General features: G+C 46.1%; 1 protein-coding gene across 1 annotated transcript; it reads left to right on the forward strand.

The window, feature by feature from the left end:
• Nucleotides 1-307: 307 nt before the first annotated feature.
• DOK2 (docking protein 2) lies at nt 308-73,705 on the forward strand. The gene is made up of 5 exons (XM_068272311.1): nt 308-788; nt 55,589-55,876; nt 67,036-67,138; nt 69,947-70,116; nt 72,428-73,705. The coding sequence occupies exons 1-5, from the start codon at nt 726-728 to the stop codon at nt 73,097-73,099; spliced, it is 1,296 nt and encodes a 431-aa protein (XP_068128412.1). The 5' UTR covers nt 308-725; the 3' UTR covers nt 73,100-73,705.
• Nucleotides 73,706-110,382: the final 36,677 nt, after the last annotated feature.

Raw genomic sequence — 110,382 nt, forward strand, 5'->3', positions numbered from 1 at the left:
TCATACATGACACAAACTTCACAATGTATTGTCAAGGGAGATAACAGCAGCTGTGATAGTGATTTCAGTGTTAAAGTCCTAGAAATGGCACACAGAAACGTGTATAGCTTGCTCGCAGTGCTCAGGTGTACCTATAAAGCGAGAACACAGATCTGGAACACATCCACCAACAGATGATGGTAAACCAGCTGCACACACTATACACAAATATAGAATTGCATCCTCAATGACAGGGTAACTTTCACAGCGGAAGTAAGTTGAAGAGAGGGAGGAACTGAGACACTGCAAGATACAAGAACAAGGAGAACAAAAATTACTTCAAGGAAGAGGAAGGCAGCAAGTGCAATGATGTAAAACAGACTAGAGACTGCAGAAAGCAGAGAGAGCAAGAGACAGCAAGGGACAGACCTAGACAGGGAGGCTGATGAGACCAAGAACTATATGAAAAGAGTAATCAGGGAATAGAAGGCTCAGGCAGATGCTCACTGGAGAGCTGCTCTAAGAGATGGCATAGTGGCTCCACAGTGTTGATAAAAGTTAGTAAAGCAATGATGAGTGGAGACAGATTGCGGAGGTGAGGCAGTTGTTCCCTTTATTTCAGCACAGAAGGGAGTTGATAGAAAGTGCAGAGGGTGGTTGGTTGTGGGGCTGCTATACAGGAGGGCTGAGAGCAGTGAACAGGGACAGTCAGTGACACAAGTAGGAGGGAGACCTAGAGAGCAGCGATGGAAGGGGGGCAAGTGAAACAAGGCTCTCTCTACTTCCAGCATCAGCAGCGTTTCGGAAAGGTGAGTGCAACAAAATATTTGAAGATCTTTCTGTATGACCAGCTGTTTGTCTGCTGCACAAGTGTCATTACTAGAGATGGTCATTAAGATGCAAATAAATAAGGGCCAGTTCATTTGAACGTTAAACCAGCGTTAATTGTGTTGCTTGGGGTTTGTTTTTCAATCACTCTTTAAACATTGGTACCTTTTTTTCCCCCATCATTTGTGCAAACGTTGCACTCGATCCCATCATCTCCCAACGTCTCGTTCCATGGTCAGGATTGGCTAAGTACAGCGCTTCCGTGTCCCCCTACGGGGTCAAAACACGACACATCGGTTAAACTTAAACACCTGTGTAAACCAGCTCTTAGAGCCTTTTACACTTAATGCGTTTTGATGCGTTGCGTTTTAATGCGTTTTTTTCCTCCTCCATAGCAGTGCATTGCGAAAAAACTTCAGGCAGGGGTCACATATGTCTTTCAGTTTCTACACTTTTTAGAAAACTGAAAGACAAATGTGACCTCTACCTTACAACAGCTAATGTAATTTATAGAGAAAACTGACAAATTGCGCAAGATGTCAGTTTTTTTTCTGCAAGCGAAATCTGCATTCAAGTGTGACCTAGCTCATTGATTAACATGAGTTCTCAGTTGAAAACAGTTTTTCTGTGCAGAAAACACGTACGAAAGCTGACAAGTGTGACCCCTGCCTCCGTGTTTCGTTAAATAGTGTGAAAGAGGCCATAGGAAACCATGGACACTGGACTGCACATCAGTTGTCCTTTCAGTTACAACTGACAGCAACGGATAAAGTATAAAAGCACGCTGAGGATACTTTTACACTATATCAGTTGCTCTCATAACTGAAAGGACAATGGATTTCAAAGTAACGTCCATGTTTTCCTATGGCTTAGTTCCCACTTTACGCAAAACTCTGACCAAGTATTGAACTTTAGCCCAATCAGTAGCTGATACCCCCTTTAACATGAGAAATCTATTCCTTTTCACAAACAGACCATCAGGGGACTGATATTGTGATGAACCCCCTCCCACAAGAAATTCTGAGGACCATGGTACTCCTGTCTGTGAACCTTGTTGCATTGTGGGAAATAGCTGTTTAAGGCTGTTTCCAACTGACAAAAAAGCATGCAGCAGCTACATCACCTGCCAACAGTAAAAATGTCACCATGTAATAAATGTCAGAATGTAAATCAGGGATTTAAAAGATTTTACAATGGGCAAATAGTGACTAAATCATTTATACATAATTATTGTAAAAATGAAGCACTTTTTTATTACATTATTTTCACTGGAGTTCCTCTTTAAAGCTTTTTTCCAATGCTCTGTAATAGAAAGTTAAAACGCCTCTGTTTTGTCAGCGTGTAGGGTAAAAGAAGCCTAAAGGTGGCCACACACCATACAATTAAAAGGTCCAATTTTACACCAATTCAATAAATATGATTGGTTGTCCCAAAAAAATCGAAAGCCTTTATTTGTTTTCAGACCAATTTTTTTTAAAATGGGGGGTTCTGGTGGACTTACCTCCCCATAGATGACACAACAATAATGTATCTTTAAAACTTATTCAACATTTATTTCATACTCCAATAACATCTGCAACGCATTTCGCAGGTCTGTCGTCCACTTCCTCAGGCAAAGTAAAAGCTGAATGAGTGTCAGGACGGGTATAGCGCCTTTGTGATGGAGATGTGTTTAGGGTTTTTTGTGTGTATGTGTCAGTAGGAATTCATTAGTACTCCACTATGAGATTTTTAATTATGCCCATGCCATAGCATATATTATTGTGTTAAAAGCTTGTGTACATGATAAAATCAATCAGTTTTGAATTGCAATCAGGAGTCAGTGAAAAGCTTGGCACTATTCATTCATTTATTGCGGATAAAGTGCAAGTGCATGATACAAATCAAACAGTGGTGCAACGTATATGCAGCACATATCGTCCTGGCGGTGGTATTGCAGGAGCGTGACAGTGGGGGCCGGGTGGTGCACAGCCTGACGACCGTTTCGCTGTGAACTTAGCTTCATCTGAAGCTGAATGTGCACCCCGCCACCACTTAGCATCCTGGTATTCTGAATGCTTCAGCTACTTTTTACGCCACGTCTGGAAACATGTATGGGCACAGCACAACCGCAGTGAAAAGTGTATAGAATATGGGCTCCAAGCTCTAAGCCTTCCACACAAAGGGGGTGATGCACCAGAAAACAGGAAAAAAGGGCACTTATGGCTAATGGACAAAACGGGTAGCCATAAATTACTGTTCTCCTATGTTGCTGTCACTTACAGTAGGTAGTAGAAATCTGACTGACAGTAGTGACAGGTTTGGGGCTACTCCATCTCTTCATAGGGGATTCTCAGCAAGGCTTTTATTCTTTATAAAGATATTCCCTAAAAAGGATTTAAACAATTATGCTGCCCAGCTTCCCTGCTCGTTACACAGTTTTTTGGCAGTTGGACAGAGCAACTGCCATTCACTAAGTGCTTTTGAAAATAAATAAATCCCTGAGAATCCCCCATGAAGAGATGGACTAGTCCAAAACCTATTGCTTCTGTCAGATTTCCACTACCTACTGTAAGTGACAGCAACATAGGAGAAAAGTAATTTATGGCTCATTTTACTCTGAAAACAATGTACATCTTATTTGTTTATGTTTACACATATTTTGAATTTTAAAATTTTTAGCCATGGTGCCCCTTTAAGTATGATAATATAAGTGGTTCTTAGGTCCTTTTACACTATGTCAGTTGTAACTGAAAGGACAGCTGAGGTGCAGTCCAGTGTCCATGTTTCCCTATGGCCTATGACACTACACGCTGAAAAACAAGCTTTTTCACAATGCACTGCTGTGGAGAAAAAAAAATAATTAAAACGCAACGCAGTAACGCATTAAGTGTAAAAGGGCCCTTAGGAAAAAACGCTTTAGGCCAGGTGCACACGTGGCAGAAACGCTTGCGGAGCGGGAAACGCAGTGTTTTTACCGCTAATGGAAGTCTATGGGCCGCAGGAAAAAAAACGCATGTAAAAAACGCATATGCATTGTAGATGCGTTTTTACAGTAAGCATTCTGCAAACTCTGGCAGTGTTGCATAATATGCAGAATGGTTGCCAAAACGCACATAATGAAAGTCAATGGGAATGTAATGATATGCGTTTTCCATGCGTTTTTGCTTAAAAAGATTGTTTAGTGATGCGTTTTCTCTTCCTGCTGTCTTCCTAGCGAATGCATAAAACGCAATAGAAAAACGCATAGAAAACGCATATGTTTTTTCTATTAGCAAATCGCAAACGCGTAAAAACGCTTGCAAAACGCATCCAAAACGCAGACTCAAACGCACTATAAAACGCAACACAAACACACAAAAAAATGCACATGCCAAAAAAACGCTACATTTCATGCTATGTCATATGTGAACCCAGCCTCAAGAAATCAGTTGGAAATGATCTATTTATTCTACAGAAATTCTCATTGAGGAGAATACAGCATGTGATTCATTGGATCAGTCGACTCATTTGTAAGCCGCTGATTAACTGGTCATGATTATGTGATCATATCCCACTTGTGCTTCCTTTTTTCGCCCACTCATGGAGGAGAAGTGAGAAAACATCATATGACTGCTGCTAGACAAAAACTGAGGCCCTGTTCACAGTGTTCAATTGCATTGCAGAATAATTCTGCATGTCAACTCACTGCCCATACAACTCTACTGTATGGGCCTGCTCACAGTATAAAGCTGTAACTGATTGCGTTATTCTAACTCGCTGCATGCAGGCTTTGCTTTAAAGCCTATGTCCAGTCTCCATTGCAGTTCACACTCATTATAACTGGTGTGTGGTCCGGTGGAATCAAAGGACCTTTCAAAGGGAACAAAAAGCAAGACAGTATATTGTAGATTGAACAGAGGCGCCAAAAGGATAAAAACAGTATTTAAAATTGCTTGGGAGGCAGTGGTGGACTTACCTCCTTAAAGCAGACACAAAACTGTGTAATTCGACAAAGGCGCCAGGTGGCGCCAGGTGTGACTCTGACTTTTTGCTGTGTACTCCTATCTCCACTGCCTGATGAAGCGGGTTTAGACCTGCGAAACGCGTTGTATAGAAACCTTGGAGTGTACTAATAAATTTATTGATTGTCGAATTAAACAGTTTTGTGTCTGCTTTAAGGAGGTAAGTCCACCACTGCCTCCCAAGCAATTTTAAATATTTTAAATACTGTTTTTATCCTTTTGGCGCCTCTGTTCAATCTACAATATAGTACATATCCACCCTTGGTGGAGGGGGATACCCCTTTCTTTCCACGTCTACAGAGAGCGACTTTTTAATCCTGAGTGGGGACAGGTCAATTTCCTCACCTGCTTATACAGTGGTTGCCTGGAGGTAACCCTGGTTTGTGAGTATCTAATTTACTCTTTTTCATTATACCAATTGTCCTAACGTACTACACTATATTGGGCTCTCGGTTCCAGAGCCGGGACAAGGTCCTCCAGCACCCAAGGCTGAGACACCAAAATGCGCCCCTCCATTCCTGCCACCCCAGCCATCACACATTAATTGCTATTATACTAAGAGGCGCCACAGGGCCCACAACCTCCCCAACACCTTAATATCTAGTTATCTGGCTTGCAGTCACTGCTACGTATCCCCTTTTCTTATTTCTTTCTGTTTCAAACACAATTAGGAATGACAGCTGAATGAATTCTGCACCCCCTCCTACACTGCGCCCTGAGGCTGTAGCCTCTCCAGCCTATGCCTCGGCCCGGCCCTGCTCGGTTCTCCCTTTTTTATATAAAAAGCAAGACAGGGACACCTGGAGCCCCTAATAGTGAGTATATACTGTAAAAGCTAAGAGCAGCCAAATAGAAAAAGGAATTATACTCACTAGTGTAGGTTGCAAAAACTCGCAACCACAGTGTAAACGCCAGTGAGGAAAACACGTCCTTACTCTTGCAGGAGGTCGCACTCCAGAAAAAAACTTGGTCTGGGGGTACAGGACCCTGTGACATTAAAGGACCTCTGTCCTGAAAATCTTAAAATTTAAAATACATGTATACGTATACAAATAAGAAGTACCCTTTTTTCAGAGTAAAATGAGCCATAAATTACTTTTCTCCTGTGTTGCTGTCACTTACAGTAAGTAGTAGAAATCTGACATTGCCGACAGATTTTGGACTAATAAATACCATTAAAAAGTCACCGCAGATCGAGAGTGAATCCACCATTTCACAATCAATCGTATTTCACCAAAGTGGTCATTCAGTTCTTATATCCAAGTGGTAGACCGTCACCCAAAGGATTAGAGGGAGCTTACCAACTGCTGACAACCCTCGTTATAAGGTTGTATGTCTCACATTCAGTGGTAAAAGGGACCAGGAAACACCCAGGATCCAAGACTTCCAAAAATCCTTAAAGAGAACCCGAGGTGGGTTTGAAGAATGTTATCTGCATACAGAGGCTGGATCTGCCTATACAGCCCAGCCTCTGTTGCTATCCCAAACCCCCCTAAGGTCCCCCTGCACTCTGCAATCCCTCATAAATCACAGCCACGCTGCTGACAAACAGCTTGTCAGAGCTGGCTGTGTTTATCTCTATAGTGTCAGTCTGCTGCTCTCCACGCCTCCTGCAGAACTCCGGTCACCGCCTGCATCCCTTCCCTCCCTGCTGATTGGAGGGAAGGGATGGGGGCAGGGATCGGAGCTATGCAGGAGGCGGGGGAGCAGCCGAGACTGACACCACAGATGTAAACACAGCCTCACAGCATGGCTGTGATTTATGGGGGATTGCAGAGTGCAGGGGGACCTTAGGGGGGTTTGGGATAGCAACAGAGGCTGGGCTGTATAGGCAGATCCAGCCTCTGTATGCAGATAACATTCTTTAAACACACCTTGGGTTCTCTTTAAGTTAGTTCAGGCACATCATCCGGAAGATCAAGGCCTGGATTTCAAATCCAAAAGGTTCATTATCCTGCTTTGTAATAACCACTATTCTCCTGTGCAGTTCTGATCCAGTAGAGTCTACAAGTGAGTTTGATCTTGATTTCACGAGATAACAATTTGAACAAGCAGCTTTCCTTTTACCCAAAGCCTCTGGGCAGAGCTTTGTTTCGGCCTGTGTGTAGGAACACTCTGAGCTCTGAGATTTTGGACTAAGACTGTGGTTGAGGGAAAGCCCTCCGGGGCCTTTTTGGCCCAAAGGCCTCAGTGTGTTCTAAACCTCTGCAACCCCTAATGATGCAACAAGCAGCAGAGTACAGGATGAATTGCCAGCTGATTCACTGACAAGCCACAGAGCAGGGTGTTGCAATAGTCTAGAAAGGCAATGATGATGGTGTGCAGTAGCATTTTATTGGCTTTCTGAGTCAGGACAGAATGGATCAGTAAATATATATTTGGTTGGAGATTATAGGAAGTAATTAACTTGTTAAATGACCTTTATCATGAAAAATCGTAAAATGTAAGATACATGTGTACTTTTAAGGAGTCCATTTCTTCCAGAATAAAATGCACTATTAATTGCTTTTCTCTTACTAAAAAAAAATCTGATCTGACAGATTTTGGACTAGTCCATCTCCTCATCGGAGAGTCTCTGAATTTGCTTTTTTTATTTTTTTTTCTACAAAAGCACTCCCTGGAAAAGATCTACACAAAAGATGCTGGCCGCCCTTCCTATAAGTTTGCACACTGTTTTGACAATTGTACATGAGCAACTGCTTGTTCAGTAAATAAAGTACCCTGCAATTCCCCCATGAGGAGATTGACTACCCAAAAACCTGTCAGATCTGAATTTTACGACCCACTGTAAGTGACAGTGGCATAGTATAAAGGTCATTTATTGTGCATTTTATTCAGAGATGAATTCATATTTTATGCGTAGACATAACCATATAGTTTCCATTTTTCTTGATAGTGGTCCATTCATTTGAGGTTTGAATGAGAATTCAAATATTAATATTAAGGGGGTTACTTAGTGCAATTACTGAAATGGGGACATTGAACTCTTTGGCTCATTTTTTTGCTGTAGAAAGGAATAACGTCAATATTGTCCAAAAGCAATCACAGAAAGTGATGGGCTACTAACTCGAGAGATTTAGAAATTTGAAGTAGAACTGAGAATAATGGCGTATTGATTAAAGGATACCCAAAGTGACATGTGACATGATGAGATAGACGTGTGTATGTACAGTGCCTAGCACACAAATAACTAGGCTGTGTTCCTTTTTTTTCTTTCTCTGTCTGAAGAAGTTTAAAATTAGGTATGTAAGTGGCAGTTCCTGTCTGAGTCAGGACTGGGTCAGACTACAGTGATCACTGATAAGAAATTACAACTATAAAACACTTTCCTAGTAGAAAAATGGCTTATGAGAGCAGGAAAGAGCTAATAAGGGTCAATAGTTCATAGATTTTAGCTCTGGCATGCGTCAATGAATGTGTCATTGAGCAAAAACAATAAAACAGTAAAAACTTAAAAAGTAGATTTAAATATAGAATAAAACTGTGGAATTTCTTAAAAAGTCATTATTAGGAGAAGGAGGATAGATAAAATTGTTTATTTCATTACTTTATTTTCACCTCGCATGTCCTTTAAGGAAATTTATAGAATTATCAGTGTGTGCTCTTGCATAGCTTAAAGAGACTCTGTCGGAAATGATCTGTTAGTCTATCTGATGGGAAATTGCATGGTGTGTACCAGGCATAATACTTTTAGCCACAGACCCTGAACAAGCATGCAGATTAGATGTTTCTGTCAAAAGTCTGACAAGTTTAGCCGCATGCTTGTTTTAGGTGTGTGATTCAGACACAACTGATGTCAAGAATGATCAGCGGGACTACCAGGCTACGTACATTGTTTAAAAGGAAATAAATCTGGCAGCCTCTGTATCTCTCTCACTTCAGGTTCCCTTTAATTGAGATTTAGGAAACTATATATATAACTTTTATAAAATAAGTCTTTAATACCTTTGAAATAGAACTTCAGTTGTGAAATACCATATTTTTCGGACTATAAGACGCTCCTGACAATAAGACGCACCCAGGTTTAGAGGACAAAAAACAGGGGAAAAAATATATACTAAACCTGGTGCATCCATGGGGAAGGGGCATCTTGTGGATTATGCCCAGTTTTACCTCTTGTGTCTCCCTGTGTCCTCCTCTATCCCCCTGGTGTCATCCTGTGTCCCCTATGAGTCTGCCTCTGTCCTCCTTGTGTCCTCTATGCCCCTTTGTGTCCCCATGTGTCCTCCTGAGTCCCCATGTGCCCTCCTCTTGTCTCCCTGTGTCCTCCTCTGTCCTCCTTGTGTACGCCTCTATGCCCCTTTGTGTCCTCCTCTGTCCCCGTTGTTTCCCGCTCTAAGCCCCTTTGTACCCCCCTGTGTCTTCCTCTGCATGGGCACATTACAGGGAGTCCCCGACATTGCGGCGGGTTGGAGATTCATATTGGCAGGCATTCACGACTCAGGAACTCCCTGCATTTGGACTATAAGACGCAGTGACTTCCCCCTCCCCCTTTTTGAGGTTGAAAAAGTGAGTCTTATAGTCCCAAAGTACAGTATGAGTCATCTCTAATTTGTACAACCAGGGCTTTTTTATGAACAGTATTTAGTAATGTCAAGAATTAATATTTGTTTTTCTCTATTCCCACTTGTATAATTCTTCTGTATAATTCTTCTGTCTCATTAAGAAAAATAAGGGCATTTCTTTGCATTCTTGAAATTATTTATTTTCAGTTGTTTGATTTTTAATTAAATTAACATAGTTCTTTTAATAGCCTTTACTTAATTCCGGTAAGATTAGTCGGATTCGTTTTTTGCAGGCTCTGCATCTGTGGGTAGGAACTATTCACTCCGACCTCAACACACCTTATATTTGTGAAGCCCATAAATTCAATTCAAAAACAATTTTATTTTTGAAATTACAGCATGCAGGTACAGTGGGATGCGAAAGTTTGGGCAACCTTGTTAATTTTCATGATTTTCCTGTATAAATCGTTGGTTGTTACGATAAAAAATGTCATAGTTACATAGTTATTTGCGTTGAAAAAAAGACATTCATCCATCGAGTTCAACCAGTTAAATATTTCATATAGAGAGACACACACAGTGATATTTGAGAAGTGAAATTAAGTTTATTGGATTTACAGAAAGTGCGCAATAATTGTTTAACCACTTGAGGACCCACCCTTTACCCCCCCTTAAGGACCAGCGCTGTTTTAGCTGATCTGTGCTGGGTGGGCTCTACAGCCCCCAGCACAGATCAGGGTGCAGGCAGAGCGACCAGATTGCCCCCCTTTTTTCCCCACTAGGGGAATGATGTGCTGGGGGGGTCTGATCACTCCTACCTGATGGGTGTTGCGGGGGGGGGGGCACCTCAAAGCCCCCTCCGCGGCGAGATTCCCCTCCTCCCTCTCCTCCCTGTCCCCCCTGGTGATCTGGGCTGCACAGGACGCTATCCGTCCTGTGCAGCCAGTGACTGGCTGTCCCCTGTCACATGGCGGCGATCCCCGGCCGCTGATTGGCCGGGGATCGCCGATCTGCCTTACGGCGCTGCTGCGCAGCAGTGCCGTACAATGTAAACAAAGCAGATTATTTCCGCTTGTGTTTACATTTAGCCTGCGAGCCGCGATCGGCAGGCTATTCACGGAGCGCCCCGCCGTGAATTGACAGGAAGCAGCCGCTTGCGCGAGCGGCTGCTTCCTGATTAATTAGCCTGCAGCCGGCGACGCAGAAGTGCGTCGCTGGTCCTGCAGCTACCACTTTGCCGACGCGCGGTATGAGTGCGCGGTCGGCAAGTGGTTAAACAAAATTAGGCAGATGCATAAATTTGGGCACCACAAAAAGAAATGAAATCAATATTTAGTAGATCCTCCTTTTGCATAAAATACAGCCTCTAAACGCTTCCTGTAGGTTCCAATGAGAGTCTGGATTCTGGTTGAAGGTTTTTTGGACCATTACTCTTTACAAAACATCGCTAGTTCATTCAGGTTTGATGGCTTCTGAGCATAGACATCTCGTTTAACACACACCACAGATTTTCAATTATATTCAGGTCTGGGGACTGAGCTGGCCATTCCAGAACATTGTACTGGTTCCTCTGCATGAATGCCTTAGTGGATTTTGAGCAGTGTTTAGGGTCGTCATCTTGTTGAAAGATCCAGCCCTGGCGCAGCTTCAGCTTTGTCACTGATTCCTGGACATTGTTCTCCAGAATCTTCTGATACTGAGTGGAATCCATGCGTCCCTCAACTTTGACAAGTTTGACAGTCCCTGCACTGGCCACACAGCCCCATAGCATGATGGAACCACCACATTTTACTGTAGGAAGCATGTGTTTTTCTTGAAATGCTGTGTTGTTTTTCCTCCATGCATAACTCCCCTTGTTATGCCTAAATAACTCAATTTTAGTTTCATCAATCCACAGCACCTTATTCCAAAATGAAGCTGGCTTGTCCAAAATGTGCTTTAGCATACCTCATGCAGCTCTGTTTGTGCTGTGAGCGGAGAAAAGGCTTCCTCTGCATTAGTGTTGGGCGAACATCTAGATGTTCGGGTTCAGGCCGAACAGGCCGAACATGGCCGCGATGTTCGGGTGTTCGACCTGAACTCCGAACATAATGGAAGTCAATGGGGACCCAAACTTTTGTGCTTTGTAAAGCCTCCTTACATGCTACATACCCCAAATGTACAGGGTATGTGCACCTTGGGAGTGGGTACAAGAGGAAAAAATTTTTTAGCAAAAAGAGGTTATAGTTTTTGAGAAAATCGATTTTAAAGTTTCAAAGGGAAAACTGTCTTTTAAATGCGGGAAATGTCTGTTTTCTTTGCACAGGTAACATGCTTTTTGTCGGCATGCAGTCATAAATGTAATACATATAAGAGGTTCCAGGAAAAGGGACCGGTAACGCTAACCCAGCAGCAGCACACGTGATGGAACAGGAGGAGGGTGGCGCAGGAGGAGAAGGCCACGCTTTGTGAGACACAACAACCCAGGCCTTGCATGAGGACAAGAAGCGTGCGGATAGCATGCTTTGTACCGCCATGCAGTCATAAATGTAATAAAGATAAGTGGTTCAATAAACAGGGACCACGCGGCAACGCTAACCCAGCAGCAGCAGACGTGATGGAACAGGAGGAGGCGCAGGAGGAGAAGGCCACGCTTTGTGAGACACAACAACCCAGGCCTTGCATAAGGACAAGAAGCGTGCGGATAGCATGCTTTGTACCGCCATGCAGTCATAAATGTAATAAAGATAAGAGGTTCCATAAACAGGGACCGGCAACGCTAACCCAGCAGCAGCAGCAGCACACGTGATGGAACAGGAGCAGGCGCAGGAGGAGAAGGCCACGCTTTGTGAAACACAACAACCCAGGCCTTGCATGAGGTACCGCCATGCAGTCATAAATGTAATAAAGATAAGTGGTTCAATAAACAGGGACCACGCGGCAACGCTAACCCAGCAGCAGCAGACGTGATGGAACAGGAGGAGGCGCAGGAGGAGAAGGCCACGCTTTGTGAGACACAACAACTCAGGCCTTGCATAAGGACAAGAAGCGTGCGGATAGCATGCTTTGTACCGCCATGCAGTCATAAATGTAATAAAGATAAGAGGTTCCATAAACAGGGACCGGCAACGCTAACCCAGCAGCAGCAGCAGCACACGTGATGGAACAGGAGCAGGCGCAGGAGGAGAAGGCCACGCTTTGTGAAACACAACAACCCAGGCCTTGCATGAGGTACCGCCATGCAGTCATAAATGTAATAAAGATAAGTGGTTCAATAAACAGGGACCACGCGGCAACGCTAACCCAGCAGCAGCAGACGTGATGGAACAGGAGGAGGCGCAGGAGGAGAAGGCCACGCTTTGTGAGACACAACAACCCAGGCCTTGCATGAGGTACCGCCATGCAGTCATAAATGTAATAAAGATAAGTGGTTCAATAAACAGGGACCACGCGGCAACGCTAACCCAGCAGCAGCAGACGTGATGGAACAGGAGGAGGCGCAGGAGGAAAAGGCCACGCTTTGTGAGACACAACAACCCAGGCCTTGCATGAGGTACCGCCATGCAGTCATAAATGTAATAAAGATAAGTGGTTCAATAAACAGGGACCACGCGGCAACGCTAACCCAGCAGCAGCAGACGTGATGGAACAGGAGGAGGCGCAGGAGGAGAAGGCCACGCTTTGTGAGACACAACAACCCAGGCCTTGCATGAGGACAAGAAGCGTGCGGATAGCATGCTTTGTACCGCCATGCAGTCATAAATGTAATAAAGATAAGTGGTTCAATAAACAGGGACCACGCGGCAACGCTAACCCAGCAGCAGCAGACGTGATGGAACAGGAGGAGGCGCAGGAGGAGAAGGCCACGCTTTGTGAGACACAACAACCCAGGCCTTGCATGAGGACAAGAAGCGTGCGGATAGCATGCTTTGTACCGCCATGCAGTCATAAATGTAATAAAGATAAGAGGTTCCATAAACAGGGACCGGCAACGCTAACCCAGCAGCAGCAGCAGCACACGTGATGGAACAGGAGCAGGCGCAGGAGGAGAAGGCCACGCTTTGTGAGACACAACAACCCAGGCCTTGCATGAGGTACCGCCATGCAGTCATAAATGTAATAAAGATAAGTGGTTCAATAAACAGGGACCACGCGGCAACGCTAACCCAGCAGCAGCAGACGTGATGGAACAGGAGGAGGCGCAGGAGGAGAAGGCCACGCTTTGTGAGACACAACAACCCAGGCCTTGCATGAGGTACCGCCATGCAGTCATAAATGTAATAAAGATAAGTGGTTCAATAAACAGGGACCACGCGGCAACGCTAACCCAGCAGCAGCAGACGTGATGGAACAGGAGGAGGCGCAGGAGGAGAAGGCCACGCTTTGTGAGACACAACAACCCAGGCCTTGCATGAGGTACCGCCATGCAGTCATAAATGTAATAAAGATAAGTGGTTCAATAAACAGGGACCACGCGGCAACGCTAACCCAGCAGCAGCAGACGTGATGGAACAGGAGGAGGCGCAGGAGGAGAAGGCCACGCTTTGTGAGACACAACAACCCAGGTCTTGCATGAGGACAAGAAGCGTGCGGATAGCATGCTTTGTACCGCCATGCAGTCATAAATGTAATAAAGATAAGTGGTTCAATAAACAGGGACCACGCGGCAACGCTAACCCAGCAGCAGCAGACGTGATGGAACAGGAGGAGGCGCAGGAGGAGAAGGCCACGCTTTGTGAGACACAACAACCCAGGCCTTGCATGAGGACAAGAAGCGTGCGGATAGCATGCTTTGTACCGCCATGCAGTCATAAATGTAATAAAGATAAGTGGTTCAATAAACAGAGACCACGCGGCAACGCTAACCCAGCAGCAGCAGACGTGATGGAACAGGAGGAGGCGCAGGAGGAGAAGGCCACGCTTTGTGAGACACAACAACCCAGGCCTTGCATGAGGACAAGAAGCGTGCGGATAGCATGCTTTGTACCGCCATGCAGTCATAAATGTAATAAAGATAAGTGGTTCAATAAACAGGCACCACGCGGCAACGCTAACCCAGCAGCAGCAGACGTGATGGAACAGGAGGAGGCGCAGGAGGAGAAGGCCACGCTTTGTGAGACACAACAACCCAGGCCTTGCATGAGGACAAGAAGTGTGCGGATAGCATGCTTTGTACCGCCATGCAGTCATAAATGTAATAAAGATAAGAGGTTCCATAAACAGGGACCGGCAACGCTAACCCAGCAGCAGCAGCAGCACACGTGATGGAACAGGAGCAGGCGCAGGAGGAGAAGGCCATGCTTTTTGAGACACAACAACCCAGGCCTTGCATGAGGACAAAAAGCGTGCGGATATAGCAGCAATGCTTTTTGCCGCCATGCAGTCATAAATGTAATACAGATGAGAGGTTCAATAAACAGGGACCGGAAACGCTACACCATCCCAGATGTTCATTGGTCATGTTACTTGGTTGGGGTCCTGGAGTGTTGCGTAGTCATTTCCAATCCAGGATTGATTCATTTTAATTTGAGTCAGACGGTCTGCATTTTCTGTGGAGAGGCGGATACGCCGATCTGTGACGATGCCTCCGGCAGCACTGAAACAGCGTTCCGACATAACGCTGGCTGCCGGGCAAGCCAGCACCTCTATTGCGTACATTGCCAGTTCGTGCCAGGTGTCTAGCTTCGATACCCAATAGTTGAAGGGTGCAGATGGATTGTTCGACACAGCTACGTCATCTGACATGTAGTCCTTGACCATCTTCTCCAGGCGATCGGTGTTGGAGGTGGATCTGCACGCTTCCTGTTCAGTGGGCTGCTGCTGCATGGGTGTCAGAAAATTTTCCCACTCCAAGGACACTGCCGATACCATTCCCTTTTGGGCACTAGCTGCGGCTTGCGTTGTTTGCTGCCCTCCTGGTCGTCCTGGGTTTGCGGAAGTCAGTCTGTCGGCGTACAACTGGCTAGAGGAGGGGGAGGATGTCAATCTCCTCTCTAAAGTCTCCACAAGGGCCTGCTGGTATTCTTCCATTTTGACCTGTCTGACTCTTTCTTCAAGCAGTTTTGGAACATTGTGTTTGTACCGTGGATCCAGAAGGGTATAAACCCAGTAATTGGTGTTGTCCAGAATGCGCACAATGCGTGGGTCGCGTTCAATGCAGTCTAGCATGAATTGAGCCATGTGTGCAAGAGTCCTACCAGAATCCTCATCATCCTCTTGTGAGCGTTGTGATAGTTGTTGTGATGCATCATAGTCGTCACCTTCCTCCTGGTCTGCTTCTGCTGACCATTCGCGCTGAATTGTGGAAGTCCAACGTGCACCGCTCTGGCCCTCGTCAGTGGTGGCATGAAATTCCTGCTCCAACTCCAGCTGTTCCTCCTCCTCTTCTTCGTCATAGCTGCTGGGGCCAGCGTTCCCTGAGGCGGATGGCCTGATGTTGGTACCATCACGCTGATCGTTTTCTCCTTCAGATTCCCCCAGTTGCATCATGACAGCTGTTTCCTTGATTTTCAACATTGACCTCTTCAGTAAACACAGCAGTGGTATGGTAATGCTGACTGAAGAGTTGTCACTGCTCACAAGCAACGTGGATTGCTCAAAATTTTGGAGGACTTGGCAGAGGTCCAACATGTTGGCCCAATCGGATCCACAGAAGCTTGGCAGCTGTCCGGATGCGCCTCGGTACTGCGCCGTCATGTACTGGACCACTGCACTCTTCTGCTCACAAAAGTGTGCTAGCATGTGCAGCGTAGAATTCCAGCGCGTAGGGACATCACACAGCAAGCGATGGTGGGGGAGATTGAAGCGCTCCTGCATCTTGGCGAGTGCCCCCGAAGCAGTACTGGAATTTCTACAATGTTTGGCCACTCGACGCACCTTCAACAGAAGATCGGCCACGCCTGGGTATGTCCTCAGGAACCGCTGAACTACTAGGTTCATCACGTGCGCCAGGCAAGGGATGTGTGTCAGCTTAGCCAACCTTAAAGCGCGAATGAGATTACTCCCATTATCACACACAACCATGCCCGGTTTCAAGTCCAGCGGTGCCAGCCACAAATCCGTCTGTTCCTTTATTCCCTTCCAAATTTCCTCCCCTGTGTGCTGCTTATCCCCAAGGCAGATCAGCTTCAGCAACGCTTGCTGACGCATGCCAACAGCTGTGCTGCACTGCTTCCACGATCCTACTGCTGCTGGGTTAGCGTTTCCGGATGAGGTACAGCTTTGAGATGCGTTGGAGGAGAAGGAGTCAGAGAGGTAGGTGCTGCTGTTGTTATCCAGTGGGAGGGACGGCGGTGCAGCTGTTTGCGGCGTGGGCAACACCCGCGCCGTAGCAGGTGAGGAATCGCTGCCAGGCTCCACAAGGTTCACCCAGTGCGCGGTAAGGGAGATGTATCGACCCTGTCCGAACGCACTCGTCCAAGTGTCAGTGGTGAGGTGAACCTTGCAGGCAACGGCATTCTTCAAGCTTCGGGTTATTTTGCTGACCACGTGCTCATGCAACTCAGGCACTGCAGAGCGTGCAAAGTGGTAGCGGCTGGGAACCACGTAACGTGGGATGGCCACTGACATCATGCCCTTGAAGCTGTTTGTCTCCACCACTCGATATGGCAGCATTTCGCAGGCCAGAAGCTTGGCTATGCTGGCTGTTACTGCCACGGCCCGGGGGTCATTTGCTGGCAATTTCCTCTTGCGCTCAAACATCTCCGACACAGACAACTGAACCGTAGCGCTGCACACGGAAGGGCTGTTGGTTGTTGTGTTTGATGAACACTGGGAGACCTCAAGAGCACTACTCTGGAAAGTGACAGTGTCAGCGTCGTCTGATGTTTGTGAATGTTGTGAACCACGCAATGGCTGGGCTACTGCTGCTGCTGAGGCGGGTCTGGTGGTGAGTCAAGGGAGGCAGTGTTGCTGGTACCCTGTCCTGCCGCGTTTGCCCACAGAGTGGGATGTTTGGATAGCATGTGGCGGCTCATGCTGGTGGTGGAGAGGTTGTTAATACTTTTCCCCCTGCTCAGGCGGGTCTTGCACACCTTGCAAATCGCCATGGTAACATCCTCAGTGCAGTCTTCAAAGAAAGCCCAGACTTTGGAGCACCTGCCTCCTTGCTGGCGATTTCTGTTTGCTCCTCTTTTGCCTCTCACTTGAACTTCCACACTTGTGGTGCCTGAAATTGCGCGCCGCCTACCTTGTGGCACAAGGCGAACTCTTGCAGCAGTGGGTTCTTCAACAGACTCATCTGTGCTGCTGCTACGACGGCGATGTTCTCGTTCACAAACAAAATCTGGGTCTCTGTCCACATTGTCCATACCCTCCTCTTCCATCTCCTCAAACTCGTCATATGTCATTGTGGGGGGCCGCCGCCGTGGAGTAGAGCTCCCCAGAACAACCTCTGCGCAGCTCACTCCAACGTCGTCTTCCAGATCTTGTCGGCCGACCTCCTGCAATTGCAACCCCTCCTGCCCAACTTGCTCTGGGATTTGGGTTTCCGAGTCCTCCTCGGACTCGCCTTGTATTTCAGTGCGCGGTGCATTTCCCACAGTTAATGGTTGTGAATCTGGGCACAACATTTCTGGCTGTTCCTCCATTGACCTTTGAAAGGTGGAAGTTTGTTGGGCTGGGAATAGCTCCTGCGAATACCCCATTGTGTCCTGAGGTAATTCATCGGACTGGTTATCTGGCAGTTGTGTGCGTGGTGTCGCTGCCGGTTGTGTCAGCTTTGTGCCCACTGGCTCCTTGTAACTGGCTGAGGGCTCGGACCTCGTGCGTGATGTGCTGGTGCTGCTTAACCCACTGCTGGACGCTTGAGAGGTCATCCAAGTAATTATCTGGTCCTGTTCTTTTGGATCTGTGAGGGTTGTTGTCCTGGACAACATGGGCGGTATTGAGTGGGTTTTCTTGGGTGCTCCCCTGTGGCCTGTACGTGAACCGTCAGGGGAAACACCTCTTCCCTTGCCCCTTCCTCTTTCACCGGATTTCTTCCTCATTTCACTTATCCTTACAGTACACGCTGACTGGCAGCAGTACAGTGGCAGTACAGAAATGCTATACAGTACCACTATTCCCAGCAGCGACACAGAGCACAATGCTATACAGTGGCGGGTGAGCGGTGTACCACTATTCCCAGCAGCGACACAGAGCACAATGCTATACAGTGGCAGGTGAGCGGTGTACTACTGTTCCCAGGCCCAGCAGACACAGAGTGGAAGTAAACACAATGCTATATAGTCTGGCTGAGCGGTGTACACAGAGTGGCAGTACACACAATGCTATAAAGTCTGGCTGAGCGGTGTACACAGAGTGGCAGTACACACAATGCTATATAGTCTGGCTGAGCCGTGTACACAGAGTGTCAGTAAACAATGCTATATATAGCGTGGCTGAGCGAGGTACACAGTGGTGGCAGTACACACAATGCTATATAGTCTGGCTGAGCGGTGTACACACAGTGTCAGTAAACAATGGTATATAGTCTGGCTGAGCGGTGTACACAGAGTGTCAGTAAACAATGGTATATAGTCTGGCTGAGCGGTGTACACAGAGTGGCAGTAAACAATGGTATATAGTCTGGCTGAGCGGTGTACACAGAGTGGCAGTACACACAATGATATATAGTCTGGCTGAGCCGTGTACACAGAGTGGCAGTACACACAATGCTATATAGTCTGGCTGAGCCGTGTACACAGAGTGTCAGTAAACAATGCTATATATAGCGTGGCTGAGCGAGGTACACAGTGGCAGTACACACAATGCTATATAGTCAGGCTGAGCCGTGTACACAGAGTGTCAGTAAACAATGGTATATAGTCTGGCTGAGCGGTGTACACAGAGTGTCAGTAAACAATGGTATATAGTCTGGCTGAGCGGTGTACACAGAGTGGCAGTAAACACAATGCTATATATAGCGTGGCTGAGCGAGGTGCACAGTGGCAGTACACACAATGCTATATAGTCAGGCTAAGCCGTGTACACAGAGTGTCAGAAAACACAATGCTATATATAGCGTGGCTGAGCGAGGTGCACAGTGGCAGTACACACAATGCTATATAGTCAGGCTGAGCCGTGTACACAGAGTGTCAGTAAACAATGGTATATAGTCTGGCTGAGCGGTGTACACAGAGTGTCAGTAAACAATGGTATATAGTCTGGCTGAGCGGTGTACACAGAGTGGCAGTAAACACAATGCTATATATAGCGTGGCTGAGCGAGGTGCACAGTGGCAGTACACACAATGCTATATAGTCAGGCTAAGCCGTGTACACAGAGTGTCAGAAAACACAATGCTATATATAGCGTGGCTGAGCGAGGTGCACAGTGGCAGTACACACAATGCTATATAGTCTGGCTGAGCGGTGTACACAGAGTGTCAGTAAACAATGGTATATAGTCTGGCTGAGCGGTGAACACAGAGTGGCAGTAAACACAATGCTATATATAGCGTGGCTGAGCGAGGTGCACAGTGGCAGTACACACAATGCTATATAGTCAGGCTAAGCCGTGTACACAGAGTGTCAGAAAACACAATGCTATATATAGCGTGGCTGAGCGAGGTGCACAGTGGCAGTACACACAATGCTATGTAGTCTGGCTGAGCTGTGTACACAGAGTGGCAGTAAACACAATGCTATATATAGCGTGGCTGAGCGAGGTACACAGTGGCAGTACACACAATGCTATATAGTCAGGCTAAGCCGTGTACACAGAGTGTCAGAAAACACAATGCTATATATAGCGTGGCTGAGCGAGGTGCACAGTGGCAGTACACACAATGCTATATAGCCAGGCTAAGCCGTGTACACAGAGTGTCAGAAAACACAATGCTATATATAGCGTGGCTGAGTGAGGTACACAGTGGCAGTAAACAATGCTATATATATAGTGTGGCTGAGCGAGCGGTGTATTACTGTTCCCAGCAGCGACACACAATGACTGGGGGGGACCCTGGCTAGCGTGGCTGGAGAGCGAACTACCCTGCCTGCCTACCCAAAGCTAAACCCACAGACAAATGGCGGAGATATGACGTGGTTCGGGTATTTATTTACCCGAACCACGTGACCGTTTGGCCAATCAGAGCGCGTTCGGGCCCGAACCACGTGACCCGTTCGGCCAATCACAGCGCTAGCCGAACGTTCGGGGAACGTTCGGCCATGCGCTCTTAGTTCGGCCATGTGGCCGAACGGTTTGGCCGAGCACCGTCAGGTGTTCGGCCGAACTCGAACATCACCCGAACAGGGTGATGTTCTGCAGAACCCGAACAGTGGCGAACACTGTTCGCCCAACACTACTCTGCATCACTCTCGCATACAGCATCTCCTTGTGTAAAGTGTGCCAAATGGTTGAACGATGCACAGTGACTCCATCTGCAGCAATATGATGTTGTAGGTCTTTGGCGCTGGTCTGTGGGTTGACTCTGACTGTTCTCACCATTCGTCACTTCTGTCTATCCGAGATTTTTCTTGGTCTGCCACTTCGGTGTACACAGAGTGTCAGTAAACAATGGTATATAGTCTGGCTGAGCGGTGTACACAGAGTGGCAGTAAACAATGGTATATAGTCTGGCTGAGCGGTGTACACAGAGTGGCAGTACACACAATGATATATAGTCTGGCTGAGCCGTGTACACAGAGTGGCAGTACACACAATGCTATATAGTCTGGCTGAGCCGTGTACACAGAGTGTCAGTAAACAATGCTATATATAGCGTGGCTGAGCGAGGTACACAGTGGCAGTACACACAATGCTATATAGTCAGGCTGAGCCGTGTACACAGAGTGTCAGTAAACAATGGTATATAGTCTGGCTGAGCGGTGTACACAGAGTGTCAGTAAACAATGGTATATAGTCTGGCTGAGCGGTGTACACAGAGTGGCAGTAAACACAATGCTATATATAGCGTGGCTGAGCGAGGTGCACAGTGGCAGTACACACAATGCTATATAGTCAGGCTAAGCCGTGTACACAGAGTGTCAGAAAACACAATGCTATATATAGCGTGGCTGAGCGAGGTGCACAGTGGCAGTACACACAATGCTATATAGTCAGGCTGAGCCGTGTACACAGAGTGTCAGTAAACAATGGTATATAGTCTGGCTGAGCGGTGTACACAGAGTGTCAGTAAACAATGGTATATAGTCTGGCTGAGCGGTGTACACAGAGTGGCAGTAAACACAATGCTATATATAGCGTGGCTGAGCGAGGTGCACAGTGGCAGTACACACAATGCTATATAGTCAGGCTAAGCCGTGTACACAGAGTGTCAGAAAACACAATGCTATATATAGCGTGGCTGAGCGAGGTGCACAGTGGCAGTACACACAATGCTATATAGTCTGGCTGAGCGGTGTACACAGAGTGTCAGTAAACAATGGTATATAGTCTGGCTGAGCGGTGAACACAGAGTGGCAGTAAACACAATGCTATATATAGCGTGGCTGAGCGAGGTGCACAGTGGCAGTACACACAATGCTATATAGTCAGGCTAAGCCGTGTACACAGAGTGTCAGAAAACACAATGCTATATATAGCGTGGCTGAGCGAGGTGCACAGTGGCAGTACACACAATGCTATGTAGTCTGGCTGAGCTGTGTACACAGAGTGGCAGTAAACACAATGCTATATATAGCGTGGCTGAGCGAGGTACACAGTGGCAGTACACACAATGCTATATAGTCAGGCTAAGCCGTGTACACAGAGTGTCAGAAAACACAATGCTATATATAGCGTGGCTGAGCGAGGTGCACAGTGGCAGTACACACAATGCTATATAGCCAGGCTAAGCCGTGTACACAGAGTGTCAGAAAACACAATGCTATATATAGCGTGGCTGAGTGAGGTACACAGTGGCAGTAAACAATGCTATATATATAGTGTGGCTGAGCGAGCGGTGTATTACTGTTCCCAGCAGCGACACACAATGACTGGGGGGGACCCTGGCTAGCGTGGCTGGAGAGCGAACTACCCTGCCTGCCTACCCAAAGCTAAACCCACAGACAAATGGCGGAGATATGACGTGGTTCGGGTATTTATTTACCCGAACCACGTGACCGTTTGGCCAATCAGAGCGCGTTCGGGCCCGAACCACGTGACCCGTTCGGCCAATCACAGCGCTAGCCGAACGTTCGGGGAACGTTCGGCCATGCGCTCTTAGTTCGGCCATGTGGCCGAACGGTTTGGCCGAGCACCGTCAGGTGTTCGGCCGAACTCGAACATCACCCGAACAGGGTGATGTTCTGCAGAACCCGAACAGTGGCGAACACTGTTCGCCCAACACTACTCTGCATCACTCTCGCATACAGCATCTCCTTGTGTAAAGTGTGCCAAATGGTTGAACGATGCACAGTGACTCCATCTGCAGCAATATGATGTTGTAGGTCTTTGGCGCTGGTCTGTGGGTTGACTCTGACTGTTCTCACCATTCGTCACTTCTGTCTATCCGAGATTTTTCTTGGTCTGCCACTTCGAGTCTTAACTTGAACTGAGCCTGTGTGTCTTCCATTTCCTCAATATATTCCTAACTGTGGAAACAGACAGCTGAAATCTCTGAGACAGCATTCTGTATCCTCCCCCTAAACCATGGTGGTGAACAATATTTGTATTCAGGTCATTTGAGAGTTGTTTTGTGACCCCCATGTTGCCACTCTTCAGAGAAAATTAAAAGTGGTGGGAAACTTACAATTGACCCCCTTAAATAATCTTTCTCATAATTGGATTAACCTGTGTATGTAGGTCAGGGGTCACTGAGCTTACCAAGCCAATTTGAGTTCCAATAATTAGTTCTAAAGGTTTTGGAATCAATAAAATGACAACAGTGCCCAAATTTATGCACTTGCCTAATTGTATTTAAACAATTATTGCACACTTTCTGTAAATCCAATAAACTTCATTTCACTTCTCAAATACCATGTCTCCTATATGATATATTTAACTGACATTTTTTATCGTAACAACCAACGATTTATACAGGAAAATCATTTTAAACAGCAAGAAAAGTAGTCCCTAGTACTGAATAATTAGTATAGCAATGATGGAGAAGAACACCGTACCTTCCTCATGTATTAAACTTTATTGAACAAATAGACAATCAGAATCAGAATCAGAATCATTTTATTTCGCCAAGCATGACTGGGTCAAGCCCGGAATTGGGTTTGGCACAATGGAGCGGTACATAGAAAGAAATACAGAAAAGAAACTCAAATATAGACATACACAAATCTACAGTCAGCATTAGATGTACATATAGCTCAGTATTCATCTTACGAAAACACACCCTACTGAAGTCTCCCGCTCCTATGCAGGTGGTAGGGAGCTGATAGAGGGTGGTAGAATATTAAGGGAGTTCAGGAGGCTAACGGCCATCGGGAAGAACGAGTTCTTGTGTCTGGTGGTCTTGGTGGGGATGGCTCGAAGCCTCCGACCCAGTGGAAGTGGGGTGAAAAAACAGTGGCCTGGGTGAGAGGGGTCGCTTGCGATCCTCAGTGCCCTGGCTCTCAGTCTTGTGCTGTACAGGTGGTCAAGTGGAGGCAGAGGTCTCTCGATCACCCTCTCCGCTGACTTAATGATCTTCTGTAATTTGTGCCTGTCGCTGGCGGTGGCACCCACATACCAGACCAAGATGGCGGAGCAGAGGATCGATTCAATGGTGGCAGTGTAAAAGCATGTTAGGATCTCCTGCGCCATGCCGAACTTCCGCAGTTGGCGGAGGTAGAAGAGTCTCTGCTGGGCTTTCCGTTGGGTTGTCGTGATGTTGACCCTCCAACTGAGATCATTGGAGATAGTGGTGCCCAGCAGGCGAGCGCAGGGCACACTGGCCACCACGGTGCCATCGATGTAGATGGGAGAAGGGGTAGGAGCCGACTTCCTAAAGTCAATTATAAGTTCAACGGTTTTGGCCGTGTTGAGCACCAGGCTGTTCTCCTTGCACCAGTGGCATAGTCTTTCTACCTGCTGCTGGTACTCCTGGATGTTGTCCTTAGTTACAAGGCCAACAATGGTGGTGTTGTCCGCAAATTTGATGGCTTTGACAGAGTCTACCACGGATCTACAATCATTAGTGTAGAGGGAGAAGAGCAGCAGGAACAAGACGCAGCCCGATAAAATCAATTAAAAACACAACACAAAATAGACCATCATACCCAAATTATTATATAACCTCCTGACCTTCAATTGGGATAGCAGTAAGCTGGCCTCATAATCATCAATGTCCCACTCCAAAATATATTCAAGAAAAAACATACACATATGTATATATGCATGCACATGTGTTATGAATAGTGGGGCATTAAGGTCAATCAACTGTCACCCAAGTTAATAAAGTACAACAACATGTGATAAAAACACTCTAAATACAAACAGTGCCAGTATAAGACAATATATAATATATAGGGTGCAAATGCAGGTACTAACGTGACCACTGATTCCTATGTTACAACATGCAAAGATAACCAGTGTGGCTATGGGATCATTGTGTTCCTGGGAGGAAGAAGTAGAGAATATATAGTGTGTTATAGAAAATCAGGAACGCAATAAAAAAAACACACACTAAGCTGTAAAGTAATTACCAATAGAGAATAGTGGAACCAACAAGTGTGCAGTAAAAACAGTCACCTAACATCAGTGGTCACGTTATTCATAACACATGTGCATGCATATATACATATGTGTATGTTTTTTCTTGAATATATTTTGGAGTGGGACATTGATGATTATGAGGCCAACTTACTGCTATCCCAATTGATGGTCAGGAGGTTATATAATAATTCGGGTATGATGGTCTATTTTGTGTTGTGTTTTTAATTGATTTTATTTATATTTTCTATTTGTTCAATAAAGCTTAATACATGAAGAAGGTACGGTGTTCTTCTCCATCATTGCTATACTAATTATTCAGTACTAGGGACTACTTTTCTTGTTGTTTAAGACTGTGTTGTTGGGTCGGTGACCCTAGTTCCCTCTAGATAATTTGCTCCTCCTGATAGGGAGTTAATATTTTCCTGGTGATTTAGACAGGAAAATGCCTTGGGCTCACTTTCTAGTATGAAAATTATACAGGAAAATCATGACGATTAACAAGTTTGCCCAAACTTTCGCATCCCACTGTATAATATGTAGCCAGTATTGTTGCAAACACTGCTTAGCAGCAATGTTTTTGAATAAAACACTAGAACTTATTTAAGATATATTTTGCAGTTTACAGAATATTAGTAGGAGATTACCACAAGGGGCACAACTGGGAATCGGGTACTACAGGATCACATTGCAGGAGAAGAGAAGAGAGAGTAGGTGAGGGAGAGGCAGGGCTATTTCTGACCTATTTCATTCCATATACAAGGCATCCTGAGTCACCACTCTAAACCCCAAACAAACACACATACACTCTATAGGGAAAGGACAAGTGGGAAGCACCTTGCTACAACAACTTTAATAGCATTGGCCCAGGATTAGAACCAGTGGTGTAGCTAAGGAGCTATGGGCCCCTTGCAAGTTTCACATCGGCCCCCCAAGCACTCTATACATAACAATTGAGGAAGTGCACCAAAACCTGCCAAGGACAACCACAGTGTCAGAGGTGGAAGAAGGGGATGGGGAGCAGTTTGTTAATGATTACTACTATTCAAAGATTCAATTGAAGTGATTATTACAAGCACAGGACCAATAAGGAGCTAATACTGTTGTTGAGGGAGGGCCCCATGGGGTCCCTCTGGCACAAGACCCCAATGCAGTCGCAACCTCACAGGGGGCACTACAATACACTATGGATAAACTGGAAAAGGTGGAACACATTACATGCACACTGGAATGTATTTTGTTGTGCACTGCAGACTGAAACCAAATTTGACTAATGCAGAGAGTGCAGTATTTTGCCTTAGAGGTCACCCTAGGACTTTGCCTGGCTAGCCTGTGACCAGAAATAGCCATGGGAGTAGGGGAACTTACTATGCCATTGTCAGGCTTGCCTGGTCAATGACTATAGGTCAGGCTGTATGCTCGTGACCGACCTATAGCCCAGGCCGTAACACCTGCACAAAACTCCTACCTGATACAATTCTATAATACCTTGCAGGCAGATGTAGTATACAGATTGACAGATAGTATTCACCAAACAAAGAGTAAGAGTAATAAGCAGTGTAAACTCAGATATAGTCATCTGAGGCCTGGTGTTTGGAGGCAGTCCAGATGATGGCCAGGGGAAGACAGGCTGGTGGTAGATAGGTTGTAGGTAGTTACACACTTTCCAGAAGACGTGGTCAGTACAATCCGAGTCAGTCCAGGCAGAGTTCATAAGAATAGTCATTTAAACAAGCAGGGGTCGATCCAGGCAGCAATCAAGGAAATCCAGGAACAAGGCAGAGTCAGCAACAGGTAATCCAATCAGAGAGCATGGTCAGGAACAAACAGGAGTCGGCAACAGGAGATCAATCTGATCAAGATCAGCAGCTGTGAGCGCAGTCTCAGCAACAAGCCCAGCAGAGGCTATCATGGGCGATGACAGAGGGCGCTCACCTAACTTATATTAGGACTAACCAATTGTGAGGAAACGCGGAAAAGCCGCCTCAAGGGCTCAGAGTGAGGCGGCTGTTTCCGCGTCTAACATGGTGGCACAACGCGAAGAAACCGCCGCAGGCCGCATGGGCAGAGCGGTGGAGTCCGCGTTGGATGCGGCGGATTGTACGCATGGCAAAGCAGATGGCATTGCGGCTGGTCGCGGGGAAACCGCCGCTCGCCTAGAGAGCGGGGCGGCGGTCCCCGCGCCTGAATCAGTGGTCACATTGCAAGACATGTCTGGTGTGGCTGGGACTGCTAGTCCACACAGGTTCAGAAGGACGCGCGCGCGCACTGAGAGGCAGAGCTTATATGACGGCCAGAAAAGGGTCAGCTGACCAGGCGGGTCAGCTGACATTTTCACGACCTGCCATTGGTCCAGCACTTAGGGGAGGCGCTGGAGAGCGCTTTGCTATATATACTGGGTGCTAGTCATTCTCTGGTTGTCTGCCGTTGCGATCACTACGTGGTAGCACTCAGACCTTGTCTGTATCTGTGTTCTAGCATAGTTTCCAAAGGTGTTGACGATCAAGGAACTCACACCTTAGCATTAGGAATATTGAACTGTATTATTTGTTATGACCTTCTGCCTGTCTGACCATTCCTCTGAACTCTGATTTTGTACCTCGCTATTTCTGTTACCCTGTTGCCAATCTCAGCTCGTTCCTGGACTCTGTATTGGCCTCCTGATTCTGTACTGTGCTATTCTGATACTCCGTTGCCAAACTCTGTCTGTTTATTGGATTCCGTATCTGCCTCCTGAATCTGTACCTTATCTGTCTGTGTGTTAACGACCTGGCTTGCCGACCCCGAGAACTGGCCTTACTGTTAGAGGCAGTTCACAGATCTGTTAGTGACACCCTCTCCCACGGGTGTCACTCTCGCTCTGTCCTTCCTCCCTTCAGCCTAGCTCCTCCCCCCTGGAGAGTCTAGGCCCGAGGAAGGAACATACTTCTGGAGAAGTACTCAAAGTATACTGTTGCATCTAAACACTCACTTGTTCTATCAGGTGTCCAGAGGTTAGTAGATATATCTGATTATCGGTGATACTGCAGATCACCAATAATCGGGTATATTCTGTATTCTCGGTGATACTGCAGTTCACCGGTAATCAGACCCTCTCTGTGTTACACCGATCGTTACACCAATCCACTAAAAGGAATCCAAAAGTATCCAATCATCCTGTGGCATGTCAGCGAGTTGACACGCCGTGCATACACGCTGTCACTGTTTACAGCAGCAAACGCATCCTTAGTACGCGCTCCGCCGCTGTAAACAGTGACAGCGTGTTAACCAACAGGAACTGAGCACCATTTGCTCCATTGACATCAGTGCTTCCCCCGGCGTTCTGCCGCCATGAGCGGCGAGATCTTACAGCCATACTTTCCAAAACTTTACATAGTATGCTGAACTTGTTATGAAAGGTTGCAGGGAAGTTTATTGACTCTCAGCACATTTCTGTATGTCCCATCACACTCTTGATACTGAAAGTAGTAGAGCTACTCACTTATCTGGCTAACTTCTGATAAAATCCATAGAACGTTATCTCGTCAGTGAGACAGCAGATGCAAGCTCTCCTGCATTTCCTACACCTTACCCTGCATTCAGAAGGTGGATGAAATAACTCCTCAGATGTGTCATCAGCTGCCAGCCAATCTAACTTGTTGTCAAGACAAGTACTCCTTACACTTTATGTCCCCGGAGCTGTCTGATCAAGGAACGGGTCAGTGAGGTTGTCACAGTCTAATGACTTCTCCACATCATTCAGCCGCAGAAAACTTGTCAGAACCTTTCCAGCTCTGGGAATTTCCTGTTCACGAAAACATCTATAACAAAAATGAATCAATAGAGATGGTGTCTATTTTTTTCCTATAGGTGAAATTATGTAGAGAAAGGGCAGATTGCTGGAGGACCTACTGCTTTACTAAATGGCAGTCAGATTTAAAGTAAACCTGAACTGAAAATTAAAAGTCAAAATAAAGATACATACGTCATACTTACCTCCTGTGTAGTCTACTCCTCAATCTCTTTCTCCTCTCCTGCATCCTGTTTGTCCACTGTGATCAATGGAATTCTCCATCCTCTATTTTAAAAGTGGCTATGACCCCATAACAACTTTCTGCGCAGTACAAAATGTCCGCCGGAGAGAGACGGAGGGAGCACACTGCGCAGGCTCAGACTGGCAAAAACTGGCCGAAGTAACGAGACCCGGTACCGAAACCGGAGAAGCCTGGGGATGGCGGCGTGGGAGTGATCCGTGGGGATGGGGCTGGAGGAAGCCCCAGGTATGTATAAAACTTTGACTATTGTTCGTCTCGTCTTTAATCACTTGACCACCAGAGCAATTTTCACCTTTCAGCGCTCCTTCCATTCATTCGTCTATAACTTTATCATTACTTATCACAATGAATTGATCTTTGCTAAGAGCTCCTTTATTGTAAATGCATTTTAACAGGAAGAAAAAGAAAAAAATGAAAAAAATTCATTATTTCTCAGTTTTCGGCCATTATAGATTTAAAATAATACAAGCCTCCATAATTAAAACCCACGTATTGTATTTGCCCATTTGTCCCGGTTATTACACAGTTTAAATTATGTCCCTATCACAATGTTTGGCGCCAATATTTTATTTGGAAATAAAGGTGCATTTTTTTCTGTTTTGCGTCCATCCCTAATTACAAGCCCATAGTTTATAAAGTAATAGTTTATAAAGTAACAGTGTTATACCCTCTTGACATAAATATTTAAAGAGTTCAGTCCCTAAGGTAACTATTTATGTATTTTTTTTTATTGTAATTTTTTTTCTTTTTATTAAAAAAACAAAACAAATTGGGGCGTGTGGGATCTAATGAGTTAATTTATAATGTAAAACTAGGTATTTATTTATGAAAAATGTTTTTGGATGTAGTTTTCCTATTTGACCACAAGATGGCCACAGTAGTTTTTTGTTCATGCGACCTGTAAGCGTCCGGAAGTACGCTTACAGGAAGCACAATGAGGCTGGGAAAATCACAATGATCTCATAGAAGCAGCCGATCATTGCTGGGGGGCTGAGATCAACGAACGGGAATGGTTTTTCCCGTTCATTGATCTCCGGGCGGCAAGCACGAGCGCAGGAGTGCGAGCAGGATCGCGGACAGCGGCGGTACCACCAGGGGCGGTACGTGTTTCTACGCCCCTGGTGGTAAAGTGGTTAATATCACCCCTGTCCTTTTTGAGTACAGAAGGTTGTTCAGAGTGTGAGGACAGCCATTTGTCCAAAATCTTTAGCCTGGTAGGCATTGGTTCACAATTTCACACTTTCAATTATGATTGGCCAATTACTGACCAATTTTACCACTTCCATGTAGTTTGAGGGTCAACAAATATTGAACCTGATCCAATTAACTTTCTCTCCTAAATTTTCTCTAAGGAGATAATTTTCCACCTGTTTAAAATAAGTTTAGCACTCAGCAATTGAAAAAGTATCAAAAAGCATGCTTTACTGTAACGATTGTGGAACTTTCTCCGTGATCAGCGCACAACGCGTGCGCTGATACGGCGGAAATCCTCCCCAAGCGTATATTTGCAGGCACCCAGCAAAAGGTGCTACGCACCCGTAGAGGGAAATTCCTGTCGGCAGATGGCGCTGGGGAGTGCAGAGGAACCAATCCTCTGTACCTCCACAAATGCCAGACAGGAATTGTACGAAGCGCAGAACGCAATCGCAAGAGAAGCTATTGCGAATGAGATCGAGCAAAGGGACAGATTGTATGTGTGTGCGCCAACCTAGTCGCCACCCTGCTACAGTGCACACACAACAGCAGATATGAAATAGGAACGCGATCGCGAGAGGTGCTATTGCCAGAAGTGACACAAGGCAGATCAGAACAGAATACGAGGATAGCAAAGGCACAGCAAATCATACAATGAGGAGATGCGGAAAATATCAAACGCTAGCTAACCGCGAACACCGCACTCATTCGCATCAGTGCACGCGGTTATGCGCGGTCTCCACGTGATAAGCACGATAGAGACAAGCACGCCTAACTAACCATCGACAGACAAACATGAAACAGAGGACACGAGCGCTTGCTTAACGGTTACCTCACCGAGCCTCTAGCAAGCGGTCGTAGCAGACAAGACAGACACACGAAAACAGGGACAAGCGAGAGATAGGATCCACAGCACTAGCGAAAGTGGCTAGCGCGATTCAGGAAGACAGAACAGAAGGATCTACAGCGCTAGCGAAAGTGGCTAGCGCGATCCAGGTACAGAGTAGCAGAACAGAAGGATCCACAGCACTAGCGGAAAGTGGCTAGCGCGATCCAAGGAGACAGAACAGAAGGATCCACAGCGCTAGCGCAAGCGAAAGTGGCTAGCGCGATCCAGGTACAGAGTAGCAGAACAGAAGGATCCACAGCACTAGCGGAAAGTGGCTAGCGCGATCCAAGTGAGACAGATCAGAAGAGATAGCTGGTAGCAACCGCTGCACCAGCTATACTCCAAGAACAGAGATCAGAACCATTTCCTGTCGACCACCGCTGGGACAGGACAACAGCAACAGAACAAACAAACAGATAAGCAATCCTAACTGCACTAAGGAAACCTGCCTAGTGCAGTTTTCCAGGAATTACTCTAAGCTGATCTTCAAACAAAGAACATGGCTGACACTCTCCAGAGTGTTTCACAGGAAGACTCCTTATGACCAGCCAAGCATTGTGGGAAAGACATTGTACTTATAGTACATGCCTCCAATGAATGTGGCCAGGCAATTTGCATGACAACGTATGCAAATTCCTCTGCAAGCACAAACTGCAAAACTGACAGAAGCTCTTCTTTCCAGAGTCTTGCAGCATGCAAACCCAAACAATGGTCAAAAAGCTGCCTGCCTGCACAGGCAGCTAAGCGGATTCTCACATTTACTCTTTGAGTTATTTAAAGTAAACCAGTGAATGGGATTATCCTGAATTAAAACTTCCTCTTTAAACTTTACCCTAATCCACAGTGCCTCCCCCCCTCTAATTTCCATTTTATTTATACATTGCAGCATCAGAATTGCTGACACAGGTACACAGATGAAGCAATGAGAGGATAGCTCTGTTTTTATTTGCTCACAATCTCAATCATGTTGAACAGTACCTATAAATTACCATAGAAATACACATGTATTAGCTTGTGATTTGGCATATGCATAGTGGGAAGTTACACATTGCAAAAATGGGGGTAAACCGCACAGAAATTGAATGCAAATTACTTGGAAGCACATGTGAATACTTTCACACATCTGGGTACACGTGAGCTGCACAAAGTGAAATGTTTAAAAAAAAAACAAAAAAACATACTTCCTAAAAATGCTCAGCTAAGGCAAACACTCTTATAAGGTCTGCAACTGCTAAAAAATCTTTTAAAGAAGAACCATATCAGCCAATTGAGGGTCCAAGGGATTGACTCTGTCCCCCTCCCACGAAGGGGGGGGGGGGGGGGGGGGTGACAGGGTCAAACAATTATTGAGACGAGAGCTATTTTGGATTAGGAAGCTAGATGCCCTTGGTCCTGGGGGCCTCAACCGGGAGTATGAGTTGGGTCTATGTATTTAAGGATAGATGTCTTGTTGATAATGTGTTGGTCTGGACGCCTGGAGTCTTCTTCTCAGGCTGGTTCTGTTTATATAATTTTTTTCCAATCCTCCCCGACGGACATAGGTGGGAGAGGGATTTTTTTTATTTTGTTGGCTATGCCCGGCCTGGCCGCCGTTGGGAGGGTGGGATCATTTTCATTTTGGTTTTTTTTGTGGCGTTCGGTGTGTGGCCGGCGCTTTGGGTGGCCGCCAGACATCGAGCGGACATTTTTGACATTTTTTTATACTTTTTCCTTTTAATAATTTGTGATTTATTCTGCATCATTTACATCAAACCAATTAAGGGAAAGGATCATGTCCATTTTTATGCTTGAAAAGGCAAATTTTATGCATTATCGATATAGGCGATTGGATTGTAACATCTATATCCTAGACGATGTATGCTTCTGGGTGTTTTACGCGTACGGTTTTACGCATACACATTATTAAAGCCGCATGCGGATTTTCATTGCGGATTTACGCATGCGTCAGTTATATGACGTTTTTCATTCAGGACATGCTCTGCCCTCATTGGTCGGCGCTCCAGCAGCCGTTATAAAGTGATTGGAGCATAAAAATATATGCAGTTCCCCATCAGGTCTTCCACTGGATGGGAGGGTTTATATGTAGGAACTTAGCGTGATTGGTTGACGACAGGGCGTCCAGACCACTCTGATTGGCTCCTTAGTGGAGCAAATACTATTTAAAGGTGTTTGAACTTGTATGTATTCAGAGGGCTTGTCGACCTGAGAAAGAGAGGAGTCTCCTCTCGAAACGTCGCATAGACTTGCCCTTTTTATGTCTTTGATGCTTTAAAAATAAAGAGCTTTAAATACATTTGAAGACGGTGCTGGGTCTCTTCTCTTGGAGTTGCTACTTGTCTTAGTGAATCAAGCCCAATTCGTCTATTTCATATACAGGCTCGGACAGAGCCGCCGAACCACCGATGGTCCCATCGGTGGGCCCCGACTGCCCCTCCTCCTGGGGGCCCCAGAGCTAAGAGGGAGGGGGGCACAGCTTGGAAGGGGGGGAATTGGGCACAGAGCGGCGGGGAGGGGGTGAAGCGTCCCCCCCCCTCCCTCACCTAGGGCCCCCCCTTCCGCGCACCCCCCTCCTCCAGAAGTGCAGCCAGGCTGAGCCAGCAGCGAGCGGAGAATAGCTACAGAGATGATGCTATCTCTGCTCCGCTCCGAGTCCGCATGCCGCTGCCCTGCTGGTCTCTGACTGTAGTGTGTGACGCTGTCCAATCACGCTCTCGCAGTACTTCCTGCGAGAGCGTGATTGGACAGCGTCACTACAGGAGACAGAGACCAGCAGGGCAGCAGCGGCATGCGGAGCGGAGCAGAGATAGCATCATCTGAAGCTTATAAGCTATTCTCCGCTCGCTGCTGGCTGCACTTCTCGAGGAGGGGGGTGCGCGGAAGGGGGGGGGCCCTAGGTGAGGGAGGGGGGGGACGCTCCCCCCCCCTCCCCGCCGCTCTGTGCCCAATTCCCCCCCTTTAAAGCTGTGCCCCCCTCCCTCTTAGCTCTGGGGCCCCCAGGAGGAGGGGGGTGCGCGGAAGGGGGGGGCCCTAGGTGAGGGAGGGGGGGAGGCTTCCCCGCTGATCTGTGCCCTCTGCCCCCCCTTCCAAGCTGGGTGGGACTTGCATTGTGTGGGGGTATCTCTGCCACCAACCTGATTGCATTGTGTGGGGGTATCTCTGCCACCAACCTGATTGCATTGTGTGGGGGTATCTCTGCCACCAACCTGATTGCATTGTGTGGGGGTATCTACCGCCAACCTGATTGCATTGTGTGGGGGTATCTCTGCCACCAACCTGATTGCATTGTGTGGGGGTATCTGCAGCCAACCTGATTGCATTGTGTGGGGGTATCTCTGCCACCAACCTGATTGCATTGTGTGGGGGTATCTGCAGCCAACCTGATTGCATTGTGTGGGGGTATCTGCAGCCAACCTGATTGCATTGTGTGGGGGTATCTGCAGCCAACCTGATTGCATTGTGTGGGGGTATCTGCAGCCAACCTGATTGCATTGTGTGGGGGTATCTGCAGCCAACCTGATTGCATTGTGTGGGGGTATCTGCCAGGGCTGTGGAGTTGGAGTCGGAGTCGAGGAGTCGGAGTCGGGGCAATTTTGGGCACCCGGAGTCGGAGTCAGAGTCGTGGTTTCAGAAACTGAGGAGTCGGGAGTCGGAGTCGCATGATTTTTGTACAAAATCCACAGCCCTGTTAAGTATCAGACTAAGGAGTCGGAGTCTGAGCAATTTTGGGTACCCGGAGTCGGAGTTGGAGTCGTGGTTTCAGAAACTGAGGAGTCGGAGTTGGAGTCGGAAGATTTTTGTACCGACTCCACAGCCCTGGTATCTGCAGCCAACCTGATTGCATTTTGTGGGGGTATCTGCAGCCAACCTGATTGCATTTTGTGGGGGTATCTGCAGCCAACCTGATTGCATTTTGTGGGGGTATCTGCAGACAACCTGATTGCATTTTGTGGGGGTATCTGCAGCCAACCTGATTGCATTTTGTGGGGGTATCTGCAGCCAACCTGATTGCATTGTGTGGGGGTATCTGCCACCAACCTGATTGCATTGTGTGGGGGTATCTGCAGCCAACCTGATTGCATTGTGTGGGGGTATCTGCAGCCAAACTGATTGCATTTTGTGGGGGTATCTGCCGTCAACCTGATTGCATTTTGTGGGGGTATCTGCCGTCAACCTGATTGCATTGTGTGGGGGTATCTGCCACCAACCTGATTGTATTGTGTGGGGGTATCTGCCGTCAACCTGATTGCATTTTGTGGGGGTATCTGCTGCCATTTGACTACTTGATGAATTATCATGAGGCATGTAACTACTTGAATATTTTATCTAAAATGTATCTGGTCAGACCTAATCTCTGTGAATAACGCCGCTACTTATTTTGTGTTTTGTATTTTTTTTTTTTAAGTCTGCCCATGACTCATCATGACCATTTACACGTCTCCCTATTGGAGACTGTCCTCAGAATTGCTCACAATCTATTCCCTACCATAAAGTCATGCAAAATTTCTAGAGTACATGTGTATGTGAGCCCAAAATGGGGGGGGGGGGGGAGGGAGGGAGGAGGAGAGGGGGGGGGATCGGTTGAAAAGGGCGCCCGAGCTGCCTGTATGAAAAGGGCGCCGCCATAGACATCAATGTTATTTCTGGAAATATGGGCTACAAGGTGTAGAAAAGGGCGCCCGAGTTTTGATATAGGCTACAAGTGGGCTCCCCTTTGTAGCCCATATTTTTTCGGCTACAAGGTTTTCAGCTACAAGCGGGCTCCCCTTTGTAGCCCATATTTTTTTCGGCTACAGTAAGGTGCCCCTCTGTAGCCCATATTATTGACCTTTTTTTTGTAGCCGAAGTTTTTATATGGGCTACAAGTAGTGTTGGGCGAACAGTGTTCGCCACTGTTCGGGTTCTGCAGAACATCACCCTGTTCGGGTGATGTTCGAGTTCGGCCGAACACCTGACGGTGCTCGGCCAAACCGTTCGGCCACATGGCCGAACTAAGAGCGCATGGCCGAACGTTCCCCGAACGTTCGGCTAGCGCTGTGATTGGCCGAACGGGTCACGTGGTTCGGGCCCGAACGCGCTCTGATTGGCCGAACGGTCACGTGGTTCGGGTAAATAAATACCCGAACCACGTCATATCTCCGCCATTTCTCTGTGGGTTTAGCTTTGGGTAGGCAGGCAGGGTAGTTCGCTCTCCAGCCACGCTAGCCAGGGTCCCCCCCAGTCATTGTGTGTCGCTGCTGGGAACAGTAGTACACCGCTCGCTCAGCCACACTATATATATAGCATTGTTTACTGCCACTGTGTACCTCGCTCAGCCACGCTATATATAGCATTGTGTTTTCTGACACTCTGTGTACACGGCTTAGCCTGGCTATATAGCATTGTGTGTACTGCCACTGTGCACCTCGCTCAGCCACGCTATATATAGCATTGTGTTTTCTGACACTCTGTGTACACGGCTTAGCCTGACTATATAGCATTGTGTGTACTGCCACTGTGCACCTCGCTCAGCCACGCTATATATAGCATTGTGTTTTCTGACACTCTGTGTACACGGCTTAGCCTGACTATATAGCATTGTGTGTACTGCCACTGTGCACCTCGCTCAGCCACGCTATATATAGCATTGTGTTTACTGCCACTCTGTGTACACCGCTCAGCCAGACTATATACCATTGTTTACTGACACTTTGTGTACACCGCTCAGCCAGACTATATACCATTGTTTACTGACACTCTGTGTACACGGCTCAGCCAGACTATATAGCATTGTGTGTACTGCCACTGTGCACCTCGCTCAGCCACGCTATATATAGCATTGTGTTTTCTGACACTCTGTGTACACGGCTTAGCCTGACTATATAGCATTGTGTGTACTGCCACTGTGCACCTCGCTCAGCCACGCTATATATAGCATTGTGTTTACTGCCACTCTGTGTACACCGCTCAGCCAGACTATATACCATTGTTTACTGACACTCTGTGTACACCGCTCAGCCAGACTATATACCATTGTTTACTGACACTCTGTGTACACGGTCTTAGCCTGACTATATAGCATTGTGTGTACTGCCACTGTGCACCTCGCTAAGCCACGCTATATATAGCATTGTGTTTTCTGACACTCTGTGTACACGGCTTAGCCTGACTATATAGCATTGTGTGTACTGCCACTGTGCACCTCGCTCAGCCATGCTATATATAGCATTGTGTTTACTGCCACTCTGTGTACACCGCTCAGCCAGACTATATACCATTGTTTACTGACACTCTGTGTACACCGCTCAGCCAGACTATATACCATTGTTTACTGACACTCTGTGTACACGGCTCAGCCTGACTATATAGCATTGTGTGTACTGCCACTGTGTACCTCGCTCAGCCACGCTATATATAGCATTGTTTACTGACACTCTGTGTACACGGCTCAGCCAGACTATATAGCATTGTGTGTACTGCCACTCTGTGTACACGGCTCAGCCAGACTATATATCATTGTGTGTACTGCCACTCTGTGTACACCGCTCAGCCAGACTATATAGCATTGTGTGTACTGCCACTCTGTGTACACCGCTCAGCCAGACTATATAGCATTGTGTGTACTGCCACTCTGTGTACACCGCTCAGCCAGACTATATAGCATTGTGTTTACTTCCACTCTGTGTCTGCTGGGCCTGGGAACAGTAGTACACCGCTCACCCGCCACTGTATAGCATTGTGCTCTGTGTCGCTGCTGGGAATAGTGGTACTGTATAGCATTTCTGTACTGCCACTGTACTGCTGCCAGTCAGCGTGTACTGTAAGGATAAGTGAAATGAGGAAGAAATCCGGTGAAAGAGGAAGGGGCAAGGGAAGAGGTGTTTCCCCTGACGGTTCACGTACAGGCCACAGGGGAGCACCCAAGAAAACCCACTCAATACCGCCCATGTTGTCCAGGACAACAACCCTCACAGATCCAAAAGAACAGGACCAGATAATTACTTGGATGACCTCTCAAGCGTCCAGCAGTGGGTTAAGCAGCACCAGCACATCACGCACGAGGTCCGAGTCCTCAGCCAGTTACAAGGAGCCAGTGGGCACAAAGCTGACACAACCGGCAGCGACACCACGCACACAACTGCCAGATAACCAGTCCGATGAATTACCTCAGGACACAATGGGGTATTCGCAGGAGCTATTCCCAGCCCAACAAACTTCCACCTTTCAAAGGTCAATGGAGGAACAGCCAGAAATGTTGTGCCCGGATTCACAACCATTAACTGTGGGAAATGCACCGCGCACTGAAATACAAGGCGAGTCCGAGGAGGACTCGGAAACCCAAATCCCAGAGCAAGTTGGGCAGGAGGGGTTGCAATTGCAGGAGGTCGGCCGACAAGATCTGGAAGACGACGTTGGAGTGAGCTGCGCAGAGGTTGTTCTGGGGAGCTCTACTCCACGGCGGCGGCCCCCCACAATGACATATGACGAGTTTGAGGAGATGGAAGAGGAGGGTATGGACAATGTGGACATAGACCCAGATTTTGTTTCTGAACGAGAACATCGCCGTCGTAGCAGCAGCACAGATGAGTCTGTTGAAGAACCCACTGCTGCACGAGTTCGCCTTGTGCCACAAGGTAGGCGGCGCGCAATTTCAGGCACCACAAGCGTGGAAGTTCAAGTGAGAGGCAAAAGAGGAGCAAACAGAAATCGCCAGCAAGGAGGCAGGTGCTCCAAAGTCTGGGCTTTCTTTGAAGACTGCACTGAGGATGTTACCATGGCGATTTGCAAGGTGTGCAAGACCCGCCTGAGCAGGGGGAAAAGTATTAACAACCTCTCCACCACCAGCATGAGCCGCCACATGCTATCCAAACATCCCACTCTGTGGGCAAACGCGGCAGGACAGGGTACCAGCAACACTGCCTCCCTTGGGTTCACCAGACTCACCACCAGACCCGCCTCAGCAGCAGCAGTAGCCCAGCCATTGCGTGGTTCACAACATTCACAAACATCAGACGACGCTGACACTGTCACTTTCCGGAGTAGTGCTCTTGAGGTCTCCCAGTGTTCATCAAACACAACAACCAACAGCCCTTCCGTGTGCAGCGCTACGGTTCAGTTGTCTGTGTCGGAGATGTTTGAGCGCAAGAGGAAATTGCCAGCAAATGACCCCCGGGCCGTGGCAGTAACAGCCAGCATAGCCAAGCTTCTGGCCTGCGAAATGCTGCCATATCGAGTGGTGGAGACAAACAGCTTCAAGGGCATGATGTCAGTGGCCATCCCACGTTACGTGGTTCCCAGCCGCTACCACTTTGCGCGCTCTGCAGTGCCTGAGTTGCATGAGCACGTGGTCAGCAAAATAACCCGAAGCTTGAAGAATGCCGTTGCCTGCAAGGTTCACCTCACCACTGACACTTGGACGAGTGCGTTCGGACAGGGTTGATACATCTCCCTTACCGCGCACTGGGTGAACCTTGTGGAGCCTGGCAGCGATTCCTCACCTGCTACGGCGCGGGTGTTGCCCACGCCGCAAACAGCTGCACCGCCGTCCCTCCCACTGGATAACAACAGCAGCACCTACCTCTCTGACTCCTTCTCCTCCAACGCATCTCAAAGCTGTACCTCATCCGGAAACGCTAACCCAGCAGCAGTAGGATCGTGGAAGCAGTGCAGCACAGCTGTTGGCATGCGTCAGCAAGCGTTGCTGAAGCTGATCTGCCTTGGGGATAAGCAGCACACAGGGGAGGAAATTTGGAAGGGAATAAAGGAACAGACGGATTTGTGGCTGGCACCGCTGGACCTGAAACCGGGCATGGTTGTGTGTGATAATGGGAGTAATCTCATTCGCGCTTTAAGGTTGGCTAAGCTGACACACATCCCTTGCCTGGCGCACGTGATGAACCTAGTAGTTCAGCGGTTCCTGAGGACATACCCAGGCGTGGCCGATCTTCTGTTGAAGGTGCGTCGAGTGGCCAAACATTGTAGAAATTCCAGTACTGCTTCGGGGGCACTCGCCAAGATGCAGGAGCGCTTCAATCTCCCCCACCATCGCTTGCTGTGTGATGTCCCTACGCGCTGGAATTCTACGCTGCACATGCTAGCACACTTTTGTGAGCAGAAGAGTCCAAAATTTTGAGCAATCCACGTTGCTTGTGAGCAGTGACAACTCTTCAGTCAGCATTACCATACCACTGCTGTGTTTACTGAAGAGGTCAATGTTGAAAATCAAGGAAACAGCTGTCATGATGCAACTGGGGGAATCTGAAGGATAAAACGATCAGCGTGATGGTACCAACATCAGGCCATCCGCCTCAGGTAAATCTGGCACCAGCAGCTATGACAAAGAAGAGGAGGAGGAACAGCTGGAGTTGGAGCAGGAATTTCATGCCACCACTGACGAGGGCCAGAGCGGTGCACGTTGGACTTCCACAATTCAGCGCGAATGGTCAGCAGAAGCAGACCAGGAGGAAGGTGACGACTATGATGCATCACAACAACTATCACAACGCTCACAAGAGGATGATGAGGATTCTGGTAGGACTCTGGCACACATGGCTCAATTCATGCTAGACTGCATTGAACGCGACCCATGCATTGTGCGCATTCTGGACAACACCAATTACTGGGTTTATACCCTTCTGGATCCACGGTACAAACACAATGTTCCAAAACTGCTTGAAGAAAGAGTCAGACAGGTCAAAATGGAAGAATACCAGCAGGCCCTTGTGGAGACTTTAGAGAGGAGATTGACATCCTCCCCCTCCTCTAGCCAGTTGTACGCCGACAGACTGACTTCCGCAAACCCAGGACGACCAGGAGGGCAGCAAACAACGCAAGCCGCAGCTAGTGCCCAAAAGGGAATGGTATCGGCAGTGTCCTTGGAGTGGGAACATTTTCTGACACCCATGCAGCAGCAGCCCACTGAACAGCAAGCGTGCAGATCCACCTCCAACACCGATCGCCTGGAGAAGATGGTCAAGGACTACATGTCAGATGACGTAGCTGTGTCGAACAATCCATCTGCACCCTTCAACTATTGGGTATCGAAGCTAGACACCTGGCACGAACTGGCAATGTACGCAATAGAGGTGCTGGCTTGCCCGGCAGCCAGCGTTATGTCGGAACGCTGTTTCAGTGCTGCCGGAGGCATCGTCACAGATCGGCGTATCCGCCTCTCCACAGAAAATGCAGACCGTCTGACTCAAATTAAAATGAATCAATCCTGGATTGGAAATGACTACGCAACACTCCAGGACCCCAACCAAGTAACATGACCAATGAACATCTGGGATGGTGTAGCGTTTCCGGTCCCTGTTTATTGAACCTCTCATCTGTATTACATTTATGACTGCATGGCGGCAAAAAGCATTGCTGCTATATCCGCACGCTTTTTGTCCTCATGCAAGGCCTGGGTTGTTGTGTCTCAAAAAGCATGGCCTTCTCCTCCTGCGCCTCCTCCTGTTCCATCACGTCTGCTGCTGCTGGGTTAGCGTTGCCGCGTGGTCCCTGTTTATTGAACCACTTATCTTTATTACATTTATGACTGCATGGCGGTACAAAGCATGCTATCCGCACGCTTCTTGTCCTCATGCAAGGCCTGGGTTGTTGTGTCTCACAAAGCGTGGCCTTCTCCTCCTGCGCCTCCTCCTGTTCCATCACGTCTGCTGCTGCTGGGTTAGCGTTGCCGCGTGGTCCCTGTTTATTGAACCACTTATCTTTATTACATTTATGACTGCATGGCGGTACCTCATGCAAGGCCTGGGTTGTTGTGTCTCACAAAGCGTGGCCTTCTCCTCCTGCGCCTCCTCCTGTTCCATCACGTCTGCTGCTGCTGGGTTAGCGTTGCCGCGTGGTCCCTGTTTATTGAACCACTTATCTTTATTACATTTATGACTGCATGGCGGTACAAAGCATGCTATCCGCACGCTTCTTGTCCTCATGCAAGGCCTGGGTTGTTGTGTCTCACAAAGCGTGGCCTTCTCCTCCTGCGCCTCCTCCTGTTCCATCACGTCTGCTGCTGCTGGGTTAGCGTTGCCGCGTGGTCCCTGTTTATTGAACCACTTATCTTTATTACATTTATGACTGCATGGCGGTACAAAGCATGCTATCCGCACGCTTCTTGTCCTCATGCAAGGCCTGGGTTGTTGTGTCTCACAAAGCGTGGCCTTCTCCTCCTGCGCCTCCTCCTGTTCCATCACGTCTGCTGCTGCTGGGTTAGCGTTGCCGCGTGGTCCCTGTTTATTGAACCACTTATCTTTATTACATTTATGACTGCATGGCGGTACAAAGCATGCTATCCGCACGCTTCTTGTCCTCATGCAAGGCCTGGGTTGTTGTGTCTCACAAAGCGTGGCCTTCTCCTCCTGCGCCTCCTCCTGTTCCATCACGTCTGCTGCTGCTGGGTTAGCGTTGCCGCGTGGTCCCTGTTTATTGAACCACTTATCTTCATTACATTTATGACTGCATGGCGGTACAAAGCATGCTATCCGCACGCTTCTTGTCCTCATGCAAGGCCTGGGTTGTTGTGTCTCACAAAGCGTGGCCTTCTCCTCCTGCGCCTCCTCCTGTTCCATCACGTCTGCTGCTGCTGGGTTAGCGTTGCCGCGTGGTCCCTGTTTATTGAACCACTTATCTTTATTACATTTATGACTGCATGGCAGTACAAAGCATGCTATCCGCACGCTTCTTGTCCTCATGCAAGGCCTGGGTTGTTGTGTCTCACAAAGCGTGGCCTTCTCCTCCTGCACCTCCTCCTGTTCCATCACGTCTGCTGCTGCTGGGTTAGCGTTGCCGCGTGGTCCCTGTTTATTGAACCACTTATCTTTATTCCATTTATGACTGCATGGCGGTACAAAGCATGCTATCCGCACGCTTCTTGTCCTCATGCAAGGCCTGGGTTGTTGTGTCTCACAAAGCGTGGCCTTCTCCTCCTGCGCCACCCTCCTCCTGTTCCATCACGTGTGCTGCTGCTGGGTTAGCGTTACCGGTCACTTTTCCTGGAACCTCTTATATGTATTACATTTATGACTGCATGCCGACAAAAAGCATGTTACCTGTGCAAAGAAAACAGACATTTCCCGCATTTAAAAGACAGTTTTCCCTTTGAAACTTTAAAATCGATTTTCTCAAAAACTATAAGCTCTTTTTGCTAAATTTTTTTTCCTCTTGTACCCACTCCCAAGGTGCACATACCCTGTAAATTTGGGGTATGTAGCATGTAAGGAGGCTTTACAAAGCACAAAAGTTCAGGTCCCCATTGACTTCCATTATGTTCGGAGTTCGGGTCGAACACCCGAACATCGCGGCCATGTTCGGCCTGTTCGGCCCGAACCCGAACATCTAGATGTTCGCCCAACACTAGCTACAAGCACTGTAAGCCGAATTATTTCATTCCCCCACTATCCATGGCGGCCTGGAGGGGGAATAGTAATTAACACATCCCGGAGTTTTTTTGTAGCCGAAGTTTTTATATGGGCTACACCAGGCGCCTTGTTTTTTTTGTAGCCGAAGTTTTTATATGGGCTACACCAAGCGTCTTTTTTTGTAGCCGAAGTTTATATGGGCTACACCAGGCACCTTTTTTGTAGCCGAAGTTGGTATATATATGGGCTCCACCAGGCGCCCTTTTTTACCGGCGCCCTTTTCATGTAGACACGAGGGGGGTGGGCCCCAGGCTGAAACTTCCTTGGTGGGCCCTTGGTGTCCCAGTCCGACCCTGTTCATATATTATTTCACCTTTTAAATTGAATTACTGAAAAAAATGGACTTTTGTTTGATATTGTAAGTTTTCGAGTCATATCAGCTTTAGCACACTCCTATCTCCATTGGAGTGCTTGGTCTAACACTGTGTGAATCTATTTGTAAAAGATAACCTCGGGATAGGATGTTGAGCACATTCACGCAACCTTCTTGGTTGACCATAATGAGGCTTGTTGTGAGTGGATCTTGTCCTGTTAAACTGCTTTATGGTCATGGCCACCATGCTGCAACTCTGTTGGCAATCTTCTTATAGCCTAGGCCATCTTTATATAGAGCAACAATCCTATTTTTACTATCCTAAGAGAGTTCTCTGCCATGAGGTGCCATGTTGAACTTCCAATGACTAGTATGAGAGAGTGTGTGGCCCATATGCAATTAACTTTCTCTCCTGAGTTATCTCCTAGGAGATAATTTTCATATTCTCTTTAAAATCACCTTTAAGCATTTTATAATTGAAAAAGTACCTAAAAGTTGGTGAAAATATACTATCAAAATTATTTTGAGTACTTTCTTGCTTTCTGGTGGTTTAAAAGACATTTTATGACAAGGTGTGAAAATGTCACTCAGGAGAAAAAGTGAATTGCATATGGGCCTGAGAGTGATAACACCACATTTAACACACCTGCTCCCCATTCATAACTGAGACCTTGTAATGCTAATAAGTAACATGACCCCAGGGAGGTAAAATGTCTCATTGGGCAGAAATGTGAAATTCTTCACTTTTAGGGTGTGCTCCCTCCCTCTGCATGCAAAGATGCTAGCTATTGATAGACCTGTTTATAAGGTGGTGATAAATGCTGCTTTTTTAAATTTATCTGCAGTTTTGGCACATCACCTCTTGTTCTACACAGTATTTTTACTAATTTAAACAAACAATCATTAATATTTGCAACTTAGTGATGTAACTGTCGCAAAAATCTCAAAATTTAAAACACATATAATAAGAAATACGTTTCTTCCTCAGTAAAATGAGCCATAAATTACTGCTCTACCATGCTGCTGGCATTCACAGTAAGTAGTAGAAATCTGACTTTACCGACAGATTTTGGGCTAGTCTATCTCTCTATAGGGTATTCTCAGCATGGCCTTTATTCTTTATAAAGACACCCCCTGAATAAGATTTATACAAAGATGCTGACCAGCCTCCCTGCTCACCGTACACTTTTTTGGCAGTTGGAGGGAGAAACTGTCATTCACTAAGTGCATTTTGAAAATAAAGAAATCCTTGTGAACCCCCATGAAGAGTTGGGCTAGTCCAAAACCTGTCGGTTCTGTCAGATTTCTACTATTTACTGTAACTGACAGCAACATAGGAGAAAAGTAATTTATGGCTCAATTTACTCAGGAAGAAGCATACGTTTTAATTTTATATGTTTACATATATTTTAAATTTTAAGATTTTCGCGACAGAGGTCCTTTAACCTCCCTGGCGGTAAGCCCGAGCTGAGCTCGGGCTATGCCGCGCAGGGAGATATCTCAGCCCCTGGTGGGGCGATTTGCACCATGTAAAGTGCTGTGCGCGCAGCTAGCACTTTGCTAGCTGCGCGCACAGCTTGATCGCCGCCACTCTGCGGCGATCGCCCGCACGCAGCGGCAGAAGAGGCCCCCCCCCCAGAGCCCTGCGCTGCCCGGACCAATGAGTTCCGGGCAGCGCTATGGGCTGGATCGAGTGCGCCTGACGTCAGGACGTCGGCTGACGTCCATGACGTCATGCCGATCGTCGCCATGGCGACAGGAGAAGCCAAACAGGGGAACGCGTTATATACGCGCTCCCCTGTTTGCTATTGTTGCCGGCGGCGATCGGACTAGAGGGCCACATGCGCCCTCTAGTGGTGTTTCATGTAGCTACCACTCTGGTAGCTTTACATGAAACAAAAAAAAATTAAAAAAAAGGTTTTTTTTCACCATTTGAAAAAAAAAATTAACCGCCAGGGAGGTTAAAGGACTTACGAGGCCAAAAGCCCTAAAAAAGTAAAGTACCTCCATGATGTTTAAATGCACGGAGGATGCCATTCGCGCCCTCCGTGCAGTTCCGCTTCCCCCTCCGATCCAAGCTACAGTACGTGGTTCGGGGGGCTGGCGGCAAATCGGACTGCGCAGCCGCGGCCAGCTCCGGCGGCCATATTAGGAGTGGCAGGAGAGCCCGACTCGGCCTGTGGGGTCATGATCGGAACGGGGGGCGATTTCACTAAGGGGACCCGGCACAACTGCACGGAGAGCGCGGATGGCGTCCTCCGTACATTTAAACATCATGCAGGTCTCGTAAGTCCTTTAAGTCCTTTGGCCTCGTAAGTCCTTTAAGTAATTTATCGCCTGGTATTGTTCCTTAAGGTGCGTACACAAGCACTATAACTGTCACCCATAGGAATCAGGACTCAATACCTTGGGCAACAGTTTTGGCCATGAGCTCACACATACACATCCCTTGGCTACAGCTAGCGAAGTATACTGTTGCTATAGGAATGGGAGGAGGGATGCCAGGGACAAGACATGATGGAGCGGCTCCCAGCAGGCACAGTAAGGAGGGGAACAATGCACTTGGCCATTGCCTGAAAATCCAGTGTGACCCTGAAATGGCCACCTTTGCTCAGTTCCATCTTGACAAGACATATATTTATATTGCATTTTTCTCCTGGCAGACTCAAAGCGCTTGAGCTTCAGCCACTAGGGGCACACTCAGTAGCCAGCAACAGTTTTAGAGAGTCTTGCCCAAGGTCTCCTTACTGAATAGATGCTGGCTTACTGAACAGAAAGAGACAATATTAAAACCCTGGTCTCCAGTGTTAGAGCCTTTACCAGCAGGGCTGGCGCTTCCATAGAGGCAAAGGGGGCAATTGCCCAAGGGCCCCAAAGGTGTGTATCCCCCTCCCTTCTAGCTATGGTGGCCCTATACATGCCTGCAGGGAATGAGGAAGAGAAGCACCGTGGAGAAGTCCAGAGTGTATAGCATGGTAATTAGGTAAGACCCCGCTGTGTGTACACTCTGGAATTATCAAGGGAAATGCGGAGATGAATAATGGGGTCCTCAACCCAACAATGTTTTCGGGCATATATGATGGATACTTAATGATTTTGTGTGGCTAGGAGTGTGGTGGGATAGGTCCTCGTCTGAAACAGCATCACAAAGCTAATATGGTGTATTGGTAAGAGTGTTTTACCAATAGTCTCAATGTAGGCTTTTCTTGTGCCAAATATACATTGACTGTTTCATATGTATCCTTTGGGAGGGAGTGTGTTTGGAGAGGGATTCCTTTATGAAATTCTTCACAGAATTCTTAAAATCTCATGTGAGAAACAACTTCCTAGCAGCAGCTGAAAAGCCATAGTGAGTCTGAGTCACTCTGTAATATTTCTCCTCCTCCTCCAATGGTGCTACAGCCCAATTAGAGCCTTGACCTCCTTCAGTTTTCTGCCCCATCCATTTCTTTCTATGGCTGTTTGTTTCCAGTTGTGTATCTTTAGCTGTTCTTTGGCATCTTTGTCGACTTTATCTGCCCATCTCTTTCTAGGTCTTCCAGTTGGTTTTCGTCCATCCATGTTCATCCTGTAATATTGCTTGAGAAAAGTTTTTGTGCAACTAAAACAAAAACTAAATTAGTAAAGACTTTTGTTGCGTCAATTTACATTGCACATAACCAGACCATCACTCTGCAGCTAACTGCAAATTGCTAGTAGCAGTAACATGGGGTCGCTCTCTGCCGATTGTATCAGTTTGCGGTGGACTTTAAAGAAAAGGGGCCATATGCAATTCCTTTTTTCTCCTAAGTTTTCTCCAAGGAGATAATTTTTCATCTTCTATCTAAAATAACTTTATTGTTTTCTGGTAGCGTAAGGAAAACTATAACTAAAAAAAGTTCCCCTGGGGGGTACTCACTTTGGGTGGGGGAAGCCTCCCGATCCTATAGAGGCTTCCCCCGTCCTCCTCTGTCCCACGGCAGTGTCACTCTGGCCCTCCGAACAGTGGGGATGTAAATATTTATCTTCCTGGCTCCAGCGCAGGCGCAGTATCGGCTCTCTGCTCGGAGATAGGCGGGAATAGCCGATCGCTGTCGGTCCGCTCTACTGCGCAGGGGCAAGTCTCCTGCACCAGCATAGTAGCGTGGACCCGACAGAGATCGGCTATTTCGGGCCTATCTCCATGCTGAGAGCTGCAGCAGTGCCCCCGCTGGAGCCAGGGAAGGTAAATATGTCAAGCCTTGTTGGGCTTGTTGAGCCAGGATTGCGGGATGCTTCGGGGAGCCAGCGCTGGACTGCCTGCAGCTTCAGGGGAGAGGGAAGCCTCATTGGGACCCTTAGGCTTCCTGTGAGAAAACGCGGAGAAGCCGCCGCGTGTACTGGCGGCAGGGCGGCTGATTCCGCGTCCAACGCGGCGGTCTGCACGCGTAAGCGTGCATCTAGTGACATGGCAGAACGTGGAAAAGCCGCCGCATGTACTGACAGCAAGGTGGCTGGTTCCGCGTCCAGCGCGGCAGTTTGCACGCAGCAGCGTGCAGCTGGTGTGGCTGAGCCTGTTAGTTCACACAGGTTTAGGAATACGCGCGCGCGCTGAAAGGCAGAACTTTTATGATGATTTAGGGGGGGATCAGCTGACCAGGCCGGTCAGCTGACCCCAGAGCTGCTAACCATTGGTTGATCACTTTAGGGTGGCGCCAGAGAGCACTGCTCTATATATGGTTACTGCTGGCCACTCTCAAATTGTCTGCCGTTGCGAACACTACGTGGAAGCACTCAGACCTTAGTCAGATCCAACAGTGTGTTTGAACCAGGAGGACCTGGGAATTTACACTGAGCCAGATTACTTGTGTTATTATTCTGTTATTCATTAGACTAGTTCCAGGGTGTAGAGACCACGGACCTCACACCCAAGACTAGGGAACTTGTGTTATTATTCTGTTATTCATTAGACTAGTTCCAGGGTGTAGAGACCACGGACCTCACACCCAAGACTAGGGAACTTGTGTTATCATTCTGTTATACTTCAGACTAGTTCCAGGGTGTAGAGACAACGGACCTCACACCCAAGACTAGGGAACTTGTGTTATCATTCTGTTATTCATCAGACTAGTTCCAGGGTGTAGAGACCATGGATCTCACACCCAAGACTAGGGAACTTGTGTTATCATTCTGTTATACTTCAGACTAGTTCCAGGGTGTAGAGACCACGGACCTCACACCCAAGACTAGGGAACTTGTGTTATCATTCTGTTATACTTCAGACTAGTTCCAGGGTGTAGAGACCACGGACCTCACACCCAAGACTAGGGAACTTGTGTTATCATTCTGTTATACTTCAGACTAGTTCCAGGGTGTAGAGACCACGGACCTCACACCCAAGACTAGGCATTGTTTGATATCTGTTATTACTTATTGCTTTCCTGACTTTTCCTCCGCTCTCTGATTCAATACCACGCATATCTGATATTCCGTTGCCAAACCCTGCCTGCCTTGGATACCGAATCAGTTTTCTGTCTTTGTACTTTGTCTGTCCGTGTGTTGCCGACCTGTCTTGCCCGACCCCGAGAGCTATCTCGCCTCTTAAGAGATAGTCTCCAGATCTGTCAGTGACATCCACCTTCAGGTGTCACTCACTCTCTGGTCCTTCCTACCTTCAGCCTGACTCCACCCCTTGGAGAGTCTCAGGCTGCTGGAAGGTTCTGTGCTCTCTGTGAGCAGTATTGCCCATACTGTCTAAGATCACCTGCTCATCAGGTGCGTTACTCAAAGTCATACTGTTACACCAAACACTCACGAGTATACATAGGTGTCCAGAGGTTAGAACTATATCTGTATTATTGGTGATACTGCAGATCACCAATAATCAGATTCTCTCTGCGTGCTGACACCGATCGTTACACTTCCCCCTCCTGAGGTGAGTACCCCCCAGGGGAGCTTTTTTTTGTTACAGCGTTTCTTTAAAAGGCATTTTATTGATAAGGAGAAAAGTGAATTGTATAAGGGCATAGGTATGCATGTTAGCAAACCTGTAATGGGATCCGTTCTAATGCACCTTCACACACGCAATCAAACCTTCAGTTCCTCTATCTTCAGCAGTGCTAACCTCGCCTACCTATGAAATGTCACTGCATCTTCAAGAAACCATACACTGTGAACATTTGTGGTCAGGATTGAGCAACTAAGTTATTTACATGTTTCAAAATAAAAAGCTCTCAAAATAACTTATACCAAACTTACTTAAAGAAATACTGAAGTGAAAATAAACTGCTGAGATAAACATGTGTGTGTACAGTGCCAAGCTAGCACACAAATATAACTAGGCTAAATTATTTTTTTCTTTCACTGCCTAAATGAGTTAAAGTAAACCAGAGACCTCATAAAGTAAAGATTTGATACTTACCCTGGGCTTCCTCCCGCCCCATAAACATGTCCCTTGCTGTCCTCCCGCGGCCTGGCTCAGTCGCGTCAATCCGGGTCTACTGCGCATGCGCGGGTGGCTTGTGCATGCACAGAAGACCCAGACTGGACCCAACTGAGCCAGTTACCGGGGCTGATCATGGCTGAACGGCGGACCGCTGGAGGACAGCGAGGGACTCAGACGTGTTTATAGGGCATGAGGAAGCCCTGGGTAAGTATCACATTTTTACTTTACAAGGTCTCTGGTACACTTTAACATTCAGTTATGCATGTAGCATTTTTAAAGTCAGGACTTTAGCTGATAAGGAATTACAGCCACAAAACTCTTTACTCTTTTGTCACAGAGAATGGCTTCTAAAAGCAGGGAAGAGATAATACGGTTGATCGAATTCACTTTTTTTTCCTAAGGTTTCTCATAGGAGATTATTTTTCATCTTCTGTTTAAAACTTTTCAAAACTCTGCAATTGAAAAAGTACCAAAAGGTACAGAGACAGAAGACACAGGGGGACAGAAGAGAACACAGAAGAGACAGAAGAGGACACAGGGGAAAAAGGAGGACACAGGGGAGAGAAAGGAGGATACGGGGGGGGGGGGGGGGGGCAGAACAGGACACAGGGGGCAGAGGAGAGACACAAGAGCTATAAGGAAAGCACAAGGGGAACATAATACTTTAGGGAAAAAGGTCCATAAGACGTCCCTGCACCATGGATGCACCAGGTTTAGTACATTTTTTTACCCTGGTTTTTGTCCTCTAAACTTAGGTAAGTCTTATAGTCCGGAGCGTCTTATAGTCCGGAAAATACGGTAGCTAAAAAAACACGGTCATTTTTTTCGGAGTATTTTCTTGCTTGCTGGTGGCCTAAAGGGCATTTTATTGATAAGATGTGAAAATGTATCGAATAATTTTAAAAAATCAAACCAATCTATATATAGGTAATCCCCGCCGATACGAACGGCATGGATTATGCTGGAACGAGTAAACAAAACAATTCAAATTGGACTTTTGTTTGAGAAAATCGATTCTAAAACATTCAAAGAAGAAATGGCTTTTAAACTTGTAAAAGCAGGTAAAAAGGGCAGAGGTGACACAGAGGGGGACACTATAGGCATGGGGGGGGGGACAGAGGTGACACAGAGGGGGACACTGGAGGCACAGGGGGGCACAGAGGAGGTACAGGGGACAGATTTGGCACAGTGTTCCAACTTAAGAACAGATTCAGGTTAAGAACTAACCTACTACAGTCCCTATCTCATTCGTTAACCGGGGACTACCTGTATATAACATTGTATGTGTGTGTATGTATGTATGTATGTGCCGCCATAACTCTAAAACGCCTTTACTGATTTTAACAAAACTTGGTATAGAGATTCCCTTACTACCAGGGAAGATATATTCTGGGGTCTCATTCTCCCCCCCCCCCCCCCCCCCCCCCCCCCCCCCTACCCCTGCACACCTAGGCAGAGCCACAAACAGCCAATCAGATTTCACCCATTTACATCAATGGCAAAGATTTTAAAAGTCTGTCATTCTCACAGTATTAAGCTTAGAGTCCACAAACTTGGCACAGTTGGTTACTTGGTGACCGAGGTTACAAATTCAGGGAAAGTGGGTGGAGCATAAAACATCCATCAAATTTCAGCCATTCATTTTAAATGGGAAAATGTAAACTGTAGTCATTCTTAGACTGTTATTCGCAAGGTTTTTAAACTTGGCACACTTAGTCACCGGGTGACTGGGATTAATATTCAGGAAAGTGGGTGGGGCCTATAAAAGCCAATCAAGATTTACCTATTGAATTTCAAAGGGAATATTTAAATTGCTGTCATTCTTGCACTGTTAATGCCAATTGCCTCAAACCTGCTACAGTTGGTCATTGGTTGACTGGGTTCAAATTCACAAAAGGGGGGGGGGAGGAGCCACACACAGACTATCAGATTTGATTTATTTCAATGGGAAATTTAAATTATTGATGCCAAGGACCCCAAAACTCATAACCTTGGTCATTGAGTGACTGTATCAAGGTTGGAAAATCAGCCAAATACATACTGGGGCATGCCGGGTCTTCCGCTAGTATACCATAAAACATATAATCGATTCTCCTGAAAAATTTAATATTTCTGGAAAATGATTAACCACTTCTTAACCGCAGGGTTTTTTACCTAAAAACCACAGCAATTTTCACATTTAAGGGAGGCAAGGGTTAATGGGCTTAATAGGGGTATAATTTATTCAAAAAAAAAACCTCACTGATGCTGATCACTCACTAATGCTGTATTAGTTATCTGAGATCCTCTCACGAGTGATCTCAGTAACTGTAACAGCATAGTGACTGATTCAATGTTTACACACATTCTGAATGAATTAGCACTGTCATTGGCTTTGGCAGTGCTCATTCAAACTTGCAAGCACTTTGATTGGCTTTGTGAACACATGTTCACATCAGCCAATCACAGACCAGCTGGTGCCCAACGCATCCGCGTCCACGCGAACGCGATCGCGCACAGCAGGAAAATAAACAGGAGTTGCTTATCTACGCCCCTGTGACTCAGGTGAATTTTAAAGGGGCGTAGATAAGCGTGGCAGAGGTTGCCAAGTGGTTAAACATTCAGTTTTTGTATTTTTCTATTACAGTTTCACCTTGTTGTGTCTCTGAGTGTGTGTTTTGAGTGCAGAGGGTTAATGATTGTTTTCATAAAACTAATAACAAGCTTACTGTAGGTTGGTTTTGGTCAAGCGTTTGTCATTTAAGGAGAGTGGCGCTATACAAATACTAAATAATAATAATAATATTAACATGCATGTCTGACCACCATAACTTATGTATGAACTCCCCTGCTTAGCACCATGTCTTGCATGATGCTACTAATACTATTTTGATGTCCTGAATGTTATATTGCCTTTTGTGACAAACAGGTGGTCCCCTACTTGGAACCAATACCAGGACAATTTATGTTCTCCTATTCCAAAGCTTTTATAATCCCAGATTTATAAAGGGTTGATCAGATTTTGTAGTATGGTTCGGTGATCTCTTCTGTGAGAAGTAGCAGATCACCAGCTGTGAATGTTACTTTTTGTCTTGAAAAAAAAAAGCAAAATGTGACTCATCTGATTATTGTGTACTGCTGTACTTCTTAAAGTGAACCTAAAGCTATAAAAAAAAATGAGATGAACTCACCTGGGGCTTCCCTTAGCCCCCTGCAGCCGATCGGTGCCCTCGCAGCTTCGCTCCGATGCCTCTGGACCCGCCGGCGACGACTTCCGGTTTCGCCGTCACCGGCCGACAAGCATGGGAACGCGAGTGATTGTTCGCGTTCCCAGCCTGTATATCGCCCCCTATGCTGCTATTGCGGCTTCTTAGCAGCATAGCAGCATAGGGGGCGATATACAGGCTGGGAACGCGAACAATCACTCGCGTTCCCATGCCTGTCGGCCGGTGACGGCGAAACCGGAAGTCGTCGCCGGCTGGTCCAGAGGCATCGGAGCGGAGCTGCGAGGGCACCGATCGGCTGCAGGGGGCTGAGGGAAGCCCCAGGTGAGTTCATCTCATTTTTTTTTTTTATCTTTAAGGCTCATGCACAAGTCCAACTTAAAGAGAAACTCCAGTGAAAATAATGTAATAAAAAAATACTTCATTTTTACAATAAATATGTATAAATGATTTAGTCAGTGTTTTCTCATTGTAAAAATATTTCCTCTCCCTTATTTACATTCAGACATTTATTACATGGTGACATATTTACTGCTGGCAGGTGATGTCAATGGAAGGAGACGCTGCTTGTATTTTTGGCAGTTGGAAACAGCTGTTATTTCCCACAATGCAACAAAGGCTCCCGCAGTGTGATGTCAGGACCTCAGTACTGTGAGGCGCTGACATCACACTCTGGGAGGGGTTTCACCACAAAATCAGCCACACAGAGCCCCCTGATGATCCGTTTGAGAAAAAGGAATCGATTTCATGGGAAAGGGGGTATCAGCTACTGATTGGGATGAAGTTCAATTCTTGGTTACGGTTTCTCTTTAATGCACAACCAACTGTACAACATGACCACTCACACAACAAGTTGTTTACCTGACAAGTACGTACACACACACACCAACCAACTAAACAACCAACTCACTTAAATACTATGCTAAACTAAATGACAACATGTCTGCATTCAAAAACAACAAAAGTTGTTCAAAAACTTATGCACACATTCCAACCTGCATGATAGTTGGACAGATTGATCCACTGGTTGGATCTGGCAAACAACCTGTTATCAGTTGGCCATTTGGTTGTTTGATAGCCATACACACACAGAACTATCTTCCAACAGACAAATTTTGAAGATAGTTAGACAGATTGTTGGTGTGTATGAGCCTTTAATGTGGCGACCTGCAGCAATCTAGAGAACACAGGGTTTAAAACAAACTCCATTGGCTTCTATTGTAGACTGGTGTTCTCTAATTTAAAAGTGGGGAATCCTACTTGGCGACTTATAGAGTTGGTGGTTGATTGCCCTTTATAAATACACGGGGTTCTCTACTTACAAACAGGTTCCACTCCGGGAGATTGTTTGTAAGTTGAATTTGTTTTGTTCTGTGTTAAACTCTAAATTTGGACACACAGTATATTATAAAGTATGTTTTTTGATTGTTTTTATTGTTCCTTTAAAGTGTTTAACCTAAGTATAAAAGTTTATACAATCCTGTAACATTTAACAATGTTTGTTTCTTGCTTAGTACAGCGCCATGGAATATGTTGGTGCTTTATAAACCAATAATAATAATAATTAATAAAAAAACAACAACAGTATAGTATATTTTATATATGAAGACAACTTTATGTGTATCTCTGAAACATTGTAACTCAAATTGTTTGTAAGTAGAGGAGTATCTGGACAGGAACTGTAAATTTGGGGGAAGATTTTGGCTAAAAGTAACATTCATAGAATATTGACTGTTATTTAAAGGAAACCCTATGTGAGAGACATCTGGAGGCTGACATACTTATTTCCTTTTAAACAATGCACATTGCCAGGCTGTCCTTCCTCTGCCTCTAATACTTTTAGCCATACACCCTGCATGCGGATCAGATATTCCTGAAAAAAAATCTGCCAAGATTAGCCACATGCTTGCTTTAGGTGTTTGATTCAGACTAGTGCAGTCAGAGACATCAGCAGGACTGCCAGGCAACCGGTATTGTTTAAAAGGAAATAAATATGTCAGCCTCCATATTTTTCTTACTTCAGTTGTCCTTTAGTTGCATCTCCCCCCCTCCCCCCCCCCCAACTGCTGCACACTGCAAATGTTTTATAACTTGCAAATTGCCATTCCTGCCTTCAGGAAAAGTCACTTTTTAAAGTATTTATGATATAATCAGGCTGTCAGCAGATGTCCTCATACAAGCTGATCAACCTCGGGTTCTTTTTTTTTTTAATAACAAAGACACATACTATACAGTATAAATCCGTTTGTTCATTTCCCTTATTTCCATAATACTCTGTTGTCCTGCACAGAACTCATACTTGTCTTTGTCCTGTTACAGAAGTGGAAGAAAGTTTGGGGAGTTTTGTATGGAGCTACAGTCACAGGATTGGCCCGTCTGGAGCTATATGAGGGCTCTCAGCCCCCGGAGGCCGGCCGCAGGCAGGAATACTGGAAGTTACTGCAACTCAATGAATGTGTGAGCCTATCAGAGCGCGTTGCAGAGAGCAGCCCAAAGGACACTCTGGCATTCAGCATTGAGACGGCTCAGAGAGTGTACCTCATAGCCAGTGAGACATCCGAGCAGCCCAACTGGGTGAAGTCACTCTGCAGCTTGGCCTTTCCTCAGGTGAGAGAGAAATCCAAACTGATCAAAAAAAAGCACTGCATAAGGTGTCAGCACTATATAAATACTAAATAATAATTATTTTTTTCAGTCGTATCTAAATAGAGCAATGTTTGGAAATTCTGATTAATGCAAGCCTGTGAGATGCACATGTCAAACATTTACATATAAATTGTATTAGCAAAGCACTCCTCAAATGGAAAAGGATGGATGTGTCTCGGTAAATCCAGCTGCACTCCGGATCACTTAGTAGTAGTAGAAAAGATGACCGGCACCATCCATATATTCATGCTCTTTTATTTTCATATATCATACATTGCAGCAGTAAAGGCAACGTTTCAGGGTAACCACCCCTTTGTCAAGCTGTGCTGTCAATGCTCAAACTGAATACACAACATATACCTCTATTTATATCCCAGCAAAAGCCTCAAGTAGCCAATCATATGATTCTGGCTAACCACTAGCCAATCATATCAGTACCGCCTCATGCGGACCTGATGGGGAACTAACATGGGTTACATGCTATTGGAGAATTCAAACTGAACTACCCACCTCCTCTTTCCTCTCCACAAACCGCCTCCACCAACACATCCGCATGCGCCAGGTTATCACAGCCGTATCTCCCACCAGGCCGCCGCTCCGGCGGACCTGATGGGGAACTTGCCCGAGTGACGCGCGGTGCGGGGCTAAGCCCCACCCCCCGCGTCTCCCTAGCGACGACAGACGCAGGCGGCGAGTATCGCCGCTCTGCGCTGTGTGATATAATGAAGGGGAGTGTCAGCAGAGCGGCCAATGGGAGGGCACCTCCCCATTAAGATGTGTGGCAACCTCATTGCATATACACAATACTGCAAACCTTACATTGCAACATATTACAGGCTGGTAAGGGTGGCCAGCACAGAAAAAAGGAAGAGGCATTAACATCAAATATAGAGGCACTCCATATATATGTTATATCGTAGTGAAGAGCGGAGAAACTCACCCAGCATATTATATCCTATCTATAGTCTAGTGAAAAAGCTGATGTACATAAAACAACTCCATATTATGAATACAATGTCACTATATGGACATCATATTCGAAGCTGGATACAGTGGAACAGGGAAAACACATCAAATAAATGGTAATAAATCAAATTCTCTATTCAAACCCCGTGGTTCCATTGTGTCCAGCTTCTTGATCCAATATGCTTCTCTGTACAGCAGTCTTTTCACTCTATCACCACCTCTCCTAAGGGGCCCAACCTGTTCAATAATCATAAATCTCAATTGGCTGACATGGTGTCTAGCCTGATGGAAATGATATGCTACAGCTTGGTCAGATCTTCTGTGTAGTTTGCCCAATGTAGAGTAGTCCACATGGACATTTTAATGCATACACTACATACTTTGAATCGCATGTAAAACAGTCATAGATTTTAAACTTAGTACCCTTATGGGGGTGTACAATCTGATCACCCCTAATTACTGAATTACAGTGAACACAGTTCATACAGGGAAATGTACCTCTACGATTAGATTTTGACTGACCTCTAGGAGTGGAATCTGCATGAACCAAATGGTCACGTAAGTTGGGAGCCCTTTTGTAGGAGATGAGCGGTGGATTTTTAAAAAAACCTATATCAGGAAAGCTGTCAGAGAGTAAATACCAGTGTTTCTTAATAATTTTAGCTATACGATCACTCTGTGTATTGTATTTTGTCACAAATGGTATTCTCTCTAGAGATGAGCCGAAATTTTCGAAATTTCGAACTGCTTTTATTACGAATGCGAAATTTAACATTACGACCCAAATTCGTAATTTCGTAATTAATTTTCAAATCGTAATTTACAATTTCGTAATCGAAATTTCACTCCCGTAATGACGAATTTCGTGTCTCCAACCGAAATTTTACTGTTTCAGGTTTGTAAGGGTTTCTATCCCTCTAGATGCCTAAAATGAATAGCACAGCCAGCCAGCCAGCCAGCCAGCCGCCTCCTCCTCCTCCCCCTCCCTCCCTCCCTCCTCCCTCTCTCTCTCTCTCCCTCTCCCTCCCTCTCTCTCCCTCTCTCTCCCTCTCTCTCCCTCTCTCTCTCTCTCTCTCTCTCTCTCTCTCTCTCTCTCTCTCTCTCTCTCTCTCTCTCTCTCCCCAGAGATCTGTAGTATTTCAAAACCATACTCACATTCATGACATGTCCAGGGATCAAACCCAGGCCAACCACATGGAAGACAGCTATGCTCACCACCATACCACCAAACACACACTAAATAGACTGCTAACCTAAATCTTACTTGTAGACAGTCATATGAGACACATGCTGGGTGCAGGGCTTTGTGATTGGACCATGGACCATGCGATAGAGTGAGGTGCAAAAATGAAATCATGCCTAGCAGAGGATGGTTTCACAATGCTAAATGCTAGGCTGGCTGTGGTGCAATTGGTTAGTGCGTCTGGCTGGTAACAGCAAGGTTACAGGTTCGATTCCATCCAGGCATGTCTTTTCCTTTTGCGTTCAACAGTTGTCCAAACAGAGCCAACAGAGCCCCAGATAGCCATGTAGAGTTAGGTCACAGCTAGCCTGGCTGTGGTGCAATTGGTTAGTGTGTCTGGCTGGTAACAGCAAGGTTACAGGTTCGATTCCATCCAGGCATGTCTTTTCCTTTTGAGTTCAACAGTTGTCCAAACACCGAGCACAAAGTTTTGCATGCGTAAAGTTTTACGCACGCAAAATACCCCATGGGGTTCAATGGCGCAGCGCGCGCACGCAAAAGGAAAAGACATGCCTGGATGGAATCAAACCTTGCTGTTACCAGCCAGACACACTAACCAATTGCACCACAGCCAGGCTAGCTGTGACCTAACTCTACATGGCTATCTGGGGCTCTGTTGGCTCTGTTTGGACAACTGTTGAACGCAAAAGGAAAAGACATGCCTGGATGGAATCGAACCTGTAACCTTGCTGTTACCAGCCAGACGCACTAACCAATTGCACCACAGCCAGGCTAGCTGTGACCTAACTCTACATGGCTATCTGGGGCTCTGTTGGCTCTGTTTGGACAACTGTTGAACGCAAAAGGAAAAGACATGCCTGGATGGAATCGAACCTGTAACCTTGCTGTTACCAGCCAGACGCACTAACCAATTGCACCACAGCCAGGCTAGCAGTGACCTAACTCTACATGGCTATCTGGGGCTCTGTTGACTCTGTTTGGACAACTGTTGAACGCAAAAGGAAAAGACATGCCTGGATGGAATCGAACCTGTAACCTTGCTGTTACTAGCCAGACGCACTAACCAATTGCACCACAGCCAGGCTAGCTGTGACCTAACTCTACATGGCTATCTGGGGCTCTGTTGGCTCTGTTTGGACAACTGTTGAACGCAAAAGGAAAAGACATGCCTGGATGGAATTGAACCTGTAACCTTGCTGTTACCAGCCAGACACACTAACCAATTGCACCACAGCCAGCCTAGCATTTAGCACTGTGAAACCATCCTCTGCTAGGCATGATTTCATTTTTGCACCTCACTCTATCGCATGGTCCAATCACAAAGCCCTGCACCCAGCATGTGTCTCATATGACTGTCTACAAGTAAGATTTAGGTTAGCAGTCTATTTAGTGTGTGTTTGGTGGTATGGTGGTGAGCATAGCTGTCTTCCATGTGGTTGGCCTGGGTTTGATCCCTGGACATGTCATGAATGTGAGTATGGTTTTGAAATACTACAGATCTCTGGGGAGAGAGAGAGAGAGAGAGAGAGAGAGAGAGAGAGAGAGAGAGAGAGAGAGAGAGAGAGAGAGGAGGAAGAGGAGGCTGGCTGGCTGGCTGTGCTATTCATTTTAGGCATCTAGAGGGATAGAAACCCTTACAAACCTGAAACAGTAAAATTTCGGTTGAAGACACGAAATTCGTCATTACGGGAGTGAAATTTCGATTACGAAGGCATCTAGAGGGATAGAAACCTTTGCAAACTTTAAAATACTAAATTTCGTAATTACGAAAATTTGCGTAATTTGCGAAAATTACGAAATTTCGATTACTGCTAAAATCGTAATTGTAGTAATTTCGCGAAATTTCGGAAATTCGTAATTAGGTCATTACGCTCATCCCTAATTCTCTCTCTGACATCCTTCCGTTGTCTCCTCCCTTCGGTGCTATCTTCAACTACCCTAGACTATGTCCTCAGGGTAACCTCTACGAATAAATTTATCTTGCATCTCATCTATCCTCCGTGTCCTGACCCCATCATCATCAACTATCCTATGAACCCTCTGAAACTGTCCTACTGGGACGGATCTCCTGGTAGCCCACGGATGAAAACTCCCAAAGTGCAATAGGGAGTTCACATCCGTGGGCTTTGTGAAGAGATCCGTAACCAGTCTATGGTTCTTCACCATTACCAGTGTATCTAAATAACTAACCTGTTCTTTAGAACTATGTACAGTAAGTTTGATATCTGTACATCTCTTCATCAATTGTTCAACAAATTCAAGTAGGGTCGAATGTGGCCCCGCCCACACGCAAAATACATCATCTATGTAACGGAACCACTGGATCGCATGTTTCTGAAAAAGTGAATTAGAATAAACAAACATTTCTTCATACACTCCCATATATATGTTTGCGTAGGACGGAGCCACATTCGACCCCATAGCTGTGCCCCTCATTTGCATATAGTACTGTTCTTCAAATCTAAAGTAGTTGTATTTAAGAACCATCTCCAATAACGTACACATAAACTGGATCTGTGCTACATTTACATATACAGTCCCCAGTATCCAGCAACGGCGGGGATCGCCTGATGTTGGATACATGTGCTTGCCAGTTGCTTGAGCAACCGGCTGATAAAGCACAAACCTCCCCCCGTGCAGCATAAAATACTCACTGAGTGTCCAGCGATGTCTTGTAGCCTTTCTGAAGCTCCTAGCGGCTTTCCGGCTTCCTCTGTTTACGGTGCCCGGCGCGTCACCCGACCCACGTCTTGTCACGTGACATGCCAGGATCCGTACATAGACACTGGAAAACTGCTAGGAGCTTTAGGAAGGCTAGTATTTAATGGCCTGCAAACCCCACCAAAAACAATCAAATTACAGACCCTGTTATCCTCTCAGGCATGCCGGTCAGTTGAGACTTCCGCTTGTCTGAGTTCTGGATAACCAGAACTTTTCTTTAGTAATTACCTCAGTAGAGGGAAACCTCTGCATCCTCCAGAGGCTTCCTACCTCCTCCTCCCGACCACCACACCAGTGTTTGCAGTCCTGCTCCCATACGTCAGCGAAGGCAGCCGCACTGCCTAGGCGCAGGACGGCTTGAGCCTGCGCCAGTGTCGGACTGGGAGCTGGGAAAGCTGAGGAAATCCACTTGCTGGCCAAGCAGCAGTAATCAGGTGTTGCTGCTCACAGTGAAGACTAGCTGCAGGCTTCTATTGGGAGTGATAACCCAGGGTTACTGCTGCTTGGCCTGCAGGTGGATTTCCTTAGTTTTTCCACCTCCCAGTCCGACACTGGCCTGCGCAGTAGCTGAGCCCATTCGGCACCATGCTACTGCATAGGTGCAAGTTGTCTTTGCCTGTGCAGTGAAGTCAAGCTCCATCAACGAGCTGTGGGAAGTCCAGTGCTGGACTGGTGAGATGGAGGGTGCGGGGGAAGACTCTGCTTGGGTAATTACCCATTCGGAGAACTTTTTTTCCCTTCAAGTTCTCTAACAATGTTGTAGCATGACACAATGTTGGAGCAGTAAACAGTAGAGCTGGCCAATGAGATACGAATAATTCTGGATTGCATGCAAATGTTATGCAAATTACTATTGTTGATTTGATTGGCCTCATTGTAAGCTGCAAACCATTTGCTTTCATTCCAGTAGAAATGATTAAATAAAGCTACCACAAGGACTAGGTCAGTTGCTTCCAGTTTGTATCTATACTGCAGAGTGTGGTATGTGTTGGCACCCACTGATTGGCATACTAGTTAGGAAAACCTGTCACTCAAATCAGCAGATCTTTCAACAAATATAACATTTGTATTTGTTATAAATATTATTTTTCTGAATAACTCATACTTTAAAAACATATATTTTCAGATAACTCAAAAAGAAAAAAAATTCTATACATACTGTAATTTGTGAGTGTAGCTGGTATATACAGTGTAAATGATGGTCAATGCTTGCCCTGCCCTGCAGCTTTGTTGATTGAATCAGAATCTCTAGATGTATGGCTACATGAAGATTTCAGCTAGTAAACTTTCTTCAGACTTTATTCCTGTTAACTGACAATGTTAGAACATACAATCAGAAGGCAGTGGAGAGTTTCATCCAGATACATTAATTACAAGGGATCTTACAAGGATTGTGAGGTATTTATGGCAAATAGATAAGACCCTTGGTTTACTTAAAGTGGATCCGAGATGAACTTTTACTCATTGCATAATTGTGTTCCTTTCCTATTATTTATAGGGCATTCCTCAAGCCAAATACTTTTTTGTTTTTGTTTTAATACTATAATTCCCTATAAACTAAACAAGCCACGCCCACAGGTTTTCAGAGAGCCTTGGCATTTTGATAGTAGCAAGGGCTCATGGGAGCTCAGTCTGGGCAGGAGGAGGGGGAGGTATTACTAGCCAGAGATTTCAGAGGCAGAGCGGAGAATGGAGGAGGAGAGGGGATTCGTTTTTTTTCCTCAAGATACAGATAAGCCTGCTTCTGTGTAATGTTTACAACATGGCTGCTGTCATTGTATCACAGGAAGAAATAATCATATTCTATTAAAGCTGTTTGCAGCTAGATTTGCTGTGTAAACTATCTAAACTTTAGATAAGATATATAGACAAGTTATTTGTTATAGTTCATTTATCATCTCGGATCTGCTTTAAAGGAATATTGAAGTCTTAAAAAAAAATTATTTTAACTTACCACAACGTTCTGATTCCCTCCGGCCAGCAGCAGTGACCTCTGCAAAGCCGGCTCGTCGCCACCAGTTGCAGGCTACTGCTATGCATATGCATAGGTATAATTTAGTTAGTGTTAGGTCCCCTCCCATGGAGGAAAGACTTCTACGACAGTGGGAGGGACGAGTACCTAACAAGTTGCATGCAAGCTGTTAGAGGAAACCAACATCCTCCAAGCGGTAGACAGGTCATGTGTGTGCTCAGTGTGTACTTTATCCCATTAGTGGGGCTTGCACACTTTTGCAGGTAAGCATTCATCTGTTTTTAAGTAGCGCTGCTCAGCTCTTTACTACTGCACATGCACAGCCCAAAGCTGTGCGCACCGTGACCGCACTCCGGCGGCTGGGAGCGCTGTGCGAATGCGCAGTAGTGATTCACGCATACTGCCGGAGACCTAAATATTCCTTTAATGGCTACATAAACTCAGGCTGACATGGGGAGCTTCTTACAGACCCTATACTGTTCACTGCATGCTCCTGGAGCCTGAAAACAGTGTATGTTACTGTGCAGGGGGGCACTCAGAGGGGGAACAGTGATTCTAAGGAGAGGGGGGGGGGGGTGCCCCAGCGAGCCCCAGTGTAGAGCCACCATGATCTACTCACATTAAAGTGCAGCCACCACAACTCCCTCTGCTTATAAAAATTGTGAAATCCTGAATTACATGTACATGCAGCCATTTCTATATGCACTGTGTGTTGCATGGAATCCCTCCAGGCTCCAGGTTTTATGGTTCAATAGCATTTTATTAAATGCACAAAAAAACAAAAAAAACAAATAGTAGTCGATGGTACCTTGCCAAGTTTTCATCCTTTTTCCTTTGTAGTGATTGCGTCTTTCATGCAGGCACAACTGCCCACATCTACATGTATATTATAATGCTCAACGTCTGTCCATTGCCTGTTTGAAGCTACACCCTATTTAGGCGTACATTGCAAAATGCCACATGCTAATTTGGGTGTGGGCATTAACAAAAAAAAAAATCCCGGTTAAAGGAGCATTTTATAGCGGTAGTAGAATATCGGTAAATTTACTGATATTCTACAACATAATTAATATAGTGAAATATTGATAATTTTTGCCAATATTTCACTATGACCTAACCTCTCTCTACTCTCACACAAAACCCTCCCCTGGTGGGCAACTAATAACCCTCCCCCGGGCAACTAATAACCCCCTTAACTAATGACCCCCCGGCAACTAATAACCCTCCCCCGGGCAACTAATAACCCCCCTAACTAATGACCCCCCGGCAACTAATAACCCTCCCCCGGGCAACTAATAATTGCCTAACTCATGACCCCCTTGCAGCTAATAACCCTCCCCCGGGCAACTAGTAACCCTCCCCGGCAACTAATAATCCCCCTAACTAATGACCCCCCTGCAACTAATAACTCTCCTCCTGGGCCATTAATAATCCTTTCTGGGCAACTAATAACCCTCCCCCAGGCAACTAATAACCCTCTGCCCTGAAGAACTAATAACTCTCCCCCTGGGCAACTAATAACCCTCTAACTAATGACCCCCCGGCAACTAATAACCCTCCCCCAGGCAACTAATAACCCTCTCACCTGAGCAACTAATGACCCCCTGCAACTAATAACCCTCCTCCTGGGCAATTAATAATCCTTTCTGGGCAACTAATAACCCTCCCCCAGGCAACTAATAACCCTCTGCCCTGAAGAACTAATAACCCTCCCTCTGGGCAACTAATAACCCTCTCACCTGAGCAACTAATAAACCCCCATGGCAACTAATAACCCCCAGCACCTAACCTTAAAGCCCTCATCAACAAAAAACTGTTGCCCACTAAATAGCAGGAGCTGGGGCTGCCCAATATGCAAACTACGGCTACCGCTGAGCCGGCTATTTGGTGCGCACCCTTCTTTATCGCGCTAAAATTAGCTGCTCCGCTGTACAGTCCCGTTCAGTACACCTCAGGTTGTCATATGACACAAGAGGGAAGGAAAAAGTGTTTTATTAGTAATATCTTCTGAACGCCTTGCAGTCATATACTTTACAATTCCAAAGGGGAATTGTTTATATTTTTCTTTTCTATGGAGGTGGGGCTACGCTTTAACAAACAAGTATCCACAATGGTTACACAGCATTTGTCAGATATATAACTATATATATAACTTATATATATAAATATATATAAGTAGCTCACGGGGCACCGTGGATCAGTGTTCTCATAGCCACAGCCTGCACTAGTATTTTATTTGTTCCTGGACTTTGCTTTGACCATTGTTGTGCTTCATTAATCGAGGAATTGTCAGAAATGCAGATATTGTCTGCGTGTCTCCATGCTTACATTACAAAATTTTGGAGAATTTATTGGTGTTTTGCTGCCAAAATCTGCAGTGCATTCCCTTGGGCCCTATCAAAAATCCCGCATTTGTCCTTCTTGTGATGGTAAGACTGGTAGTAAGAAATGTGCTTTTTATAAATGGCCCAGTTGTAGGATGTTTTATATGTGCATCTGGATCAATATAAAATGATTTTTACTTTCCTGTAACAATAAACATTAAAAGGGCTCTGAAAGCTAAAATATAGATGATGACATAAGATATAACATTTTAAAATACACTGTACACAACAGATAACTGTCATAATAATGTAAAAAGGGAAATTTTACTTCCACTAAGTCAAACTTCATACCACCTACAGTGCTGCATGCCAGTGTTTTGGATTTTTTTTATTACAGTATTGCTACTTTTAATTTTTGAAAAGATTCATCAAAATGTACAATTTGCTAATGGCAAGCTGCATGTTTAATTTTTGTTACTGATATGGAGCCTGATAGGTTATTATCAGATACAATTAACAAATAACATTTCTATGGGTAATTCCATGGCCGTTCAACATAGTTTTTAGTACCGCAACTCCCATTTTTTAAAGAGGGGGGGAGAAGCAAAGGGAAAGGAGGGGGAGGGGACACGAGTCTGGGACGTAGCTGCGATAGAGAAGCTGGGTTCCAGCGCTCCCAGACACGCGTGACACCGCGGTGTCTCGGGGCGCACTGCGCTTTAACCAGAGTCATTTCTCGTGAAGTAAGCGAGACCAAAACGTCAAACTTTCAGGAAAGGTAGTTCAAAGTGTGGCCTTTAACATATCCAAAAATACAAAAAAAAAAACGAACGGTATGTGTTTATTTGAAGTTTTCAAATTTTAAAAAAATATTGAAAATTTTTCATTAAACTTTAGATAAATATCTTTCCAACAAGCTCAAACTGCCATCTGTGCAATGTTTTTTGACAAAGTTATGATTTTTTGAAAATTGATCTACGTCAAAATTGTCCATTTTGACTTTGAGCCACTGCTCAGCCATATTTCGGAATTTTTCACTAAAATTTAGTTTGGGGGGGGTTTAGGGGGCACTGATCATGGGGAAAAAATGTGGTCAAAATCAGAGAGGTCAAATACAGAACTATGTTGAACGGCCATGGAATTACCCCTACATAATTTTACCCTCATTGAAGGTGTAGAAAAATTGTCAGTCTTAAAGTACCCTGAACTGAGAGGTGGTTAGATTGTTCTAGGAGCCGTTATGTGAATGGTGTTGGGACATATGTCATAGCACCGTTCTCTCAGTCCAGTGCCCCCAGAAGTCCCCATTCTAGTCAGCCGAAATCTTCGACCAACTAGAAAGTAGAACATGGGCGGGGAGGAAATGGCAGTTTTCCTCCCTAGGAACGCCCCTGATCACGCCCACTTGTACCACGCAATTTTATTACCTGTAAAAAAAAAAATCCACACATAACTCACCTACTCCGGGTTCCCTTCGCTGTCTTTTCTGCCCTGTCATTCCGCCGCCGTGTCCTCTTTTATCTGCTGGCATCTTCACCGCTACAGCGCTGCCTCAGAAGTACTTAAGGTTACTTCCGGGTCAGCGCCTAATCGTACATAAAGGTCTGGTGATATCAAAAGCTGATGCTGTATTTATTTATATACTATGCCACGTCTTCCTCCAGCTGCTAGGTGGCGCTGTGTTAGTAAACAGTATATGGCATCTTCATTCATGCCAATTACCTTGCTAGACAGATTCTCTCCTTCATTATTCTGAGCACCTCACTGGAAAAATTACCCCTGAATTATTACCCCCGATAATCTTTTTCCCAGTTTTTCTGAACACCCCTCATTGTGAGAAGGCTTCTGGTCTCTTTATAGTTATATAAGTTTTAATATAAAGTATAACAGATAACAAAACAACTTTCTGATGTTAAACTTCCTCTGTTTTCAGGAACGGCGCTCTCTGGAGAGATCAGGCAGTCAGCCTCTCTGTTCAGGAGGTTTACAGCTACAGGAAAACTCCATCTACAGCACAAGCCAGGAGACCGTACCAGGTAAGAACAGCTCCTTATATGGAAGTTAAAGTAGGACATCTTAGAAAATGTAGAAAAAGGAAGGTGTCTCCTGCACACTTCATTTTCAAAACTGCTTTAAAATTGACACTTGCAGCCCAGTTTTGGCAAGATCAGGTGAGGAGGATGTTGAATGGATGTCTATGGATGTTACTGATGACTTCTGTTGGGAGAAAAAAATAGTCTCCCCTCCATTTGCATGAATGCGACTGGTCAGCTTATTTGGCCAATCATGTACAGGTCTGGATTTCTGGAAAGGCTACAGAGTCCTGGGTCTAGGGTGGCTGCTTCCCAAGGAGGCAGGTGGACATAGAAAAGGGGCTGCTGCATATGGAAGAGTAGGCTAAAAAGGAACAGAGAGGCTTCAAATAGAGAGCAACATCACTTGTGAGGCCACATCTGGAGTATGGGATAAAGTTTTGGGCACCACGCTAAGGCTTCTTGCACACCAAGACGTTGTGTTAGGTGTCACGTTAAGGTCCCATAACGTGCACCTAACACAACGTATGGTGCTGCAAAAGCCGACGGTAGAGTGAGCCGCGTTCGGCGGCTCGATTCCTATAATGTCTCCCAGAGTGGCGCTGATTGGCCAGCGGGACCACGTGATGCGGAGCGAGACACTCCGCATCACGTGGTCCCGCCGGCCAATCAGCTGCCGCCAGTGCAGTGAATATTAAGTAGCCATGTGCGCGGCTACTGTAGCTGGCTCTCCCCGCCTCCTCTCCGCCCCCCACTGCGCATGTGCAAACAGTCTAACGCGGCTATAGCCGCTCCAACGCCGTAGCATGCTGCACTTTGCACCGAACGTGCAGCATTACATGTAACGCAACGTGGGCTGTGTGAACAGCCCACTTGTGTTACATTGCTGTGCGTTGGGGGAGCGTTACAGGCGCACTAACGTGCGCCTGTAACGTCTTGGTGTGTAAGCAGCCTAAAGGAAGGATATTGACCATCTAGAACAGGTACAAACATGGGCAACTAAATTAATCGGGAATGGAAGGTCTTGCTTACCAAAACTGGGTTTATTTACAGTGGAATGCGAAAGTTTGGGCAACCTTGTTAATGGTCATGATTTTCATGTATAAATCATTGGTTGTTACAATACAACAATGCCAGTTAAATATATCATATATATAGGAGACACACACAGTGATATTTGAGAAGTTAAATGAAGTTTATTGGATTTACAGAAAGTTCGCAATAATTGTTACAATAAAATTAGGCAGGTGCATACATTTGGCGCTGGGACTGGGAAAAATTGATGTCATTTCTTTTTTGTGGTGCCCAAATTTATGCACCTGTCTAATTTTGTTTAAACAATTATTGCGAACTTTCTGTAAATCGGATCCAATAAACTTAATTTCACTTCTCAAATATCACTGTGTGTGTCTCCTATATGATATATTTAACTGACATTTTTTATTGTAACAACCAACGATTTTGTACAGGAAAATCATGACGATTAACGAGGTTTCCCAAACTTTCGCATCCCACTGTAGCTTGGAAAAAACACAGCTAAGGGGTGACCTGATTAGCATGCATAAATACATCAGAGGTCAATACAAAAGCTTGGCAGATTAGTTTTTTTTCTGTGCAGCCAGGAAATCACCATGCGGGGACTGAAGCCACATGATGATTGGCTGGCTGCAGGGCACTCGCCCCTAACTAACCAGGAAGTGGAGAAGACACGGTCACTGGGAATGTATACTTAGGCTTCCACTGTGCATTCTGCATAATGACATTAGGTACTGGATCACCCCAGGACTTCCTCTGCCCTTCCCCCCAGCTCCCAGGCCCCCTACCACCACAGAGCTATAGTTACATCACTGTAGTTGTCAGGACTTAGTAATTCTATAAAGTGGTGGCATTCTGAAGTGGCCCTGAACTCTTGCATAGTACACAATCAAAAGTCTTTATTTCACATATACCGTATATACAAGAATACAGGTCGACCTCGTGTATAAGTTGACTCCAATATTTGACGCTCTTAAACTGGAATTTTGTATTGACTCAAGTATAAGTCTACCTAGCAAAGTTAATGGCTGCACTTGGGGACAAGGAGGGGTTAATAACTGCACTGCATACAGTATTGCAGCCATTAACCCCTCCTGTCCCTTGTGCAGCCAATAACTCCTCCGGGCCCCCAAGTGCTGCATTTATTCACTCTCTTTTATGCAGCCCAGTATTCCACCACCCCGCCCCTTTCCTTGTTCATTGTTGTGGCCAGGACTTTAAGACCGGTGTTTTCTTGGCATTTCCTTTCCTCAAAGTATGACTTACCACAGGGTAAATTGCTTCAAATGGGAATGTCACTATTTGTACACACATTGCTCAGTGGGCTCAGTGTTACCGGTGACTCTTGTATAAGTCTACCCCTATACTTTTATGAAGTGAATCAGACCTAAATTTCAAGACTTATACTCGAGCATATACAGTAGTTTCTAAAGAAATCCACTGGTCTGTGTGTCTGTACTTGTTTGGCCAGAGAAGCATCTAATTAGTTGTTAGCAGCAGCTGTGAATTACAGCTGTGAGGTCTAAAGGCAGCTCTCTCCATAAGGTAATCACTAAGGCTTAACCCTTTCAGTGCTCTCTGGAGAGTGAAACCAACTTGTAATCTTCAATTGTTAAAGATTTATATAAATTGTAACAAAAATATATTTTGTCCATAAAAGTCATCATGCTGTGGCTAATCTCTCCCAGCAGATAGGAAATTCTGAGCGTAGTTCTACTTTAAATAAATCATATTTTATTTCAGCCAATGACCGTCCCAGTTTCTCTCTCCATACAGGTCAGTTCATGGTACGGGTGAGACAGACAGACGCGTCATCTCGCTGTGGCCTCTCTGGTGTGTACACACTTGTAGCAGAAAGTAAAAGCCTGTCTCTGCGAGATCGTCAGACAGGAAGTCTGGTGTACAGCTGGCCTTACCCATACCTGAGGAGATTTGGAAGAGACAAGGTGAATATTTCTATAAAAGGTCATCATTTATCCCTGTCATGATCCCTGTCCCTGTCTAAAGAAAAGTAAAATAGCTTCAACTGAATCCATTTTCTATGTGATGTTTCATCACTACAGCAGAGTAACTCATTCAGGTCCATTAAATAAAAGGAGTCTTCAACTTGGAACCAGAGCCAGGCCGAAGCAGAGGTAGTAGCACTAGCCTCTGTAGCCCCTCCCGAGTGCTTCCATCACCCAGCCGATGCAAAGTCGTGAGTGAAGCCTGTAGTTCTGTCTACTCGCCTCACCGTGTCGGGAACTCCACAGGTTCACAGAAGCTTCTCTGTTCTCTCTGTCTCCCTCTAGTGGTGTCAAGGGGAGTGCTACGAGCATGGGACATGACTGAGTTACTACCAGGGGCGTAACAATAGGGGAAGCAACCCCTGCACCAGCAGGGGGCCCTCTAGGGCCTGCCCAGGGCCATTTTTGGGGGGCTGGAGGGGTCGCAACATGAGGGGAGAGCATTGGACATCGGCCCTTCCTGCCGATGTCCAATGCTCTCACCTCATGCTGCTACCCCTCTGGCCCCCCAAAATGGCCCTGAGCGGCCCTTAGGAATCCAAATTTGGCAGGGGGGCCTGGTGATTTCTAGTTGATGGTTTTCTTTATCTGCAGATTGAAGTTTGAGGTAATTGTGAAATGAAGCAAAATGACTGAAAGCTTCAAGCAACTCACATTCAAATAATAAGACTGCATTAATGAGCCTCACTCCTTTAAACAGGCCTCTTGTGAGCCACATTAGGTCCTGAACTATCACTGAACTTTCAAGTATGGAAGTTCCAAATGTGGAAGATAAGCCATGCCCTCTGCCCATGTTATCAATCACTGAAACCTTGTTGACGATGGACCCAGTGTCGTATCTGGGTATTATAGCACCTATGAAATTGTAGTGACAGGCAGGCCCAGTATAGGTAGCGCCCCCCCCTCAGGCTCCCCTAGGTATAGGTAGACCCCCTCCTTCCCCCATTAGGGCATTGCATTCATGTTAGTCATCTCTCCATTTCTCACAGACCTTAGGTCAGTGACCAACAAGAGAGAGAGGACACACACTAACTGCGTGGCACACTTCACATGGGGGAAGTGACTAACGATGTCACTTCCACAGGTAGTACTTCTTTGCATCTGTGGTCATTGTGTGCCTTCTCTGTCTGTCTTTGGTCTCTGCTGAACTGTGGTCTGTGTAGCAAGTAGGCACGGGGGGCAGGCATGGCAGTGCAGCACGGGGACAGACACGGTGGCACAGCACTGGGGAAGGCATGGCTCGTGCCATAGGTGCCACATGCCATGCCTGCCCCTCTCTAGATACACCACTGGCAGAATCATAGTTATTCTGCCCAAACTATGATCTGTTTGCTGATGCTGTGTAAGTTTAATTTGTCCACCATTATTGATTTAAATATTGAAAGAAGAAACTTAGCCACACCATTCATCATCTCTTTTGCAACCACCTATTATTAAAACCATCATTTCTCATTCTGCTATTTTCTTCAGCCTTTAGTCTTGGAATAATTATGTGCATGTATGAATGCAGTATGGTTTCATTGGTGTTTGAAGTTTCACATATTCACATAAGAGAGACTGAAGTGAACAAAAATTGCTTCTTTTACCTGCTGGTTCGCTTCAGTACTCTCATTAGATGTAAACTGCTGCATCCTCACCGCAAAACGAGGGCTTTAGACCCCCCAAATCCCCGGGGGAGGGGGGGGGGGGGCAATCCGGCCGGTGCTTCCTGAAAGAGGCAGAGCTTTCAGCTGCAGCTCTGCCTCTCCTGATGTCAATCGCCGTGTATCGCCACCTCTCCCCGCCCCTCTCATTCTTCCTTCACAGAGAGAGGCGGAGATCCAAACGGTGAATGACATCAGAAGAGGCAGAGCTACAGCAGAAAGCTCTGCAAGATGGTCGTGGATGTTTGCCCCGGGTTTGGGGGTCTAAAGCCTTCGTTTTGTGGTGGGGATGCGGCGGTTTACATCTAATGAGACTACTGAAGTGAACTAGCAGGTAAAAGTAGCAATTTTTGTTCGTTTCAGAGTCTCATTAAATCCATTAGTCAATGACAGTGTTCGACAACATTATTTTTTAAATAGGAATGTGATTGACCTTTGTCATCGAATGTTATTATGATCTCTGAACCTTAGTTCAAAGTCTTAAAAGGGTTGACAACATTCTTGTAACAAAATAAGTGCAGGCTAGGAAGGGTCACTGGTTTAAAATAAACTAGAAATAAAAGATTCAATATAATAACTTACTAAGCTTATTTCCCTTTACCCAACAGACCATGTTCTCCTTTGAGGCTGGCCGTCGTTGTGCTTCTGGAGAGGGAAATTTTGAGTTTGAGACATCTTTTGGAAGTCAGATCTTCCATGCCATTGAGTGTGCCATCAAAGCTAGCCAAAACGAGGCCTCCTCTCCAAATGCCTTTGAACAATATCATGAAGACTTTTCTTCTGTACCAAAGCAGCCTGTCCGTTCTACTTCTCTCTCCATGGCTCCTTCACACACTCATCAGGTTCCTCAGAACAAGGCGGCCACCAACCATACTGTTCAGGAGAGTGAATATGCTGTACCTTTTGATAAAGTGGCACAAAACCTGTTGGCCACAGGGTTCGGTGGTCTGATGGCACCACCTCCTTCAACAGAGAAAAAGCCAAAGAAGGTCCAGAAACCTGAGCACATCTACGATGATCCAGAAGTTCCTATCAACCCTGTGTATGATGAGCCTGAGGGTATAAGGGTGGATGCTTGGAAAATACAAGCAACAGATGCCCATGAAATGGGTTATGAGTATCCCTATTTGCCAGGATGGGATGATTATGCTGTGCCTAGAGGCAAAGGAAAAACACAGAGTGGAGGAAGACTGCAGGATGATGACGATGAGTGGGGGAAAACGGCAAGAGGCGAACAGGAATATGACAACATTAAATTACGAGGTGCTCTGGACAGTTGAGGGGAAAAAAAAGAATGATGTCCTAGGATTTTACAGTCGACTTAAGTTCTGTGCAGCAAAACAAAATGAGGAATGGACAAAGATGACTGGTTGTGTGGTAGGATCAATGCAATAAAGCCACATGGTGTCTGCAAAACATTGCAGGAACAATTAGATAGTCGTAAAGCATTATTTCATCTGTTAGCTCTGTCTACTCACAGTTATGAAGGACTACAAAGACAGCTTAAAGCGAACCCGAGGTGAAAATAAACTGCTGAGATAAACAATTGTAATATTCCTCCTACTCCTAAAAAATACCTTTTTTTTTAGATATTTCATGGTTTTTATTTTATATTTAATCATTTACAAAGTAAATTAAATGTTATGTAATCTCTACTCAGTGGCAGCCTATTAAATGTCCCTTAGTGAAAATACATGAACTATTGACCTTTTCCTATTTCCCTCTGCTCAGAGAAGTTGTATTCTGCCAAGAAAACTTTTATGGCTGTACTTTGCTTATCAGTGATGTTTTCTATATTCCTGACAAGGTACCGACAAGACAGAAGCTGTCAGTTCTATACCTAAAAAATAACTCTTTCAGGCAGCAAAATAAAGCAAGTAAAACACCCTCGTTATCAATGTGTTTTGTACTGTACATAGACATATTTATCTCAAAATGTCACATGTCACCTCGGGTAAATTTTAAAAGCTTGCAGCAGTGTTTCCCATACTGTCAGACCCATAACCCTTGCAAGACATGCCCTCACTGGGGTGCCACAGTACAGGCCAGAGAACTTCTCTGCAGAACTGAATTATGGGAGAATCTAGTGTCATCCGGGTGTGACATGGTCGCACTTGGCGAATAATGTCAATTCTGATTCTGATCTATAGTAGGAAATACCAAAAAAGAGTATGGCATAAGTGTTTATGTGATCATTTGTGCGCTTCAGGTGTACAGTTGGGAGTAGACATGTTCTAACTTTATAGCAGGATATATGTAGCAGAGTGGTCTGTACACATAGATAGGCACCCAGTATAACAAGTTAGAACTCTTTACTGAAGAAAAACAAGCATATATATATAGATCATACACAACCATCAGGTAATGCAGCTTACTTAGAGTAGAGAGAAACACAGAGTGAATACAGGAAATCAATACCATAGAGATCATTGCATACACAGTGACATCTTGTGGTTGCATTACTATACTGCAGTTTAGCCAATAATCAGGGCAGTTTCTAGGCTAAATTGCACCCAGGGGGAGGGTGTAAAAATTGTGCCCCCTTCACCCCTTCCCCGTGGACTCACGAACCCTTACTCTTTAGGGACAGTCACACAACCACAGATCACAAGTAGATCTGCCTACTTACTAGTGACCAGCCGCTCATTCAGGAGGAAGCAGGGACCAGGAAAACACACAGGTGAATAGAGCCCCGGCAAGCCAACTCCTCCATGGGCGCCGCACACTAACAGCCTGCAGTACCGTTACAGAACATCAGGTGTCATCACGAGGAGGTGACGTGATGATTACTTGACGTCTGATGCAGGCAGCCTAGGAGGAGTCAAGGAAGGTGATCAAGCTGGTAATCTTCTTCTTCCATTTGGCTGCACCTTGTGTCACCAGCTCCCTAGTGGTTATGTCCTTCTGCCAGCGCCCCCCTTCACCTACTTGCTGGTTTGTGCCCAAGGCGGTCGCCCTGCCCGCACTGCCCAAGAAACGGCCCTGCTAATCATGTTGTTACTACCACCAACAAGGATAACACATGTAGTCCCTAAAAGCCCAGATGGCACTGCAGAAGTCATAATAGTGACATACTATTAAGCAAAATCTGGGGAACTCTGAAATATGGTATCACTGGAAGTCAGTAACCGTGCTTTATTTTTATGTAATGTGTGTGTTACTACCGCAGTTCACAATTAAATGGAACCTGAAGTGATAAACATATGGAGGCTGCCATATTTATTTTCTTTTAAACCATACCAGTTGCCCAGGGCCGGTTTAAGCAACAATGGGGCCCCAGGGCAAAATAAACCTGGGGGGCCCCCCCAACATATACCCCGAAACAAAAATCGGCATTAGGGGAGCTTTTTTGCAGCTGGTATAGTCAGGGTGTGAAGTCCCAATGGGTCGGAGCTCCACATTCTGGCTACCCCAGCCTGCATGGGGGACAAGGGGTTAAAAAGTTTCAGGAGGGGGGACCCCACATAATTTAAAAAAAAAAAAAAAAATTCCCACACTCTAAACATAAAAAAAAATAAATTGGGAAAATAGAAAAAAATGCCAGGGATCTTCATACAGCCATATTGCGGCTGTATAGTGATCCCTGGCCAAAGCGCTGCGGCTGCGTATGGACCCCCTGGAAACCCCGTCAGGAAATTTATTGCGTTTTCGTTTGATGCATGTAAAATTACACTACCGTTAGGTTTGCTACTAAAAGTGACATTTACCGCATTTAAAAGTATACTTTTTTCCTTTGAAACTTTAAAATCGATTTTCTCAAAAACTATAAGGTCTTTTTGAAAAATAGTTTTTTCCTCTTATTCCTAATGATCTCCTTAACATATCCTGCAAATTTAGGATTTCTAGCATTTAAGGTGGATTTGCTATTAACCATTAAAGTCGGCAGGTTTTTAAATGTGTATTTTTTTTCCTTTGAAACTTTAAAATCGATTTTCTCAAAAACTATAAGGCCGATTTGAAAAATTTTTTTTTCCTCTTGTAGCCACTGGGGGCCCCTACAAGCTCTGGGGCCCTGGGGCAGCTGCCTCCTTTGCCTCTATGGTAGCGCCGACCCTGCAGTTGCCTGGCAGTCCTGCTGATCTCTTTGGCTGCACTAGTATCTAGCGTATACAACACAATCCAAGACAATAGGTTTTTTTTTTGGAACCGCAAAAAGTCCTTTATGCTTCAATAATACAAAATTCTACTCGATTGCAGTCGTGAAATGTCAAAAGTTCATGCAAAAATCCATTATACAGAACAAAGGCTGCCTGACACGTGGTTCATGGCCAAGGGCCGCTTCCTCAGAGGCACACACTTGTATAGATATCAGGAAGTTAGAAGATTAAAAGACTGCAATGTGAGCTGCAGAGTGTCTAAAATCTGCTGTCCATCATCACCATTCAGAACACTCTGCAGCTCAGATTGCGGTCTTTTCTTTTCTTTCTGACTTCCTGATATCTATACAAGTGTGTGCTTGTGTTTATGTTCTTAATGTTTAGCCCCTTTCTTCCAGTATAGGTATCCTGGTGACCCCCCCCCCCCCCTTCCCTCTAGTATAAGAAGCCAGATGATCCTCCCCCTTTCTGTATAGATGACCCCCCCTCCCTCCAGTATAGATAGCCAGGTGACCCTTCCCTTCCCCTAGTATAGCTTTCTGCCCACCTGCCCTTGATCCTGTGGTGCCCTAGGCCATGGCCTAGGTGGCCTTAGCTTAAATCTGGCCCTGGTGACAGGGGAACAAGGTTAAAGAAGACATTGTTAGATTATTAAACAGTATTTTAAAACATGATTTCAAGGGGTTTTTTAATGTTTATTTAGAAAATTGGCATCAGTGTTTTCTGTGTTAACACTTGCACTGCTATTGAACAGGTAAATGGTTAAAAAGACCCTTTTATCTGCGATGAGGCTCCACCTACAGAAGAGCAAGTAGATAGCACATAATCTTCCCCCATCTGATACTCCCTTGTGAGCCCTGGGTGTGCGTGAGAGCCTGGTACTCATCCATATTAAACACTGATGCCTTGTGTGGGGTACCCAGATTCTTCAGCACCCCCTGCAAATCACCCACAGGCTTGCAGTCTATGCAAAGCACCCACTCTGCACTGAAAAATACAGTATATTCTGGCCTATAAGACTACGTTTTCACCCTTGAAAATCTTTTGAAAAGTCAGGGGTGGTCTTATACACCGGGTGTCATTGATGCCGGGTGATACGCCCTATCCTGTTACCGCCTCTCAGATCTCGCTGCTGAGGACTGTAATGAAGCGTTTCAGGTGCACATGTGCGAGATCTGAGAGGCAGAGAAGGAGGTAATGAGGATACAAGGGTGGGCCAGAAGGGTGAAATAGGCGTGTTTTATGGGCACAGCGCAATCTATTCTTCCATACCGCTCTGATAAACAGGGAGACAAGGAGAGCTGACCAATCCACTTAGGGAGAGGGAGAGTTGACCAATCCAACCAGTCAATCGCATATATACTGTTATATACTGGGTACCACATACATACAGCACCAGTATCTGTTCATACATAGCACCAGTATATGTTTTTTATTTTTATTTGGTGTGTGTTGGAAGAGTGGTTGTCTTATATGGCGAATATATCCCAAACTCCATACTGTAACTGGAAAAGTTGGGGGAGGGGAGTCGTCTTATACGCCCAGTTGTCTTATATGCCGGAATATATGGAATATAGGCCATGCAGCCAACCAGCCATATGATTGCCACCTTCAGCTCAGGAGCAATTGCTGGGCTGACATAGCTAAAGGGGTGCATGCTGTATTCAATTTTTGTTTTCAATACAAACGATTGTTACAGCGGAGCAATGCTACTCCACCATGACATACCACATCCCTGCCGACCACTAACATCATCAACCCATCATTTCTCATAAACAAAAGTCAGCAAGATTTTTTTTTCTTTCATAGGCCCTAATTCCTGTGCATGAGAAAACTCTTTGGAGTGGGGATGTCTCAAATAACAACTAAGCAAAAATAGTTGAAGAACACAAGAAAACACACCGTGGCCTGAAGAGGGTAATTAAGATGCTAATAATTACATCTTGCATGCAAATTGAATACAAATTGTATGTAGTTTGGAATTTGGCACTTCGTGGTGATTTTGTGATTCCAAGCTGCGTATCATTTGCATTACATTTGTATGCACCTCATTGGTCATGTCTGTTATAAGCCTTTTATGCATGAATGTCAAGATGAGAGAAATCAGGAGAAAAAGTTTAGACCTACTGCCCCAAATCCAGGAAAGAGACATTTTTAGTCTTAGAACATACTTTAACTCTAGTGCCCATATGCAATTAACTTTTTCTCCTAAGTTTTCTCCTAGAGATATTTTTTAATCTTCTCTTAAAAATAATTTTATGCATTTCACAATTGAAAAAGTACCGAAAGTAGTAGAAAAAGTACTATCAAGATTATTTTCTCACTTGCTGGGAGTAAAAAAAAAAAGCATTTTATTTACAAGGTGAGAAACAGAGCAGTGCTTTTCAGGGCTGCTAGATTTGGGCGCAGCCGGCGCCTCCATAAACTACAATAGGAATCACTCCTATTGTAGCGCTCAGTGAGTAACGTCGGAGCCGTCAGCAGACGGAGCCGAGGTTGCTTAAAAACACAATAATTCGGCCTCCAGCAATCGCTGGAAGCCGAATTATTTCATTCCCCCTCTATCCATGGCGGCCTGGAGGGGGAATAGTAATTAAAACGGCCTGGACTTGTGCAGAAGCAGGATCAGCCATATACCGCTGTATCCTGCGCCCAAGTCTACCGGCGCCGATTCAAAATGTACTCGTGAGAAAATATAAACTTGGTGAAATTCAAGGAGAAAAAGTTAATTGCATATGGGTTTAGATGTCTTTTGTTCCCCTCTCCTCTTCCTATAGACTGGCAGCAAGTCTACAGGCAGGAAGTGGGCACATCTGAGGAATGGGACCTCAAAGAGACAAAGTAAAGGTATGAAGTTAATAATTCTTCAGAGAAAAGCAAATAACTTCCTTCAGCCCCATGAGGTGTGTGGGCTTCTTTGCCGTTCTCCCAGGCCACTCCGTTCTCCTGTGGTAGCCGCCAACATATGTTATTCTAGGCCAGTCGTCCCCTTTTGCGCATGCGTGGCCACGCCACATTGATCCCCCAGTCCTCCCTGCAAGGGGAATTCAAACAGAAGGTCATGATAGATTGTTCAGGTGATCGATGTGTACTTCTCTGATGGGCTGGGGACAATCATATGATCATGTGGTACTTTTGCTTTTGTGCAGGTTGAACACTGAAAAAAACATTAATCTAGCTGCATGCTTGTTTCATGTGTGTGACTAAAGAACTACAAAAGAAAAAAAAAATCCCCATGACAACCAAGCAACTGCCTTTTTTTTTTTAACAAGGGAATAAACATGGCATCCTCCATGTAGACCTTATTTCAGGTTCCTTCAACCTTTTTGGAGTCACACATTGCAGCTTTTGGTTCTTAATGGAAGTGTGTTTCCTCTATGAGATTTTAGAAGACTGCATCAAAGTATTGTTCAGTAAGGTAGGGATGACTTAGTAATGGAGATGTAGTACAGAGCGCCTAAGTAAAGCTTTGTGTGCCTCAGACTTGCTATTATGTGCAGTTTCCAGCTGTCATTAACGCCAAGCATGACTGGATTCTTGAAGTAAACACAGCTGCTCTTTGCTGTTCTTATTCTTCTTCACTGCACATCTCCTTTGGTAAGTTCTCCCTGTGAACTTTTAACTTTAAAAGACCTTACAAGAAAATAAATAATTGAAACTGTTGCATAATGGATGTAATCATGTACCCTGCAGTTCCCACATAGAACACCAGGGGGCTGCAGCGTCCCATTTTTCCTCACAGCTGTGGCCGATGGATGATTCCTTCTAAGGTTTCCTAATAGAAATCACTATATGCAGCTTGTGTGAAATGTAAAATATTTTCTGCTGAGACTGGATCTGTACTGTGCAGGTGAAACTTAAAGGGATATAAAGGCTTCCATATTTATTTCCTTTTAAAGGGGCACTATGGCAAAAAATTGTACAATTTAAAGTATGTGCAAACATACTCAAATAAGACGTATGTTTTTTTCCGAAGTAAAATGAGCTACAAATGACTGTTCTCCTATGTTGCTGTCACTTACAGTAGGCAGTAGAAATCGGACAGAGCCGACAGGTTTTGGACTAGTCCATCTCTTCATAGGGGATTCTCAGCAAGGCTTTTATTCTTTATAAAGATACTAGCTGATTGCCCGGCGTTGCCCGGGTATGTATTTGGCTGGTGTTGGCTCCGCCCACTTTTTCTAACTCTAACACGCAATTACTCAATGATCAAGTTTGTGAGCCTTGCCATCTTTGGCATCAAAAATTTGCATTAAAATGAACAAATCTGATAGGCTGTTTGCGCCTCCGCCCCCTTTTCTGAATTTGGACCCCAGTCACCCATTGACCAACTGTACCAGGTTTGAGGCCTGTGCCATTCGCAGTGCAAGAATAGTAGCAATTAAATATTCCCCTTGAAAAGCAATAGGTGAAGTTTGATTCACTTTTGTAGGCTCCACCCACTTTTCTGAATATTAATCCCAGTCACCCAGTGACCAACTGTGCAAAGTTTAAGAACCCTGCCATTAACAGTGTAAGAATGGCTGCAGTTTACGTTTTCCCAGTGAAATTTGTATTTGTCTCCACCCACTGATGACCCGGCATTGCCCGTGTATGTATTTGACTGGTGTTGGCTCCGCCTATTTTTCTAACCCTAACGCACAAACACTCAATAACCAAGTTTGTGAGCTTTGGGGTCCTTGGCATCAATAATTTGCATATTCCCAGAAAAAACTAAACAAATCAGATTGGCTGTTTGTGGCTCCGCCCCTCTCCAGCATTTGAACCCCAGTCACCCAATGACCAACTGTAGCAGGTTTGAGGCATCTGCTATTAACAGTGTAAAAATGGCAGCAATTTAAATATTCCCCTTGAAAATCATCAGGTTAATTTTGATTGGCTATTATAAGCTCCACCCACTTCCCTGAATATTACTCTCAGTCACCCAGTGACCATCTGGGCAACGTTTGGGAACCCTGTCATAAACAGTGTAAGAAGGGCTGCAGTTTACATTTTACCAGTGAAATTTGTTTTTGGCTCCGCCCATTTTTTGTAACCTTGACACACAGTCACTCAATGACCAAGTTTGTGAGCTTTGGGGTCGTTGGCATCAATTATTTGTATTTTCCCATGAAATGAAACAAATCTGATTGACTGTTGTGGCTCTGTCCCTTTTCTGAATTTGAACCCCATTGACCCAATGATCAACTGTACCAGGTTTGAGGCTTGTGCCATTAAAGCAGCAATTTTAATATTCCCCTTAAAAATCAACAGGTAAATTTTGATTGGCTTTTTTAGGCTCCACCCACTTTCCTGGATATTAATCCCAGTCACCTAGTAACCAGCTGTGCTACGTTTGAGAACCCTGCCATTAACAGTGAAGAAGGGCTGCAGTATACAATTTCCCAGAAAAATCTGTTTTTGACTCCATCCACTTTTTGTAACCTTGTCACTACTCAATGACCAAGTTTATTGGCTTTTGGGTTCCTGGCATCAAAATTGTTCTAATGGAAGCAGTTTATCCAACAAAGAAATCTGGCTGTTTTTGGCTCTGCCTCTTTAGTGAATTTAAACCCTAGTCACTTAACGACCGACTGTAGCAGGTATGAGGCCTCTGCCATTAACAGTGTAAGAATGGCTGCAGTTTCAATATTCACATGGAAAATCAATAGGTGAATTTTGATTGGCTCTTATAGGCTTCACCTACTTTTCTGAATATCAATCCCAGTCACCCAATGACCAACTGTGTCAAGTTTGAGAACCCTGCCATTAAAAGTGTAAGAATAGCTGCCGTTTATATTTCCCCATGTAAAAAGTTAGTTGTTTTTTTTCTCCGCCCACTATTTCTAACCTTGACACACAGTCACTCAATGACCAAGTTTATGAGCTTTGGGGTCTTTGGCATCAATAAGTTGCATTTTACCATTGAAATTAAACAAATCTGATTGTCTGTTTTTGGCCCGCTCCCTTTTCAGAATGTAAACCCCAGTCTCCCATTGACTGGCTGACCCAGATTTGAGGCCTCTGCCATTAAGAGTGTATCAATGGCAGCAATGTAAATATTACCCTTGAATATCAAAAGGTGAATTTTGATTGGCTGCTGTAGGCTCCACCCACTTTCCTGAATATTGGTCCCAGTCACCCAGTGGCCAACTGGGTCAAGTTTGAGAACCCTACCAATAACAGAATGGTTGAAATCAATCTATCAAATCTGATTGGCTGTTTGTGGCTCCACCCCCTTTACTAAATTTGGACCCCAGTCACCCAATGACTGACTGTATCAGGTTTGAGGCCTCTGCCATTATTCCCCTTGAAAATCAATTGGTGAATTTTAATTAGCTGTTGTTGGCTCCACCCACATTTATGAATATTAATCCCAGTCACCCAGTGGCCAATTGTGTCAAGTTTGGGACCGCTGCCATACAAAAAATTAAGTTGTTGGCGCCGCCCACTTTTTCTAACCTTGACATACAGTCACTCAATTATCAAGTTTATCAGCTTTGGGGTCATTGGTATCAATACTTTGTATATTCCCATTGAAAAATAAACAAATCTGATGGGCTGTTTGTGGCTCCGCCCCCTTTCTGAATTTGAACCCTAGTCACCCAGTGACAGACTGTACCAGGTTTGAGGCATCTGCTATTAACAGTATAAGAATGGTAGCAGCTTAAATATTCTCTTTGAAAATCAAAAGGTGACTTTTTATTGGCTGTTGTAGGCTCCACCCACCTTCCAAAATCTTAATCTCATTCACCCAGTGACCAACTGTGCAAAGTTTGAGAACCCTGCCATTAACGGTGTAAGAATGGCTGCAGTTTATATTTTCCCAGTAAAATTTGTTTTTGGCTCCGCCCAATTTTTGCAAACTGAACACACAGTCACTCAATGACCAAGTTTGTGAACTTTCAGGTTCCCGGCATCAAAAATGTGTGAATGGAAGCAGTTTATCCTCCAAGGAAATCTGATTGGCTGTTTGTGGCCCCGCCCCTTTAGTGAATTTGGACCCCAGTCACTCAATCACCAACTGTAGCAAGTTTCAAGACTCTGCTATTAACAGTGTAAGAATAGCAGCAGTTTCAATATTCCCCTTGAAAATCAATAGGTGAATTTTGATTGGCTGTTGTAAGCACCACCCACTTTCTGGAATATTATTCCCAGCCATTCAGTGGCCAAGTGTGCCAAGTTTGAAAACCCTGCGATTTACAGTCTAAGAATGGCTGCAGTTTACATTTTCCCATTTAAAATGAATGGCTGAAATTTGATTGGCTGTTTAATGCTCCGCCCACTTTTCCTGGATTTGTAACCTCGGTCACCAAGTGACCAACTGTGCCAAGTGTGGGGACTCTGGCTTGATTACTGTGAGAACGGCAGCCTTTTCCATTTTTTCCATTGATACGAATGGGTGAAATTTGATTTGCTGTTTGTAGCTCCGCCCAGGTGTGCAGGGGGGACGCGAGACCCCCAGAACATATCATCCCAGGTAGTAAGGGATCTCTATACCAAATTTCGTTCAAATCGGTCTAGGCGTTTTCGAGTGATCGCAACACACACGCACACGCACACGCACACACACAAACGCACACGCACAAACACACGCACGCGCACAAACACACACACACACACACGATTTTATATATATAGATTCCCTAAAAAGGATTTAAACAATGATGCTGGCCCGCTTCCCTGCTCCCTACACAGTTTTTTGGCAGTTGGACAGAGCAACTGCCATTCACTAAGTGCTTTTGAAAATAAATAAATCCCTGAGAATCACCCATGAAGAGATGGACTAGTCCAAAACCTGTCGCTTCAGTCAGATTTCTACTACCTACTGTAAGTGACAGCAACATAGGAGAAAAGTAATTTATTGCTCTTTTTACTCTGGAAAAAACATACTTCTTATTTGTGTATGTTTGCACATATTTTAAATTTTAAAATTTTTCGCCATAGTGCCCCTTCAGACTCCCAGCGGTGATCGCCGCTCAGAGACTATTAGACGGCGAAACCGGCGTCTAATTACCTTGTACAGTGCTGCGATCCACAGCAGCGCTGTACTGGCCCTGGGAGACATGACAGTGATCGGCTGTCATAGGCTGAAGCCTATGACAGTTGATCATGCTGACTGGCGGGCGGGGGGAGGGAGGGGGGGAATAAATAGAAACTAAAAAACACAGGAAAATTTATTAAAAAATAAAGTCATAAATATTTATATGCAAACAAACAAACATCCGGGGGCGGGGAGGGGGGGGGGGGGGGGTGTTTGTCTGGACGATCTGACCCCGCCAACAGAAAGCTCTGTTGGTGGGGAGAAAAGGGGGAGGGGGGGGGGTCACTTGTGTCATGTGCTGAGTTGTGCGGCCCTGCAGTGGCCTATTTATAAAAAAATGGCCTGGTCTTTAGGGGGGTTTAATACTGCGGTCCTCAAGAGGTTAAACAATGTAAATTGGCTGGCTATCCTACTGATCTTTCATACATCAGTAGTGTCTGAACCACTCACCTGAAATAAGCATTCAGCAAAACCAGTCAGACTTCAGTCAAGTGACCAATCTCTGTGCTTGTTCAGGGGTTGTGGCTGAGGCTCTGTTCCCACTTGAGCGGAGAATGGCCATTTTTTGTCCTTTCTCCGCTCATCGTAAAATTGAAAGTGAATGGCTCCTATTTTATAACACTTGTCAACGTGGGATCTGTTGCAGTAAGTAAGTGGACCACACTTCTAATCTGTGCAGTCCATGATAATCCTGGGCCAGGTGGAAGCGTTCCCCTTTATAGCCTATGGGGATTGCATCTCCCCCGGGGCTACAGCAGGATCACCACAGACTACTGCCCATTTTTCCCACCGCTCGGTTCCTGTACAGAGCCCAGTGGCCAGCGTCAACATGAGGATCTTCACTGGACTGCAAAAGACCAATGGGAATCCTCAGTAACAGGGCGAATTCTCATTGGTTCGTGGTGGACCAATGAAAGTTCTCTCTGTTGCTAGGGAGAATTGTTCTATTGCTTCCTATGGAGAGCCCCATGCTCCTGCCGGAGTATAGAGGGACCAAGCAGCGGTGATATGGAGCAGACGGCACAGAGCGGATGCAAAATGGACATAGCGCATCTGCTATACCGTGTCCATTTTTGCATCCGTTGAAGTGGGAACTGAGCCTCAAAGTATTAGAGGCAGAGGATCAGCAGGACAGCCAGGCAATCTGCATTGTTTAAAAGGAAATAAGTGTTCATATTCCTTTTATTTCAGGTATACTTTAGCATGTATGGCAGGGGTCTCAAACTCAATTTACCTGGGGGGCCGCAGGAGGCAAAGTCAGGATGAGGCTGGGCCGCATAAGGAATTTCACAATCGCGGCGCATCGCCGCCTCTGCCCGCCCCTCTCACTCTTCGTTCAGAGAGGGGCGGGAAAAGGCGGCGATCCGTGCGGTGATTGACGTCAGGAGGGGCAGAGCTGAAGCTGAAAGCTCTGCCCCTTCCAGGAAATGCCGGCGGATTGCCCCCCGGGCGATTTGGGGGCTCTGCAGCCCTCGTTTAGCGGCGGGGATGCGGCGGATTACTTGGGAGCACTGAAGCGAACTATAAGGAAGCTTTTGCTGGCGAGGGCCACAAAATATTGTATCGAGGGCCGCAAATGGCCCGCAGGCCGCGAGTTTGAGACCCCTGATGTATGGACTGTGTACCCTGTTCAGCCAAAACATTGAAAAACTTGTCTTATATCATTTAAGCCCTATTGTCCGGCTGAAAGAGATCTGACTCTTGGACTGTGGACTGTGGTATTTGGCACTCATACACTAGCATTTTTAACAGTAAACGTTTATTGAAAAATCCATTATGAAATACATCAAGAGAGGATATTGACATATTTAATTTTAACCACTTCACCACTGAGGGGTTTTACCCCCTGAGCACCAGAGCAATTTTTACCTTTCAGCGCTCCTTCCATTCATTCGTCTATAACTTTATCATTACTTATCGCAATTAAATGAACTATATCTTGTTTTTTCCGCCACCAATTAGGCTTTCTTTAGGTGGGACATTATGCCAAGAATTATTTTATTCTAAATGTGTTTTAATGGGAAAATAGGAAAAATGTGGGAAAAAATAATTATTTTTCAGTTTTCGGCCATTATAGTTTTTAAATAATGCATGCTACTGTAATTAAAACCCATGAAATTTATTTGCCCTTTTGTCCCGGTTATAAAACCGTTTAAATTATGTCCCTATCACAATGTTTGGCGCCAATATTTTATTTGGAAATAAAGGTGCATTTTTTCAGTTTTGCGTCCATCCCTAATTACAAGCCCATAGTTTATAAAGTAACAGTGTTATACCCCCTTGACATAAATATTTAAAAAGTTCAGTCCCTAAGGTAACTATTTATGTATTTTTTTTAATTGTAAATTTTTGAATTTTTTTTTAATTACAAAAAAAAAAAAAAATGGGGAGGTAATGAGTTAATTTTTTGTGTAACACTCATTTATTTCTATGTGAAAAATGCTTAGGGTGTAGTTTTACTATTTGGCCACAAGATGGCAACAGTAACTTTTTGTGTATTGCGACCTGCGAGCGTCCTTCCGGACGCTCGCAGGAAGTATTATTATTATTATTATTTATTGTATTTATAAAGCGCCAACATATTACGCAGCGCTGGACAATAAATATATACAATGATACAAGGATGACATACATAGGGTTATACACATAGAACAAAGTTATACATACAAATTGTACAAAATACATGATCATGCAATATGGGCTGGTTAGGTAGGCCCAGTAATACAAGTACAGGCTGTCATAGGACAGGAGCACATGATCCTGTAGATTACACTAGGGAGTGGAGGACCCTGCCAGAGGCTTACAATCTAAAGGGAGGGGTGGAAACACTAGGGGGGGCTGTTAAATATTCCTTAGAGAGTTACTGTGTGGTAGGAGGTGGGTAGGCCATCATAAAGAGGTGGGTTTTGAGGGCTTGCTTGAATGTGTTGAAAGAGGGAGCAAGTCTGATGGGTGGTGGAAGGGCATTCCAGAGGGTGGGGGCAGCTCTTGAGAAATCCTGCAGGCGGGCATGGGAGTGTGAAATGCGCGGGGTGGTGAGGCGAAGGTCGTTGGAAGAACGGAGGGGGCGACCTGGTGTATACTTGTGAATAAGCTCCGAGATGTAGGTAGGGCATGTAGTAGGAGGCTGTGAGTGTTTGTTTTTTCTCACAATGATCGCGCTGCCCATCGGAGAGCAGCGGATCATTGTGGGGCTTAGATCAACGAACGGGAATGGATTTTCCCGTTCATTGATCCCTGGGCGAGCGGGCGGCGGCGTGTTTACTAGCGGCGGGCGGCGTGTTTACGAGCGGGAGCGCGGACAGCGGCGGGAACGCGGAAAGTACGGATTTCTCCGTCCCTGGGGGTTAAAGGATGGAAAAAGGGACGGAGAAATTTGTACGGGCGGGGGTAAAGTGGTTAAACAATACTAATGACCTGGCTGGCCTTCTGATCCTCTGCCTCTAATTCCTTTAGCCATAGACCCTGAACAAGTATGCACATCAGATGTTCTGACTGAAGTCTGTCTAGATTAGCTACTTGCTTGTTTCAAGTGTGTGATTCAGACACAACTTGAGTGTCCATGACCAGGGCCGGATTTACCATAATGCATTGTAGGCGTGTCTACAGGCGCCTTATGCTGCAGAGGCAGCTCTCCTCCCTTTCCAGAATGTCTCCTCTCTCAGCAGAGCTGGTGGGTGACATCACTCACTACGTGGCTTCAGTCCTGCAGCCACAGGCACGTAGTTAGGGGAGGAGATCTGAGGCCTAATCAGTGCCTCCTGTAAAAGTGAGAGTACCGTGGTGGGCAGTGTGGGTATTGCATCCTCCTCCCTCTGTCACTGCACCACACCAGCTGCAGCGCAGATCTGCTGTGTACTCTGGCCGCACACACTGCCATTTTCTGACCTGCTCTTCTCTTTTTGGTGGAGATTGGGCTTGAGGTAATGTAAGGTGGTGACTTAGTTGTGTGTAGCCCCTGATCATGTGTAGCCCCATCCCTGATTGTGCGTAGCCTGTTTTATAAGGTAACTAGGGCCATATATATAATTATTATAATTTTTTTATTTTAAAAGTAGAAGGGGCCTTAGCCAAGATTTTGCTGGGCAGGCCCACTCTTTGAATTACACCACTGCTAGTTTCCTGTACATTTAGCTCTTTATCTATATATATAAAATTGGATGTATGTGTGTGTGTGTATGTACTGTATGTATGTATGTATGTGCTGCTGTCACTCGAAAACGCCTTGACCGATTTGAATGAAACTTGGTATGCAGATTTCTTACTACCTGGGAGGATATGTTCTGGGGGTCTCGCGTCCCCCCTGCACACTTGGACAGAGCTACAAACAGCTAATCAGATTTCACCCATTCATGTCAATTGAAAAATGTAAAAGGCTGCCGTTCTCACAGTAATCAAGCCAAAATCTCCACACTTAGCACAGTTGGTCACTAGGTGACGGAGGTTACAAATCCAGGAACAGTGGGCGGAGCATTAAACAGCCAATCAAATTTCAGCCATTCATTTTAAATAGGAAACTGTAAACTGCAGCCATTCTTAAACTGTTAATCACAGGGTTTTCAAGCTTGACACACTTGGTCACTGGGTGACTGAGATTAAAGGGAAGGTTCAGGGACAGTTGAAAAAAAATAAAAATCCAAATCCACTTACCTGGGGCTTCCTCCAGCCCGTAGCAGGCAGGAGGTGCCCTCGGCGCCGCTCCACAGGCTCCCGGTGGTCTCCGGTGGCCGACCCGACCTGGCCAGGCCGGCGGCCAGGTTGGGCCTCTTCTGCGCTCCACTGTGCGTTCCACGCCAGCGCGCTGACGTCATCGGACGTCCTCCAGGCTGTACTGCGGAGGCTCAGTAGTTCTGAGCCTGCGCAGTACAGCCCAGAGGACGTCAGATGACGTCCGGTGACGTCCGATGACGTAACAAAAATTCACCTATTGATTTTCAAGGGGAATATGCAAATTGCTGCCATTTGCCTCAGATGCCTCAAACCTGGTACAGTCTGTCACTGGGTGACTGGGGTTCAAATTCTGGAAAGGAGCGGAGCCACAAACAGCCAATCAGATTTGGTAAATTTTTATGGAACTATACAGATTATTGATACCAAGGACCCCAAAGCTAATAAACTTGGTCATTGAGTGACTGTATGGCAAGGTTAGAAAAAGTGGGTGGAGCCAACAACTAAATTTTTTAGATGAAAAAATATAAACTGCAGCCATTCTTACATTGTTAATCTCAAGGTTATCAAACTTGACAGTTGGTCACTGGGTGAATGGGATTCATATTCAGGAAAGTGGTTGGAGCCTACAACAGCCAATCAAAATTCACCTATTGATTTTCAAGGGGAAAATTTACATTGCTGCCGTTCTTACACTGTTAATGGCAGAGGCCACAAACCTGGGACGGTCTGTCATTGGGTGACTGGGGTTCAAATTCTGGACAGGGATGGAGCTACAAACATCCAGATTTGTTTAATTTCAGTGGAAAAATGCAACTTATTGATGCCAAGGACCCCAAAGTTCATAAACTTGGTCATTGAGTGACTGTGTGTCAAGGTTAGAAACAGTGGGCGGAGCCAAAAACAGCTAAAATTTTAGATGGGAAAATATAAACTGCAGCCATTCTTACACTGTTAATTTCAATGGGAATATACAATTAATTCCAAGGGCCCCAAAGCTCATAAATTTGGTAATTAAGTGACTGTATGTCCAGGTTAGAAAAAGTGGGCAGTGCCAACAACTAAATTGTTTACATGGGGAAATATAAACTGCAACCATTCTTTGTAACGCTCGGTGTCAGCACACAGAGAGAATCTGATTATTTGTGATCTGCAGTATCACCAAGAATACAGATATATACCTGATTATTGATGATCTGCAGAATCACCGATAATCCAAGTATAACTAACCTCTGGACACCTATATAGTGTGAGTGTTTGGTGCAACAGTAATGACTTTGAGTAAGACCACCCGAGGAGCAGGTGGTCTTTGGCAGTATGGGCGATACTGCCTTCTGAGAAGTGCAAAAACCTTCCAGCAGCCTGAGACCTCCAAAGGGGTGGAGTCCCAGGCTGAAAGTAGGAAGGACCTGTGAGTGAGTGACACCTGAAGGTGGATGTCACTAGCAGGTCTGGAGACTATCTTAAGGAGAAAGAGATAGCTCTCAAGGTCGGGCAAGCCAGGTCGGCAACACATGGACAGACAAGGTACAGAGACAGAAGGCTGATTCGGTATCCAAAGGCAGGCAGGGTTGGCAACAGATAATCAGATATGCGTAGGTACCGAATCAGAAAGCAGAGGGATAGTCAGAAAAGCAGTAGGTCATAACAGATATCAAACAATGCCTAGTCTTGGGTGTGAGGTCCGTGGTCTCTACACCCTGGAACTAGTCTGGAGTATAATATGATGGTACACAGTATCCCTAGTCTTGGGTGTGAGGTCCGTGGTCTCGACACCGTGAACTAGTCTGAAGTATAACAGAATGATAACACAAAGTCCCTAATCTTGGGTGTGAGGTCCGTGGTCTCGACACCCTGGAACTAGTCTAAAGTATAACACAATGATAACACAAAGTCCCTAATCTTGGGTGTGAGGTCCGTGGTCTCTACACCCTGGAACTAGTCTAATGATTAACAGAATAATAACACAAGTTCCCTAGTCTTGGGTGTGAGGTCCGTGGTCTCTACACCCTGGAACTAGTCTAATGAATAACACAATGATAAACAGAAGTAATCTGGCTCAGTGTGAATTCCCAGGTCCTCCTGCTTCTAACACACTGTAGGATCTGACCAAGGTCTGAGTGCTTCCACGTAAGTGTTCGCAAGGGCAGACCACCTGAGACTGACCAGCAGTGACTATATATAGAGCAACGCTCTCCGGTGCCACCCATCAGTGATTGACCAATAGTCACTTGCTCTGAGGTCAGCTGACCAACCTGGTCAGCTGATCCCTCCTCGGCTGTCATAAAGGTTCTGCCTCTCAGCGCGCGCACGTATTTCTCAATCCGTTTGAACTAACAGACCCAGCCACACCAGATGTACGCTGCTGCGTGCAAACTGCCGCGCTGGACGCGGAATCAGCCGCCCTGTGTCAATACACGCGGCGTCTTTTACGCCTTCCATTACATTCTTACACTGTTAATGGCAGAGTTCTCAAACTTGACACAGTTGGCCACTGGGTGACTGGGATTAATATTCAGAAATGTGGGTGGAGCCTAACACAGCCAATTAGAATTCACCTATTGATTTACAAGGAGAATATTTACATTGTTACCATTCTTACACTGTTAATGGAAAATTTGGAAAAGGGGCAGGGCCACAAATAGCCAATCAGATTTGTTTAATTTCAATGGGAAAATACAAATTATTGATACCAAGGACCCCAAAGCTCACAAACTTAGTCATTGAGGGTTTGTGTGTTAGAGTTACAAAAAGTGGGCAAAGCCAACAACAGCCATATACATGCACGGGCAATGCCGGGTTATTAGCTATGTGATATAAGAAAAGAAGGGATGGGTTTAGGGGTTTGGCCTATGCTGAGGGGTGGAGTTTAAGGTGCTAGAATCTTTTTGCCTACAAGCTCCTGAAGTGTAAATCCAGCCCTGCTACTGCCTGACCCACGTCATCAGTATTTAGGGCCACTGGGAAGGGTGATCACAACCGTAATCATGCTGCGTTGCGATCACGCAACCCACATTTTACACTACTTGTGCCATATAGCCACTGGGAACGGAGTGCAATCACGGTGAGAATCACATAGCCTGACAATTGCGATTTGGAAAAAAACATGGTGCACTAGTGGAAAATGAGCACCGCGATTTACATGTTATGGTGGTGTACTGTACATTGCGTTGGGTAAAACGTCTGCGGTCTGCTTTCTGACGTGGCTCGCAGCTAGTGGAAAAGGGCCCTTAGTCTTGTCAGCTTAGGTATGATACAATTCCAGGGTTTTGTGATGTAAACAAAACCCTGACACCACAATAAATACATTTCAAACTTTTTCCACCTTTAATGTGGCCTGTAACCTGTGCAATGCAAGTGAAAAACAAACATATCTATTACAGGAAAAAATATTTATACAAAATGTAAAATGTACAATAAGCTGGTTGCAGATGTGGGCATAGATACCCCTAAACTAATACTTTGTTGAAACATTTTTGATTAATTTACAGCATTCCATCTTCTTGGGTAGGAGTCTATCAGCATTACACATTTGTACTTGGCAATATTTGCCAATTCTTCCTTGCAAAAGTGCTCAAAACCTATCACCTTGCGAGGGCGTCTCTTGTGCACTGGCGTCTCTTGTGCACTGCCTTCTCTGGGTGACCCTAGAGATCTTTTATTGGATTTAGGTCTGACCTCTGGCCGAGCCATTCCAAACTCTGATTTCCTTCTGTAGAAGCCATTTTTTTGTGATTTGGATGTATTTGGCTGAATACCAGATGTGACATGTATCGTCCATCAGCTGTGCACTGCAGTACCAACACTGTGTGTAGACCACAAGCACCCATGCTATTGTACATTGTAAAAAGAAAAAAAACACATCCCACACATCAGTCTAATCAGATACCACCATCCTTTTTGAGGCTTATTCAAATAACTGTGCTCATCATTATTGTTGATACGGTCATGGTTCTGATACATCTTTGTTGTCTCTGGTTTTCAGTTAAATACTCCATTGTTTACTGCCTGAGGAAGCAGGAATATGCCTGTGAAACGCGTTGCAACCCCCGTGTTTGGAGTATGTCAATAATATATATGTTTTTTTGAAAACTGTCAGTTTCATGTCTGCTTCCACCGCTGCCTCCACAGCAAATTTAAAGTTTTTAGCTAATTTTATCCTGTTGGCGCCTCTGTTCACCGTCTACGATTGTATAATATAGCAACCAAATCAACATTATAACCATGGACAAATAAGATGATTTATGCGCCCCCGCATGGCTAAGCTAGAAGTTAAGGTTTTCTGTTTTAATGACCTGAGGAAGTGGGCTGTGTCCCGTGAAACACGTTGTCACCAGTATAACCGTTTTAGTAATAAAGACTCCCTGTTATCCACCTCAGCGAGTCTTCATTAGAGGTAAGAAACCTTTTTTTATACATATTTCTACACAGTTAGTACCTATACCTTGGGCGCCTCCCCACAACCTTATTCCTATACACAGAGAACTGCAGAAGTCCATTGATCTCTACATACTGCTGACTCCCAACAAGTAGTAGCTGACAAACATTGGACTGAGAACCAGGATCAGTAATTGAGATCCTTTTTTAGGCCCATACACATTCTAGATGAAGCTGGGCCGAGGGGGCCAATAATGAGACCGATGACTGCCTCCACCGAGAATCTAGCATGTGAAAAGCAGTCACAGGCGAGTGACGGCCGTGAGCTTTGTTCTCCCCACTCTCTCCACCCACCACGTGACATTACAACCGCATGACATTACAAACGCATGGTACTTCAACCATCCGTAGGTCCCCACATAGCAACAGAATACTTCGCTAGCCTGCAGGATGCATCTGTAAAGTGTTGTCACTGCAATGTTGCCATAGGATGCGGTCTCCACTAAGCGACATCATTTGAGTGTGTGTAAATGCCTTTAGACAGGCCTTCAGTAAATAAAGCTCACAATCACTGATCTCATTTCTTAAAGATATTTTGACTTTTTTGAGGAGAATAATGTAATCTTGTCTGATTCCCTATCACCTGCCCTCAAGACCAGATTAAGAGCTCAAACCCACTAGAGCGATTTTGTGAGTGTTTAGGGAACAATTCAAAACACTAGCGATTTCCCTAAATTCATGTTAATGGATGGGCCAAATTGCACTGGAGCGATTGCGATTACCAAAATCACAAATACAGGACATGCAGCATTTTTTAGCGATTAGCGTTAGCGTTTCTGCAATGTAAAGTATATAAACGCCGGCGTAATCGCTTGTCAAATCCTACAAAGATTTTGCTAGCGTTTTTACATTACTGCACACTGTAAAAAAATGTAAATGAATTGAAAGGACCAATCAGAATTAAAAACACTAATCACTAATCGCTACACAATCGCTGGCAACAAGCTGACACTTTTTAAAAATGCTACCAAAATCGCCAGCAATCGCTCATGAAATCGCTTACAAACCGCTCATTAGAAATGCTAGCGATTAGCGATAGCGTTTTGTAGTGGGTTCCAGGCCTAATACTTTTTCCACCCCAGGCCAACTTTCTTGCAGCTTCCCTTCCCATATGCAGCACCCCCTCATATTCCTTATGCAGCCCCCTCTTCCATGGCTAACATTTATGTACAGCCGCCTCCTTCAGCTCTATACAGGTTCCTTGGGCAGCAGCTCTCTATTTCCATGTGTTGCACCTTATTTTCAACCTTTGTATTCCATTTGCAGCCTCTTCTTCCATATGCAGCATTCCCTCTTCCATGTTCAGCCGCCCCTTGGCCAGCTGCCGCCCAAGGCCCGGGCGTTAGTGTCCCTTCCAGAAATCTGGTCCTGCCCTAGAGTTGGGCCGAACGGTTCGCCTGCGAACGGTTCCATGCGAACTTCCGTGGTTCGCGTTCGCGTCCCACAGGCGAACGTTTGCGGAAGTTCGGTTCGCCCCATAATGCACCATGGAGGGTCAACTTTGACCCTCTACATCACAGTCAGCAGGCCCAGTGTAGCCAATTAGGCTACACTAGCCCCTGGAGCCCCACCCCCCTTATATAAGGCAGGCAGCGGCGGCCATTACAGTCACTCGTGTGCCTGCATTAGTGAGAGTAGGGCGAGCTGCTGCAGACTGTCTCTCATAGGGAAAGATTAGTTAGGCTTAGCTTGTTCCTGGCTGCATACCTGTTCTGTTCAGTGAGCCCACTGCATACCTGTTCAGTGAACCTGCCACTGCATACCTGTTCTGTGAGCCCACCATACCTGTTCTGTTCAGTGAGCCCACTGCATACCTGTTCAGTGAACCTGCCACTGCATACCTGTTCTGTGAACCCACCACTGCATACCTGTACTGTGAACCCACCACTGCATACCTGTTCAGTGAACCCACCACTGCATACCTGTTCAGTGAACCCACCACTGCATACCTGTTCAGTGAACCTGCCACTGCATACCTGTTCTGTGAACCCACCACTGCATACCTGTTCTGTGAACCCTCCACTGCATACCTGTTCAGTGAACCCACCACTGCATACCTGTTGTGTTCAGTGAACCCGCCACTGCATACCTGTTCTGTTCAGTGGACCCGCCACTGTATACCTGTTCAGTGAACCCGCCACTGCATACCTGTTGTGTTCAGTGAACCTGCCACTGCATACCTGTTCTGTGAACCCACCACTACATACCTGTACTGTAAACCCACCACTGCATACCTGTACTGTGAACCTACCACTGCATACCTGTTCAGTGAACCCACCACTGCATACCTGTTCAGTGAACCTGCCACTGCATACCTGTTCTTTGAACCCACCACTGCATACCTGTTCTGTGAACCCACCACTGCATACCTGTTCAGTGAACCCACCACTGCATACCTGTTGTGTTCAGTGAACCCGCCACTGCATACCTGTTCTGTTCAGTGGACCCGCCACTGTATACCTGTTCAGTGAACCCACCACTGCATACCTGTTCAGTGAAACTGCCACTGCATACCTGTTCTGTGAACCCACCACTGCATACCTGTTTTGTGAACCCACCACTGCATACCTGTTCAGTGAACCCACCACTGCATACCTGTTCAGTGAACTTGCCACTGCATACCTGTTCTGTGAACCCACCACTGCATACCTGTTCTGTGAATACCTGTTCAGTGAACCCACCACTGCATACCTGTTGTGTTCAGTGAACCCGCCACTGCATACCTGTTCTGTTCAGTGGACCCGCCACTGTATACCTGTTCAGTGAACCCACCACTGCATACCTGTTCTGTGAACCCACCACTGCATACCTGTTCTGTGAACCCACCACTGCATACCTGTTCAGTGAACCCACCACTGCATACCTGTTGTGTTCAGTAAACCCACCACTGCATACCTGTTCTGTTCAGTGGACCCGCCACTGTATACCTGTTCAGTGAACCCGCCACTGCATACCTTTTGTGTTCAGTGAACCTGCCACTGCATACCTGTTCTGTGAACCCGCCACTGCAAAGCTGTTCTGTTCAATGGACCCGCCACTGTAAACCTGTTCTGTTCAGTGAACCCGCCACTGTATACCTGTACTGTTCAGTGAACCCGCCACTGCATACCTGTTCTGTTCAGTGAACCTGCCACTGTATACCTGTTCTGTTCAGTGAACCCGCCACTGTATACCTGTATAGTGAACCCGCCACTGCATACCTGTTGTGTTCAGTGAACCCGCCACTGTATACCTGTACTGTTCAGTGAACGCGCCACTGCATACCTGTTCTGTTCAGTGAACCTGCCACTGTATACCTGTTCTGTTCAGTGAACCCGCCACTGTATACCTGTTCAGTGAACCCGCCACTGCATACCTGTTGTGTTCAGTGAACCCACCACTGTATACCTGTTCTGTTCAGTGAACCCGCCACTGTATACCTGTTCAGTGAACCCTCCACTGCATACCTGTTGTGTTCAGTGAACCCGCCACTGTATACCTGTTCTGTTCAGTGAACCCGCCACTGCATACCTGTTGTGTTCAGTGAACCCGCCACTGTATACCTGTATTGTTCAGTGAACCCGCCACTGCATACCTGTTCTGTTCAGTGAACCTGCCACTGTATACCTGTTCTGTTCAGTGAACCCGCCACTGTATACCTGTTCAGTGAACCCGCCACTGCATACCTGTTGTGTTCAGTGAACCCGCCACTGTATACCTGTTCTGTTCAGTGAACCCGCCACTGTATACCTGTTCAGTGAACCCGCCACTGCATACCTGTTGTGTTCAGTGAACCCGCCACTGTATACCTGTTCTGTTCAGTGAACCCATCGCATCAGTGCGCATACCTGTGCAGTTAAGTGAACCCACCTCCCTACGTGAGTGCACGCAGTGTGATATACCACTCCGTGCATACCCGATATGGACAAAACAGGTAGAGGAAGAGGTAGTGCCAGAGCCAGAGGAAGGCCACCCGGCAGGTCTGCGTGAGGTTGTGTAAATGTAATTTCGTGTGGACCTGGCCCACAGTACAGTGCTCGGAAGAAGGCACGTCCCATCACCTCCCAAGATTGTCAGGACGTGGTTGAGTATTTAGCGACACAGAACACCTCATCTTGCTCAGCCACCAGCGCTACTACTAGCACCACTTCCGCTGCATTTGACACTTCGCAAGAATTATTTAGTGTTGAAATCACTGATGCACAGCCATTGTTGTTACAGCCAGATGAATTTTCACCAGCTCATATGTCTGAGTTACGCGGCAACACTATGGATGTAACGTGTAAGGAGGATGAAGGACCTACTGATGGTGCATGTTTGGATTTTTCTGAGGCAAGCGAAGCTGGGCAGGATGATTACGATGATGACGATGATAGGGATCCTCTGTATGTTCCCAATAGAGGAGATGAAGAGGGGGACAGTTCAGAGGGGGAGTCAGAGAGTAGTAGGAGGAGAGAAGTTGCTGAAAGAAGCTGGGGCAGCTCTTCGTCAGAAACAGCTGGTGGCAGTGTCCGGCACCATGTATCGCCACCTATGTACAGCCAGCCAACTTGCCCTTCAGCATCAGCTGCTGAGGTCCCCATAGTGCCCACATCCCAGGGTGGCTCAGCGGTGTGGAAATTTTTTAATGTGTGTGCCTCAGATCGGACCAAAGCCATCTGTTCGCTCTGCCAACGAAAATTGAGCCGTGGAAAGGCCAACACTCACGTAGGGACAAGTGCCTTACGAAGGCACCTGGAGAAAAGGCACAAACAGCAATGGGATGGCCACCTGAGCAAAAGCAGCAGCAGCACACACAAGAAAAGTCACCCTCCTTCTCCTCTTCCTCCTTCAGGTGCATCATCTGCTTCTGCCGCTTTCTCCCTTGCACCTTCACAGGCACCCTCCTCCACTCCGCCTCTGCCCTTGAGCGCTTCCTGCTCCTCTGCCCACAGCAGCAGTCAGGTGTCCGTGAAGGAAATGTTTGAGCGGAAGAAGCCAATTTCGGCCAGTCACCTCCTTGCCCGGCGTCTGACAGCTGGCGTGGCGGAACTGTTAGCTCGCCAGCTGTTACCATACCGGCTGGTGGACTCTGAGGCCTTCCGTAAATTTGGCCATCGGAACACCGCAGTGGAAGATGCCAGGCCACACTTATTTTTCGAGAAAGGCCATACCCCAACTGCACCGTGAAGTTGAGAGGCAAGTGGTGTCATCTCTTGCGAAGAGCGTTGGGTCAAGGGTCCACCTGACCACGGATGCCTGGTCTGCCAAGCACGGGCAGGGCCGCTACATTACGTACACAGCCCATTGGGTCAACCTGGTGGTGAATGATGGCAAGCAGGGCGCAGCGGACCAAATTGTGACACCTCAACGGCTTGCAGGCAGGCCTCCTGCCACCTCCTCTCCTCCTGCTACATGCTCTTCGCTGTCCTCCTCCTCCTTGGCTGAGTGGCAGTTCTCCTCTCCAGCTACACAGCCCCAGCTCCGCAGGGCCTATGCTGCATGCCAGGTACGACGGTGTCACGCCATCTTAGACATGTCTTGTCTCAAAAGCGGAGAGTCACACTGGAGCAGCTCTGCTGGCTGCTCTTAAGAAACAGGTGGATGAGTGGCTGACCCCGCACCACCTGGAGATAGGCAACGTGGTGTGCGACATCGTCAGCAATCTGCTTGCCGCTTTGCATATGGGGAAGCTGACACACATACCCTGCATGGCACATGTCATGAATCTAGTTGTTCAAAGATTTGTGGCAAAGTACCCTGGCTTAGCGGATGTCCTGAAGCAGGCCAGGAAGTTCTGTGGGCATTTGAGGCGGTCTTACACAGCCATGGCACGCTTTGCGGAAATTCAGCGGAAAAACAACATGCCGGTGAGACCCTGCTCATGTTCTCCCGCCTGCTAGAACAGAAGAAAGCCGTCACCCAGTACCTCTACAACTACAGTAGAATGAAACAGTCTGGGAAAATGGGGATGTTTTGGCCCGACAACTGGACACTGATGAAAAATGCATGCAGGCTCATGCGGCCATTTGAGGAGGTGACCAACCTGGTGAGCTGCAGTGAGGGCACCATCAGCGACTTAATTCCCTACGCTTACTTCTTGGAGCGTGCAGTGCGTAGAGTGGCGGATGAAGCTGCGAATGAGCGTGACCAGGAACCGTTACGGCAGGAACAGGCATGGGACCAATTTTCATCAGACCCAGCTGTTTCCTCAACACCTGCGGCAGCACAGAGGGGGGAGGAGGAGGAAGAAGAGAAGTCGTGTGCAGAAGACGAGTCAGACTCAGAGGATGATGAGCAAGGTGTTTCTTTGGGGGAGGAGGAGGAGGAGGGGACGGCGGCAGGAGAACAACCACAGCAGGCATCGCAGGGGGCTTGTGCTGCTCAACCTTCCCGTGGTATTGTTCGCGGCTGGGGGGAGGAGGTTGACTTACGTGACGTCACTGAGGAAGAGCAATAGGAGATGAAGGGTACTGGATCCGACTTTGTGCAGATGTCGTCTTTTATGCTGTCCTGCCTGTTGAGGGACCCCCGTATAAAAAACCTCAAGGGGAATGAGCTGTACTGGGTGGCCACACTACTAGACCCTCGGTACAGGCACAAAGTGGCGGACCTGTTACCAACTCACCTGAAGGTGGAAAGGATGCAGCACATGCAGAACCAGCTGTCAACTATGCTTTACAATGCCTTTAAGGGTGATGTGACAGCACAACGCCAGCAAGGTACCACTGCCACTAATCCTCCTCCCGTGTCCACGCAGTCAAAGACAGGACGCTCCAGCGATCTCATGGTGATGTCGGACATGCGGACGTTCTTTAGTCCAACGCCTCACCGTAGCCCTTCCGGATCCACCCTCCACCAACGCCTGGAACGGCAGGTAGCCGACTACCTGGCCTTAAGTGTGGATGTAGACACTGCTGTGAACAGCGATGAGGAACCCTTGAACTACTGGGTGCGCAGGCTTGACCTGTGGCCAGAGCTGTCCCAATTTGCCATCCAACTTCTCTCCTGCCCTGCCGCAAGCGTCCTGTCAGAAAGGACCTTCAGCGCAGCTGGAGGCATTGTCACTGAGAAGAGAAGTCGCCTAAGTCACAAAAGTGTTAAGTACCTCACCTTTATCAAAATGAATGAGGCATGGATCCCGGAGGGCTGCTGCCCGCCCCAAGACTAAGTCAGTTCCCGCACACACAGCATCTCTGCCTGCACGCCGTGTGACTGGCTGCCTGGCCTGCCCCAAGAAGACTAAGTCGCTCCCAGTCCCTCCACACAGCATGTCTGCCTGCAGGCCGCTTGACTACCTTCTCCGCCACCACCAACAGGGTCCGGGACTCCAGGCGGATTGCTGAATTAGCAGCGGCCGCTGTAATAATTTTTCTGGTGCGTGTACATGACTGCCTAATTTTTCTGGCTGCACTGCGGGCAGCTGCAACAACAAAAGAAAAGGCATGTACATGCGCCCATTCCCCTTCGTGATCATTACCTTGCCGTGGTGAAGGGGCTTGCGTATCACAATGAAGCAATGACCGGCGCCTAGATGAGTGTCTCGGGGGGCACACAAAAGATAATAAGGTCGTTGCTTCATTGTGGTCAGACCAAATTTGATCAGCTGGACAGTCACTGTTCTGTCATTCAGCTACATCAGCCGGGTGACCATATGGGCTGTAAAGCCACCAAAACCTGCACTCTCGCCATGGTGCGCACCAGTCCAGCACGGCCGTCACTACACAAACAGCTGTTTGCGGTGCGTTACACGGTGAGTTTGGTGTGTCATTGTGAAGCAGTACCTTAATTACACTACCTGATTGATGTATACACATGCAAGATGTTTTAAAGCACTTTAGGCCTGTCATTTAGCATTCAATGTGATTTCTGCCCTTAAAACGCTGCTTTGCGTCAAATCCAGATTTCTCCCGGGGACTTTTGGCGTGTATCCCACTCCGCCATGCCCCCCTCCAGGTGTTAGACCCCTTGAAACATCTTTTCCATCACTTTTGTGGCCAGCAGAATTTATTTTTTTTCCAAAGTTCGCCTCCCCATTGAAGTCTATTGCGGTTCGCGAACTTTTCCGCGAACCGAACGTTCCGCGGAAGTTCGCGAACCCGGTTCGCGAACCTAAAATCGGAGGTTCGGCCCAACTCTACCTATGATATGCTACCTCCATGCCATACATATAAACAACCCAAATGTTCATATTTATGCCTGCATCTCAAGACATCTTTAAATAGTCAGATTGCAGCTCCCCATCTGACCACTTTCTGGTGTTTCTGGCTATCTGTGTTCAGCATCCTTACACAGTGTTCATTATGACTGGCTAGAAATATTCCATCTCTTTGCATAATTACACAGTGCTTTGTGTTTATTGTCAGTGGATGGACTTGCTCAGCAGCATTAAACAGCACAGCAGTGCGTTCATTATCAGAGTGCAGCGAAAGTGCACATGACAAGTGTATTATTACAGTAAATATCACGCAGTAGGATGATACAGGGCAGCCTGTTCATTAATGCTACAGAGATGGTCTGCTCATCAGTATACAGCTCATTATCATTATCAGCCAGCATCATGCAGCGTTACCAGCGGCTCCTGGAGAGGGCTGGCAGAACTGTACAGCCCCGGGGTGAGGATAACACACTGTCCTCAGCAGCAGAACACTCAATGGTGAATATTTTACACCTTGTGAATATATCAACAGATTTTTCTTCTAACTTCGAAATAATTGATATTGAGGGATTGGGGTCCAACCAGACGTAACCCCACTGGGCCTGATATATATGCAGCATGTTACGCAATATAAAGGGTGGTGCGTCATTTTAGACAGGAAAGTGTTTGGAGAATAGAGGTAGACGTGGCTGGGGTACAGTCATAGAGACTAGTGCTCTGCAGGCTGGCCAGGGATTGGAGCAATGCTCTGCAGGCTGGCCAGGGATTGGAGCAAGGCTCTGCGGGCTGGACAGTGATTGGAACAATGCTTTGCAGCCTCTGTGGTGATTGGAGCAAGGCTCTGCAGGCTGGGCAGTGATTGGAGCAAGGCTCTGCGGGCTGGACAGTGATTGGGACAATGCTCTGCAGCCTCTGTGGCAATTGGAGCAAGGCTCTGCGGGCTGGATAGTGATTGGAACAATGCTCTGCAGCCTCTGTGGTGATTGGAGCAATGCTCTGCAGGCTGGGCAGTGATTGGAGCAAGGCTCTGCAGGCTGGACAGTGATTGGAGCAATAATCTGCATGCTGGGAAATGATTGGAGCAATGCTCTCCAGCCTCTGCGATAATTGGAGCAATGCTCTGCAGGCTGGGCAGTGATTGGAGCAAGGCTCTGCAGGCTGGACGGTGATTGGAGCAATATTCTGCAGGCTGGGCAGTGATTGGAGCAATGCTCTGCAGACTCTGTGGTGATTGAAGAAATATTCTGCACCGTGGGCAGTGATTGGAGCAATGCTCTGCAGCTTCTGCAGTGATTGGAGCAATGCTCTGCAGGCTGGGAAGTGATTGGAGCAATGCTCTGCAGCCCCTGCAGTGATTGGAGCAATGCTTTGCAGCCCCTGCAGTGATTGGAGCAATGCTTTGCAGCCCCTGCAGTGATTGGAGCAATGCTTTGCAGCCTGGGCAGTGACTGGAGCAGTGCCCTGCAGGTTGGACAGTGATGGGAGCAGTGCCCTGCAGGTTGGACAGTGATAGGAGCAGTGCCCTGCAGGTTGGGCAGTGATTGGAGCAGTGCCCTGCAGGTTGGGCAGTGATTGGAGCAGTGCCCTGCAGGTTGGGCAGTGATTGGAGCAATGCTCTGCAGGTTGGGCAGTGATTGGAGCAATGCTCTGCAGGTTGGGCAGTGATTGGAGCAGTGCCCTGCAGGTTGGGCAGTGATTGGAGCAGTGCCCTGCAGGTTGGGCAGTGATTGGAGCAGTGCCCTGCAGGTTGGGCAGTGAATGGAGCAATGCTCTGCAGGCTGTGCAGTGATTGGGGAAATACTCGGCAGCCTCTTCAGTGATTGGAGCAATGTTGTGCAGCGATTGGGGCAATGCTCTGCAGCCTCTGCGGTGATTGGAGCAATGCTGTGCAACGATTGGAGCAATGCTCTGTGGTAATTGGAGCAATGCTCTGTAGTGATTGGGCCAATGCTCTGCAGCCTCTGTGGTGATTGGAGCAATGCTCTGCATCCTTTGGGTGATTGGAGAAATACTCTGAAGCCTCTGCAGAGATTGGAGCAGTGCTCTGCAGGTTGTGCAGTGATTTGAGAAATGCTCTGCAGCCTCTGCGATGATTGAAGAAATGCTCTGCAGGCTGTGCAGTGATTGGGGAAATACTCTGCAGCCTCTGTGGTAATTGGAGCAATGCTCTGCGATGATTGGAGCAATGCTCTGCAGCTTCTGTGGTGATTGAAGCAATGCTCTGCAGCTTCTGTGGTGATTGAAGCAATGCTCTGCAGGCTGTGCAGTGATTGGGGAAATACTCTGAAGCCTCTACAGTGATTGGAGCAATGCTCTGCAGAGTGTGTGTTGGGGCAACCTCTGCAGTGACTGGAGCAATGCTCTGCAGCCTTTGCGGTCAGAAAAGGAGAATGTCCCTGTTGCCTAGAGCAACCAGTCAAAGGCTGCTGTCCTTTTCCTAGGGCAAAATAAAGTAAACATTGTAATGGCTGTCATATTTTCCTCTTCTGTTCACAAAATTAAAAAACACAAACACATTCTGTTTCTTGCAAAAGGTTATATATTCAACACTCTATCATTATCAACTGGCAATCAGAAACCAGGAACATGATGCCCTGCTAAAGAAATTGAGGGAGGGCAGCTACTCCAGATTTCATCCACTGTAGTTAGATTAGTGAAATGATGAAGTGGTCACTGTGTACTGCCCCCCTCTGTGGAGGAAGTGAGGAACATGTACCACATATACCCAGCATGGAACAAGTTGGCACGACCACTCCACATTCTGTTGCACCTGACAACAGTTTTCATTTTTTTTTAATACCTTCCTCAATCTGAACTTAACGTGTACATTTTTTGATTGTGTTGCTGTGGTCCTCCCTAAAGACAGTGTCTTTAGAACCTGTCCTCCAGGAATGTATGTCCTGGACCAAGAACACCAAATGCCCTTGTACAGTGATGCAGGGCTTTTCGGCACCTGCCTTGAGCCGTGCAGCTATAGCAGCAATGCTATAGTCCTCGTCCCGTGGACAGGTTAATTCGGGGATCCAGCGATTGCCGGACCCCGAATTGCATCACCCTCCAAGTTACGATGACTCGGAGGGGGAATAATATTTAACTACTTCAGCTCGCAGGTGTTTTCACCTTCAGGACAGAAGCAATTTTCCCCTGTCAGCGCTCCTCCCATTCATCCGCCAATAACTTTATCACTACTCATCACATGTAAATGATCTATATCTTGTTTTTTCGACACAAATTAAGCTTTTTGTGAGCGATACTGGTTTTTAGTATTTTCTATGCATTTTGAAGGCAAATACACACAAAAAAGAAACAATATACTATTTCTCCAATTCCACCCCCTATAATTTTAAAATAAGCAATGCTACTATAAATAAAACCCACCCACAATATATTATTTGGAAATAAGGGTGTATTTTTTCTGTGTTTTTTTTTTTTTTGCATTAAATCACTTCCAAAGCCAGTTACCAAGCAAACAATTTAAAATAAAAGAAAACAGAGAATAGAAAAACAAAACAAAACTAAGATAGGAAAAAACAAACAAACAAAAAAATCCATTAATAGTTGCCTTATGGACTTATCTTTTTTTGGTACTTATCCGTTAGCCGGGCGCATCCTCTAGGTGGCGACAAAACTCCACCAGAGTTACAGCTTTCCCTACTATCCATGTCGGCCTGGAGGGGGAATAGTAATTAGCGCCACCTGCCGGATGCGCCCGGCTAACGGATAAGTACCCTTTTTTTTAATATGTACGGTATGTCATGAGTGTATTTACTGTTTTGTTTTGTTTTTTAATACAAAATCTGTGCAGGGTAATTTCACTTTTCGCCACTAGATGACGATAAACACTCCTTGGTTTACAAGGAAGTTTTATATAATTAATAAAGTAAAAAAACAAAACGTTGCATTTTTATGAATGGACATGGTCTCTGATCAGGGTCATGTCCCTTCATCGGAAAGAATTGGAAAATTAAGGTATAATGCGCCACTTCAAATTATGTCCAAAACCACATATTTATTGCACATTCAATAGGACACACGTGCACTCAAAGAGTACATCACAAACATTATAATAAAAATGATTTGTACATAAATTATAACCATGAGGTTTCCACCTGGGTCATATAAGCATACCCATCAATGCCTAAGGCCTGGAACCCACTGCAAACCGCAAACGCTAAACGCAACCGCTAGCGTTTTGCCTGAGCGGTTTGCAAGCTGATTCATGCGAGTTTTCGGTCGCGTTTTGCAACAGTGTATTTTTTTCCTCAGCGGTTGTGTAGCGTTTTGCGTTTCGCGTTTTTATCCTGATTGGTCCTGTGAATAATTTTTAATTTTGTTACAGTGTGCTGAACCGCAAAACGCTAGCAGAACCGCTCAGTTTAGGTTTTGCTGAGCGTTTCTGCTAGCGTTTCAATACTTTGCATTGAAGCGCTAACGCTCCCAAAATGCTGCATGTCCTGCGTTTGCGTTTCTGAGAAACGCAAACGCTCCTGTGGAAGTTGCCCCATCCATTAACATTAGCCCAGCGTTTTGGCAAACTGCTAGCGTATCGCAGTGCTGCCAAAACGCTGCCAAAAGCGCTCCTGTGGGTTCCAGCCCTTAAGGTGCGTACACACGTCAGATAAAAGTCTTTGGAAAATGAAAGATCACAGACCAATTTGACCCCCTTTCATGTAGTATGAGAGCCATACCTACACAGTCTATTCTGTGGAGCTGAACTCCCCATCAGGTAAAAATCTTTGCAAGATGCTGCACACAAAGATGCTGTACACATGCAACAGATCAGTATCTGCAAAAGATCAATCCCCGCAAAAGATCCATTCCTGCAAAATGCCTTCATAGTCTATGACATCTGCAGATCCTCATACACACCTTGTTTAATGGACATTCATCTGCAGATCAGACAATTATCTGCCGATATGAAGATCCAACCTGGTGGATCTGATCTACAGATAATTGTCCGTTAAACAAGGTGTGTATGAGATCTGCAGATATCATAGACTATGAATGCATTTTGCAGGAATGGATCTTTTGCAGGAACAGATCTTTTGCAGATACTGATCTGTTGCATGTGTACAGCATCTGTGTGTGCAGCATTTTGCAAAGATTTTTATCTGATGGGGAATTCAGCTCCATAGAATAGACTGTGTAGAGTATGGCTCTCATACTACATGAAAGAGGGTAAAATTGGTCTGTGATCTTTCATTTTCCAAAGACTTTTATCTGACGTGTGTACCCACCAGGGGCGTAGCAATAGGGGTTGCAGAGGTTGCGACCGCATCGGGGCCCTTGGACCAGAGGGGCCCCGAAGGGCCCTCCCTCAACTACAGTATTAGCTCTCTATTGGTCCTGTGCTCATAATAATCACTTCTATAGATACTGTAAATAGTAGTTATCATTAACAAACTGTTCCCCATCCCCTTCTTGCACCTCTGACACTGTAGTTGCCATTGGCAGGTTTTGGTGCACCGTATCAATTGTTATGTATAGAGTGCTTGGGGGGCCCCATTGTAAAACTTGCATCGGGGCCCACAGCTCCTTAGCTACGCCACTGGTACCCACCTTTAGTATAATGCCATACATATACTCAAGACTAGCTATGCTCTATAATATATTGAAAATGCTCGCTGCTCAGTTATTGATTGCTGGTGTTTGTAGTTCACCAACTAATGTAGCCTGTAATAGAAGTGGATATAGCAATGTTTCCAGCCAATTTTTGGCGAATTCTGCGTTGCTGTAGACTGTAGACAGTTCTCTATTTTAAATGTTTCTCCTCACTTGAGATAGAGTATGATAGAATTATGTAGATAATTGCGTTTTAGGAGAATCCGCAGCTGCTACCGGTGCAGTTAAACATTGCGCTCCAGAGGGGGACAGTCCTGGCTTCCGAAGTTCTGACATATCATGAAGCTATTCTTTATGGGCCCAGTTGTCCTCACCTAGGTGTGGTGTATTCTGCACGGGGTGTGCTCGATCTAGGAATGTACAGCTGGTCGCTCTTGTACTTGTAGTCCGCCTAGCACATACACTATGCCGGCGTCTGATGATACAGTTCCTCCTGCGCCTGCAGCATACCCCCCAACTGTCCCGAATTCTGCGGGACTGTTCCGATTTGGGGGGGCTCTCCCGCAATCCTGATATGGACCCATTGTGTCCCAGCCGGCAATGGGCAGAGAGGGGGAAAAAAGATTGAGGCGCCAGCCGGCAATATGAGATGCAGAATGCCGGCAATCACATACATACATTCATTTATACATCCCTATCTTCCTTCCTCCCTCCCTCCGAATGTGCCCCCATGTCCCACTGTCTGCAGAGTATAAAGTGCGCAGCGGAGCGGCTTTCATCTTACCGCCCATCCTCGCCGGCATCTGGCTTCATTCTGCTTCCTGTGACGTCACAGGAAGCAGACTGGCGCCAGATGCCGGCGAGGATGGACACGGGGGCACTTTTCGGGGGCAGGGAGGAAGGTTTGCCGGCATTCTGCATCTCATTTTGCCGGCTGGCGCCTCGATCATTTTAAAAAAAAAATTCTTTAAACAATCTTTATGGCATGCGGGACTAGAGGTGTATTGGGGGTATGGTTAGGGGTGTGGCCTAAATGTCCCGGTTTCCTTTTCCAAAATGTTGGGAGGTATGCCTACAGACTGCCAGGCCCTCTCACAGAACTGGCGTCTGCTCGCGCTACCGGTATCTGGCTGCACCACTCTCGGCAATTTTGTCGTGATCACTTCTCGTGGGAGCTAGGAGCAGGGTCGCATGGCTAGCTGGTGGCTCCCCCCACCTACGTGTTTTCATGTCGATTGACGTTTCTTCAGGGCGTGATGATAAACACTCCTTGGTTTACAAGGAAGTTTTATATAATTAATAAAGTAAAAAAAAAACTTAACATTCTTATGAATGGACATGGCCTCTGATCAGGGTCATGTCCCTTCCTCACAGGCATTGCGATTGGTTCAGCGAAGCTCTCTTACTATTCCCTAATCGCCGACATCCCTTGTCCAGTTTGCCTTTAGCTGCACCTATCTGAACAAAAATACTCGTCCAGGTAGGCTTAAGTGGTTAACCCCCCCCCCCCCCCCTTCCTCCCTCGAATTTGTGCTGCTGAAAAGCCCTGGCACCAGGATGCCATGTACACCTTGTACAGGGCGGGGGTTTTATGGTTGTTCTTGGCCAAGTCAGGCTTTGTTAGCAATTCTGGAGGTCATTTAGCCACTGTCCTGTGGTTCACTGAAAGCATAGTGGAGTCAGTGGGCCAGCACATGGCCACATATGACATTTGATCCTCAGTGTCAGACAGACTGTTGTGCTGTCAGGTCAATACGAGACAGAGTCTGAGCTGTGTATCTCTGTTTTTGGAGGGTTTTTTGTGCTCTGAAACAGAGATACACAGCTCAGACGCTGTCTTGTATTGACCTGAGGAAGCGGGCAGGTTCCATGAAACACTTTGTCTTTTTATTGGTGTCTAACAATAAAAATCTTAACCTCTTATTACGAGGTGAGACTGTTCCTATTGCTTACCTCCACTCACTCTATGTTGTATCTCAATTGGGCACTGTCTCCTCCCCTGTCCCAGGGATTAACTCTGCGACTACTTTCAGTGGTCCTTTGCTTTTTCTGGAGCACGACCCACGTTGATCCAATTGAGTCATCATAACTCCACATGCCAGAAATTGTGGTTACCTATAGTAATCCACATTTGTGAGTAGTTCTTTACATTTCCCATTTCCCCGAAATACTACACTAATGGCACTCCTGGTGCTCTTTTTGTCTCCTTTTCTTACCAATACCTGGGTTTCCAAACCTCAAATGTATCTACCGGACCTCCCAGAATCTTGCAACCTTGCTCCTGGTCTTGTACTTCTTCACTGGCATACTATCTGCTGCATAGTGCTCTGCACTGGGAACCAGAATAGCCAGGAGACAAGAGTGGCAGCAGGACTGGCAGGGGCTCCAGGATAAATATGGTGGGAATGCTGATCCCTGGGTTTATGAATGAGTTCACCGTTTTTGCCTCTACTACACTGAAGTAAAAATGAGGGCTGGATTTATACTAGTATTGGATTACATTAGAGTATATGCAGACTGTAGTTTTAATTTGTGTTCAGTGATCCCTTACTTTTCATCTTTAGGAGTTCTAAAGAATAAACCTGAAATCTTTTTTCCCTTCTACAACCTTGAAGAAGGGAGGGGAGCTATCAAAGGACGCTGTGCCGGAATAAGGCCCTTTTTAGTGCAAATCAAGCTGCAGCTCATGTAGGAAAGAAATTCCAATTTTGTTTTGTTTTTCTGTACTTTTTTTTTCGCATTTATGCCCACAGTCCTCTGCAACTGAAATGTGATTGTCAGGGACGGATACGTGATTGTATCTTAAGCAGAAGAAGCAACAAATGTATAACTGTGCTTCTTAAAGAGAAACTCCGATCAAGAATTGAACGTTATCCCAATCAGTAGCTGATACCCCCTTTTACATGAGAAATCTATTCCTTTTCACAAATGGATCTTTAGGGGGCTCTGTATGGCTGATATTGTGGTGAAACCCCTCCCACAAGAAACTTTGAGGACCATGGTACTCCTGGCAGTTTCCTGTCTGTAAACCTCATTGCATTGTGGGAAATAGCTGTTTACAGCTTTTTCCAACTGCCAAAACAGCAAACAGCAGCTACATCACCTGCCAGCAGTAAAAATGTCACCATGTGATAAATGTCCGAATGTAAAACAGGGATTTAAAAGATTTTACAATGGGCAAACACTGACTAAATCATTTATACATAATTATTGTAAAAATGAAGCATTTTTTTATTACATTATTTTCACTGGAGTTCCTCTTTAAGCTATGCACACTTTAAAGTCAACCTGTAAGTTTAAAAAAAGAAAAAGTCAGATACTTACTCTGGTAGGGTGAAGCCTCTGGATCCTACAGACGCTCTCTATATCCTCCTCCAGACTACCATTGGACCCCGAGACCTCTGGAAGTTTGGTCGCACTGTGCAGGTGCAGGACGCCTTGCGCCTGCGTGGTGTTTGGCTCAGCTTTTTCCACCAAGCCCAAGTAGCTCCATACTGGTCACTCTGTGCTGTGTGGCCATACTCGTTCTCAGTGTATGGAGTGTGGTAAGTAGCCATTTGGGGCCCTATGATGCGCGTGCATGGCCAGGCCACGCATGTGCAGTACTCCCCAGACCGAAGGAATTTACAGCTGAATTGAGGAGGATCCAGATGGCGAGGG

Source organism: Hyperolius riggenbachi, chromosome 3 (genome assembly GCF_040937935.1).
Source record: "Hyperolius riggenbachi isolate aHypRig1 chromosome 3, aHypRig1.pri, whole genome shotgun sequence".
NCBI lineage: Eukaryota > Metazoa > Chordata > Amphibia > Anura > Hyperoliidae > Hyperolius > Hyperolius riggenbachi.

Excerpts from the sequence above, each read along its gene's own strand:
- DOK2 (XM_068272311.1), top strand. The coding sequence starts at position 726 with ATGGAAGGGGGGCAAGTGAAACAAGGCTCTCTCTACTTCCAGCATCAG. Across the intron at positions 55,877-67,035 it reads GCAGCTTGGCCTTTCCTCAG|GAACGGCGCTCTCTGGAGAG; the intron begins GTGAGAGAGAAA and ends CTCTGTTTTCAG. Across the intron at positions 67,139-69,946 it reads AAGCCAGGAGACCGTACCAG|GTCAGTTCATGGTACGGGTG; the intron begins GTAAGAACAGCT and ends CTCTCCATACAG.